At 38.0% G+C, this 137236-nt stretch overlaps 6 protein-coding genes across 8 annotated transcripts in view; 1 reads left to right on the top strand and 5 right to left on the bottom strand.

The window, feature by feature from the left end:
- Window positions 1-27288: 27288 nt before the first annotated feature.
- On the bottom strand, window positions 27289-30332 carry foxj1b (forkhead box J1b). The gene is made up of 3 exons (XM_065242822.1): window positions 30048-30332; window positions 29323-29920; window positions 27289-28760 (listed from the first exon to the last, which is right to left on the bottom strand). Exons 2-3 carry the CDS (start codon window positions 29866-29868, stop codon window positions 27963-27965), a joined length of 1344 nt encoding a protein of 447 aa, XP_065098894.1. The 5' UTR covers window positions 29869-29920; window positions 30048-30332; the 3' UTR covers window positions 27289-27962.
- Window positions 30333-32391: 2059 nt separating this feature from the next.
- mgrn1a (mahogunin, ring finger 1a) lies at window positions 32392-43354 on the bottom strand. 2 transcript variants are annotated; one of them, XM_065242497.2, is made up of 17 exons: window positions 42974-43354; window positions 42571-42689; window positions 42391-42479; window positions 40776-40922; window positions 40263-40380; window positions 40062-40125; window positions 39928-39971; window positions 39098-39145; window positions 38782-38850; window positions 38497-38656; window positions 37235-37338; window positions 36220-36425; window positions 34938-35052; window positions 34567-34612; window positions 34258-34374; window positions 33467-33509; window positions 32392-33117 (listed from the first exon to the last, which is right to left on the bottom strand). In XM_065242497.2, the coding sequence occupies exons 1-16, from the start codon at window positions 43059-43061 to the stop codon at window positions 33472-33474; spliced, it is 1572 nt and encodes a 523-aa protein (XP_065098569.1). In that variant the 5' UTR covers window positions 43062-43354; the 3' UTR covers window positions 32392-33117; window positions 33467-33471. The 2 variants fall into 2 exon arrangements, with proteins under 2 accessions (XP_065098569.1, XP_065098568.1); XM_065242496.2 differs by lacking the exon at window positions 33467-33509 and having other exon boundaries at window positions 42974-43353.
- A 297-nt stretch (window positions 43355-43651) lies between these two features.
- Window positions 43652-69734, top strand: LOC135720399 (uncharacterized). The gene is made up of 8 exons (XM_065242498.2): window positions 43652-44447; window positions 44902-44961; window positions 65007-65142; window positions 65448-65594; window positions 65859-65945; window positions 66043-66114; window positions 66193-66340; window positions 67029-69734. Exons 1-8 carry the CDS (start codon window positions 44340-44342, stop codon window positions 67135-67137), a joined length of 867 nt encoding a protein of 288 aa, XP_065098570.1. The 5' UTR covers window positions 43652-44339; the 3' UTR covers window positions 67138-69734.
- A 1566-nt stretch (window positions 69735-71300) lies between these two features.
- On the bottom strand, window positions 71301-101039 carry mrtfba (myocardin related transcription factor Ba). 2 transcript variants are annotated; one of them, XM_065242493.2, is made up of 16 exons: window positions 100891-101039; window positions 92004-92218; window positions 86859-86924; window positions 82079-82134; window positions 81752-81827; window positions 81040-81201; window positions 80724-80893; window positions 80499-80636; window positions 77835-78085; window positions 77197-77365; window positions 76338-77108; window positions 76108-76230; window positions 74915-75082; window positions 74712-74834; window positions 73310-73370; window positions 71301-72875 (listed from the first exon to the last, which is right to left on the bottom strand). In XM_065242493.2, exons 2-16 carry the CDS (start codon window positions 92137-92139, stop codon window positions 72409-72411), a joined length of 2937 nt encoding a protein of 978 aa, XP_065098565.1. In that variant the 5' UTR covers window positions 92140-92218; window positions 100891-101039; the 3' UTR covers window positions 71301-72408. The 2 variants fall into 2 exon arrangements, with proteins under 2 accessions (XP_065098565.1, XP_065098567.1); XM_065242495.2 differs by lacking the exon at window positions 76108-76230.
- Window positions 101040-102913: 1874 nt separating this feature from the next.
- ercc4 (excision repair cross-complementation group 4) lies at window positions 102914-112340 on the bottom strand. The gene is made up of 11 exons (XM_065242492.2): window positions 111842-112340; window positions 111415-111595; window positions 107946-108141; window positions 107660-107867; window positions 106190-106370; window positions 105376-105498; window positions 105046-105153; window positions 104417-104963; window positions 104249-104341; window positions 104050-104162; window positions 102914-103960 (listed from the first exon to the last, which is right to left on the bottom strand). The coding sequence occupies exons 1-11, from the start codon at window positions 112016-112018 to the stop codon at window positions 103230-103232; spliced, it is 2658 nt and encodes an 885-aa protein (XP_065098564.1). The 5' UTR covers window positions 112019-112340; the 3' UTR covers window positions 102914-103229.
- A 5422-nt stretch (window positions 112341-117762) lies between these two features.
- The window catches only part of cpped1 (calcineurin-like phosphoesterase domain containing 1), a 35698-nt gene continuing 16224 nt past the window's right edge, over window positions 117763-137236 (bottom strand). The window contains exons 3-5 of the mRNA XM_065242491.2: window positions 136339-136761; window positions 121215-121466; window positions 117763-118571 (exon numbers count right to left, since the gene is read on the bottom strand). Of these exons, the coding sequence (XP_065098563.1) occupies window positions 121243-121466; window positions 136339-136761 (647 nt within the window). The 3' untranslated portion in view covers window positions 117763-118571; window positions 121215-121242. The remainder of the gene's footprint in view (window positions 118572-121214; window positions 121467-136338; window positions 136762-137236) is intronic.

Here is a 137236-nt window from a genome sequence, read left to right as displayed (position 1 = left end):
TTTCAATAGCAGGGGACTATTTTCGGGCACTGCGTAATATCACGACGCCTGCTGCATTCATGTTACGGCAGTAAAGTCCTTGAATATTACGCCAGAATGAGAGTATAGTTCCTAGCCATATCTGCCTAGAAAATCAAAACTTTTAATTTTCCGTCCGTCTTAGTACACGATGTAACTACAGAAGAGTCAAGTTTGAAATAGGACAAATATCAAAACTCTTTGGTTATTTTTGGACGCGATGCTAATGGTCTAATCAGATTCAATGGATTATGCTAAGCTATGCTAAAAGTGGTACCGGCAGACCCGGAGATCGGTTGAATGGATTCCAAAACAGTTAAAATCAGGTGTTTAAATCTATGTGAGCCGGAAAATGAGCATATTTTCAAAAAAAGTGGAGTGTCCCTTTAAGCTGCTTATGGTTATAGGCAGCGTGTTGAAGCGTCATAGCATAACATGTATATAAGGCGCATAGAAGTGCCTTAAATACTTTTCTACCCTAACATTTTTATTTATAGGATTTAATATCTAAATGTATGCACCACATACCTATATCAGATATTCAATAATATACATGGTAACTCTTCCACAAGTCCAAAATGTTGCTTATCATTTCCATTCTGCAAAAAGCACAGGTTTCCGAACCCCGAGACTCTGACACGTGGTTGTCTGTTCTTATGGCTGCATGCGTTTGCATACTCATCTCAGACCTCTTTGACAGACAGAGGACATGCACAGATGATTGGTCCTGATCTCAGAGCAGCTCTTTGTGCTGTAAGTGTGTGGGGGAGGATCGCGCGTGGTTAGCCTGTACCGCGCCGCCTGCCATCAGCCTGAAGGATCTGCGGGAGTCTGAAGAGCACATCAGCGAATTAATGGAGCTCCGTCTTCACGGTCCAACGTCTCTCTTCCACCTCATGTTAAAAACTAAGAGAAGAAGGCTCCTCTATTGAGAGCCATGCTAATTACAAGGTTCCCATCCCCCGTTTCCTTAATGTAGCAAACACAACACAACAAACCTTGTGTTAGTTTAGCCGAGATGGTAATTAAAAACTAGCTAATGAATGTGTGTGCTGAGCTCCAGTCTGCAGCAGTCACTCAAGTGCTCTTCTGCCGGCATTCACCGATCCTTAAACAGTGCCGCTTTGGTATCAAGTCTCAGATCTTTAATCAGGAACAAGTCTCAGCATTATTTGCCATCATAGTTGCTTATATTAGTAAAGAGATAGTTCCCAAAAATAAAAAATTTGGTCTGCTTCATATGTAGTCCCAAACATGTATACCTTTTTTATTTTGCAAACAAAACTATAAGTGCGCTTCATCAAAGCATTGTACGGCTCGGTATGACTCACTTTAGGAGATTTTCCATTGTGTACAGTACCTAGTACCTGGTACTTTTTTAGTACCACCTCAGTTGAGGTCCCAAGCGAGTCATATCGAGCAGGACTAAACTGCAGTGAAAAAGCAAACCAGGGCAAAGTACTGCAAGCCAAGTTTAGTCGTACCATGCAGTGGAAAAGCGCCATATATAAGCAACACTTCACTGTAAGGTGAGGTTTACACCTGTATCTTTTCTGTCGCTGGGGTGGTACCCTGAGGTAAAGGTATTTTGTACCTTTACTAAACATAATACAATCAAAAAATACCTTTTTCAATACATTACTGTACCTTAAGGATCTATTGTGCACCTTTAAAAAGACAGTGAACTAAGAGGCTGTTTACACTTGGCATTAACATGCATTTTCGTCAATCGGATCACAAGTGGACGACTTTAATGCCAGGTGTAAACGGTGTTCAAAACGTTTTGAGCTCGTCCACTTTCGACCACTTTCAACCACATTCAAAGGTAGTCGAAACCACTTTCGATCGGATCGCTTTGGAGTTGCGGAACGCATATGTGGTTGAATGTGTTCGAACAGCCACACGCGACCGCCTTCTCTCCGCCCATTTATCTAATCTGAGGTATTAAACACAAGTTTTGCGTCTTTTTTCGACTTCTGGCGTGAACATACGGTGAACAGCGCTATTTTTAGCCTTTCATTGATAAAACTAAAGCGGCTGATCTCCGTAGTTTCGTTTTGAAAGCGTGTGAAAGTTGCGCGATCCTTTTTCATCAATTGCGCTGAAAATTCAGAGAAAGCTCCAACATATAAACGTACAAAACACTGTGCAGCATGTATACTTGCTAAACAAGCAGCGGACTCCGACATAATATTAGTTTGCGTCCATATAAACTAAAGAGACGGATTTAAATACCAGGTGTAAACGTAATGTGTCGCTCTTGTCCACTTGTGATCCGATCGATGAAAACACATCTTAATACCAAGTGTAAACAGTCCCTAAAATTTATCTGGTACAAAATTGTTTCTTAAGGTACACAATAGGTCCTTAGGGTAAAACATTGTAACCTAAAAGGTACAACATTTTAATGTGATGTATCCCCATAAAGTTCAAAATGAACCTTTGAGGGTACCACCACACCGTCAGAAACGATACACTTTTGTTCCTTTTTTTGTACCAAGTGTTGCAAATCTATATTTACAGTTTGAGATTAACCTTAATTGTAAATGTAAGATTAAAATGTATTCATTTAAACTTTAACCCTATGTCCCTTTGGCACATTTATGAGGGTTCAAGAGTAAAGAAACTATCCAGTTTGTAAAAAGATTCATTTGAGTCTGAGAATCATTTGATAAAAATGATTTGTTTGCAAACTGACCGATCTGGTTCTAGAGTTTAACTCACTGACTCAATGATCCATTCATGGTGGTTAACAGCTCACTAGAGCAGAAGATTATCAATGAAAAACAACTTACATTTCAGTGCGTTCCCCGCAAAAAGCCAATGTATGAATTTTATTGCGGACAACTTGTATTGTTCAATTGTGTGATTCTTTAAAATAAGGTGACCAGATGTGAAAAACACTCAAAAAGGTTTTGTCTCCATTTTTAATTTATAGATAAAAAATTTCATTTAAGATTTCAGTTATATTTTGACTATTGAACTAGGAAATGTTCCGCTTTTTATTTACAAAATCTGGTCACCGTAAAAGATGCATGTTTGTTCTTTTAAAGCTTGACAGCCCCAGTCCCATTCACTTTCATTATGTGGAAAAGTTATTCCTCAGAAACTAAACTTTTATGTATCAGAGAAAAATTGGTAACACTTTATTTTAGTGTCTTTGTTACACATTTGTACTAAAGTAAGTTCAACAAATATTACTTACTGTATAAAGACACTGTGCAAGGACACTTTAAACTAAAGTGTTACTGAAAGATTAAAGTCGTACAGTTTTGGGGCAACAAGATGGTGAGTAATGACAGAAATTTCATTTTTAGGTTGAACAACACCTTTAACTCATCCACTGTCTTTCTGACCTGCCTCACCTCTGTCTGCTTCTTTTCCCGACTCAGATAAAGACAAAGGAGCAGCTGAGGGAAGCACTGCAATCAGATCTCTTTAGCAGCTCTATACATCAAACCCCACACGAGCTCTTCAGAGGAAATTAGTCATCCCTCCCCCAGACCCATCCTCTCCGACCACTGGCCTATAGAGATGGTAATTTTAGGGTAAGAGGGCCATATCGCAAATCATTGATCAGAATCAAATCAGCATGCAGGGAGATCTTCTAATCCCTCTACTTCAATTGTGCATAACGGCTATTTGCTGATTGGTGGGCTGCTCTACGCAGAGGGTGAATATTTGAGATACAGTCTCTCTCTTTCTCTCTTTCTCTCTTTCTCTCTTTCTCTCTTTCTCTCTTTCTCTCTCTCTCTCTCTCTCTCTCTCTCTCTCTCTCTCTCTCTCTCTCTCTCTCTCTCTCTCTCACTCAACAGTGCTTTATTCAATGGACTGAAGTGTGCACTTCCTTTTTATGAATTCTTTTATTATTTGTGCAATATAGGAACATTCATACTCAGAAAAATGTCATTGCATGGCATGGCTCTGTACCAGGAAGTTTTCCACTGTGTACAGTACCTAGTACCTGGTATGTTTTAGTACTACCTCCAAGCGAGCTGTATCGATACTAAAATGTTACGTGTAAACACTGCAGATCACTAAGTGATCAGAGAAAATCATCACAACCACGAGCGTCAGCTTATCCTTGTGCACCGTCAAGCAAACCAAGTGATGTCATCATCTTTGCTTTGTTGCACAAGTTTTTGAAGTTTTTCCACAGGGCAAGAATCAAGAATGTCACTCCATTGATATGCATCATTCGTCCTGTGTTGTGCATTTGTTGTCGCGTTTACGATTTTGTCACGACAGTAGAGGAGGCGCAACTATAATGGTAAGACTATAGGCAGATGTTTATAAGCACTATTTATTCATATTACAAATATAAGCGAATATTTTATAAACTCACAGTCAGTGTACACGTTATCATATTTTGGAAGTATTGTTATAAATGATGAAGAAAATAATTTGATAAATGATGGTAAGCACACAGTTACCAGTACCCATTAAATTCCATCATATTTTTATTCCTACTATGGAAGTCAATGGTCACTATCTGCTGTGTGTTTACCATCATTACTCAAAATATCTTCTTTTGTGTTCATCAGAAAAAAGAAATTCATACATGTTTAGAACAATATGAGGATGAGTAAATGATGACAGAATTGAGATAAAAATAAGGTTCAGTGTTTTTGGTAGTTTTGCATTATGAAATGTGTATATATATATTAGCGTGATTTTTTGTTAGTTCCATATGGCATTTGAGATCGGTTGGACCCAGTAGTGTTGCTTGGCGTCAGACTTAACAAGTGGATAATCCCAGTTTAAAGCGGCACTAAACTGCAATGGAAAAGCAAACTGAGCGAAAGTAAAGCAAGCTGTGCCAAGTCTAGTTGTACCTCATATTGGAAAAACACCAATAGAAAACCCATTTTTGGTTTCTCGAAGAACCATTTTGTCAAAGGATATTTAAAGAACCATTTCTTTCTTAACTTTGATAATATGAAAAACCTTTTGTGCAACATAAAGGTTTTTTAGATGTTAAATGTTCTTTATGAAAGTATGTAGCCAAAAATAGGTCTTCAATGCATCGTAAAGCACCTTTATTTGTAGTGCGTACCAAAGTTGGGTACTATTACTTAAAAAAAGCATTTTTGTAAGCTATGTAAGTGAAATGTTAAAAGATTAATGTACATTTCAGAATTTCTTCATTTTTGGACTGTTCCACCTCTACAAATAGTTTTTTTTGCATAATGTATTTGAGACTGGGGATCTATGTTATCCCAACATATCTTGTGTGTCTCAGAGAAAGCAAGGAAATATGTAAGGAGTAATTGACGACGGGCCATTGAATTATAAAAAAATAATGCACACCCAAGGTGCAATTCGCGATGTGCCATTACACCGTGGGTGTGCATTATTTTCAAATAATTCAAAGGACCGGAGTCAATTATTCCTCTTATACCACACCACGGTTACCACAAACATTGCTCTGGTGCCTATTTTTAAGACATTTGACAAGTTAGGTGTGCGGTTATCAGAAATGAATGCATACCCACAGAACATTTCTCAGCCAATCAGAATACAGCATTCAACAGACCCGTGGTATTAATTTTAATATTTTTATAAAGTCCATGTCATATATTCATTGATATTCAATGTTGATGTATAAGGCAGAATTTAAATCATTGTGTCAACTTTTTATAAAACTCTGTTTTTCAATATGGTATCAGACCACAGTATCGGACCCCGAAAGATATTTTGTTACTGTTTTGCTTAGGTAATTATAAACATTTATGGGATTTTACAGTTGACTCCTTTGGTCTGAGAGGGAACATTTTTGTGTTCCAGCTGTTGACAGATTAACCAGAGCTGTGGTCACCTGTTCAGTGAGACGAGACATCCATACAGTTTAAGCTCTGCTTTGTATTTACAGCGCTTGTCTCAGCTCAATTGTCGAAATGCCATATAAGTTTGACATTTGTAAGGCATAATTTAGACGTTTTAAGGCTTTGGTGCACATTTACATTACATTTATGCATTTGGCGATGCTTTTATACAAAGTGACTTTTTATCAGTATGGGTGCAAACCCAAATGACCTTTTGCGCTGCTAATGCAATGCTCTACCACTGAGCTATATAATACGTTCGAATCCGGTCTGCGACATGTCAGTCCCATTTTCTCTATGTCTTTCCCAATAATTTCTCATCACTCTTCACTATGCTTATATCTAATAAACAAATAAAATATGTAACTGCTAAACAAAACATCTGAAGAGCACCGCTTTATATCCATCTATTACCTGGTCATGTCTAGTACAGTGGTGATGGGGGTGATAAACAGCAGTGTGCGACACACATCCATCTGAGCGTCATACTGCAGGCAGAGGGGTTAGAGGGATGGGGGTGGTTACTGAAAGCCGATTCTGAAACAGGAACCTGGCAGCTGCGCAGCAGGTGGTCAGTGGCAGGCTGTCTATCCTCATTGTCCCTCAGATGAGCATGTAGGTCGCAGCAGACCCCTAGAGCCACTGCTGCAGGTCAGGGGCTTACAGGTGAACGAGATGGGGGGAAGGGGACAGGAGGGCTACAGTGCACCTGCTTCAGACACTGCAGTCATGGCTCAGTGAAGGGAAAGAGAGGAGCCCCTGGTCGCAAATGTGTCCTATTTGCCACCTGTGCTGTGCCCCCTGTCAATTTGAAGGGGCAAGCGGCATCAGGTAGATGAATTTAGGGTTATCTGTCATAATATGCTAAATAGAGTGCTTTGACCTCAATGTGAAAGCTGTTCAATTAGTCTATATATAAAGGATATTATCTATTGGTAATTAAAACTGATGAAACTTATAATAACATTCATCAAAAGATCAACTTTTGTAGCACAAAAAATGGTTTTTTAATGCTTCAGACCCTGTTTAACTTCAAAAACTCTGGGGTTGTACGACGGTGTAGACGGACCTAGTTGGAGGCATTAGTGCCCACATTCGCTACCTTATTGGGTGTTTTGATCATTAGTCTTCTGTGGTTCGTCAAGTCCCTATTATATGATTGCTACACTGCTAAAAGATGACAATGACTAGCAACAATGACCTTGTAAACAATAACATGGAAATTGAACTCTATTAACCCTTTACCTGGCACAGCCCTTTTTTAATGGGGGGGGGGTGAATAGGTGATGCACCTCTTTCAATTAATATAACTCTGGCATTTTTTGGTTTAGAAGCCTAATTTTGGTTTTGTTTTTAAAGAAGACACTTTAAAGTTTTTTACGGAAGAGTATGGAGGTGAAAATATTAAATAAGAAAAAAATAAGAAAAAAATGTTATAGGAGTTTTAATTTATTGTAATAAATAGAAATAATGCAATATAGTATTATTTTATACATAAAATTATCAAAAAAGAGGTTTGTGTTGGTTTGCTGCATACTTTTGTTAATTAAAAAAATTAAAGTCACTGCATTATTATTACATAGACCTTTCCAACAATATATAGTTTATCGTAATGGTTTAATATTTACATAAAAAATATTGAAGAATACTCAATAGTCAGCGTAGACCTAAAAACAGACTATACTTCAGGCCTTAGATGTACATACTGGTACCTAAATGTTATACATCTATACCAACATCGTACATATAAGGACCTTTTTAAAAGGTACCGTTCCAGTGACACATTTTTTAGTACCTTTTTTCTAAGAGTGTGTAGTGTGAATGGAGATCTTTACTGAAATGCCGCTACAAACAAGGATCGTTTTCATTTTAAAATAGTTTTGAAAAAAATGCTCTAGTGTAAACAGGGCCTTAAACACACCTTTGAACTGTTACTTTATGGCTGTCCTTCATACCTTTATCAAAAGCATTTTTTTTTCTTTGAAGACTTCATCAGGAAAACCCCTCAGACAAGTTCCCTCTGATTATAACCTGCTCATGTTAACAACTCACTCAGCATTTACGTCCTATTCTTCTCTGTGCCAGGCCTGTCAGTCCTTTTCTCATGTTTCAAGAGTTAACCGCCATGCTTTCCATCTCCTCTGTCTCTTTCATTTGCCTACTCAGTTGTCAGATACAGGCCTCAGGGTGCAGAGACTCACTGGTCCTCAGTCCATCTTATGTGGCTCCACAGCATTTTGTTTAAGTGACATCTCTGCTGGTTTGGGACAGGTTTAACAAGGTCCCCTAAGCACACACATTGCCCTTTCTGAGATTAATGAGTGACCTCAATGCAGCAGATGCTCAGCTGGTCATCAGCAGCCATGTCACCAAACTGATGTTTGCTTATCCAATTATCCATACACATAATTTAGCTTTATATACCGTGTTTTATATATATATATGACAAGGAATGCACCCAGAGCAGGAACCATATTGGATCATACTAAAGAGCTATAAGAACTTAAATAAGATGAAATTGAATACCTTTAATACCATATATCATTCTTTGCCACCCCCAACCTACTCAAATGTGCCTGAGTTTTAATGACGGGTGCACTCATAACAGGAAAAACTGAAATTATTGCGAGCCGGACCTCCCCAACGCTGTTTGACCCATTGTGCTGAGGAATGATGCATTGTTCTTGCTCACGACTAGCGTGTCTAATCAGTAAACCGAGCATGTGTGGGCTTGCCTCGACCCGAGGTGCGGCTTGTGTCTCAAGTTATTCTGTGCCGGTTCAGCGTTATGAAAAGATTGGCTTGAGCACGAGGTTGTTAGAGATATCGGCGCGTGTCGTTTCTGAGGAGGTAACGCTGAATGAGGGCCACATGACTGCACGCGAACGACAAAGAAAGTTCTTTGGTTCTGAGGAATGTCACGTTATGCGTAACAGCGTGCCATGACTGAAATATTGCTCATCTGTATTAAATTACAAATCAGTTTGTGAGATAAACATTTTGAGGTTATTAAAGGAATCGTTCACCCAAAAATGGTACTTTACTCAACCTCTTCAGAACACTCAATAAATATAAAATATATCACGGTTATTTTTCACAGAATATTCTTTACATTATGTAAGATGATTTTACGTAGGAAATTAATTACAAAATGGTTGTTTTGTTAAATATAGCATGTATAACTAACCACATGAAGTTGTCACAATAGAGCTTGACTTTCTATCACAGATTCTGCTGTAAGATATTTCAGTAGAGCCCTCAATCAGCTCTTCTTTCATCAAACCTCATGAGATTGTAGTGGGTTCAATCATAGTGATTATAGGTCCTTGGCCAGCTCCACCGGGTCATTGCCTTTATACACACACGCACACACATCTATCTGTCTGCCTGTATTAATCTTCAAATGGAGATAACAGAGCAGAACATCGCTTCCTGGATTGCTGCATTGATAAAGAACTTGTCAAGCCAATTATACGTGATTGTCAATAGTCGTGTAACATGAACTACGTGTCCTGTGCTTTGATTTCAATGACCATCCATTGCGAGTTGGTCTAAGGTTGTGGACTGGACAAGGGCATGACGTCTCCCGGGCGAGTTTGGACTTGTCGGAGAAGCCCTCCCAAGGACCAGGCACGTGGAGTCCTCTAACACGGCCCTCGCCCAATCACAGCCGGGCATAGTGACTGGCCTGCCAGCGAAATTATAGCTTTGCTGATTGTTGCTGGAGAGGCTCTCTAAACAGGATAATCAAGTGTTGTCTGGCCGATCGACCCACAAGCAACTCAAAGTTCACAGCAAGATTATTCCAGCAAAGTCACAATGATCAAGATCCCTGTTGAATGAATTAACTGATCATTCAAAATGATCTTCGGTGTGGTGGTTATCATGTATGATGTGAATCGTACAATTACTAGAAATCCACCAATATATTGGCCAATAATCAGTGTCAGACGATAAAATCAATCAACTATCGGGCGATAGTATAAAACAGATGATAGTCATGGCGATAGATACTGTCAATCAAGAGAAAACAGGAAATTGCAATGAATTTGCTCTGTGTATAGAAAATGTAAAGATTAATGGTCATTATATGAATGAATAACACATATTGCGTCTTTTGCGAGCGCAATATGCACGCTCATAATGGAAGCGGCGCGCTTGTTATTTCCAGGCGCGTCTGCACCGCATTGAGTCTCAACTTTTCAGAATGTCGCAAGTGCACTGCAGGTCATTTGACAAGAACCAACCAATCAGCTTCCTCACCTTTTCAGTTACTTTAAAACCTCAGCAGAAAAATGGAGGAGCAGCTCATAATTGCAGTACAACGACAGGCACCTAAGGAGCGCAACTGCCAGAGCGCTTTGGAAAGAAGGCTAAAAAGCGGCGGGCCTAGCGTTTTTCACGTGTTTTAGGCACGACATGTGAATGGCCTCTTTTACAGTGCATTATAATACATAACCTACATTTTTATCAGTATGTCCGTTCCCTGGCTTTAAACCCATGATCCTTTGCACTGATAACGCAATGCTCTACCACTGAGTTATCCCAAAACATATAACCACCAAACTATCGGCATTGGTGAACAACAAATTTATATCAGCAATAACGGCTGATTATACAGAAAAAGCGAAAATAAAACTCCAACCCTAACCCCAGTGTTACTGGAGCGAAAGCAATATGCCAAATGAATTATTTGGTCGAAACATAGTTGACCAACCTGTGATATACCGCAACTATACTGAAATTTTAATTTTAAGAATTCACAAAATGTATTCTAATATACAAAAGTGAAAGTAAATGTGTTACTGTAGCTCAGTTGAGCATTGCATTAAGAGCATCAAAGGTCATAGGTTTGATTCTCAGGGGAACACATACAGTATACTGATAAAATGTATAGCTTGAATGCACTGTAAGCCTTTGGATAAAAGAGTCTGCCAAATGCATAAAGTAAATGAAATCAACAAAAAACCATCTTCAAAACCGTTCTTTCCCAAAGTACCATTCAGTAAGCACTCAAGAGAACTTGGAAAACAAAGCATTAGTGCAATTGAACTTGAACTCAAAACTCTATCGTCATTGAAATACAACCCTCATGTGACAACTAGCCCCAGCCTCCGCTCTAAACTTTAAAGAGTCTCCCATCACGCAAACCAGACAGTTTGTTCGTGTAGATTTCTTTCAAGTGCAATGCGTCCAAAACAGTGGCCCATGCCTTTGAAAGCCCCACACAAACTCGAGCCGTCTCATAAAACTAACAGGCGTGCCATCCGCTGCACGACCGTATGGTAAATCAGGCATGCATTGTATCCCGCTTAAAGATGAGGCTCATCCGTCCAGTCCAGACTCTTAACAAGATCTTTACAATACAGTGTGAGTCAGCCCAGTGAATGAAGACGACGGTGGACGCGGTTCAGCCTTGGGAGGTAGCTCAGCAGGCCTCTATTGTAATGCTAAAGCAGAATCAGGGAGCCAGGATACATGTTTAAAGGATAAAAGATTGACACAACAGACAGGCAGAAACTCCCCTACCATCAGACCTCACCGTGAGAGGGACAAGATGTTCTTAAAGATCTTTCATGACGGCGCCTTTTAACTGAAGCTTTTAATAAACTCTGTAGCAACTGCCCAAATAGTTTTTGCCCGTAAAAAGATCACCCCCTTCCCAAAACAAAGTTGCAACTGTCTATGTATACTTTTGCTATACAAAAATAGCTTTTAACATATTCAAGAGTGAATACATTTTTCCATGCAAGCTCGTGTACAAATATTAATGGTCGCATTTGACTCATTTCTGTATGAATTTCACATGTAGTTTTTGCAAATGGTTTGATAAACATGCATTTGAATGCATTGTGAAAAATTTGTGCCATTGTCCACACCAGTAGCACACATTGTACTGTACTGCAGGACCGCCTGCTATGTTTTGTTCAGGTCTCTAATTTGAACACTGCCAATCCATAGAGAGCAGTCTGGGCACTATCTGTCCGTCTTTTCTGAAAGCTGAATTGGACCAAAAGGCCAGAGACAATTAGATGATTACATATGAATGAGAGATAGGACATGTGAAACAACATTTCTTATGAGCAATAATGTTGAAGAACATGTTAAACCTCTGAGACCTTTAACAGCATAGCTATGTATACATTTACATTTAGGCATTTAGATGCTTATCCAAAATGACTTACAAAAATTAGGAAACAATAAATACATAGACAAGCCGTTGCAGATGTCACTTGCAGCTTTCCAGGATACCACGACATTGTACAGGCTTGGTTTGTAAAACCCTGCAGAGATTTATATTTCTGAATATATTTATATTTCCAAAAAATTGTCTAACCATTCACAGGTAAGAATGTGTTGTTTTAGGCAATAACTTAATATTACAGGTTTTTATTAATTAATTTATTCTTCACACAATTCCAGCCTCTATGTCTACATTATCTATGTAATCCATATACAACTTAATCCATACATACATTTGCGGAGGATACATTTTGTGTCTTCAATTCACCTAACTTGCATGTTTTTGGCCTGTGGGAGGAAACCAGACTACCTGCAGCAAGGGCGTAGGTTTGATTCTGTCATTGGTGGGGACATAAATAAAATGGTTGCATTGCAAAAACTGTTTATCACCGTTTACTTGACACAAACAACAGACAACTCAGTATGCACTTTACTCAGTAACATCTGACTCGCCACCCTCTGCCATCCCAAATTTATAATAAACAATTCGTTATGTCCTAGAGCCTAATAAACAGTAACTGTTTAAGTCTTTGTCAAAAAAAAAAGAAAATCACATTGTAAGATATAACCATATTTACTTTATAACAATGAAGAATATGCAATTAATATTTAATTCTTAATTTAATTTTGCCAAAAAAAAAAATCCCAGTGTTGAAGTTGGTATGTATATCATGCTGTTTCCTGAACAACGTTTATTAACGTTTCTGTAGTTCACATTAAATCTTCTTTTCATTAACAAACAGTTAATCAGTGTGAAAAAAAATAATTTTAAGTTTAAAATGCAACCTTACATTATGTCTACATCTGTGCAAGTAATGACCACAGTGCAGTACATTTACATTTTACATTTAGTCATTTAGCGGACGCTTTTGTCCAAAGCGACTTACAAGTGAGGTAAACAATAGAAGCAATTATGGCAACATAAGAACAGCAATACATAAGTGCACTGGAAATAGTCTCATCAAGTCCAACACAATATACATAGCCAAGGGTATGTTAGTTTTTTTTTTTTTTTTTTAGATAAAGAGGAAGGTAAATAGAGAAAGAGATAAAGAGAAGGTAACTAAATAAAGATAGTAAATCTGTAATTAGGAAGTTAGGTAATGATGGAAGAGATGGGTTTTTAGCCGAGTCTTAAAGACAGCTACAGTGTCAGCTGATCGTGTCACGACCGGCAGATCATTCCACAGTTGTGGGACAGTTCCTGAGAAGGTACGCGTTAGTGTTTTCTTCCCTTTTTGAGATGGTACCACAAGTCTTCGCTCGGTGGCAGAGCGCAGTGATCGAGAGGGTACATAAGGCTCTATAAGCAAGCGAAGGTAAGGGGGTGCTGACCCAGTGATGGTTTTAAAGGCCAGGAGCAGAGCCTTAAATTTGATGCGGGCTGCTATAGGAAGCCAGTGTAACTTGACAAAGAGAGGAGTGACGTGCGCCCTCTTTGGCTCATTGAAGACCACTCTTGCCGCTGCGTTCTGAATCATCTGTAGGGGTTTGGTCGTGCAGGTTGGAAGTCCTGCCAGTAGCGCATTGCAGTAGTCCAGCCTGGACAGGACAAGAGCTTGGACCAGGACCTGCGTAGCATGCTCATCTAGGAAAGGTCTAATTTTCCTAATATTGTAGAGGATGAATCTACAAGAGCGAGCGGTGCTGGCAACATGCTCCGTGAAGCTAAGCCGATCATCAATGACCACTCCCAGGTTTTTGGCCGTCTTGGAAGGCGTGATGGTTGAGGAACCTAGCTGAATGGAAAAGTTGTGCTGAATCTTTGGTTCAGATGATATGACAAGCAGTTCTGTCTTCGCAAGGTTAAGCTGGAGATGGCGATCCTTCATCCAGAGTGAGATGTCCCTCAGGCATGCCGAGATGCGGGCAGAAACCTTAGGATCATCAGGGTGGAACGACAAGTGGAGTTGAGTGTCGTCTGCATAGCAGTGGTAGGAAAAGCCATGTTTCCGAATGACAGAGCCCAGAGATGTCATGTATATCGAAAAGAGCAGCGGTCCAAGCCCAGAGCCTTGAGGGACCCCGGTATCAAGACGTTGGGGTTCGGAGACGTCACCTCTCCAGGATACCCGAAATGACCTATCAGAGAGGTACGACTTGAACCATAGAAGCAGTAATGTAAAGTATTCAGCAATCATGACATGAATTCATGTTTTTACCATGTTGGGGTTATTTTCTTTCAGGGATTAGGGACCCCCTAAATAACCCTGCTACCCCATTTATAAAAGGTTGACAAAAGTTTGCAACTCCTCAGGTTAACATGGGATTGTCGTGTATTGGTGAAAACACTGTCCTTGAATCATTATGTGACACAACTTGTTCCGTATTTTGTGAATGAAACAGTTACAGTGGGTATAATATTACTTTCTTCCTCACTTACCTGTAGCCCGAATAATCACGCGCGTCTTGTTGAGTGAACTTTGGCGCGTTGTACAAAGTGAAACCATCCTATCACACGTAGCGAGTAAAGACAAGCCCATAAAGTGATGTGATTTAGAGAGGCGGGACTCAAGAAATGCTAATCCAATCATATTAGCAATGTGATTAGAGAGGCGGGACTAAAGAAATGCAAAGCCAATCATATTAGCGATGTGAGTTACGGAGGCGGGCATTGCAGAGAACGTAAGCTGTTAACCGTTTCTGTACCACATAGAGCGTCATTTTTACAGAACGGGATTGCAAAAGATTTCTAGTCTCATTTAAATGATTCCTGAAAAAAATATAAGTAAAAAATAGAAAACACAAGAATAAGAAGGACATTAGTGGTTATATATAAATACAGATTAATTGTTTGGTCGAAATTATTGCTAGGGACAATTCAGTCTTCCCTGAATATTGCTAGGGACATGTCCCACCCTAAATCTATGCCCATGGCCTGCAGTAAACCCACGCTGGCACAGGAGAACATGCAAACTTCCACCTTACTTAGCTGGGGCTCGAACCAGGGACCTTCTTTGCCGTGATGCAACAGTGCTACCCACTGAGCCAGTGTACCAATTTGGGTGCAAAAATACTTGATCAAACATGGGTATAACTAGTGGATACAGTCAGCTGCTCTTGAGTATTCACAGACTGTCGTGGCAGGGTTGCCAGATTTTTTTTTACTGAATGTTTATTGGTTTTTGACAAGAATAACTTACATAATAACACATGTGAAATAATAAAAAAAGCATAAAAGAAATTACAACATTCTCCAGGGCATGTCTACCTGCCCAAGCTCTACAGTTTCTTTAGTCTGGTAAATGGCGAAAAACGGAGACCAGAGAGTGTCCACACCCCACTTATGTGATGCATAATTTTTTTCAAATGGGAGTTTACTCTAAATCTATTGAAACCACGGACGGATTGATTGTGGTTTGTCTTTAGTCAAATTAAATTAAATGCATCAAGTACTGTGTGCAAGAATTAAGACCCCTGGTGCAAGTGTCATTTTTTGTACCAAACCTAGGGTCGAAAAAAAGCCAAGGGTCTTTACATTTAGAATATACCAAGAAACTTTTGCGTGCTTACGTGAAACTGTCGCGTGCACACGTAAAACTTTTGCGTGCGCACATGAAACTTTTGCTTACACGTGCGCGTGCAAAACTAAACTTTATTTAATTTTTTCTCCATGTCCCCTTTGGGGCTCCGTAATAATAACCAAATATATTCTCTTATCTTTTTTAAGATTAAAGGACAGAACCAAAACATATGTTTATGCGTACCAACACTACTCTTAAACTTTAAATTGGACATTCACAACTTTTTTAAGATGTAAAATTAATATTTGGTGTCCCCAGGGTACGTATGTGAAGTTTTGACTCAAAATACCATAACGATTATACATTATAGCATGTTAAAATTGCCACTTTGTAGGTGTGAGCATTACCTATTATCCCCTTTCGTCAAATTTCAATTACTTATTTTTTCACATGCTTGCAGAGAATGGTTTACCAAAACTAAGTTACTGTTTTTTTTTAATTTTCTAGGTTGATAGAAGCACTGAGGACCAAATTATAGCACTCAAACATGGAAAAAGTGACATTTTCATGATATGTCCCCTTAAAGCAAATTGATGACCTTTGCTGATAAATTTTGTTGAGAATGTAAGGTATGTAGTAAAATGCAAGCGATGGACAATTTTATACAGTGTTTCTCTTGTTTTGTTGCACATAAATATACTGCCCATATGCTTTAAGGCAGGGGTAGGAACGTCGGTTCTGGAGTGCCGACGTCCTGCAGATTTTAGTTCCAACCCTGATAAAAAAGTCACCTCTTAAGACCTTGATTAGTTGTTCAGGTGTGCTTGATTAGAACCGGAGCTAAACTCTGCAGGACATTGGCACTTCAGGACCGACGCTGTCTACCCCTGCTTTCAGGCCTTCTAGGGTTGCCAGATTTGCGCAACAAAACCAACCCAATGGCCAGTTAAATCTAGCCCAATGACCATATAGGGTTGCCAGATTTGCACAACAAAACCAACCCAATGGCCAATTAAATCTAGCCCAATGGCCATACACTGAAAAAAATGATTCATTCAATTTACTCCATTTTTTTAAGGTAAGTGGTAAATGGTAAATGGTAAATTTTTTTTGTTTAAATGTAGCTTAAATAAATTGATTGCAACCACTTACCTTAAAAAAACTGAGTAAATTGAATGAATCCTTTTTTTCAGTGTATCCCAAATATCAACACTTTATTTTTATAAATAAAATAATCTTTCCTTAATATTGACAGCCGATAAATAAATTCCCTCAACATTTAACACTCAGATTAAGCAATCCACGTCAACAGTTTTAAAGTGATCACCGCAGACTTGGCAACACTGGTTTAAAAGGTATTAAGGTACAAATATGCATACATTTGGTTTCAGTATGTACCTCTGAGGTACTAATATGAACTCTTTAAGCGCAAGTGTTACCCCCAAGAAGTACTTCCCAAGTGACAGCTAGGGACCATTTTTTTGTGTATTTGGCAAGTAAATAATTTTGCAAACACTCCCTGTGTGAATGATGCATATAAATGTGAATATTTGGCAACATTTTGTACTTTAAGGTTATTTTGCAGACTCCTAAGTTGTGCTGGATACTGTCTTCTCTGGCATGTGGTCAAGTTCAGTCATTACAGAGAACAAAACCACAACTGACTGTGAACATTGACATAGGAGGGCTTTTTGAAAGCGTCTGCTTTCACAAAACGAAAAGCACAAAAAACGTGTGTCAGGAGAACGAAAAAAAAACATCTCAACCAGTATCTTCTGTGTGGCGTTCAGTTGCTGAAATACATGTTTTTCTTTCAGATATTTTAAAGCATCTTTTGATGCAGAGTCAGGACAACTGCTGTGGTTTTACCAGTCCTAAGACAGATCTTGGATGCTTTCTAAACCTCTTTCGTTAAAGCCTTCTGTGTTCTTCTGAATACACTGGCTCATGGGATGTCTTTTAGGCTGGCATGCGGCTGATATTTGGTTTATAAGAACAAAAGTGTCCATTGGAACTGATGGTCATTTTGTTTTAGTCCGTGGTGTTGCGTGATAAGGGTGAGTTGTGTGTAGCTGTCCAGTCTGAAACCAGTGATAGGAAAGTGCAGTGCCCACAGGACTGTCTCCCCCGTTCACATCTTTTAATGAAACCTCGACTATCATTAGACTGACCCTCCACGTGTCAGTGTCTCTTCTTCATTCCCGTCCTCTAATGATGCATCTGTGAATCATGCCTGTATATCCCAGAGAGATATCTCAACAGGAGAACATCTCCCAACAAAGCCAATTAAATGTAAATATAAATATAAATATAAAAAATCTGATTATATATAATCTGATTATATAGTTAGAAGTTTGAATATATAAATGTAAATCCAAATATATAGATTAGTTAGAATAATATAAATCAGAATAAATAGTTATAAATCTTGAATATAAAATGTGAATCTGAATATATTTCAATTACTTTATTATTACAATTAAAACCAATTCTGACTTATCACATTCTCCAACCATTTACCAGTTTTATGTGCATTTTATCAATGTATGTACATTTATTTACATTGCTTACACTTCATCAGTATGTGTATTCCCTGGGAATCCATTGGTTTTTACATCACCCGCTCTCAGGATAATACAAATATTATAAAAAACAAAACACACACTAACATTGTTTTATGATGTTAAGCCTTTACGCCAGTACATTCTTTCCCCTTAAATGACTTCTGGTAACATTTTTGTTTCTTGTCAGTGTGATGTGTTGTCAAACAACATGTATTTAATTATAAACAGTAGTGTACTTAACGCACGGGTACACACACATTATGCTCTTCCTATATTTCCCTGCTTCAACTTCCACGTCTCTCTCGGTCGCTCGTTCTCGTCTCAGTCCCGCGGGTGAGCTATTATCCACCTCGGTCCTCATGGGCCCAATTACAAACCTCTGAGTCGTCAAAGGTGTTCGCTTCAACCCTACTGTACTTTTCGACTGAATGTACATTTCAGTCTGTTTGTGACAGTATGTGTTCGTATGTGAATATAGCAATGTGAATGCATGCGTTACATTTATTTATGTAAAGCACATTAAACACATACAATCTGAAAGATTAGTTTACTTGTTCTCTGGAACGTGAATAGATATGCATTTTACAGTTTTACATACACAACAATAGCTTTAAAACAATAGTTCAAGATTTTATTTCTCAGCTTATTTATCATGTGTTTCTTTCCAAATTTTATGTAGAAATTCCTAGTAATTGTTTGAGGTTTACTGTACATGCTTGTTTTTACAGATACATGTGAAGCTGTCAACTTGATAACTGGGCAAGCAGTGCCCATAGAAGAGAGTTTGGAGAAGTACGCAAGTGTAAGGAATATTTAAGCACACTCCGTCCTTCCAGAGTTTCCCACTGCTTCTGAGAATCCAGAACACTCATGTTCTCCCGATGTGTGTTTGCAGTGTATTAAACCAGATCCCTTGAAAGCTGAAGCCACAGAGTGTGTGTGTACATGTGTTTGTGTGTGTGTACGCATGCATGTGTGTGTGGATCTCAGCCTGCCTGGAACAGGTGTGGTCCCTGTGGGTCCAATCAGTTTTAATGAAACCCCGGTGGTAGTGTTTGCTCTACAGGAATAGGCTGATGTTTGCTTTACCCCTCTCTCAGGTATCAGCAAGTATATCTCCACTGTACCACCTCTCTGATTCAGCTAGCAATTTCATAATCTAATTTACCCAGCATTTAAACATCAGCTGTGTGCTGCTGTGCTCAGTTCAGTGTAGGTAAAGTGACATGAAGGTCAATAAATGAACGATGCCCAATATTATTTTTAATAATGCACACATTATCAACTCTCATTTGTCACTATATAAGTTCTTAATAGTGGGTGGATGCTCTGGAAAACAACTTTTTTTACATTTTTTATCAATTTTAGATGACATTGCATCGTCTTTTTAGCACAGATCTTCATAGCATTTGTGCCACATGGGTATACTGTAGTATGTACATGCTAATGATGTATGCCCAAAGAGCTTTTATGTGCTATGTGATCAAAGTGAAGAAAATGTTTATTTTCCTCAAACAGTTGGTAGAGCATTGGATTAGTAATTAAATGAGAATTAGTTTGATACCAATGCAGATATTTATAAAAATATGCATACCTTGAATAGCATACGTTTCGGTAAGCATCTGTCAAATGCATGAATGTAAATGTCAATTGAAAACGTATCAGTTTTACACTTGCAATATACACTAGTAGATAAAATAGAAAATATGTACCCCAGGGCAGTACCCTTTGAAAAGGTCCTAATACAATCACCTAAAGAATTATTAGGAACATCATAGTAATACTGTGTTGGACCCCCTTTCGCCTTCAGAACTGCCTTAATTCTACATGGCATTGATTCAACAAGGTGCTGAAGGCATTCTTTAGAAATGTTGGCCCATATTGATAGGATAGCATCTTGCAGTTGATGGAGATTTGTGGGATGCACATCCAGGGCACAAAGCTCCCGTTCCACCACATCCCAAAGATGCTCTTGGGTTGAGATCTGGTGACTGTGGGGGCCATTTTAGTACAGTGAACTCATCGTCATGTTCAAGAAACCAGTTTTAAATGATTCGAGCTTTGTGACATGGTGCATTATCCTGCTGGAAGTAGCCATCAGAGGATGGGTCCATGGTGGTCATAAAGGGATGGACATGGTCAGAAACAATGCTCAGGTAGGCCGTGGCATTTAAACAATGCCCAATTGACACTAAGGGCCCTAAAGTGTGCAAAGAAAACATCCTCCACACCACTACACCACCACCACCAGCCTGCACAGTGGTAACAATGCATGATGGATCCATGTTCTCTTTCTGTTTACGCCAAATTCTGACTTTAACATCTGAGTGTCTTGACAGAAATTGAGACTCATCAGACCAGGCAACATTTTTCCAGTCTTCAACTGTCCAATTTTGGTTAGCTTGTACAAATTGTAGCCTCTTTTTCCTAATTGAGTGGTACCCGGTGGGGTCTTCTGCTGTTGTAGCCCATCCGCCTCAAGGTTGTGCGTGTTGTGGCTTCACAAATGCTTTGCTGCATACCTCGGTTGTAACAAGTGCTTATTGCAGTCAAAGTTGCTCTTCTATCAGCTTGAATCAGTCGGCCCATTCTCCTCTGACCTCTAAAATCAACAAGGAATTTTCAGCCACAGGACTGCCGCATACTGGATGTTCCCTTTTTACACCATTCTTTGTAAACCCTAGAAATGGTTGTGCGTGAAAATCCCAGTAACTGAGCAGCTTGTGAAATACTCAGACCGGCCCGTCTGGCACCAACAACCATGCCACGCTCAAAATTTCTTAAATCACCTTTCTTTCCCATTCTGACATTCAGTTTGGAGTTCAGGAGATTGTCTTGACCAGGACCACACCCCTAAATGCATTGAAGCAACTGCCATGTGATTGGTTGATTAGATAATTGCATTAATGAGAAATTGAACATGTGTGCCTAATAATCCTTTAGGTGAGTGTATGTCCCAGTACTGTTCCCATATTTTGACTATTTTTTTCTTGACAGTGTATTAAACCATCCCCTGTAGAGGCGTGATGACTTTACATATGTCCAAGAAGGACACCTGTTGATTATTTCTATCACAAATTTGACATTTGACTTAGAAAAGGGGGATTCATAAAGCTGATGTATAATTGAAAACGTTACTAGAATAAAGTCATTCAATTAGACTTTCTGAAGGCGACACAATGCATTGTGGGCCACACAGTCAAGTGTCAAGTTCAGACTCATTTAAGCCTCCGGACACCTCATCTCGGCACAGTGCCCATACATGCAACACGCAGGTCGGTCATCAATTATTAAGAAGAGGAGCGACACGTTGGATGGAGGTGTCGGACGCCAAGGCTCACATTTCCCCATGTAGAGTCATGCTTATGTAATCAAGCGCTATTTCTCTCACTGATTTAGTGCGAGTGCTAAAGCAAATGAGATTTGCTTCCGACCCACACACCCAGACAGTGTAGGAGGAGAGAGTTTGAACAGGGCCAACAGGCAGGTGATAGGAGATGAGCTCATTGCTGTGCGTGATTAAGGAGAGGCAATGACATGCAGCTGGCTTTAATGAGAACGAGTAAAAAGACATGTACTCGAGAGTGCACATGGAAAGACGCAGCTAATCATATACGATACGGATAAAAGACGGATAAAAGACAGCCACTGGAGTGGAAACAATAGGGGGTAATGAATTGTCGGGTGAACTGGAGATATACTGGAACATTTTGAAATCATGTGAATAACATAAATGAACATTCTGATATCATTTAGGCAAATTAATGAATCAAAATATCAGTAGCACGTAGCATAAAATGTGTGTGGATGGCACTGCATTTGTTTGTCTCTACTATCTGGCATGGGACAGGGTGTGTGGCCCAGCTCCTGGACACCGCTTCTGGTTCTGGCCGTCTCGACGCTCTGCCCTCTGGCTGCTCTTTCTTGCTCAGCCACAGAGATCTAAGAAACCCCTGAGGAATGCTTTTCACCAGCCACCCTGCCAACCCATCCTGGGCCTGCACCATGCTTTATAGCAACCCACAAAGGATATGGAGAAGAAATGAAAGGAGCAGGCAGGAGTGACATTTAGGAGAACTCTGTTGACTAATTCTGCATTCCAGTCACAACCGTGTCTCGTACCCAGTGAGCCAAATTTTGGTGCGCTGCATTCGTAAAATCCTATTTTTCATTTTGAGCACAGTGATGGTAAATCAATGCATCCGACCTACCCGATAACCTGACATATCTCATTATATTATAAAGAAATATGTCATTATGTCTTTATAAACTAATCACGTTTACATCAACAATGCGGTGCGATCGAGGAGGGTAAATCTACATTTGACACATTTAGGGGAGAGGAGACGACAAAACAGGCCATTTAATGTCTGCATGTACGGCGGCCTCTGAATGGGCTCTTATCTCCTCTGAAGATTTCCCTAATAGCATCTCCATTTGTTCAGACACGGGTAAAAAGATCTCATCCAGAAGAGACATAAACGGCGCAGGGTAGCCCAGTTTATTGCGTGTGTATCTATTTGTGGGTTCGACACAATGAAATTAGCACATCAAGGAGCAAAAAATAAAGCTGGCAGTTGTAACAGAGATGATGGTAACAAAACTGTCCCAAATTATAAGTGGAAATACATTAAAATGCTTTGAAGTGAGATTGTAACGTATACGGCTTTCATTTAAGCGTTTGGCTTTTATCCAAAGAATGTTGAATTACAATAAGATGCTAATTTATATTTGTTCATGTGTTTTCATTGTTAGCACCATGTACTAGCGGCTCACCCAGCAAGCAATAGGGTGTTTCTCACGAAATCCAGATTTAGAAGGTGTCAGCGTCAGAATTTTAAAAAGCCCTTGAAGCCAATTTTTTTGCACATATAAGATTAAGGTCTGAATTTACTATAACCATTATTTTTAGAGGATTAAAAATTTCCTATAGAATTATTTACATTTTTTAGATTATCATTATCAAACATTATCATTACCGCAACATGATATTACATTAAATATATGCATTTATAAACTCATGTTTCGGTAATGAGAACTAAAAAGTTGTCTAGGTACTATAACAAACAAAATTTCAACTTTTATCTGGAGAGAAAAATAAGAACTGCTTACCTGGTAGCCATCTTGAGTGTCACAGTCAATTATGTCTCTTTCAACAATTTTTTTTTTTTAAATGTTCCTTGAGGGCTTAAACAATGATTGAATGATTGTCTTTGACACATTTATATTCTTTATTATTGTCTCTACATTTACCAATGATCAGCAAATACCGCATGTTTCTTTACTGTAAATGTTTATAATATAAAATGCACTGAAGCTTTTAATTTTTTAGATTTTTTATTTATAACTATTTCCATGTCAAAGAACCTAAATCCAGTCATGGACACGTTGCGGTAATGAAAATTTTCCCCTTAAATGTGGAAAAAACAACAAAATTGGTTTGTGTGATGTCATTTGAAATCATGTGCAAAGTAGTACATGAAGAGATGTTTGTAACTGTATGCTTTTTATTTTGATACTCTTACTTTGCATTTATTTTTTTTTATCAAAATGTTTCATGACGCCTCATAAGTGTCAGCTATATATAAACCACTTCTAATCAAAATAAATTGAATTGATTACATGTATGTCGTTTTTGCCAAAACAACAAGATGTATGATATTTCATCATGTAAGCAAAGTCAACAGTGATTACAAAGTGTTAAGTTTCTTTTATTTATTTATTATTTATTTTGGGGTTATTGTTAGATGCTACTTATGCTCTGCAGTATAATTAGATTTTTTGCATCTTTTTATTTTTTTTATTTGATGATAGGGTTTTGGATCCGCTGGCAGTTTCACAAAGTTTACATTTTCACTGACTGTACAAATTTTGCCTTGATTTACCCTAGGCGTTGTTTAGGCTGTGTTTGGACGGCTATTAATCTTTTAAATGCAAGATTGCTTGCTGGGGAGCTAAAAAAATACAGGGCTTTTACAAATCATACTTAACAGTCTTCTAATTCTGATGGAACAGTGTGAAAAAAAAATTTTTTTGCCTCTTCTGCGATGTAAGGTTATTTGTTTTTATGATGTGTCAGGCTTCGATACACTGAATTCAACATTCGATACATGTTGTAAAGGTTTAAAAATGAGCACATTATCACTGACTTATCAGAAAACATCATCTAAACACTGCTCTATAGTTCTGTAAGATAAGAGGGATTTTATTACCTTTGCCCTTTAACCTTGTTCGGTTGGTGACTGGCAGCCAATCCAGTGTGGAAAGAAAAGGGTTTGTTTGATTTAGTAAAGCTTTAAATAAGATTAGGGAAAATGATTCTGTGGCTCCATGTTTTCTGACAGTCACAGTTCGTTGTCTCTTTGTCTTGTGAAAAGGCAAAATTAACAGAAGTCCTTGCGAGATAAAAAGTACGAAAGGAATTCCTGTTACCTTGAATGCCAAAGTAAGGCAAGTGGGTATTAGATCAAGTTTGCATCATAGACAAATAGTTGCAGTTAACTATTTGATGTTCCTGTACACTAAAAAATACTAGGTTATTGGTAACGTGGTTGGGTCAAAAAGGGACAAACCCAACCATTGGGTAAATTCAGCCTGATCTCAAGAGAAATTGTACATATTCTGTACATATTTAAAATGTATGAATGTGGCCGTACAAATTAATACAAATTAGCCACCTTTCTGACCCAACCGTGGGTTAAAAATAACCAAGCATTTTTTAGAGTGTAGCTCAATTCAATAAACGTTGCGTTAGAAATGCAAAGGTCATGGGTTTGATTTCAAGGGAACGCATATACAATCTCAGAAATAAAGGTAGAAACGTTGTCACTGGGACTGTACCATTTTGTTACAGATATGTACCCATATGTAGTTCTTACAGTATCAATGTGTGCCTTTGATGTACCAATAAGCACCTTTTATGTACAAAAATATACTTTTTGAAAATGTACTAAACTTTTGTACCTTCTGGTATTTTTCTAAGATAACATATGAGTCTAATTCTTCCCACAAAATATCAAACCAAGTTGTATTATTATCTTTATTAATACATATTTCAACTCATATTCCTTTCTAATATTACACAAATGGATGTTTTAAATGCAACTAATGGTGTCTGGTTCAGGAAGAAAACTATACACACTAAATGCTGATGGCAAATGTTTTGCTGACTTTTTCAGCAGAATAGCTGACCCATCTCTCTGTGTGATCTGGCTGACATGCCCACATAACACCTGTAATCAGGGTCTGCCAGCAGTGCCCGGGGGGACATAAAGCAGCGTGGCAATGCCCTGCCGTGACAGCTACCCTTGTTCCCGCTGACAGGTCCGTATGTGGGACCCGAGCGGCGACGGTACCCATGTAAATACAGGCAGGAGTCTCTGCCTCTGGGGAGATAATGTTATCTCCAGCGTCAAGAAGCTCTCCCATCCCTCCTCCACAAAAACACGTCCCCTGAGAAGCATACATCAACCCCACTCCTCCCCTTTCACCCTGCCCACATCGCAATCACAGCGTAAGTCAACTCTGTCACTTCCACAGGGACCCGACAAATCGGCATAATACTACTAAGCATGCTTGATGTTCCTTGTGCCAACTCATATTGACATTAACAGTAAAGGTCAGTCTAAGCAAACATCTGTTATATGGCTAAACAGTAATGTGCCTATTAAAGTGAAACTGAATGTAATTTGAGAAATGCGGGCCAGTTTGGACTTGCCTTTATTGTATTTTCGGTGTCAATAATCAAACCGTTCTGACAATAAATCACAAACAGATATGCTGAATAGGGTCATAGACGTGACAGAGTTATGAGGTGGGGCGTATAGATTATGCTGAGATATGTCAGAGAGGAATGGAAATGAAGGGCAAAACAATCAAAATATAGTTTGACTAAAGCAGCAAATGGAGATAATGGATCATTTCCGTATAGACCCTGAAGTTTTGTGTTATCTTCTTTTGCATGTTGACTTAAAAATTACAGTATGGTTTATCTATATTGTAAGGTACAACCAGGGAATTTTACTAACACACAGGCAGTAATATAAAATGTTCACGAATATCATAAGTAGTTTATAAAAAAAGAGAATGCAGAATTTTTCTGTAATCAGCTATATAGAAAATACACTCACCTAAAGGATTATTAGGAACACCATACTAATACTGTGTTTGACCCCCTTTTACCTTAAGAACAGCCTTAATTCTACATGGCATTGATTCAACAAGGTGCTGAAAGCATTCTTTAGAAATGTTGGCCCATATTGATAGGATAGCGTTTTGCAGTTGATGGAGATTTGCACATTCAGGGCAAAAGCTCCCGTTCCACCACATCCCAAAGATGCTCTATTGGGTTGAGATCTGGTGACTGTGGAGGCCATTTTAGTACAGTGAACTCATTGTCATGTTCAAGAAACCAATTTGAAATGATTCAAGCATTGTGACATGGTGCATTATCCTGCTGGAAGTAGCCATCAGAGGATGGGTACATGGTGGTCATAAAGGGATGGTCATGGTCAGAAACAATGCTCAGGTAAGTCATGGCATTTAAACGATGCCCAGTTGGCACTAAGGGGCCTAAAGTGTGCCAAGAAAACATCCGCCACACCATTACACCACCACCACCAGCCTGCACAGTGGTAACAAGGCATGATGGATCCATGTTCTTATTCTGTTTACGCCAAATTCTGACTCTACCATCTGAATGTCTCAACAGAAATCGAGACTCATCAGACCAGGCAAAATTTTTCCAGTCTTCAACTGTCCAATTTTGGTGAGCTCATGCAAATTGTAGCCTCTATTTCCTATTTGTAGTGGAGATGAGTGGTACTCGTTGGGGTCTTCTGCTGTTGTAGCCTTGATTGTCTTGACCAGGACCACACCCCTAAATGCATTGAAGCAACTGCCATGTGATTGGTTGATTAGATAATTGCATTAATAAGAAATTGAACAGGTGTTCCTAATAATCCTTTAGGTGAGTGTATAGTATATAGCTATGTATAAACTAGTTTATAGCTTTATAGCTATATATAAAATATACATATATAGTAACTAGTTTGTACATATAATCTATATTTTGTATAGTTATAGCTTTTGTAGTAAAGTATGCATTACATGTGAAATGTAAAAAGCAACAAGCTGAAAACCAGTTGTAATTATGTTTGATCTTTTTATTAAAAACAGAATATATTTGAAGTTGCATGTTCATTTTTCAAAGAATTAAGAATACAAGTACACTTCCAGAACAGTCATCGCCATGTGAAATTGCCTCCCACAAGTGTTGCATTTTGAAACATATGAGACATCTTAAGGGACACTTTTCACTCTCATTGAAGATCATCGTAAAAGAGAGAAAATAAATTATAAGGCTAAATCACTGGGCAACAAACTGAGCTAATGTTTCAAAGTGCTTGTGCTGAATTTTTTTCTCTGAAAATGATATTGTGAAGCACTTTGGCCTGTTGCATCCCTTTTCCCTCGAATATCTAATTTGTATTTATTTTCTGTTAGACTTACATAGCATGACATAAAATATCAGGTCAGCTAAAATGAATATATTAGATCAATTAATCAGTACAGGACCAAAATGTCACTACCCTAAATAACTATAGATTTGTCCCACAACAATATTTATCTGCATCTTAAGAAATTTCCAACAAAGAATCAAGGTTGATTATAAATGAATTGGTATATAAGTTCTTTAAAAATGCAAAAAAGAAGTACAAAGAATAATTACATATAACTTTTCATATCTTTAATAATTCATTATGCTAATGTAGCAAAACAAAAGTCAACAGGTCTTCAGACCAGCAAAGACAGTGCATATTCATCAGAGAGTTTTTCCAATAATAAATTCACAGATATGACTCTGCTCTCTCCCACAGTTGCATCTCCGAAAGGAATCCCTCGCAGATGCCATAGCCGTGATCCAAGGAAATTGGGATGGGTTGGACTTCCTCTTTTATCTCCCAGGGGTGCTGCTGATGCTGCTGAACCTGATCCGAGAACAGAGTCGTTCCTTCGTAATATTGCGGATGAACCTGCACCTGCTGGTGATGCTGCTGGTGGTGAAAGTCCTCCATGTTGCATCCCATCATGCCATTCGCCTCTAGGTAAGCACAAGCCTGCTCGTCCTCGTTGCTGTAGCCAGGCCCGTGCTGGTTCTGTGCAGATAGGTCCATCTCACACCCCAACGAGTTCAGGGCTGTGTTGATATCCAGATCCTCGAATGTGCTGTCATTCCCACTGAGCACATCATCAAAAACAGAGGCCAGGTCGAAATCACCTCTCAGTACGTCTGATGTTTTGATCTCTGTGGTTAAAAGAGGGGACTTGGAGACTCTGGCAAGCTTGCTTGCTCGTTTGGGGAAGACCTGTTTGCGTTTGTTTCCTTGGAAGTGGCCCATTCCCATTTGTTGGCCGGTTTGGTTGCACTGGGAGCCTAAAGAGGAGCTGGAGGAGGATAGCATTTTGCTCTGTCTCTGGGTATTGAAGTGTGTGGCAGGCATTCGCCGGCGTTTGAAAACGCCATTGACAAACATGTCAGCGTACTGGGGGTCGATCTGCCAAAAGCCTCCCTTTCCTGGCTCATCCTTCTGTCTGGGCACCTTCATGAAGCACTTGTTCAGAGACAAATTGTGGCGGATTGAATTCTGAAAGTAAAGCAAAATCAGCGAGTTAGTTGATGTGCAAAGGTAATTACAATTAGTAAATTGTACTATAAATGCTATAAGGTCCAGACGTAGAAGTAAGCAACACATAAAAGGCTCCTATAAAATCCCATTGTGCAGCAGGTAGAGGTGTCCTATTTCATTAGCTCACTGTGCATAGAGATACAATAGGGGGAGGGGAATGTTGCGTGTACAGCAGAAGAAATGTGGAGAATAAGGATCTCTAGTAATTCAGCACTCCTTGTTTCACATGATCAGGGGCTCCCATAAGGATCACTCATTATGGAGTGAGGTCTCAGGAAACCTTGTGCTCTTGGGTTTAGTGGTCTCAGTTTTCATCATCAGGGTATTTTTACGCTAAGTATATCAACATATCTTAGATAAGTGCAGTTTTGGCATGATGATGGTAGTGTGGTTGATCTGTTTACAGATCATGGATCAAAAACTGAGCATCCAGTTAAACTGCATGGTCAGTACACCTGTTGCACCTGTTACATGTGGCGTAAACATAATGTATCTTGGCTGAAAAAAGCTGTGATCTTACCTGCCAGCTTGGCTCTGCGTATCTGTAATAGCAGAAGTTCTCTGTGATCCAGCTGTATATGGCTGAAAGAGTGATTTTGGTTTTGTTACTAGCTTGCATTGCCATGCAAATCAGCGTGGCATATGAATAAGGTGGCTTCACGTGGCGGTTTGTTTTATAGTCTATCTCCTCGGACGGATTTGTTTGCCCCGTTATGTAGTGTCCTGCTTGTTGGTGGACGTACGCATTGGCCAGACTGCTGCAGGAGGTTGTGGGATTCCCGGGTGTCTGTGGCATCCCCGTGGCCGCGGTATCTCCGGCAGGTGGACTCGAGGGTGAGTCCGTTCCCCCCAGCTGGTTTTTGTGATAGAAAAGGTGTTGGGGATGGCAGGTGGGAGTCCTGTCCGGACTGGCACTCAGGATGGAGAAGTTCTGCAGCCAGTGCAGACTTGTGAGACTGTCGTCAAAATGAATGGAGCCGCTGACGTTGTCCTGATCCTCCGGGTGAAGCATCATCCATTTCTCTTTGAATTTGTTCGCTATCTCGGGACTCATTAACACGGGCATCTTTGGGTGAAACTTGGATGTCCCCTTTTAATTCGAGTTTTCAGGAAAGGGTCTGTAAAATGTGTAGACACGTTACGTGAGCGTTCGAAAATAAACGGACAAGAAATGTTTAACCGTTAAGTGTCTAAAAAATATTTTTCCAAAATAAGCTAATTAGATTTACCAATGTAAATGCATACCTGGTAAACTAAAATGTACCGATGATCTTTTAACGATGTCAGTGCGCCGATCTTTAAATATCAGTCCGTTAGATTCTGATGTTCGCCTCAGCGCAACAAGTGCAGCACGAGCGCATCCACAAAAATGGTCATGATCTGCAAATAAGCTGAGTAAAGTATCATTCCACTCCCGTTTCAGAGAAAGAAAGTCATTTAGAAACACGCTTAAGTATCCAAGGTGGTTTCGTACAGCAGGCGATTGAATTGAAGAAATGAGATGTAGGTTTTGCGCTCCTGCGTTTTGGCTGTTTCTTAATAGCCCTTTAAATGTTGACGCTCTGTGATTGGCTGAGGGCTTCAGAGTTTGACTTCAAGCGGCGCTGCGCAGACCGAATGCCCTATGACATCAAAGTACCGCGAGAGCGCGAAGCTTTCGAGTCGCACTCGCGGCACTTTGAAGTCATTTTTAGTCTGTGTAGCGCAGCATAAAGTCTAAGAGGACTGCTTGCTATACAAACACACATCCACGCGAAATGTGACAGGTTTCTTCAGCAAATATATTCCGTTGTGTATGTTTATTTTCAGAAAGCATTTATAACGTCCCATGAATGAAACAGTTAATACCAACCAGTACACTTATAACAACTCAAAACATTTTTTTTAACTATAATTATCTTTACTTTTTCATCCTTTTGTGTTTTTCTTGACACATTCCGCTTCTTTTTTAGGTCTGCTACCGGAAATATGTCGTTGAAAAGCTGTTAGTAATGTAGTATGCGCGCGCCAACACCAGAGGAAAGGCGCACAAATGAAAACAGTGACGAGCTATGTGAGAAACGCGCCACTCATCCCGCCTATAGACACCTGTTCCCTCTCATTTCATATAGTGAAAACGTATATCTTGTGTGTAGAAAACCACACTGTATAATATATAGAAATTATCGCAGCAGGCCAAAACAAAGTTTTGAGCTAAATTTAAGTAGGAAAAATTAAAGAAAAGGACAAATGATGCAAGTTAACCAAATGTGAATGAGCGTATTTTGAAAACAGTGGATGTACCGCCATCATTTGGCAATACATGGTCCCTACATCAGTGGACATTAGAGGGATAGTTCACTTTAAAATGAAAATTCTGTCATCATTTACTCATCCTCATGTTGTTCTAAACCTGTATGAATTTCTTTTTACTGATAAACACCAAAGAAGATATTTTGAGAAATGATGGTAAACACACAGCAGTAAGTGACCTTAGACTTCCATAGTAGGAATAAAATAATATGATGGAATTTAATGGGTACCGTCAACTGTGTACTTATCATTATTTATCAAAATATTTTCTTCATCATTTATCGCAACACTTCCAAAATATTTTTTTCCTACTATGGAAGTCTATGGTCACTTACTGCTGTGTGTTTACCATAATTTCTCAAATTATCTTCTTTTGTGTTCATCAGAAAAAAGAAATTCATACAGGTTTAGAACAACATGAGGATGAGTAAATGATGACAACATTTTCATTTTAAAGTGAACTATCCCTTTAAAGGGATAGTTCATTAAAAATATTTTTATCTCTAAACCTGTATATTTCTTTCTCCAATGAACACAAAAGAAGATATTTGGTTAAATGATGGTTAGCACACAGCTGATTGTAACCATTGACTTCCATAGTAGGAAAAACAAATACGATGGAATTCAATGGGTATCGTCAACTGTGTGCTTACCATCATTTATCAAAATATCTTCATTTATTATCACAGTACTTTCACAATATTATTATCCTACTTTGGAAGTCAATGGTTACACTCACCGATGTGCTTACCATAATTTATCAAAATATCTTCTTTTGTGTTTATCAGAAAAAAGAAATTCATGCAGGTTTAGAACATGATGATGAGAAAATGGGTGAATTATCCCTATAAGTTTTTTTTACTTCGAATTCCACCCATTGTCCAGAATATTCGTCTGTGAAATCAAGCCTAGATTTCCCACACTCAGAATTTTTACCCAATAAAATATTCTATAGCTTGGCATAACTAGATTCGTGTTTGTGTTATAAAATAACTCAGTTTTTAGTTTTAGCTTTTTTCTTTTCTTGTTGATGCCATGCCTATGCACGCTATGGCTTAGTCTAATTTAAAATATTTTTAAGTCATCTCGAGGCCCCCTAGTGGGCCTCGTCCCCCTGGTTGCTAAACATTGTTATACTTTAGTGTTTAAATCCAAAGTTTTTTTGCCCATGTACATATTATTTATTTGTGTTTCCAAAACGTGAATGTTGTAAGTTGATCTAATCGATTATGAAAACAAAACAGTTTAGAAAAACAGAATTATCAATCATTAAAAGAAATGACAATAGTGACGCATATAGAGCACAAAACTTTATGATAAAATGATTTAACTACATACAAATATACATTACTTTTAAGGTGCCTGACGTAGATAAGCAGCAGTGATTCACTAAAAAGCATCAGATATGTTGCTGTAAATGATGGCAAATCCATCTAAAAACTACCCATCATGTATGTATATTTCAAAGGAAGGAAAAACAGCCACACACTACTGTAAGGCACAAACAAATTATATAAGATACCGACATACGTGATTACTTGGGTACATGATTATATAGTGTCAAAATCTGATGCATTTAGTGTACATTTGCTGGTTATACAAACGATAAAAACTTTCCATCACGCAGTCATAAAACAAGAACATGCAGAAATGAATTTGAAACATTAAAGCAGTGCACTGTTAAGCTAAAAGTTATTACAGTCTTAAAAATCTCATCTTTATGAAGTTTTCTTAAAGCTACCGTGCTAAACATTTGTATTGTCTGTTACAGATTTCTACTTTACATAGAAATGTTTTGAACACATCAGCATGAGACTTTGATTGTGGTACTTGATTTGATCGCTTCATTGAACAACAATCCTCTGGGATGAAAACAGAGAACTGGGGGGAATGAAAGAACGGCTTGGTCATTATGGAGTGAGACGCTCATCTTCCATGTGCAGTGTGCTGGGGAGGCAGAGCAAGGGCTGACTGGAGCTGTTGGTGCTCTGACTCTTCAGGCTTTCGGTGGACCCTGATGACCCTAAAGACGGGTGAGAATATGCTCAGAGAAATACAAAAAACTACTAATATCACCTCACACATTTTGCATGTAGTATCAAGTACACTGTATGTGCCTACTGGGAATCATGATATGTACCCCTGGCCCTGACCTTGGCATTGCAGAACTCTATTTGAGCGAGGGGATTGCCTATACATACAATAAATATTAGTTTTTATTCAACAGCTAAAGAAATCATCAATCATACATAAAAGAATAAGAAGAGGACAGTGTACAGTCATTGTGTTGCATGTGAGTTTACTCTTATAAAGTCACTGGAAATCAATAAGATTGTGAAATAGTGAATTATTAAATGACACAGGTAACCTACCAGAGTCAACATTCCTCTACAGCTGTGGACCATGACTCAGATGCTGTGTGTGTTAAGAGCAAAGCAGAGTTAAGAGTTACAGAAAAAGAAAGAAAGAGAGAGATGGTTACAAGACAGTACAGGATTAGACACATGCATCAACACACAGCTAAGAGATAAGGGTGTGAAAATATGATCCGAAAATTGAAAGCCAAAACAAAGACAACGAAATGCAATAATTTATTCTGAATACTACATTAATGTATAGCAAAGGCAACATGTATCCAAAACACCTTTTACTGGCACTTATATCTTTTAGTTTTGGCAATATTCTAGTATGAAGCAATTTATTTGCATGTGTGTCGTAAGAATATCTAATAATCCATCATGCTACAAATAACAAACTTAAAGGGATACTAAAAAAAGTTAAGTTATTCTTAATAAAAAAAAAAAATGTTATTGCAATTACAAGGGTGAAGAAAGCACATTATAGAGAAAGAAATGCGGACTAAAAATGTGCATTTAAAGATAAGCCCCATATTTAAATGTGCTGAGAGAAGCACCAATAACAAACATAGAAGGTTTACACAACAGACTGCATCAGTTCAGCCAAACATGCTGAAAAATTTGCTTGCTTCATCACTGCTCGTTAGATTTGCATTTTCTCAAAGTCAACATAGACAGGTTTAATTCAGACACAAAAGCCGAAATGTACGTAAAGGACTATAAAAGAAAAGATGCATTTTGGCAGACTCAGATTTACTGGGGAGGGTTAGGATTGTGTGGTACCGAGTGCGTGTTAAGAGGCTCACCAGGCAGGGCCAAATCTGCTGAAGGGTCACTTTCTGTACGGCTCAAACTGCTGCGCTCACTGTGGCAGTCTTGTAGGATTTCACTCACTGACACACCCAACGATCTGCTCTCTGAACCTGTTAACACATAGGTCAGATAATAAGCACGGTTTACTTTATCACTGATAATACAATACAGCAACATACAACCGAAGCAGAACATATTCATTCAAATATTTTACACTTCAACTTTACAAAGTTTCCATAGCTATGTTATCTGATGAGTGGCTACATTGTTACCACAGGTTTACATAAATAGAGTTTGCTCACCTGAATTTGGGAAGCCAGGTTTGGCGGACACGCCCTCTAGAGTTGTCTTACGGAAATAAAAGCGGATGAACTATTTTTAACAGATAATTAGAAATGATGGACAGATAAAACTGTGTAGATTCTTTACTAGTTTGCATTTCTTTACCAATGACGTGCAACCATGTAAAAACACATGTCGATGCAAACTATCCCATTAGACGATGAGCTCATCCATACTACATAACATAATGCTTTTTCTCAGATTTGCATTGGACAAATTTTTAGGAAAGTACTGTATGGTAGTGTTTACTCTGTGCGGGGGGTCATTTTATAACCAACCTTAATAAACTACTTTGAAAATGCCTTAAATGTAAGAATAAAAAGCAGCTGACCTCAGTGGGAGTCAGGCAGCATGGCAGAACTGCCCGAGGCTGGGCATCTGAGAGCTCCGACAGCCTCTCTTCATCCTCTTCCTCTTGTATGGGAGATGATGGAGAACGTGCAGAACTGCAACACAAAACTACCGATAAATGCATGTATTTTAATAGTGCTTAAAGGGACACTCCACTTTTTTTGAAAATATGCTCATTTCCAGCTCCCCTAGTTAAACATTTGATTCTTACAGTTTTGGAATCCATTCAGCTGATCTCCGGGTCTGTCTGTACCACTTTTAGCATAGCTTAGCACAATCCATAGAATCTGATAAAACTATTAGCATCGCGCCTAGAAAAATATTTCGCACTGCCCGAAAATAGTTCGCTGCCATTGAAAATTACTACGGGGACTATTTTCGGGCAGTGCATAATATCATTGCGCCCCCTGCAGCCATCTTACATGAGCATAGTTCTTAGCCATATCGGCCTAGAAAATCGCAACTTTTAATTTTCTTTCGGTCTTATTACACAATGTAACTACAAAAGAGTCAAGTTTTAAATAGGAAAAATATCAAACTTTTTGGTTATTTTTAGGCGGATGCTAATGGTCTAATCAGATTCTATGGATTGTGCTAAGCTATGCTAAAAGTGCTAGCGCCAGACACTGTGATCAGCTGAATGCAGGGTTTCCCGCAGCATTTTTCAGTTCGGGCGGCCCACCTAACCTGGGATACCCTACCACCTTAACAAGGTCGTCCCAAAAAAAAATTTGCTGCACAAAAGGCCGTCAAGTGCATCTCGGAGAATAGCATGGACACGTTCACACTGCGAGCAGGCACGTGCCACATGGCCGAAATGAGAGAAAGACATGGTCCGTCAATGTCTGGAGGATAACTAGCCTTTTGACAAAACATTTAATTCATTAATAATCTAGTATTTGCTAATTTTCTGTCATAGTTTCTTCAAAATTGAGTTTTATTTGAGTGATTCAAATAAAAATATTTTCATCATGATGCGTGCGCCCCGCCCCTTTGATTGGCACGCCCCGGCCCGCCCACCTGCACAACCCTACCACCTTAACTAACAAATTTTCTGCGGGAAACCCTGGAATGGATTCCAAAACTGTAAGAATCAGATGTTTAACACTAGGGGAGCTGGAAAATTAGCATATTTAAAAAAAGTGAAGGGACCCTTTAAGTGGCATCACAGATGGATTCCTGAGGGATTATTATCTAATCAATGTTTACTTAACCACTTTTATCCAGTATAAAACCTAAAAGCTTCTAACTATTGAACTTACCTATCTGGTGACTTGCTGCCTTTGCCCTCAATTGATGCAGTGTCCATGCTCTGCTGCCGCCCGGTCAGCGGATCTCCCATCTCCCCCGAAAACTGGATCTCCTCATACAGAGGTGCTGATGGGATGGAAGGAGACATCGGCTGCACCCCATTCAGGGCCTCCAGAAGAGAAATAGGCTCATAGCCAGGTGGGATATTGTCAGCATTCTAAGATTCAAAGCGAATGCGGTTAGCAAGAATCTGACTTCTTGCAAAAGGATTCTTCACTTTATTCAACAGGACTGTCAAAATAAAGCTTTGGCACCAAAGCTATTTTACATATTTACTTATAAACAAAGGCAAGGCATTATACATACACACAAAGGCACCGGAGCATATTTGAACGCTGTCCGTCTGTGTGCAATGTATGAATTAAATTAAAAACAAGTCCCAAGGTTTTTGTACTTTTTATTAAACTGGTCCCAAGATCATTTTTAGCTCAGCTCTCCTTATGTGCCAACAAGTGTCCCAGGAATGTAACCACTGATATGTTTGGCACAATCAACTGCCAACAAAAAGTGTCTGAAGGCATTTAATCTTACTTTAGAACAATATGGGGTGGTTTCCCAGACATAAAATAAATGTAAGAGCTGTCCAAATTAAAAACAAATGCACCGAGATATCTTAAAATACATCAGTGCCCTTTGTTTTGCCTAAAAATGCACACAAATAATGTTTTTAGAAGGCATGTTTGTTAAAACTAGTTATATTTCCTAATTAAACCAAGGTTTAGTCCTGGCTTAAGCTAATCCCTGTTCGGGAAACCACCCCTACACGTGTTTAATAATTTAAAAGCAAACTCTTTTTTGAAATGTTTAGCTTAATAAAAAAATATGCAAAAATATTGACAATTCCAGTCAAATGCCTAGCATGACTGTGCAAAATCAGAACTACTATGACAACACAGTAGAAAAGGGACAACTCTCTAACTGATGATCTTACTTGAGTTCATATTAAAGTATGCATGCAACTTTTACCGAATGCTCAGTATGGTCAGAGCTCTGGGGCAGCACCGGGCTGAAAGTAACTCTTTTTGCCGTTTTCTTTCTCACAGCTCGAATCTGGAGCAGAGCCCTGAATGCTGGGTAGTGAAAGGAGACATAAAGGTTGTGTGAGGAGCAGCGTGCATAAACAAACACAGGTGCTGGATCTTCACATGGACACTTAAAATGTTACCAGATTCAGTAACAAAAGGGAACCAATGTTTACACAGCTGGTCTTACTGCTGAAGCAAATCACTGCCCGTTCTTACTATAAAGTTCTTCTGTAGTTGTAGATCGGTCTCATTAGCATATTTCTCCTAAAAATTTATAGCAGGAAAATATGCTCAACGTTCAAGGAAAACACTATGGTGTTCTGTGAAAGCTGCTCTTTAGCAAGAAAATTATTTTACTTTATTATACATATGATATTTTTTATATATATTTATCAAGGAGCTGATGTCCATATGGAAAACCTTTTTGACACTACAGACTTTGGCTTGTTAAAGGGATAGTTCAACCAAAAATTAAAATTGTGTCATCATTTACTCACTCTCATGTTGTTACAAACAAACCTGTATACATTTATTTGTTTTGATGAACAAGGGAGGAAAATATTTTAAGGAATGTTTGTAACCGAACCAATCTGAGGCCCATTGACTTCCATAGTACTCTTTTTTCTACTATAAAAGTCAATGGGGCCTCAGATCGGTTTGGTTACAAACATTCCTCAAAATATATTCCATCAGAACAAATATATGTATACAGGTTTGTTACAACATGAGAGTGAGTAAATGATGACAGAATTTTCATTTTTGGGTGAACTATACCTTTAACATGGGTCAGTAAGTCTGTGCTTTTGTTGCCATCAGCAAAGTAACATTGTCAGGATGTAATTTTCCTGTGGCTAACAAGAGATGGGTTATTTACAGCTTGGGTGACTGGAAATGAGATGAATGGGAATGCCAACTGATAGCACTTATGATAGTGAAATAATACAAGACACCGCCAGCAGGTGGCAGCGTTCTTTGACAGTTGCATGATATGCAAAATGTTTAAGTGACTATTCAATTACAGACATCAATAAAATGGGGAATGAACAAACAATAGTAAATCAGTCTGTATTAAATAATGAATAAATAAATCTTTTATCTTCATAGCCATACCAATTGAAATGTTCGCATTGCTTGGAGGAACAAATCTAAATAATAATAGAGGGACAATGCAGCACATTTAAGCACTGATTCACGAGCACTTACGGAGTCTGCAGATAGGGCAGTTGTTGGCCTGGTAACGCAGTGTGTCGGCACAGGTATTGCACAGACACAGGTGCCTGCAGGGAAGGATGAGCGTGTCACGCATGTCTGATAAACAGACCACACACTCGCTGCTGTTGTCGCTGTTCTCATCCTCTGTGGACTAAAAATATCACGTCCAATCAGAGTCAGAAAATGGCAGGACGCATATTGCATTATCAGGAACCAATCACATATGCAATATCGTGTTTGCATCTAAATTCGATCACTTGTAATGACACGATTTACCTTTGTTTCCTGATTGTTCCTGTTTTCAATGCCGTAAATCTCCTGCAGCAGATAGCTCACACGATCCACCTAAAGGATGAATAGGTGACATGTAATGAAGTCTGGATTACTGGCACTTGGAAAGCCGCAGCGCAGCACAGATCAAAGGCATCAGGATCTTTTCATGAAGCGATGTAGCTTCTAATTTGGGCCTCTTAATTATTCACACAGCCAAAATCACAGATACATTGCTAGACCAGACAGTTTTGTTGCTTCAAGGCATGACACACCATTGCATTCAATAATAAGAAAGATGACCCATAGTACACATACTTACTATTTGCTTCTGTTTTAAGGGTTTCACTGAGAAACTGCCATCGACGTGCTGTTTAAAAAGAAAATAAATCTTTGAAAAACACTATATTTAGTTTTAATATATTTGACAGGGTCAGATGTCACTCTGAAAATTTTAATATCACATCTGCATCAGAAAAAAAAATTATTTGATCCATGTGCTATGAATAAGGATGATGATTATGAGTAGTTAAGGGGCAGTTTCCCCAAACAGGGTTTAGATTAAACCAGGACTAGGTCTTAGCTATATTATGCCTTACAAAAATACCTTACAAAAAGCATTCAGGTGAGCATCTTGAGACAAAACAATACACAAATAAGCAGTTTAGACTAAACTTAAGCCCTGTCCAGGAAAGCGGCCCTATATGTTGGTTTATTATATTGGTAAGTTTATGTGCTCCGAGAACTTGATAATGTCATTAACATGAGTTCAAATACATGTCAAGAGTACTTTTTCCTAATATGATGTAAGTTTGAATAATAAATACATTTTAAATATCATTGTGCTAAATAAAATGTGTTTTTTTTTGTAAATATTTTATCCCCTATTGCAGTAACACTAAATTGTGATAAATCTATTTACCTTTCTACATTCCGTAAATAACAATATAATATCATTTTAACTTTCTCTTAAACCCTGGTTAATGACTTACTCAATGCAAAGAATGATTTAACAGAGAGTTGTTAGCTATTTCTACTTTTTTTTAAATGCATGTGACCTAATGCTTTTGAACATTCTGCTTAGCTGACATTCTTCAAGCAGAAAGAAAAAAGATAAAACACGGAAATACATGTAAAAAAAGAAATACACACCCTTTCAAAAGCTGCCAAGAGAACATGTGCATGGCCTGTGACATCTGTAACAAAAAAAAATGTTTTATAAGACCAAAATATGCAGTTATTTACTACATTTACTGTATTTTATAATCATAAAATGTTTTGCCAACCATCATCATCCACTATTGCCTGGATCACCAAAGGGAAAACACCTCTATCCAGATCAAAGTTCAGCTGCAAACATACATTGACTTAAAATTAAAATGTTAAATACCATTAAAATCACATCACATAAGCCTTGATGAGATGGAACAGATGCAAATAAGTGTTTACAGTCATATTATCATCTTTAAACAGAAAAAAAATCACACCTCCTCAGGCTTCCATTTGGTGAAATCAATCTTGAAGGATGGCAGAGAAAATTGTTGATTTATTCCTCTCTTATAATGGACCGTTTCAGACACCATTGAAGGGCTCTTGGGGCTGTATCTTCAAGAAGAAAATTGTAATGATTATCACAAACAGGTCTAAGCATACATGCAAGTCTCAGTTACTCACAAATACAGTTCTTCACTGATATTACAAAATGAGGCTCAATCTTCTGTATTTACAAAAAACAAGCATTAATTACACCACTGTACCATTCATGATAGTTGTTGTCTAGATACCAGTGGCTTAAGTTTCACTGGGATCAAATAGCACAAGTGGTACTAGAAAGCAACTGAGATTATCAATCTTAAAAAAAAAAAACTTTTAGTTTCTACATATCTTCTTAACTTCCCCTTTCACGTATTTACAAAAGTGAATCACCCAATATGCACTGGTGAAAACAACTGATTTAGAAACATGCATTATCATACAGAATCTTTATTCAGTAAACTTACAATGCCATTCCATTGGCAAACTCCTCAAATGCCTGACAGTACAGTGTAATAGCCACTCTAGCATCAGTATCAAAGCAGAATTCAACTCCGTAAAGGACTCTAGGATCTCCTGTGTCATCCGGTGTGCTGTCAGAATCATCCTTATACCTGAAAATAAAAAATAATAGTATGTAATGGAATAAAGTGCTGGTTGGCAAAACCAAACACACATGCAGGGGTCAATGACAAAACAAGCTCCTAAAAACATATAAGGATTTAATGCATATTATTATGTCAGGAACCATGTGTTTATTAAGTGTCATTTACAATATCACAATATTTTTATTGAATCATTGAAAATAAATGTCAGGTGGTACAACCAATCATTGTCTATTTGCCAGATAAGTTTTAATGTGCTCCCTGTGTCATAATAATTATTAGTTTATTCATAATTAACAATTAAAGACAAACTTAGCTTGCATTTATTAAAGGGGACATATCATGAAAATCTGACTTTTTCCATGTTTAAGTGATATAATTGGGTCCCCAGTGCTTGCAACCAGTTAGAAAATGTGACAAAGAACAACCCAGTAAATTGTTTTGGTAAACCATTCTCTGCAAGCATGTGAAAAAATAGGTCATTGACATTTGGCTCCCCTTGTAATGTCAGAAGGGGATAATACCGCCCCTTAATCTGCACTTTCCAACCACAGTATTGCAATTTAGTGCAGAGATCAGCTCATTTGCATTTAAAAGGACACACCCAAAAACAACCATCACACCTACAAAGTGGTAATTTTAACAAGCTATAACAAATTATCAATGGGGTATTTTGAGCTAAAATATCACTATGTACTATGGGGACACCAAAGATTTATTTAACATCTTAAAACAGTCTTGTGAAATGTCCCCTTTAAAACTAAAATCATCCGATGAATTATTAGCTGAATGTTTTATTTCTTAGGGGCATTCATAGCAGTTGCACCCTCTGACTTTCCAGTTGCACCACCTGACCCCTGTGACTAATTTACATTTGACTTCTACATAAGCTGGCATAAGTTTTTGCCTGTGATGATATTAAATGCATAAATATACTTTTTTAAATACAATTAAAATGTGTTTGATAAAATAGCAGTTTTTCTATTTTTCTTTGGTTGTACCACTTGACACAGAAAGACCTACCAATTACATTAAAGTTAAAAGGTTTTAATTGATCCTAACATCCCAGCAACTACTGATATTTGTGAAATTTGTTTATAGGAAAGGTTTCAAACAAAAAATAATGCAGAAGTATCTTATTTTGAATATTTAATAATTTCAACAAAAATTTTTCATTAACAGTTGTCTTAAACTGATCATTTGTATGAATGGAAAATTTTACAAGTTTGAGATACCAAAACAAAAATGAATATTTATTATTGAATAAATACTGTAAATGTAATTAAACTAAACAGGTTTTACAGAATATTTTTTATAAATATATCCAGCTACTTTTATAGAAAATAATGCCCGCACTATACTAACTATCCCACGTCTTTTAGTAAAGCTGGAACATGGTATTGCTTAGTCAACATCGAGGAACTATCCATTTTGTCTAAAAAGTAGAGGACTTTTCAAAACACAATGTGAAGACTACCTGACAAGTCGTAAAGAATCCTTCCTAATGTTCACCAAACTTCTCAATGTCTTCACAGGTTCATGTGGAGCAGGGGTCACATAGGGAAACTACACAAAAGAAGAAACGTCGATTTACCATAACTGAGAGAATAATGTGAGGTGCCTGTTGACAGTTTTAAAGTTGTATTAGGTGGGTCACCTGCACAGGTCTGTTGCCTAGGTAATTTAAATCCATGTTTTCACCAAAAAGGTATCCCTCAGGATGTGGCGTATCAAACTTCTCTCCTCCCATGAAGAAATGACTTGTAAAATAATTTCCTGTAGTTAAGAAATTGAAATGGTTATTATTTGGGATTGAAAAGATTATTATTTAGGGTGGATTTGTTCACATCAGAATAAGGTCACACAGGGGCATCAGAGTATGGCATTTACTGTGAACATTTTCTAAAATCAAATACAAAAACTAAACTACTAGACCAGGACAAAAGGTACAAACACCACCAATAATTGGTAATGTAACAAGCGCCTATATAACAGACTATATTAGACTTAACCAACTTAACGAAGTCAGCATTGAGACTTTTACATAAGTCACATTTTACCTGATTTTGGAGGATATCTGTACGCCGAATTCGCTTGAATATCGATGTCTTCAACTCCACCAATTCTCCGGCTAATTATCGAGCCCATGTTCGGAGGTAAATAGCTGTTTATGACTGATATATGTGAAACAATAAGGTTTGTTTGGATAGTGTTACAGTTAGCTGGATAACGTTTGTTTCCTCTGCTATGGATACATTCCCATCTCTGACGAAGACAAACTACTGAGGAGGAAAATTACTTCTGGGTCGACGTTTGAATCCCTATCAAAACAAAGATTGCCTTGTTTTAACTTACAAGTCCTAAAGAACGATGCAAACGATCCATTAACAGAATAAAAACATAAACAACATTGTTAGAAAAGACTCCCTTGTGAGTAAGCCATTATCTCGCGAGATTAGATTTCAGATCGCAAAGAATGATGGGATATGAAGTACACGTCCATGTTCGGTGTAGTTTTAGCTGTCATGAACAGACAAACATTGCTTGGGCGTTATTAATAATATAAGAAACTTTGTGTAGTCTTACTCTAAAGTATTTGTATAACTGCCAGACTAAAACCATTTAGCGTTTTAGATCGGGCAATATGAAATACGTATTGTTTTGACTGACGTGAGTCTATTTATGTTTTTCTGTAACGGCATATACTTTTGAGAAGCACGGCCACGCGCAGTTATGCAATGAAAAGTGAAATTTGCGTCATCTACAGCTGTCGTCATAAGCGTATGAATAATACTACGAGCGAGATGCAATGGGACTGCGCTAATCTACCTCAGTGGTCTTTTACAAGATCCTAGCGATGTAATTGGTGTTACTGTTGGTAAGATTTGTTTACCATATTTGGGAAGGTAGTGGCATAGCTCGAGTGGGAATTGGACGGGAGCGGCCGTCATTCATAAAAAAATTCTGCCCTCGCGAATTTAACAAACAAAGCGTTGCATGACGGGATATGTAGTTTTAATCATTAAAGAGACATTTCAACGCGCGCAATATTCACGTTGTGTGGTTAATATATGAGTTTCTCTGATTAAGATTAGATCACTTTAGATTGTATAAACAAACTCGTAAACATTCCCATCGAGTGCTTTGACTTGTGAATCAAAACAAAGCGGTGTCTTCAGAAACACAACAAACGTGGACTCCCGAGGCATACAATTCCCATGACCCCTGCGCCAATCTGATTGGCTCCGCCATGCTGTCAATCATCCGGCGCTCCTTACGCCAGCGCTCCTACAGTAAATATTTGTGTTTGCCCAACCGGCTGTAATGGTGGACGACTGAAAGAGAAAAGCCGAGAGACTACATCTCAGAAATCCAATCCCGGGTGAAACACTATTGTTCGCGGCTCGGAAACAAACACCGGCGACTATGGATGAACTTAAGCATCAGGTTATGATTAACCAGTTCGTCCTGACAGCTGGATGTGCCGCAGACCAGGCAAAACAGCTTTTGCAAGCGGCACATTGGCAGTTTGAGGTACGCTCAGCGGAGAGCACACAGTGCAGTGCCTATGCATTGTTTATGTGATGCAAGACATAATGTGCAGCGTGTTTAACCTGTCAATGTTATCTATTACTAACAACAATGATCTACAGATGTAAATATGTATACGTAATGTAAAGATATATAGTTTAACAATGGAGAAAAGCGGTCTATTAAAAGATTAAATACTATAATCCTTTCCCATGACACACTGTACTAGTTTCGTGCTATTATTTTGCAATGGAGATGACTGCTGACAGATTTCACTGATTGAAATTTTTACATTTACACAGTGCTCGTTTGACTTTTGATCCGCATTAATCTATAAACCCATGCAGCTCTATACAAAATAAGTGAAACCTTTACAGTTTGACATTCTAGTGTCATAAAAACCTGTGTTTATTATTATGAAGTAAGTTAATGTTTTGTTGTCCTGTCTCACTCACAGACAGCCCTCAGTGCCTTTTTTCAAGAGACAAATATTCCTTACGGTCACCATCATCAAATGGTGAGTATGAAAGCCATCGGCTCTGTGTTATTGGTGTATGTTTTATTAAATGAAAGCTTTTTGATCTGTGTTTATTGTTTAAATATACGCGTGTTGTTTATATCGTGGCTTTGGTTGTTTGGCTGAAACAATAACAATGTAAAGCTGTAGCCATAGCGTCGGCCATGTTGCGGAGAGACCAGAAATAAACACAGCGCTGTCTCTATAGCGTGCACAGACAGATACAGGGTTACAGTATTAATGAAATCAAATAATGGCCGCACGGTTCAAGTTTCATGCCTGTGAGTTTTCTCAATTCCTCACAGAAAACAAACATTTATATTATGCATGAAAGGCGCATTGTGGAAATGCTCGTGATGTTGTTACTTGCTACAGAGGATATTATTATTGGTTACCATGTAATTACACATTTGACATCCTTTGTTTAGTTACATATTACACATCAGTACACAAAGTTGAGCAATACATCAGAGATAGCAGTTCACTCAATGTTTGTGTCTGTTGGAGGCTGTGTTATTGATGTCAGCAAGACTGCTTATCTGTATGGAGCACAGATGGGTTTGGGGGAAGGAAATACATGTGATACTGATGCTCAAAGCATAGGAAATCTATAAATTATGTGTAACATAACATTATATAGTAAAAGCAATGCTGCTCACCCTAAGACAATTTACCCCATTGCCCTTTATTCAAACATATTATTAAACAGATATGTTTTGTATGAGTGTTGTGTAGTGGTTGGCGTATTAACTAAAGCTTTGGATTGAGAAAAATTCAAGGAGGCTTGGCAAAAATAACACACGATACATGTGCAAAGCTTACTCAGTCAAGGCCCTGGGGAATGACTTGTATAAATAAAAAGATAGATTTATTAGTAACATATTATAAACTGATTTATTAATGTGCGCTTTTTATTTTCAATGCAGTTTTAGAATAAAACCTATATATTATTACGTTGTAAACTACTCAAGTAGTGTTTTTCCATTTTGTATCATTTCATGGTCTGTGTATCATTGTGCTAATCTGTAGGGTCATTTAAAGCATTTTGTGCAAATATTGTGCAAATATGCCTTTTTGGCTACTGCTGTACATCGGACAGTGTGCTCATTCCAACCCAATTCAGATTCCAGGTAAAAACAAATAAGTAGGTGTGATTTTGTTAAACGGCTGCCAGAAATCAGAAGGATGGAAATGAATGGCCGATGGCATAGGTAGTGACTGAACATAAAAAAATTTCATGTAAATATTTAGGCTGTCAGCCACGGTAGTCAATCGAATCTGCTTGTAGTGTGCTATTACTTGTGCTATTTTTAAAGCACAATTTCCCATCTGTATGCTTAACATCTGTTTACACTGCTGTTAAATGTGATCGTAAAAAAGTGAGTTGGCCATTCACAGCAATCATTTCTCAATGGCAGTTCATCAAAGGCAGAGGCTATGCATCAGATAGATTTAATGTTAGAGGATTGTCTCCTCTGCTGCAGTCGCACAGTAATTGCTGACCACGTTTGCTCATAATTCACACGTTGGCCCGAAAGCCTCAAACAGGATATTGGGCATATGAAAAAGCGGCTCTGTCACAGAGTATTATGCAGTGTGAGAGGTGGACCTTTTATATTTGTTGTTTTGTTCTCGCTTTAAAAAGGGAACTGAAATGGCTTTGTTCATTCTGAGTTTTGTCCTTCTATCAAATAACGGTTAAATTTGTGCATCGCTTATGACTAATATCAAAACTGAATGCAGTCAGTGCGAATCTAGGCACGCCATGGACGTCATTTAGTTACTGCGTTGCATAACAAAGTACATCTTGTTACTATAATGCCATAACCAACAAAGACATAGAGGGATTTGTGCCATAACATTTATACTGAATAATTGAATTAAATTACGTTTTTGTTTTATAACACATTTTGCATTTGACAGATGCTTTTATCCAAAGCAACTTACAGTGCATTACAAGGTATACATTTTTTTTAATCAATATGTGTGTTCGCTGGGTTCAAACCCATGACATTTTCATTTAGCATTTGGCAGATGCTTTTATCCAAAGTGCATTACAAGGAATATTTTTATATGATGCTACATTTTTTGGAAACTGTGGGAATACTGTCCATGCCATTCGAGTGAAGCTCTGACCATGCAGTCATATTTTAGTAAGCCTTATTATTAGCAGTCTGACCAGTTATTCTCTGGTTAAAGTGTAACAGTTAATACAGAATTTAATAAATATCTGTTTTCCTGGCTAAGAGGAAGAGTAACCTGTGGTTTGTTCCTGGGTGTGGATTTAGAGTTTGAACTCTCAGTAGTGGACATAAAGGATCAATACATGTTCATTCCCTGTACCTTACTGAAGAAGGTGGGAAAGTAAACAATTTATACTGTAAATCTGACAGTTTTATCAAACTATCCTGGACAAAGTGTCTTATCTCATTGGCCTAGCTATCATATTTAAAAGAGAACAGATGTTGTCGTTTGTAGAGGTTGTGAATTGAGGAAGTGGGATAGTCAGATTATGTGAAACGTTAAGTACAAACTAAAAAGTTAAGAAATACTATAATGACTAATCTAAGGCCATATTTTGCTCTGTCCTGAGTCAGTTGACTATATGCACGGTTACTTTCTGGTTTTCGATAAGGCATTTCCGGTGATTTGTCAGCTATATGATGCGATTCTAAACTCGCTGCCTTCAAAAAGGTTAAATTGAACTGCTGAATTGAATTTTGCTTGAGTGATGCAGCAGTGCTCAGCTGTTATCCGCTCATGACGCTGAAATGTCTTTTAATGAATTAATTGAACAAATAAATTATATACAGTCAGCTACACTGTATACAATTTCTCTAGAAATTACAGTATTACTGGCAGCTGTTTGCCAGTAACTTACTGTAGATTTAAAAAAAAAAAATGTATTTGCCTCATGCAAAGCATTCTGGGAACCAAAATCTGAAGGAATAAACTGAAAAGGTTTTTGAGGATTTCTGGTTCCCAGAATGCTTTGCATGAGGATGTTATTTTATAGTTTTATTCTGTAAAGACAAAGACTTGTTAATTTTTAATGTTCATCAAACTGTTGCCAGTAAATAACATACATTTAAATCTACAGTAAGTTACTGGCAAAAGCATTTTTTTACAGTGTAGGGGTGACTTTTTAACTATTTACAATCTGATTATAAACTAAGTATCCCACTGTTGATGCTGTAAAAGCTACCTCAGTATATCTAAGATACTACCACAATGAGTGACAGTTTAACGAAAGTCAATGACTACGTTTACATACACCCGCATTATGCGATTTATAATGAGATTTTTGAATGTGTTTGTATTCTCATGTAAACACAAAACTTTGTTAACAACAATGTGATTAAGCTTATAATCGCAGCATGTATAATCGTATTAAAACGTGGTATATGACTAACTGAAATGCGCATGTTTTTTTGTCACGCACCTTAAGCTCGAATTCATAGTAAACTTGATATAAGGAAGTTTACCTACCCTGAACTCCGTCAGCACAACTCGCTGTCAGCAGTCTTGAAACAGCGCAAGGAGCACGACAGCACCATATAAAACCATTGCAGGCATTGTCATAATATTTCTGTCTTCGTCACGGCACCAAATAACGAAATATATCCATAGGAACGTGTTTTTCATTTAACGTAAATAAATTAAAACTTTGGCCAGTAACACACCTTTATGTGAGTTCATTATTTGGGCTTTGCATTGTGCTATGTGAATAATAACCACAAATATTGGCAAAAAATCAAAGACTGTATGTAAACAGGAGTGAAGAGGTTTGCTAGAGTCGTGTAAACATCTTCCTTACTCTAATTATTGGAAAAAATAACATTATTGGTGTACATGTAAACATAGTCTATTATGATGCTTGCAATGGAAAAACTATAGTTATTCTTATAGAAAATATAAATTTGTAATATGAAAATTAAAAACAACTTTTTTTATTGGCTTAACCCAATAATAGACTATGTGAGTATTAATGTTTTGGTTTGTGCGCTGTGTCAGTATGGGTGCTACAGTGCAAACCACATTTGAAGTGTTATGTGCACTTGTACAGATGTACCATACACTCTTTACACCAAGACTGCTAAAGCCTCTTTCATGTATTTTGTTGAATTACCCCAAGGACATAACAAATGATGTTAGACGGAGAACGTCATAACTCTCCAGGGTGTCTTTTAGTTGGACGCCCCTTAAGCAAATTCAACATTTGTTCTGTTTTACGATCAACGCATGTCGTTGCTTACTTAGCAGAAGACACTACAACCAGTTTTGGCTGTAGAGTCACTGCATTAATTTATACATAAGGGCGGATCATCAAAACCAGTCACCATGTTCAGACAGTGACTGTTTTGCTCTGATATCCTGCTGTACTATGTCAACAATCTTTGGTTAATAATCAAGCCTTGAACCAAGAGATCATTTGCTTACATTTATCCAATCACTCGAATCTACACGCACACCAGAAAGGCCCATCAGGTTTCTTACAGGATAACAGTGCAGAGATCAAGAAAATGTCCGAAACAATGCAGCATACGAATACAAATTATTGCTTTAGAGGATCATCCTAAAGGCATTGTCTGCAACATCTCTCAGTTTCTCTCTCTCATATAATCTTACAGATATACCTGAATCAGGTCAGACAGAGTCTTTGCTTTCAAATGGAACGCTTTAGTGAACCAACAATTATTTAATTACAAACCTTGTCATTACATTATGTAGCCTGTCCGCCACAACTTGTTCACTTTCCATGAGTCATGTGCATATGTGTGCGTGTGTAGATGCTAAACATGGGTGGTTGAGCTAGAATGTGTGTGGAGTGGTCAGTTGCGTCATCTGTTAGGCCAAAGGAATTTAAAGAATTTTGTCTATTCAATGTCATACATTTCCAATTACAGGGGAATAAAGATCCGCAAAAGTGCTTTAAAATGTCCTTCGGTGTGTTGATGTAGTTCAAATGAAAGGGTAAGTTAGAGTAGGACATATTGAGTAGTTGCTCCCCTTTTAAAAGAGCCACATCCTGGAATCTGATGAGAAGCTGAAGTGCAGAATGATGTCATAAAAGTCATCGATTTGTATTGGCAAAAATAAGAGACTTAAGCTAGAGCCACACTTAAAGACTTTTAAAATCTTATCCGGTTTTAGCTCAATGTTTCTTTCGGTCAAACGTGACTTCACGCTAAACAAACATGGTGGACAACTGGCATAAAGAAATGGCGTTAATACGTTGGACTGCTTCTTTTACAAAGTGAGATGTCCAGCTCAGTTTGGACTATGCCTGCTGTGCCATGACTGCAGTTGTTACTTTTTTTGTCTTTCATCTCTCTTTGTGATTGGGTATTGTTTCGTTTCACAATACGATACAACAATTGCTCCCCAATGCTCATGGAAGTAAGGTTCAATTTTAGTTGAGGGATGTGCGCTAAGCTTCAGGTTTGTTTCAATTTTATTTGTTTAAATCACTGTGTTTCTGATGCTTATATCCTTGTTGGAAATAATCTAACACACACTAGTCACCATCTTGAAATGATAGCAGGATTGATATACAAATCCCATAGTTGACCTGAACCCATCAAAGACATCTAACTTTTCTTACATTGAAACAAAGAAAGCAATTAAAAGGCAATTGCGGTACAATGCCAAACATTTGTTGTCACAGCAATTTTTATAAATTTTTAAACAGCTAAGATTTTTAAGTTGAATTAAAAAAAAATATTTTTCTTATAGTGTAGGCTAATTTATTTAAAACATTTTCTATCCATATATAAGAAAACAACTGTATGCAGGGTTCCCACGGGTCCCTGAAATTCTTAAAAGTTTGTGAATCTGGAGGAAAAAATGTAAGGCCCTGGGAAGTTTTTGAAAATATACATGCATAGATAGGTCATTGAAAGTGCTTGAATCTATTTTATGGAAGAAGTTTTCCGGAAAAAAAATCCATATTATTCCCTGTGTAGTGTAGGATAATATAATCAAAATTCTAGACTTTTTAAGCACACGTGCTAAACTGTTTGCTTTAAATGCTTATATCTTCTGTATGCGAATGTTGATTCATACCAAAATGCTTTTTTGCTTAGTAATGTTTGACACATGAAAACGTCTCGGGTTATGTATGTAACTGTTGTTCCCTGAGAAGGGAACGAGATGCTGGATCTCCACTGCCATAAGTGTCCGTTCACTGGATTGAAGTGCCAAAAAAGATGGCCTTCATTTTTATGAAACGGTGTCGTCGAAGACACCATTTTGAGATAAATGTAGTTGTTTATGGTTGCAATAAATGACAAAATCATCTGGAAATTTATTCATAATTACAATAGAAAATAATTAGAGAAGATGTCCGGTGTGTAGCGCTTTTATCACGTTACATTTATAATTTATTTAGAATGATTAAAGATTTGAACGGGTTATACTAAAAAAGCAATAATATCACCATTTATGTGTTTACATATAATAAATATATAAATATAGCACACACACACACACACACACACACACACACACACACACATGATGTAAAGTGTTATTAATATATAAAACAGGCATATGCATATTAATTTGTATATAAACAATAGTTTTATATTAGTTTTTAGAACAAACACATAGACTATAAATATAAGGAAGAAATAAACCTAAAAATGATGAAATATTTAATAAATGACATTACATGATAGCATTGCTTTTTATGTGTACTTTAGTGATTCATACAGTAAAAATAATTCATTTAGCCAAGCCATTTAAACTTTTAATTTATCTAAAAAATAAACATAACATGATGAAAATGCTACAAGAAACATTACACTGAAGGGAAACATAGGGGAAACATACTTTGACAGAACACCGAATCCATAATCACAGTTTAATGCTGCTAAAACACTTTGCAGGGCTGTCACTTTCTGCCACCAGTTGGGCTCCACCCACAAAAAACGTCATCTCTGTTTGCAAACACACAAAAGGTCTATAAGTCGCTCCGGAGTATAAGTGGCATCAGTCAAAAATGCGTTTTGAAGAGGAAAAACATAAATGAAATTGGACTGGACTATACTTTGCTTTAAGTTTTAAAATGACTTCACTAAATTTCAACTAAACAATAGCACAGAACAGCAGGCTGAATAAGTGTCTGTACATGTTAAAGAAACATAAACAGTTATTTACACGATACACAATAGCATACTGAACATACCTGGGGGGCTGAATAGGCTAAATTAACATGACAAGCCAAATCAAGTTCAAAAAGATCCCGAAGTCATTCCGCATCACTAAATCCAATGAATTACATAAATTACCCACCAAACTATGAAAAAAGTGCGACGTATAGTCCGGAAAATATGGTAATACTAAAATTTGTGGTGCAAAAAATTATATAAACACAAAGTTTTAAGGTTTTCAAAGAGTAAAATAAATAAATATGAAGTGAACCAATGTGTACTGGACTTCATTCCAGGTCTTGTTTTTCTACACCAAATCTGACTTCATTTGTCATCATCAGATCTGTCCTCACAACCAAAATATTTCCATAGCAACCCAGCTGTCGGTCTGTCCGTGTTTGTTATATACACCGCACCTCTTGAAGTGCACTTTCTCAGTGATGGATCTGCAAATGCATCTGGTCTTGGTTTGAGGGCCGTGTTAAGCCGCTGACCTTCTCTTCCACATCTGCAGCAGCTGTCCAGACAGCTTTTCTAGTACTGGATGCCTTTGCATGCAACCCTCCTAAACTGAGAGCTTTTTCCCATTGTGGTATTTAAAGCCTTTATAATCCCTCATACTTCCTTTCGTGAATTAAAAGCATCTAGGGTCACCACCGAGTTACATTTGAGACATTTGACCGTCCACAATGAGGTGATTGTTATGGTTTTTCGAGAGATTTTCTTACTGACAGGTCAATATAAACTGCAGCTGCCAGAAGTCAGGGTTGATGACAGGATGAGATGCCAAGCGCCGGTGTGATCGCAGCAGTAAGACAATATGGAGATGATTCTTGTACGAGTGCAAGGGAGGGCACACCAAGAAAAACGCAATGCATAATACAGATATCAATTTTTGCATATTTTGTTAGGGTGAGGTGGAATTAGTAAAATATTATACTAGTGGTGTTACGATCATACATCATATGCCGTTTAATTATCAATTAGGGTTGTGCCGATAGACGATATCATCGTCCATCGTGATGGTTGACTGACATCACGATGGAGAGACACCATCGTGATGCCACGCCCCCTCCCCACTCCGCTGCGAGTCGACATACACTTACTCTCTTCTATATAGACTATAGTTAACCTAATATCTTTGCGTGAATTGGTCTATAAATTAAATAGAAGACGTGAGACGTGACGTGTGTTAGTCTGTGAAATGTCGGGCATTTGATCTTGACTAGGGATGGGCACGGATATTCGAATGGCAATAATAATTCGAATTTAAAAAATGCTATTCGAATGTTTGTTTGTTTTTAATGTGCCACCAAAGGGTAACAACTTATTTAATGGTTTTTCACTTCATCTACTGTCTTTTACAGACTTAAATGTAAAATATACATGAACATTAATTTGTATGTATTTCAGATTGTTTGGCAATGCAGATTGCAGACGAATTTAAGTTTTTCCTTTTATCTCCGGGTTTGTCCCCGCCGCGCCGTATTTGGCCACTGGCTCAGTGAGGGCTCACGTGTTATTAAACGTGCTTCTCCGCCGCCCGAATCAACACATCATGAGAGATTTGTAAGCTTTCTGTTATAAAGTCTACTTTATTTTGTTAATAAAGAGACAGACACGGAGAACGAAATGAAACGGAGAACATTTATTATTTGCGGTGCTCTTTCGAAAATTAACCGGATAACTGCACATGGCAGTTTAATGGCAATAATTAAATATAAGTTTAGCTTGCTGTGGATATTTCCTAATTATAAGCCTTCTGTGAAATTATGACAAAATGAAAAATACAAAACACGCATGTCTTAATTAACATAATTTAAATAAACGAATATTCGTTCTTTAAGAGCTTAAATATTCGAAAAATTAAATATTAAAAAATTAGTAAATTACTGGAAAATGCCCATCCCTAATCTTGACATTGCTAGAATCTTGTCTTTTTACATGTTGTACATTTATCTTAAAATATTTAATTTTGTACAAGAAAACAGCCCATATTAATCATTTATTAGTAGCCTTTTGTAGTGTCTCGGGAGATCGTGCTCATTGTTACATTGAGGCTATACTGCACTGAAGCGGCAGATTAAGATATAAACCCAGAATTCAGGGAACGTCAAGAACAAGAAAACGGGAACAACACTCCGACCGAAACGCGGGATTTACATACACAGACCATGTTTAAATTTAGATGTGTCTGGCCCTGTTCACTTTGTCTAGTTTTAATAAGCTGCGGATTGAAGTGCTGGCTGCTCCCCGCGGTGCTGAAGACCCGCTCTCTGACGGAGTACTGGTGGCACATATGCACAGATATTTACGTGCAAAATTTGGAAAGCGCGGAGGAGTCGTTGGGTTAGTAAAATAATGAAATTATAGCTTTTAAATAGAAAAAAATATTTATGTAAAGAGATTAAAAGGTGCTTAAAAGTGCACAACTCTTCTTCAGTGGATTAAAGCTACCTTTTCCCCTTATGTGCAACCTATAGGAAAGAGACATTAGTTGGGATAGTAAAATAACAAAATTATAGATTTTAAGTACAGAATAGTATTTATGTAAAATATATATTAAAATAAAAAGTGCACAACTCTTCTTAAGTGGAAGTAATAAAGTAAAATAACGAATAAAAATTATATAATAACGAAAAATTAAAATACCCCCCGCCTAACGATATCATCGTCCATCGCGATGGTTTACGTAACCATCGTCAACTGCCAATTTATGGGGACATCGCCCAACCCTATTATCAATCTCATTTATAAGTATTTGCTGCATAAATTAAATCATTCAAATACATTACATTATTGGTCAGACAAAAGCATCTGTTAAGCCTCCAATTCAACCTAGTGATACTTGCGGTGACCTGTGAAATAGTGTTTATTTTGGTGATGTTGTCCTGCAGCTGAAAATACTGCAGGATAGTGGGGGTGCTCTCGTGAGGCCTATTGTGTACAGCAGTTAATGTGGGATTTGTTGTGGACAGAGGACAACCAGTTCAGAGAGGACAATGGGGAGGTCATGGAGGTAATAGTGTGGCCGAATGAGGCACAGAGGAAGACCGAGCGGGTGATGCCAGGCACAGATGAGAAACAGGAAGTACAACTGTTAGAAGATTTAACCAATCAAAACAGCGAGAATGAATGTGAAGGGAAGGGAGGGAATGTCGGAGTGATCCAAAGGGACAAATACAATTCAGTTTAGCCATGGGGATTAAAATATGTTTTGTTATAATTTACATACATAATGTCATTTCATTCTATACTATTTAGTTTAAATACATTTTTTGTGTTTTTTATAATAAATATAAATTTGTTTTGGTATTTCAAACTACTGTACTTGCATTGTCCAAGAATGCATTTGTGAATTTTTCTCCATCCACTGCTTTACAGATGTGTACTCCCGCCAACACGCCAGCGACGCCACCAAACTTCCCGGACGCACTCACCATGTTCTCGCGACTCAAAGCCTCGGAAAGCTTCAACAGCAGCAGTCCCAGTATGGCCACCTCACCCCCTCCACCTCCGGTCAGCTGGGGCATGACCCCACCTGTGCCAAACCAGCAGGGTTTATGGACTCAGGGCCCATCCCACCAACAAACCCACCCACCCCCAGGCTGGCCATCAGCTGTCAACCAGCAAGCAGCGACCGAACAGAAGGCCAGTGTCGCCATGGAGGCCGAGAGATGAGGGCCCGGACTGCACGGCCCCCTTCCCAATCTCACACAGTCGATGGAAGGAGAGAGTTTAGAGAGAGGGTTAGGGGAGGGTCAGGGGCGCTAATTTTTCTCTCTCTCACCAAACATGGAGGAGAGAGAGAGAGCTATACCAAGAATAACCAAGCAACATGGACATTTAAAGAAGAGGATAGAAAGCCAACACAAAGGTAACAGGAATGGAAACAAACGCACATTGTATTACAAAGAAAGCAACTGAAAATTAGTGAAGTTTTTTATTTCTATAATAAAAAATAGTTTAACATATATGGGACTATGATCATTACACCCGTGGATTATTTCTGCTGTATACTTTCTGACTGATGGACGACGTCTAGCACCCAAGGCAGCAACTTTTCTCACAATACTTTTTATTCTTTTATCTGGTGTTCTTTCTTTATGCAAGATCCGTCTTCGTTACGAGAGTCGACGTTGCATGTGGATAAGCGATCTGTTGTTGCGGTTTTTAACTAAATAGTATTCATTGCGCACATTGAACATCAAATCGGTTGGACATCTTCTTCCCATTGGATAATGGGACTTTTCGTACCTCACTGGTCACAGGACTCTATGACTCACCAATCAGGGAATCTTACTAGTTGAACACACACACAAACACAGGATATTTTTCGAACTCAAATTGGATTTTAACATAATGCTTTGCTTCATCCATTACGCATCCTCACTGTTCTCAAAGATTGTAAGGTTTGATCTGATAGATGCAAAAATCGCTTCTGTTTCCTAGATCGACAGAAAGAGTTAGATATTTTATAATCATGGTTAAAAAAGTTTTTTCTTGAAACTTTTTTGGGGTAAGGGGGCATGGGCGATGCCGACTTGTTATGGGTGTTTAATCAGATGCTAAAAGTTACATTAAACCAGACTACTATACATGTTTGTAAGCAGACTTGCCACTTTGCATGATGTATTCATATGTATATCATATTTTGTAGTTTCTTGCTTTTTGGGGGTAAAATCTACATGAATACTTTTTGGGAATTCTGTCTTATTGCCAGTTTTAGATCGAAAGAGAGATATCTTTTAATTCATGCTCTAATTCAGAGTGGGCCCTGTCTGTTTTTCTATTGCATTTAATTGCAAATCAAAAAAACATATTTTAGTGTCAAATTAATTGTTTTGGGGGGGTTTGGATACATTTTCAAGAAGCAATGCTACCATTAACTGTAGTTTTTTTTTTAATTTTCCATTTACACCAATTTCTGATCAAACTAGTCTATTGGGGTCACATGTACCTGTACCAAATGGTTTTCCATGTATGTTTTCCCCTGTTTGACTGTATTGATACCATTCCCACAATATTTGTGGACAACCTGATAATTAACTTATCATTGTTTGTGTTCTTAAATAAATATTGTATGTCCTATGATGTGACTTCTGTTGTTGAATGGATTGTTCCATCCCATGCTTGTTTTAAATATCTGGTGTACAGCTCTCAGGACATTCAGTAATTTATACAGGTTTGTTACAATATGAGAGTGGATAAATGATGACAGAACTTTCTTTTTTGGGTGAACTGACCCTTTAAAGGGAAACACCACCGTTTTTTTTTTATTTTACTTTGTTTTTAGCTCAACTTAGATTAAATAATACCTACCTATCTTTTTTCTATGTGGGCAAATTTTTTTTTTTTACCTCGGGCGCAGTAATATTGAGGGAAGTTTGAGCGAAAGGGGGAGGAGTCAGGAGTGATGATGTTACTGCGCGCCGAGTTTGAAGTGCTGCTAACTAAGTGCTCTTCCACCGTACAATATAGTTCTAATTTTTTATCCGCTTAAAAAATGCCACGTTTTATTTTGTGCAACCATACTTACTCGTGTAACTACTCATGTAACAGTCTTTAAATAGGGAAAACATGGAAGTGTTTGGTAGTTTCTAAATTCATCCCTGTTTGGATCCTAAGGAATGAATGGGACTAGACTAAATGCTAACACATTCACGACACGCTTTACAAAGATTAACTCTTTCACCGCCATTGACGAGATATCTCGTCAATTAAGAGAAAACACTTTCCCGCCAATGACGAGATTTTCCGTCTTTCCGCAATACCGCTATTACCCACCAGGTGGCGCCCTTCCGCAACTTTTTAAACCCGGAAAGTATTGCCCTATGGCAAGCGGCTGCATGTCCGTGTCTGTTTTAAAGATCGCTCTGAATGGGATCTCTATGAAAAGTCCGTCATAAAAATGGAATTATCTCTGCTTTTTGCTCAAAATGTGTTGTTTTTGCCGAAACCTACCCATATTCAAAAGCTGATTACAAAAGAACCACTGAAGGTAGGATGAAACGTTTTTTTTTTTTTTTTTGAAAGCAGAGGGTCTGTTCTGTCATTTGGTATATTGTATGTTTACATATTTAAAGAAGAACATTTTCTGGAAGGCATTAAACTTTGGTGAAAATCATGAAAAACGCTGGTGCTGGCTGGGAACTTTTTTTTAAACCGCTGGCGGTGAAAGAGTTAAGTGCACGCATTGAAAAATGAAATGTATGTATTAATTCGTCTAAGTTGAGGTAAGAACATAGTAAAATATTGAAAAACTGTGTTGTTTTCCTTTAATAGGCCACTTTTACTACAGGTGAAAGTTTCCTTTAAAATCTCCAGTATAAGCACAAACAAGCACAGGAAATATTTCTAGAGAAACACCAAGCTCACGACCGGTCTAATGGAGGGTGTGGGGAGGTCAACAGGTTCTGTGGTTGGTTTCCTTAATTCACCTCAGAGAGAGAGAGAGTTTGTTGAGCCCCAATCATAGTTTTTCTTTTTTTTCTCTCTCTCTTCATCACCTGCTATTGTTTATATGTTCTTTGCTCTGTGTGTTTATGTTTTTCAGGGCGTGACTTGGATACCAAAATGTTTTCAAGCAAACTAGCATTAGATCACATCATGGTGGTGTGTAAGATGAACCTTAGCCTAGGCCTTAAACTGCATTAATAGATCTCATACAGTATACTTCTTTTACACTACACACAGAGGTTTGCCATCATATTTCAATGTCTGACCTGTAAGTCAAAAATGTGACCCTGTCTGTGTAGACCCAGCTTAAGTCATTTTTTGTGAGTTACTGTTGTCTACATAAAATCATCCTACATAATGTAAAGACTATTCTGTGTAAATATAACCTTGATATCTTTAATATTGACCAAGGTCATGTCAAAGATTGAAGTGAATGTAAAATCAATGAGTGAAAACAAACTTTCATCCTAATCTCATAATTTTATTACCCATAATTCACAGATAAGGTCACAATTACTAACCATAAATGTTTCTTGCATTATTTTTATTGCATTATTTAATACAATCAATTTGTTCAGCTGTTTTTATTGCATGTTAGTGTCAAACATCACAGGCCAGTAAGTGTTGTATAGTACAATGTTGTTTTCTTGCCCTTCATTCTGTTCTCATTGTATCACTGGCACAGCTCAAAGTATAGGGCACAATGTTCTGCATGGTGGGGGATACGGACAGTGCAGATGTCTTCCTGCTAAGTGTGAATATCATGCAGCATTTATAAAAGGAGTTTGTAAAGGTTTCTGATGAGGTAGGGAAAGGACTGCAGGGTTTACTGAATCAGAACAGGTTTGATATCAGATGACGCACGCTGCCACTACAGGGTTACAGCAGCCAGAAGTCTATCAGGAGACATCCGCCACCGTATGTCCTGGAATAGACAAATACGCATGTGTCAGCAGTAACAGAGAAGGATTAGATCTGATCACTGCATTAGCGTTATAACACAGACTGATGAATGCTTCAGGTCAGAAGACATCACAAAGACAAAGCTGTGAGTTTTACTGCACAAAGCTTCAGCTTAGAGTCTGTGGTACTCTTTAGGGGCAAAAGTGTAATTTTTAAGAGGGTACCAGCACCATCCCAGTGACAGCTAGGGACCATTTTTTCTGACAGTGTAAGATGATATTAACATATACTGTATACATATACGTGTGCAAGTATGTCTGTAAAGTGTTTTTGTATGCACGGTGTGTATGCAAGTAAAGTACAATCTTGAATGAAAACTGAAAGTGTACGATCACAGTATGTGAACAAAGAGTGCAACATCTTGGTATGTAATAAATAAAGTCAATTTTAACCATGTGTTATAGAGGTGGATTCCCGGACATAGTTTATCCTAGTCACAGAGTAAAGTGCATGTTTGAGCATGGCCCTTCCAAACATGCATACCAGTATTAACCTAAACCCTGTGTGGGAAAATGCCCCTACATGTTTAAGGACTATGGGGCAGTTTCCCAGACAGGGTTAGATTAATCCAGGACTAGGCCTTAGTTATTTTACGACATTTAACATTTACTGGTGTGCATTTTGGGACTAAACAATGGCACTGATATATGTCAGTGCAAGATGTCTGGCACTAGGACAAGCCCTGTCTGGGAAACCGCCCCATGGCGTAGTTTAAACACAGAGGGGTGGTTTCCCAGACAGGGATTAGTTTAAACCAGGACTTGGCCTTAGTTTAATTAGGAAATATAACTAGTTTGAACAAACATGCCTTACTAAAACATTACTTGTGTGCATTTTGAGGCAAAACAAAGGGCACTGATGTATTTTAAGATATGACAGTGCAAGTTGTTTTCCGTTTGGACAGCTGTTTTATTTATTTTTGTCTATGACTAGTTCTCTGTCTGGGAAACTGCCCTAGAAAAAGCAAAAATTGGTACAATTTACTTGACATAAACCTTTTACCTGAAATCATGACAGATTTACATTTCTTGATTTACAACTTATATAGGTGAATCTCACGAAATCCAGATTTAGAAGTTCAGCATCAGAATTTTTAAAAAGCCCTTGAAGCCAATATTTTTTTTTGCACATATAAGATTAAGGTCTAAACTTACTATAATAATTATTTTTAGAGGATTTTAAAAATATTTCCTATAGAATTATTTAAAAAAAAATTATTATCACTATCAAAAATTATCATGACCGCAACATGATATTACATTAAATATATGCATTTACAAACTCATGTTTCGGTAATGAGAACTAAAAAGTTGTCTAGGTACTATGACAATTAAAATTTCAACTTTTATCTGGAGAGAAAATATAAGAACTGCTTACCTGGTAGCCTTTCCAACATTTTTTTTAAATGTTAGTTCCTTGAGGGCTTAAACAATGATTGAAAATTGTTGCGGAGGATGAGAAAATTGGTCTTGGACACATTTATATTCCTTATTATTGTCTCTACATTTACCAAAGATCACCAAATACCACATGTTTCTTTATTGTAAATGTTTAGAGTATAACATGCACTGAAGCTTTTAATTTTTTAGATTTTTTAATTATAAATATTTCCCATGTCAAACAAATCCAGACATGGACACGTTGCGGTAATGAAACTTTTCCCCTTAAATGTGAAAAACAACAAAATTGGTTTGTGTGATGTCATTTGAAATCATGTGCAAAATAGTACATGAAGAGATGTTTGTAACTGTATGCTTATTATTTTGATACTCTTACTTTGCATTTACTTTTTTTATCAAAATGTTTCACAACACCTCATAAGTCGAGAATCACCCATATGTCTGTGTAAGCCCTTCTTATAATAAGTATGTCATTTCCCTAACCAAAATTTAGCTTTTATTAAATGAACATATCTATGTGATTCATGTTGCCTTGATTTTATATCTTTTCAGTTCCTTTTTGTCTTGCCTGCTAACACACAGTATAGGTAGTGCCTATTTGCATAGTGCTTGTACAGTATATGTTGGTGTCTGTGAAGCGTGCTAACTAGACTGTATGAAGCACGTAATACCGGAGTAAAGACTGCAGAGACACGAGAAGTGTAGAAGATCTGATTTGTTGGCTCTTCTCCTCCCCCGTAAACACGTATGCGCGTAGATTTCCCTCCCCTGGCTCTGCCTGTGTCTGCACCGACTTGCAGCAGATTAAAGCTACGTCATAGACAAATGAGTACAGCTGCTTCCCTAACACACACTCGCAGCATTATCTGCAGAGATCTCCCTGCTTCCAGGGATTCGGATCAACTGTCCTTCAATGCACTGTTTCGTAATCAAATGGGCATTCGAATGATAAGGATTAATGGCCTTTTGCACTTTTGGAAAACTTGCAAAAATGGTAGCCTAGATAAATATATAAATCTGAAAGTTTCATTAAGACAAGACTATGTCCAATATCAAATTCTTTGTGTCGTAGGTCCGAATCATTATGTTGCCACAACTGTTGGGTGTTCTGTTCAATCAATGATTCATGTTTCCTCAGATGGACTACAGGAAAAAACTGAAGCTGAGATAGCACACGTTATTCTGCATCCTTGTGGCCCACAGTTTCAGACCTCTTCTTTCATCAGACTGTCTGTTCATGGACCTCCTCCAGTGATGTCATCATCCTAGATCACGTTTGGCACACCGTGGGTGCATATTAGATGTTGTGGATCTTATAGATAAAGCAGAGAAACAAAGGATGAATCAGAGGGAACAGTGGAGATGGATGCAGTGTTGTGAGGTTGAAATGAATGGAGAAAAGACCGGCAGTAATGCTGTCAAGGTCTCATGTAACAGGTCATTCATCACTCACAGCTAAACTGCAGCTGTTTCCAGTGAAACAGGAAGTGATTCTTAGTATTTTTAAAGACATGGACACGTGTTTCTTACTTGACATACACAACCCCCTGAACTGTACCTAACATTTTATCCCCTTTACACAAACAAACTCTCGTGGACCACTGCAAAAATTTGTTCTTGTAACAATTGGTTTTTTTAATACGTTGTAATTTGAATTGACCGGTTGTTGAATTGAATATCCATATTGACCCTTTAAAAGTGTAATAAAGGATTTTATAAATAAAAACATGTCCCTAATTTAAGTAAACCCAGTGAATCTCAGCCATTTCCAGTACTTCAAACAAATGTGACCCTGGACAACAAAACCAGTCAAAAGGGTATAAAAGAAAATCAATAATTTTGACCCATAAATTGTATTTATTTATTTTATTTTATTTGCTATTGATTAAGCCTGGTTTTAAGGTCAAATAACTATTAATGTTATCTAATGCGATTAATGACGATTACTGTTATCTAATATTTCTGGATAACGCTTTTATTTTTGATAATAGGCTTTGGTAATTTATCTGAACATTAAAATGCATTAAAACATTACACCAACAATATATCATTTCATTTAAAATCTACCTCCTTATAGTAGGCCTAATTATCATAGTTTTTTCTCTTTCATTTCTGAATGGCTTACAATCCTGATGAAGTAGGCTATTCACACAAACCGGAAGTGGTAGTGTTTGTTCAGTCTACCGTCATTTATGGCTTTGACATATCAGTATGATACTGTTTATCCATAAAGACCACAACACAAAACAGTATGACCACAGATGTTATTATATACGAGAGCCTGACCTCTACAGGTGAAGCAGAGGAAAAAGCAAAATAGAAGTCTATTTTAAAGTCGTTACGAACCTTAATGATCATGAACAATAATTATTAAATATAAATAATTGTTATTGGTTTATTTTAAAAAGCGTTTAAATGAGATTAGTCAGACATCCAAATATATTTTAAATAAATATTTATTATTACTCTTCACACACACAGCCAGTAAAGTTGACGGTAAGCATGTCAACCTTTTCAAGAAATTTGACTATGAAAATACATTCAAACCACGATGGAAGTCATACCTTTGCCTTGTTTAGGTCTCACAAAGCTAAACGGGAAAGATCAATTGCATTTACTGTAACGTATTCTGTACACGGAGCTCAAGAAACTAAATATTTTATTTATTTCTTTTATTATCAAGTTCATCGTTACATTTTTACACCAATATGGGGGGATGAAGCCATAACATGCAAACCAGGAGTTGATGGGAAGACAGCACACAGTGGAAATGTTTCAGTTAAAGGAAATCTACTGAACAAGGACTGCGAGAGGAATAAAAAAATTGGAGCAAACTTATAATTTTTTCCATCTTCAACATTGGCAATATATCCAGGATTTAAACTGCACTGTTCCTTATCTACATAGAGCCTAAAACAAAAACAGCATCTTAGTGCCTAAAGGTAACGTGACATAGCCTACTGCTCATTAGATTTTCTTTTTCTTACACTTTTGCATTATTGTAGATTATTTAAAAGTAAAATTAAAGACACTATATATATATATATATATATATATATATATATATATATATATATATATATATATATATATATATATATATATAAATTGTATGCACTTTCCTTTTCATTTTATTTTAGCAAAATAAAACCTACAGCGCTATAAGATCCAATATAATAGAATTTAAACATGAATATGGGCATATTTGTTGGTTCAACTTAAAAAAGTAAGTTACCCGGTGCCTTAAAATTTTGAGTTACGTTGGGACTCAACGTAAAAGTATTAGCTGACCAAACAATTTTTACACAACTTTAGAGTTTACTAATATTTTGAAATCGAATGAATGAACTCAAAATTTTCGGGCACCCAGGCAACTTACTTTTCCAGTGCATTAAATTCAGCATGAAGTTAAAACAACAATATGTAATCTATGTTATGAACAAAACAATAATTCTTAAATACTAGGACAAAGTGTGTGCGCGTGCGTGCGTGCGTGTTTGTGTGCGTGTGTTTGTGTGTGTGTGTGCGTAACAGATACATATTTATATTAATCAAAGATAAAAAAAACCATTTATTTGCCACTGTTTAAATATAGTTTTGCAATACTACTGGCAAATGTTATTGAGATCAACAGATGATTAATAAACTAACTGTTTTCTACATAAAATCATCCTACATAATGTAAAGCTCATTCTGTTAACATCTTTAATTTTGACTTAGTAAGGTCATGTCACAGATTGAAGTCAATGTGAAATCAGTGACTGAAATCAAACTTTGATGCTCCTAATCTCGGAATTAGATTATAAGCCTGGATTTCACAGACATGGTCACATATAAGGCATTTGCAAATTCTTGCCACAACTGTGGCTAAGAAATGTTGTAACATTTCTAAAGATATATTTAAGTGAACTATTCAGTATCACTGCTGAGTATTGTGTGCACATATTTTAACAATAAAGAATCAGGTTTTAGTGTTATTGAATTCAAATAGACTAAAAGTTTGTTCTTACTCAGAATGTAAACATTTACAAATGAGGTTAATGTACAGTCAGTATAATGTGGTTTATAGGGCAGCAGTACAATGGCCTCGGTGCCACCAGATGAACAGGACGAGATATGGAACTGCCGATACAGACGACAACAGCTCCAAAACCGGCTTCAGTTCCTCAAGGAGATCCAGAAGAAGAACAACAGAACACCAGAAGGTAAAGATTATAAAGTAGCATGTGTCTAGATAATAATAACTGATCACTGTAGAGACAAAATGTCTGAAGATTCAGAAACTGTCAGGAATTAAAATTTGCCTATTTCACTGCTGTGTGTATCAATAAAATGCAAACAATGATCAGAACAATACTCCCTCTCTTTTTCTTAATACTAAAGATGATCTATCTACAGTACTTTGCTAGGCAACTGGCTCTTGGCTGGAAGCCCTCCCTGTGTATGATTCATTTGACTAGTTAGAGAAAACAACGATTTGGCTATTCATTTACATAGTTTGCATCCTTAGATTCAAATACAAGCGAAGAAGGCCCGTCAGAACTAGAAAGAATCGAGGAAGAGCTGAAGTCTCTGGAGGAAAAAGAGAAAGAGCTTATTCAGAAAAAAAGCCACAACAAAGTCACATCAGCCAACGTGAAGTCACCACAATCCTCAGGTAATCCCACCAACAAAGAGGTTCTTTGGGAATTATGTAAATCAAAAATGTACTCAGTGAATAGGCATTTTATTAGCCAACTGCACCCTGAGATGCATTTTGATCAGTATTGAAAGAGTTCCCATCTGGGCTCATTTCAAAAAACTTAAAATGGTCTATAAACTAATTTTAACGCGATTTTCAAGATCATGAATAAAAATATTTCAGTCACTTCACCCTTAAAATTGACTGCTAAAGTACAATACTTTTTTATCTTATCTGCAGACATTGCCATCCAAGGACTCTATGTTCTCCCCTTTAATGCTTCAGAAACTATTTCTCCCTACGTTCCTCTGGAAGAGGAAGAAACAGGTACATTTTTACAATATTAGGCTTTACATAACACATGATGATGACCAAGGTAGTCTTCACACATTTTATTCTGTCTGACCCCCTTATCACATTATAGAGGAGCCGACAGCTCCAGAACCTGTCGTTCAACAGCCAAAAGCTCCTACTTCAAGTCCAAATCCAGCTCCAGGTAAGATATTGTAAAGCAATGGTTAGCCATTCTATGGTTAGTGAATAATAGACTTAAAGTGATTTTTAACCTCCCCAGTGCCCCCAAAGACCACCAAATTGGATGACCTCGGCATTTACCCTTCAACAGTGAAGTGCCCTTCCTGCCAGGGCATCGTCATCACTGATATAAAATACAAAGTGGGCAGCAATTCCTTTCTGTTTTGCTGCATATTATCTGTAGTTGGGTAAGTGGAGAAAATAAATTATTATTCATAAATTGACAACAGTTAATCAATCCCAGACAGCAGGCGACTCCGGGCCAGATCCGCACCAAAGTCAGCAGTTCTGGTGCGAATCCGGCCCGGAGTCGTCTGCTGTCGGATACATTTTTTAATCCTGGGATCAAACCAATGATCTTTGTGTTGCTAATGCAATGCTTTACTAACTGAGGTACACTCTAAAAAAACAAACGGTGCTATATAGCACCAAAACAATTGCTTTGGATCGTAACGATAGAAGAACCATTTTAGTGCCATATAGCACCGGTGAAGCACCAGTGAAGCACCAGTGAAGCACCAGTGAAGCACCAGTGAAGCACCAGTGTAGAACCATATAGGGGCCATATAGCACCACATATGGTTCTACATAGCACTATATGGTTCTACACAGGTGCTTCACTGGTGCTTCACTGGTTCTTCACCGGTGCTATATGGCACTAAAAATGGTTCTTCTATCGTTACGATCCAAAGCAACTGTTTTGGTGCTATATAGCACCGTTTGTTTTTTAGAGTGTACAGGAAGATTAAATTATTCATTACAAGTTCTAAAACTCTGAATTAATCTCTTTATAGGAATCTGCAAGCGTACAAAACTGATATTTATTGCTATAGTATTAAAATTTTTGAAAATCTTTACATTGTGTTGCTCCTGCAGGTGTGTGGCCGGATGCTGCTTGGCCCCATTTTTTATGGCTCGCTTTAAGGACATCATGCACAAATGTCCAGCCTGCAAAAAAAAGATCCACGTGGTAGAAAGATTCTGAGACACTGACCATGTCATTTGGTTCCTGATCTGTGACAGTATGACTGAAGGTCCCTCAGAAGAGACTGAAGCTGGATGTTCATCTTAGTCTTTTGAATGGGACTATTCGGGAAAGTCAACATTTTCTTAATTGTTGTGCAAACTCATAGGAATTCAACTAGTCAAGTGTATCGATTGATAATTGACTTGAATTTAACTTCTGTGGTAGTTGCAGATCTTACATGCAGGGTCCAACATTAACACTCGCCAAGGTGGCAAATAAAATATGGATGGACTCTGGAGTTGGTTGGTAACTTTATAAAGAACTAGGATTTTACAATGCCGAATTCTTGTCCTTAAATTTATTTGGAGTTAAAGAAAGGTAGAGTGGTATTTCAAGAACACTAATATTCAGTATAAGAGCACTAGGATGCTTTACTATTTGTAAACTATTTACTATTACCATCAACTTAAAAATATAAGTTTGCACAAAAAAGTTGTGCAAACATGTGTCAACTAATATTTTTAAGCTGAATTAACTCATAATTTTAAGGCAACCAGGTAACCTTTTTAAGTTGAAACAACTTTTATTTTTAACAGCATGGCATTCCAGAGAAGATCAAGTGAGTGGTGAAGAGTTGTGATTTTGATAGCTTCAAAATTCACATTCAATGTATATTTTTAAGAGAGATATATGTTTGTACATTTATATATTTATTAAATTGTATAAATATATATGTGCAATGTTAATAATCAACTTTATTTTAATTATAAAATATAAAAATGCTTTTTAGACGGGATGCTATAAATGAAAACAAACTATATTTTGCCTGCAGAAAAATGTACACAACCTACAAGTATAGCTTTATCTTATCGAAAACTAACTATACAGTAGTAGCCCGGTCACCATTTGCACAGCTGCATAATTTTGTGTGAAGCTACTGACATGTTAGTTAAAAAAAATCTGTAACTCAAATAAAAATAACACACATGCTTTGTTTGTATGTCATTCATTTGATATATTTAAGAGATTCTAAACATCCTCTACGACAGTATTTTCACAATACATCAAATTTCATTGACACGTGATGTTGTGTGTATATATAAGTGACTCTTTAGAACTATTCACAAAATAGAGCTCATGGATGCGCCAGACATGTATAAAAATATGTATTACATCCATTAAAATATATACACAATGTGCAAAACATACAAATAGCATACAAATGACAATTGATCTCCCTCATTGAAGTATGTTCAATGGCGGCAGTAAATATCGCCCGGTGTCATCACCGCTGATACAAAATTTACATGAATCATTTTAAAAAGAGCATGACATTTATGTAGATGGGTCCAGCAAACATGATTGGAAATGATTATGAAAATTTTGGTGACTTGTGCACTTGAATCTTAACGGGGGCTTAGCTTTGCCATCCAAAAGGGCAAAACACGAGCGGTGCTCAGCTAGAACAGACGTCTGTGCAAATAAAGGGTTTATGACTGTGATACTTTGATACCTGATCTACTGCATATACCGTATCCAATACAGCACCATGTATAAAACACAAGTTGACTTATTGCTTTACTCTCCAACTCTCAAACCGGTTAGTGGCATTTTATACAAACACAATTCATCTCAACTTTGTTAAAAACTTCAATGTGGATTGTAGAACGGCTCTAAATAGCTTTACACTCCTTGGACAGTTGGCTATTTCTGTCTTCAAATCAACATATGGCATTATTCTTTTCTGAAGAGGTCACAATTTGGACAGTATGCAGAACAAACAGTACCAAGCCTTAAGGACACAGCCAATGAATCCCCAGACATGAGCGTCACAAATCTTTACTGTGTGTTGTGTTCACACCAGACGCGGAAGAGGTGGCAAGCGGGCGTGATTTACATGTAAAGTCAATGCAAAGACGCGAATAGGCATCCTGTGGGAAACGTGCAAGTTGAAAAACCTGAACTTTGCCAGATTTTCGCACCACATTAACCAATCAGGAGCTTGCTCTAGTAGTGCATAATTCCAGAAGCCCCTCCCATTATGCAAATTTAGCATAGACCGTAAAAAAAGATGGACGACGCATGTTCACTCTCTTCCATTGGTGAAAAGTAAAGCCACCAGTGTCCCGATATGGTGCCGACATCTTGGGTCTTGCGTCTGCGCAGTAGCGATTTTGGGACCAGTCCTGCGCACTAGTGAGCAGGAAGTAAAGCCGCGAAATCAAGGCCCCGCTCTCGCAGAATGCGCATATCACAGCTGTCAATCATTACGTGACACCACCGTTTTTATAGCATTAACTAACTAAAAAACAAACTTATTTCAAAAACACTTCATAAAAACTACAGTAAATGACAGAAACCAGCTTCGGAAAAAAGATAATTAATGTATAATTAAATTGTTTAGTTGGTCTCAAGTCCCATTGAATAACATGGGGGAGACGGGGTTTATGACCTATACTGGGACCAGTCACTGGGGGGCGATCGAGACCTTTTGACTTCACTTTTCAGGGCTTGTGCAGCACACTTGGAATTTACGCGTGAATATCTTGAATGACTAGAATTTCACGCGCGAATGAAGCGAAACTCAAAATGTTTGAATAGCACGTTTTTGCAACCTCTATCGCATGTTGGTGTGAATGCACAGTTACGTTGCGTTCACACCAGACACAGAAGAGGTGGCAAGCACAAGTGATTTACACGTTAAGTCAATGCAAAGACGCGAATAGGCATCCTGTGGCATGGAAAGCGCGAATTAAGCGTAGCCACGTGATCCGTACGAGTTGAAAAATCTAAACTTTGGCGGATTTTCGCGCCGCGTTAACCAATCAGGAGCTTGCTCTAGCAGTGACCTGATTACAGGAAGGAAGCAGAGGCAGAAAAACAAAACAACAATGTAGGACAATCATCATCGCTACACGAAACATCTTCATACTTTTACAGGAATTAAAAGGATCTTGTTTTGAAGAGTGAGGAGGTCGAACAATCTGGTAAGTTTACTTCATTTGAGCTATATAAGCCCCTCCCATGACACAAATTTACGTGTGAATGTCTCGAATGACTACATTTTCATGCGCGAATGAAGCGACCAACTACACTTTTTAGCCGCCTCTTCCGCGTCTAGTGTGAACGCACAGTTAGACATCTGAGCTGATAACACAAAGAACACTGAAGCAAAAAGCTCATCTGTAAAGGTGCTTTGATGTTGTGCGATTGATCCGTGATGAACAGTTCATCACTGCAGCAAGAAGATGCTGTACATCTTGTAAATGACGAAACAAATTTACATCTACTTAACAAAAAGGCTCTATCTATTGAATTGGCAGATGGTACAGATCAGGTAATATATTTAGAGCAAAAAATAAAAAAGGTTAGAACTTTATAGAACGATAAAAACAGAGGATGTGCTTCTCTCATAGATATTACATTAATTACATTATTCACATGCTGCCAATATATTTCATGTTCATTTTATACAGATACTGTATTTCATTCAAAAGGTCTGTAGGTATTTTTTTATGCAGAACAAACGGTATAAAGAAAAACAGACCAACACATACACACACACGCACACAAAAACATACAAACATGCACACTGACATTACGAACATAACTGATGGTGCAAATGTGAACCATCACAAAAACAAAACAGGCCTGCAATCGATTTAAATTCTGACGTACAACAACCAAACAGGACGAACACTTGAGAAGTTTGTTTTCTGACACCCTCAAAAAACGAATTATTAAGCTGCCACAGCATTTCACATGCGGCGTGTAGTCAGTAACCGCTTTAGCTGAACTAATCCACTTTTGATACATAGTGTTTTGCATTTTCATAACGACATGACATACATGTTCGTACATAATATAGTGCTGATAGAAAGACCTTTGTATTTAGTGTCAGCTGTGAAATATGGCTTCATTTACATTTTTTTTAAAGAGTCTCTGTCAGTATTTCGTTCCACGGCAACAAAAAACAAACAAGCAAGAACTTAAAAAAAGGGCACTGTGCCAAACTAAACTGCATTCAAACAGGGAAAAACACAGACAAATTTTCCTACAGTATGGTGCACGTAAAACGACTAAAAAGAATCATTCGTTGTCAAATACGCAGCATATGACGAATAATCACATACTGTACACAATGATTCACATAAAAAAATGTGACAAAAAAGTGTTTCTTAAAAAAAAAAATTCTCAGAGATTTTACATTAAACTGGATTCTGGAAATAGATTTAACCGTCTACCACTGAAGTTGACTATGAATTGATCTACGATGTAATTTCCTTGTGCGCCGCCTATGACTGAAAAGATGACGTCTGTCTGCTATTTTCTTAACCAAACAAAGCCTGTCCATATGCTTTATATGCTTACAGAACATCTGCAAGTGTACCCACTTCACAAAACAAGTCTGCCCGTCTAGTCATTTTAACAAAATTTCTTAAATATTTAGAGCAGATCACAAAAAGGTGGACATCTAAAAATAATGATATGAACATTGAATCGCTTAATTTGCCACAATACGTCCTGCACACATCAGGCTGTTGCTGCAGTCAAAATGGAGGATTCTGGGAAATGTAGTTTGATTTAGTGAGGTGTCTCTCCTCTATACAGACACTCCCAACCAAAGACTGGGGAGATAAAGGTGTTGTTGCTCAGGGTTAGTCAATTTTGTACAAACTTGTACCATAGCACCTGAAACTTTGAAGGACTAGGACTTTAACTGCTATTTGTAGTCTGAATGCAAAACCAATCTGAAGTCAATGGCACACAAAGGAAGTACAAAATGAACAAAACCGCATAATTAAATCCGCCCAAAGTAGCTCCTCCACAGCATGGCACAGAAAGGAAAGCACAACCAGAATTTAGCCAGCGATACCCACCACAGTGCCCATTTCAATCCAACAAGAGCATTGATGTGAATAAGAACAGATGGTGAATAGAACCACAGCATTAGTGAAGTATACAGCTGAGCCTTCTTCAAAGCAAGACGATAACAGAACCCCGCCGGGTCTCGGGTCTCATTTGCAAGCTTATAAGGGATGGCTCACCCAAAAAAAGAAAAATCTGTCCTTATGTACACCCCCTTGTTCTGTTTCAAACTTGTATGACTTTTTACTTTTGAAGAAAACAAGAGGAGATGTTTTTTAAGTTTGTGATTTAAGTTAAGTGACAGATTTTACATTTTTAAGTTAAGATCCCCATTTAGCCTACTTCAAGACCCACATACAATCAGCATTTGTGTGAGATGTGAATGAAGAAATGTGTTTCAAGGACAGTAAGCGATTCCCCTCAGTCCCAGTGTAGCTGCAGGTCATGCCCATCCAGGAATTCAGAGGTGATACCCAGCGAGTTGAGTCCGCCTATGGGACCTGGCATAGTAAGGTCCAGCCACTCCATATTGTCCAGGCCGAAGGAGAGGGAGGAAGAAGGCGGGTCGTTGAAACCCAGATCACAAGTGTCCATTGGGGAACTGGGGTGCTCTAAGATCTGGTTTTGCAGTTCGTCCGATAGGCCCAAAGTCCTCTGTACTGGTTCTGTGTCGCTACACAGCGTGCCGTCCAGCAGGGCCTCCAGCTGGTTGTCAGAATCCAGGGAGGCCAGGCTGGGCATGGGCTCCATTAATGCCGGCGGGGGTGCCATCTGAACCTGGGCGGGCGGTCGGGAAAGCGCTGTGTTGATAGGCAGAGTGATGATGCTGGCGGTGACAGGCATCATCTTAGGCACAGATGGGTCCTGTTGACTAAAGGGGGTGATCTCTGCAGGAAACAAAATGAGAGGTGCCTTGAGGACTCTCATGAAATAAAACATCTGAGACTTTAGATTCAAGATTTTATATTTGTTACACACACGGTTATATAAGTATACAACTTGAAGTGAAATAAAATCTGGCAGATTCCATGTACTACAAAATATTTTAAAGTATAAGAAAACATTAGGGATGTCTGATTAAGAGTATAGTCTAGTATAGTTTTGTGTTTTGTGTGTACGCAAACGTATGCACATGGTCGAATGCATAGCCTTGCAAAACATAGGAACATGAATTGCTGTTATAGAAATGTATGTTTTACCTGACAGTTCATACTACTTATCAAAGTTTTGCAGCATTTCTTGAAATGCTGTTTTTTTCCACTTATGCATAAAAAGCTATTCTTCTAGCTTAAAAAATAAAATCTTAATTGAAAGAGCTTACCTCCGCTTTCTATTAAAATGTCAAAGAGATCGTCCATCTGTTGACTAGTTGCTGTGGGAATCTAAAAAATCAACCATAAAAATTATTTTTCATTTAGGAAACATACACTTATTAATGCAAAAACCATTTCGACCCTCTATTTTTTTCTTATGTGAAAAACAAAATAAGCTGTCAAGACAAGAACAGTGTGGACATTCTTCCTAAAAAATGAAATTTTTATCAGTTTTATTTAACCAAAGCTAACATATGACTTCGAAAGACTTATAATGGTCAACAAACAGGAGTTTTGACTTTCTGCTTTACATTTATGCATTTGGCACACACTTTTATGCAAAATGACTTGCAGTGCATTATAAGTTATACATATTTTATTAGTATGTGGGTGATTCTCACGAAATTAGACTTATGAGGTGTCATAAAACATTTAAAAAAAAAAAAAGTAAACGCAAAGTAAGAGTATCAAAATAAGAAGCATAGAGTTACAAACATCTCATGTACTATTTTGCACATAATTTCAAATGACATCATAAAAAACAATTTTGTTGTTTTTTCCACATTTAATGGGAAAATTTTAATTACCCCAATGTGTCCATGACTGGATTTGGGTTCTTTGACATGGAAATATTTATAATAAAAAAACCTAAAAAATAAAAAGCTTTAGTGCATGTTATATTATAAACATTTACAGTAAAGAAACATGTGATATTTGGGATCATTGGTAAATGTAGAGACAATAATAAGGAATATAAATGTGTCCAAGACCAATTTTCTCATCCTCCGTAACAATTTTCAATCATTGTTTAAGCCCTCAAGGAACTAACATTTAAAAAATAAATAATTGACTGTGACACTCAAGATGGCTACCAGGTAAGCAGTTCTTATTTTTTCTTTCCAGATAAAAGTTGAAATTTTGTTTGTCATAGTACCTAGACAACTTTTTAGTTCTCATTACCGATACATGAGTTTGTAAATGCATATATTTAATGTCATATCATGTTGTGGTAATGATAATTTTTGATAATGATAATCTAAAAAATGTAAATAATCCTATAGGAAATATTTTTAAATACTCTAAAAATAATGGTTATAGTAAGTTCAGACCTTAATCTTATATGTGCAAAAAAAATATTGGCTTCAAGGGCTTTAAAAAATTCTGATGCTGGACACCTTCTTAATCTGAATTTCGTGACAATCACCCATGTGTGTTCCCTAGTTCTCAAATTCGTGACCTTTTGCACTGCTAATGCAAATTGAGTTTCTTACTACCTACAATCTTATTCTTATAAAACTTCTGTTGGACATGAAACCAGTTGATAACAAGTAAGATCATTTTTAAAACATCAAAACGTGTTTTTTATGCATAAGCATGCATGGATGCATGGATGTGTGATAAAGTTATCACCTCTGAAACAGTGGGGTTCTGAAGGTTTCTTGTCTGTTTGACTGCCTCTTCGTAACGGGGTGGCTCTCTGTTTATGGGTGCCTGGCTGAAAGCTGAAGACTGCTGGATGAAGGAGGACTGGGGCTAATAAGGAGAATAAATCATTATGTAGAACAGAACGGTAACACAACACACAAAAAAATTTAAAATGAGGAAACATCTACCTTATTTATTGGGCCGTTTATAAGTGAGGGTAGGACGGGGGATGCCCGATGAGAGATCCTATGCTCTGGGGAGCTGCTTAAGAAACACTGAGGTATCTCAAGGCCTGCTGGGTTCTCACTAGGACCGTGTTGGAAACCTGAGCCTTCGGAGATGCCCACAGGCATGTTCTAAATAAAGAACCACAACTTAATATATAAACATCCACACAGACATTACATCACCGTCTTAGGGATGCACCGATACCACTTTTTTGGAATACGAGTACGAGTACTTGCATTTCAGTACTTGCCGATACCGATACCGAGTACTTAATAAAAAAACATGATTTAAATTTACAGGTAACAGCTTTAGTCATATAATTTAACAAAAAAACAAAGGACTAGTTTTCCAGTTTGTTGTTAACTCTGCCTCTGTGGACAACACAAGAGGCATTAACCCCTTACATGCCGCTCAAACATAGACATTTCTCAGACCGTGGTATCGATTCCAGGTATCGGGGGACTTTTAACGAGTACTTTAGAAAATGTGGTATCGAGGCCGATACCCGATACCAGTATCGGTGCATCCCTACACCGTCTAGTCAAATATCAACCAGTAGTTGACGATTTTATAATCTTCTCTGCCTGGCATAACTAAAGGCTTTGTTGTGTGTTTAAGAAAAGTCCACCTCAGGTATCGCTGGCATGTAACGTTATCAGTTTATCAAAACCAACAGATAACTGTCGCCCTTATCCAAGACTCGGGCCAGACTTAGTCATTATGCAAATTTTATAGGCATGAGGTTGTAGGAAACTTTAGGATGCTGTCCTGCTGCCAGGACAGGCCGATTACAGTGGAGTGAAAGCCTAGAAATGACCAGATGACATGGCCAGATAAGAATCTTCAATTGCTCTGATGGCACCACAAGAGCTGCGGTTTTGGAGATGCTCTGACCCAGTCGTCTATCCATCACAATTTGGCCCTTATCAAAGTCACTCAGTTCCTTACGCTTGCCCATTTTTCCTCTTCTAACACATCAACGAGGACAACTTGGTTCACTTGCTGACTAATACATCCCATCCACTGACAGGTGCCATGACAACAAGATTATCAGTGTTATTCACTTCACCTTTGACGATGGTCATAATGTCATGGCTGATCGGTGTATATACACAACAGTATATATATACTGAATGTGTGGATAAGAACTGACCTGAACTATTTGGTTGTGACTGACTAGCTGCCGTGATGTAGGACTCTCAGTTTTAGTGGGCTGTGGCTGGGGAGTCTGAATTAGGCCTGGCCCTGATGGTGACACAGCAGCTGGCAAGACTTGCTGTTGAAAAGCATTTAAAATGACATTTGAGTGATAATGAATGGGTTTAAATCCAAGTCGCTAAGTAAACCACACTTACAGATGACAACTTGTAAGAGTTTATGTACCTGCAGTTTGACATTAGTGTTAGGCAGCTGGATGGTAGTGGTATTATTTGCCAGGGACATGGGAAGAAGGATCTGCGTGCCCCCATGTTGAGTGGTAAGAAGAGTCTGAGGTTGTCCTATGACCCCCTGATGGCTGATAATAAATTGAGGGAGAGGGGTAGCGGTGATCTGAGGAGGGTGTGCATCCTCAAGCTTCACCAGAGTTGGTGTAGTGTGTGAACCCAATGTGCAGTTGGGTGGGAGTGCGTTTTCAGTTTTGACAGAGCCCAACAAGGAGAACGGGCTGTTGTTGCTTTCTGCAGGTGAAACAACCTGTCCGCTTCTTTTTTCCACCTCTAGCTGCATCTTCAGCTCCTCCACCAGCTTCTGCTCCTGTTCTAGTTTACGTAGCAGCTCTTCAATCTGTCTTTCTTTTTCGTGTAATCTCCGGTCGTGCTCCTGAGGAGCGGGAGGCGCTTTTACAAAACTACTGCTGCTGCGGTTCTGTGCCTCCAATGATGCCTCCTCTTTGTTGTGAAGTTCTGTGGAACCAGGGGAAATGGGTGGAGTGGAGATCATATTTTCGGAGGTTTGCTGGATTGGCATGAGTGTTACAGTTGTGCTGGATACCTCCATAGGGGTGCTAAAGGGTTGTGTGTTAGGCCCGTTGCAGTTGTTGGGTGCAGAAGCAACAGGGTTATCTTGGAAGGGCTTTAGGCGTTCAATAAGGTCTGTTTTTGTTCCCGACACAGGAAGGGAGCGTAACTTCAACTCCATTTTCAGCTCTGCCACCTGCCAAAGTACAACAATTGGATTAGATATCAACTGGCAATCTGTAAACTTAGATGGAAAAGTAAAGTGGAAAGTAAAACTCTGGTACCTTCATCTCCTCCAGGTTGGCTGGTAGTATGCCAGCCTTGCGGTTGGAAAGGGTGCTGTTAGGCCGAACAGGTGTTCCGGTGGGCAGAGACACCACAATGGAAGCAGGAAGGCTGCTGGTGCTGTTGATAGCCATTGTTGCACTGCTGTTTTGGCCCTCTATTACTGGCCTGGTGAGCAATGTGTGACAGATAGGAAAAGAGGGGAACAAAATAATTCTCAATAAATAAACGCACTGAACAATGCAGAGGCAGAAAACAAAGGCAGTTAAATAAATCTTGGACACATGGAGATTAAAAAGGAAGTAGAGGAAAACCTCATCAACTTCCTGCCATTAATGTAATCACTAAGCAGGATTTGTTATTGGAAACTAGGTAATGGTCCTGAGGCACTGGCCACACGATTTCTTCCAACTATAACCAATCATACACAGTCATCGTTTACAAAAGACAGGCCAAAAAATAGGCTTCATAATAGGCATGTTAAAAGATGACATATTGTTTACATTTACCAAACCACATGCCTGTGCTCAACTTAATGATAGCACTGGGAAACAATTCGATACCAAATGTGCATTTTAAAAACAATTAGGCCTTATATATTGATTAAAAACGCACAGAACCGGATGTTATTGCTCACTTGAGAGGTGCAGGAAGGATGGTCTGGTAGTTATAGTGCTGCTGTTGCTGTTGGCTGAGGATCTGTAGCTGCAGAAATAGCTGTTGTTGTTGTAGCAATCGAGCGTATGAGGAGTCCATAGGGGCCTGGTCAGGTTCTTGTTTCTGGTCTGGGGGAATGTACTGATGATATTTCAATTTTTTCACACGTGACTTGGCCTCCTTGCCCTTCTTGCTGCGGCTCCTATCTCCAGGTACCTTAGGCTGACTCTGCTGTAGATTGAGAAGAGATTGAATCTTTATAGCTAAATTGTTGAGCTATAGCAATGCAATATAATATTTAGCAATGCAAAATGCCAAGAGTTCTACTCAATAATTTAAGTGAAGTATTAATTTAAGTTAAGTATGTTATTTCTACTAGCATCACTATTTTAAGTATTGTAAAACCAATAGCTGTTATCAGATTTCCTAAACACTCTTCCTGTTTGTTATTGGCCAAACAGATAGTCCTGCTTCATATTCGCATCACTGATTTAGCCAGCATTGCTATGTGAGATTGGTTGGGATGCTCAAAAAAACAGTGTTTTGATAGATCCACAGTCACAGTGTTTCCAAAAAAAAAAAAAAAAAATCAACATATTAATTAGTGTTGGGCAATATGCCCCATTTTGAGATCGTCCTATCGTCAGTCTGTGAGATTGTCGACACACAATAGTATCTGGGGACGGGCAGTAGTTTACTTAATTATTTGTTCATTTTTGACTAATTTATGACAAGTCACTTAATTGGTGCACAAAAAAAGCAATGACATCACTATCATGACCACAAACTTCTTAAAACTGATGCCATTAATCAGAGCGCATCATTAAAGCCCAGCCGCTCTAAAACTTCCAGCGTGCCAGGGAGCAAGACAACACTGGTTTTAACTCTCTGCGCGCTAACCACCTCTTAAGTGCAAGGAAATGACAGATCCACGCGTATTGCAAACTCATGTTCGAGGATTAGTCCAAATCATGCGTCTTCCAAGTTCAGGTCCGAGCAAGAGTCCAAGACGCACGCATTTAGTGTAAAGTGAAGCCCACAAACCCTCTAATGTGAGAAAAAGCATATTAAAGTGAAACTATGATAATATAATAACAACTATCAGCAACTATTGTCATGAAAGCCCGCTATTGGCGATAAATCTGACGATCGTCGATACACGATGCTATCGTCTATCGGCACCACCCTAATATGCATGTTTCTGCAGGTTTCACAAAGTCTAATTTAAGACTTTTTAAGACCATTATGAGAAATTTAAGACCTAGTACACGACAATGAAGTCCAATTTTGTGTGCATGCATCCATGTGTTTTTGAAGACCTTTATCTTTCATGACAAAAAACAAGATGTATTTTCTAGGGCCCCCTTCTTCAAATCTTACCCTGGAGGTCCAGAGCACTTCATAGTTTAGCTCCAACCCTGATCAAACACACCTGAGCAAGCTAATCAAGGTCTTCATGATCACTAGGAAATCGGAGGTGGGTAAGTTTGATTAGGGTTGGAGCTAAACTCTGTAGTGCTCTGGACCTCCAGGGTAAGATTTGAGGAACCCTGTTCTAGGGGTATGACAAGACAGTCCGCACAATGAAACGAGACATGAGATTGGGTTCACGAGAATAAGATCATTTTTACACTTTGCTGATAATACGAGACAGTTTTTCACCTTAAACTTCATACAAAATTTTAAGAAATTCCCAATGATAAAATATAAGAAGAAAAAATAGCCTTTTAATTAACTAAAATCACAACATTTTGAATAATTTAACCAATCTAGGGGTTTCACTAAAAATGATTTTGGTAAATGATTATAATCAAGTAGTCTAATATTTTTTGGTAATAAAAATAGACCTAGTGGGCAAAAGCATTTAGAATGACAATAATGATGAGGCAATAATAATTGGTTCAAATAAAGTATCAAAATCAAATAAACACATGGTTTTATTAAACAACAATATTTAGACAACTTATTAAAAGCTTTGTTTAATTCCATTTTATTTTATTAAAATTACCTTTGTGCAAATGGGACATGCTTCCTTTAATTAGATTTTTTATTTTTTGTGTATTTGGGGTAATGTGGTTTTATTTTTTTATTTTTTTTGTATAATCGAGAAGGACACTAGGAGTAGAGGAATTAAGAGTTATCAGATCCTCACCCCGAAACAGAAAGGGTGGTAATGCACCTATAAGCTGGATTGCAACCGCCGTTTAAAGAGAAAAGAGAAAAAGAAGACAGGCTTCGCTACCAGTAAAGTCAACCAAACGTTGATCGGATGTCTGATGAAGCAGAAGCCAGGGTGCTTAAAGCCGCTGATGTTTTGCATGCCGTGGCGCTCTTTGTTAAGGGCTCACATTTTTCTCTATTTGCTTATACCCGGTCTGCGCACTTTAGCGAACTCCCCGCAAACTTGTGCATAAGTTGGTTCTGCCCGACACGTAACGGACATGTAGAACAATTTTCATGGCAGTGTTGGTTGGGCAACATTTTAAGACCTTTGAAATGCGGATTTAAGACATTTTAATGCTAATTAAGGCCTTATTTTCATACTACAGGATTTAAGATGTTTTAAAACTTTTTAAGGATCCGCAGAGACCCTGAATATGAATGGTATGTGTTTGCAAATTAGAGATTTTGTACATTTACTGACCTTGACAAGGGTGGGTCCAGATTTCACAGGGGCCAGAGTGACTGGCTGTGGCATAGGCACAGGAGGGCTTACTGATGGCTCATTGGTGGAAAAAGGCTTGAGGAACTCTGTTGAAGTGGTTGTGATTGTAGGCAACTTCTGTAAAAAAGCAAAACAAATGGTGAGTTTTGAATCTCCAAATTATTAATTCTGCCCAATATTCTTTGTACTCTGAGCAAAAATTACATGTATAAAGTGATTGGGCAATAGTAGGGGCTCCTCCATGGTGCGAGCGTCTCTCGGTGAGGCTGCAGAACCTTGAGACTCCTGACTGCCAGGCTGCTCAGGTGATAGGGCATCACTGTCCTCATCTATTGGGTAGTCCTCAAAAGTTTTCGGGTACTGCATTTGACCATCTATCCAGGAAAAACAGTATGACAGAAAAGATGACCTTGTTTACATGATTAAAGTCCATAATTCAGGTATAATTTCATCAACACATATCATGTAGGTTTATTAGAAATTTGATTAACAAAAAATTAATACAATAGACCCGATTTACCAATGATAGCCTCCTTGACCGTGGAATCCACAGGAAGGATGTTCTTCTCCACCAGCTCCATGGGGCCGGGTCGCTGAGCGATCTTCTCATTTAGGTCATCGGCCAATCGAGCTCTCTTCAGTTTTAGTTGGGTGGCCTGTAGAGAGGGTTCAGCCACTGTCTCTGCCAAACCACAAGGAACCACAGACAATCAGCACAGCAATTTCCCAACAACCATCACAACAATCAAGGCCAAACACTCCGGTTAGCCACATCATGGCGGTAAACAACAGACAAGCTTCTGATTGATTCATGGATGTGTCCCAATCGGAAGAAATAGTTTTCTTTAAAAAAATGTCCTGTGATTATTTAATTGCATGTGTGTTGTTCCAAAAACAAATTACTTATTATCGTCTGTGGTATACAAAAGAAGAAATAATGCAAATTAGTTCTCATTTTTGTTACGCAGACTAGGACTTGTATTCCTGAGCCCCAAAATGTTATGAAATTTTGGACTGTATGCAACTGAATAAAATACAGTCTGTAATAAGATGACGGTGAGGCAATCACAGAATTTACACTTTTGGTTCAACTATTCCCTCAGCGCCGACCTCACAATTCTCAATATTGACCTTTATCAACAAATCTCTTGTTCTGAAATGTAGTTGATGCACAAATTTTTCCTACCATGCCTGCTTATATTATACCTGATGTTATGTGAATGTAAAATTACCTTGCAAGATGTGCATGCGTACCAACTCAGACCTTTCTGGACGGCTGCGGATCTTGTGCTTTAGGAAATTTTCAGTCTACACAGAGACAAAAAAATTCAGATGTTCAGAAATCCCTTGGTAATTCAGTGATAAAAGAGTTTGATCTCCTATGTGTTTTATAAATTACAAACACATTTACAGAGGCATTAAGTTGCTAAAACAACTGAGAGATTCATGTGTGTTCCATTACACATCTGTAAATCTCTGATAAGGTTTAAAGAAGGATCAGAGACCCCAGATGACTCAAGACTGTACAGGACGACAAGGCCCTGGTGGTCTTCTCTTACCCTGGCTCTCTCAAGGCTGCGGATCTGCTCGTGGAAGGCTGCAGGGCTCTTCAGGGCTGTAAAGTCACACACACACATACAGAGCATCAGTCTCAGGATGACACAAGGTCATCACCCACGCAACTTCAAACACATGCTGCTCTTTCATCTGTTACAGTTTTTCTGAGTGCTGGTCTTACACAGAGATATAAATCAGAGAGGAGGAGGGCCACACAGAGATTACAGCAAGCTACACTACAACACTGACAGCTAGGACAGGATCCAAGTATGATCAATGACTAAGAAAGCATAGTAATCTATTATTCAGTCATAGAAAAGTAAAGCTGTGTTCAGTGCAAGTGTGAACACTCACGTTTTGCACGGAAATGTCTGAGCAATAATGAAAGAAGCTGAAGCGCATGTTTGAATTGCTTCGGTCATTCGTGGCATTCTGAAAGATGACTGTGATGTGGAGTGAAAGACACTCAACTGATTCAGCGGTTATTGTACCACAACACCAACTGATTTTCTCTCTACGCTCAGTCAATGCAGAATCAAAACAAGGATGCACAGAATGTTTGGTAACTGGATCTATTCGGCCGAAAAATAGGAAAAAAGCATTTTTGTTGTTTGACCAAATGTGTGAAAAGACTCAATACATGTTATTGAAAGTTTTTGATGATGTGATCAAATAGCAACCAGCGTTGAGTGAGAAGTGTGCACGCTTTACAAATTTAGCAAACATGTCGGCAGTTTGAAAGCATTTTAAAGATAATTTAGCTATTTTCAATTGCCGAACATACGAGCATCCCTAAAACCGGCCTATTTCCTTTTCTTAAAGAATGTTTTCTGTTTTCATTATGTATGACTTATGGTTGCATGATCGTCCTTGATCAAAAAGTTAGATTTGGCTTCACCTCTGAAACAGCATTCCTGCCTGTGTGACATCACAAATCCCTCATCTGTTTCAATTCCTACACTTTACTCTGGTACACAATACCAGCTTCTCACAGGCCAAACTATTAAATGGGTTGCAAACCGCAAATCATGTGGACAGAATTTGTAAAAATACTTTTAGGGGTGGTTTTCTGGACAGGGCTTATCTTAGTCCCAGACTAAAATGCATGTTTGAGCTGCCTTAATAAAAAAAACACCTTGTACTGACATATCTTAACAAATATCAGTGCCATTATTTTGTCATAAGATGCACACCAGTATTGTTTGTTGAAAGTTTGTAAAAACTACTTAAAGGTGCCAAAGAATGCATTGATACAATATGTTAAATTGTTTTCTGATATCTACATAGAAGGTATGCGACTTTATTAAGTGCATAAATTATCCAGAAACGGTTTTACATGTCCATTTACAACCCTAGGATTTGTCCACAGAATGAAATGGTCTATTATTACCTTATTGAAAGGATCATGAATAACAATGTTGAGCTCTACTCTGATTGGCTATTTCTTCAGGCGGCTCATTTTTTTTGAGACCAAAGAAACAGGCTATGTTTGAGCCTGTGTCAGACGAATATACAGATTTTGAGAAATAATCAATTATACGGAGATCGAAAAAAAGGGGTAACATTGTGTTTTTTCAGTATGGCCTAGGCCAATACAGTTTTACGTTCTTTGGTACCTTTAAATAGCCTAGTTTTTTGGATCAATTTAAATCCTGTCCTGGAAACCACCCCTTAAAGAAGCAACAAGACTAAAAAAATAAGGACTTATTTGGCGCTTTTCTGTTGCATAGTACCCCACGGTTTGGTTTGGGTGAGCTCACCTCACTTTGGCTCGGTTAGCTTTTCCATCGAGTTTAGTAAAGTTGAAAGTATACTAGGGACGTCCGCGTATGCACGCCGTCCGCATGACATCATTTTCGTCATCAGGAGGGTCCGCAGCTGGCCGCGCGGACCGTCCGCGTGCAGCCCAAAATTTGAGACAACAGCGCATGCGCGTGAAAATATTTAGATAGGACACTCACTATAAACAAATATACAAAGGAAATAGACCCACACACTATCGGTTTTCTTCTTTAACTTTTACTTCTTCCAAGAACAGAAAGCTCTGGAGCATGTTTGTTACCATAATGTTTGATTCCTGTTCTTTGTTGTCTTGTTGTTTGTTCTAAACTGTGTTTGCAATGGTGGATCAGTTACTTTTCTTCACCTATCATCATGTTTTAATGTACTGTAAATGTCGCCAAATCAGTGCTGCCCTGACGGCCTGTTAGACTAATAATTTGAATAAGAAATCATTTGTATTGCGTATAGTGTCGAACGCGGCCATCCGCGTGTAGCCGCGGGGAGTGTACTTGGAAAGCTGCGCGGACGCATGCACGCCTGAGCCGGACGCGGAAAAAAGTATACCCCAGCCTTAAAGCTCCACTGTGTAAGATCTACTCCCATCTAGCGGTGAAAGTCTATATGACAAGCAACTGAATATTACTTTCTAGCCCTCCCCATTCGGAACGCGTTTTAACTCGTACGGTGGCCCGGCCGTGTCATGCCAAGGTTAACATGGCTTCCAGTAGCTACAAAGCAAAAGCAATGAGAAAAAATGAACAATTTGCAATGTCCTTTGCCTGTGATCCATCAAAGCACACAGATTTATGTTTAACATGAAAAAAGTCTGATTGTCATGATATGTCCGCTTAAAATCACATACAAAAAGCAACCATGACGGGTTTAAATGGACGCGAACTAATATTATGTCAAAGTACAATGCTTATGTTTTAAGTAAACGTTACATGTCCGTGTATATGTAAGAGCTTTCTCTCAGATTGGTGAAAAAAGATCGCGCAACTTTCACTTTATCAGAGTATTATGTCAGACATTATGTCAGAGTACAATGCTTATGTTTTAAGTAAACATGTTACATGTCCGTGTATATGTAAGAGCTTTCTCTCATTTTGGTGAAAAAAGATCGCGCAACATTCACACGCTTGTAAAATGAAACGAAAGACGCGCAGATCAGACGCTTTTATCAATGAAAGGCTAAAAATAGCGCTGTCACCGTGTGTTTGTGCTAGAGGTCAGAAAAGATGAAAACATTTATCTCAGTACCTCAGATTACATAAATGGGCGGAGAGACGGCGTGTGGCTGTTCAAACACATTAAACCACATGCATGTTTACACTAACAAGCGTTATGCATAATCATGCTAAAGTTAGCCAAGGAACTATACAACTTCAAGTTTACAACATGGACTGTATAGATGTAAACGAATATGCTGAATTACCTGTGGAGAATATAGAAAGTGCAACTTCAGTGTCCCTTGAGCCCATCTTGGAAAACTAACTCCAATAGTGACTTTGGTCTTGATGTTTTTCCTGTCACGTTGTCGTTTAAAATCCCCGTTTCGCATCCTTGGCGATTTGTTTTAATGTCCTCGAGAATATGTCTTCAACAGGCTTTCAAATCAAAGCATTAGATCGCAGGTTCATCACGGTGTGCGGTTGTTGTAAAATCCGAAGGATTCAAGCTACGCAGGTCACAGGCTGGATACGTCATCAAGCCTGGTTTATTTAAATTAACTGAGCATTACATTCGCAAGTCATACGCATATTACATCAATTTACAATTAACTAAGAATAATTGTCAGCTTTATAATTGTTAATATTCTGAAATAAGACTGTCTTGATGACGTATACCGCCTACACATGCAACCTCTGGAGGCTTCAGCTATCGGGCAGCGTGAGTGTAGAGTGAAAGTGCGAAAGGCGGAGCTTGAATTTCAGGAATGTCCCTCGTCAGCGAATGTATTTCAAAGATGGAGGCACAACATGGATTCAGCCAGAGAGCGCTTCGACGGTATGCATTTTATATAGCAGATTCTACACTTACGAGAATACTTTGATTAGTGGGTGGGAAGTAATTACACATGAATGAGCACATACTTTTGAAAGAAAACATGGGTTTTTGTTAAGAATTAACTCAATAAAGTACACAGTAGAGCTTTAACACTTCGCAGTGGGAGGGATTATAGGCATGTCGTTATATTTGTGCTGCCTGCTGCTGTATCATAAGTGAGAGCGTTGTGTGAATGCTAAACATCTCCATACATTAATTTATTTCTCAGTCCGGCACAAAATCAAAATTGACCACCACAAAGATGTTTGCACATTGTGTTTATCACTACCTCTGTATCACATGACAGTTTCTGTACAAACACCCGTGGCTTCGTAAGTCGACACGCTCCGCTTAGCCTCATTTAAATTTCATATACACATATAATGCACGCCTGCGTTGCGAATGCGCTGCTACAAACTGCTGCAAGTCTTGAAAAAAACTGGTATGGTGTTCATGGTTCTCAACCTGTGGATGTTTTTCATTGCCAAAAGGGAGTTTGGGACCTTAAAGCAGAGCACAGATGACAACATGTTTGCTCGAGACAGCGCAAGCTAGCACTAAGGTAAAGCTAATCTTTACATTATAGCAATGACGCTGGTAGTGACGATTCTCTCAGACCCATCAGTGATCTACGGTGTTTTCGCGTCACATTTGTTATCAGCTCGGATTGCTTGGAACCCCAACCGAGGTAGTACTAAAAAAAGTATTGGGTACTGCACCCAATGGCAAAGCTCCCAAAAGTAAGCTGACCTGACCCAAACTAAACCAAACCATGGGGTACTATGCAATGGAAAAGCGTCAATTTTTGCAATCCCAGTGTCTTAAAGTACAGACCCGACCCTCTTTTATATTAGACAATCTTAAGTCTTCATTATTTGAAGTAATTTCAAAAGTAGTAAATATGACAATTCTGGTCCACGCATGAGCACTGGATGGCAGAGGTCAGGTACTCACGTGGCATGATGCCCTGATCAACTAGTTGCTCGCGGGTCCGTCTCTGCTGCAGCCTGAGCTGGAGTACTGGTGAAGAGAAGAAGAAATCTTATGATCATTCCCCAACCTCTAGAACAAGCTGTTCAACAGTTCATTAACACATCTACACAAAAACACCAACACACCTTGTAGACAACAAAGGGGAAACTGAGCTGAGATCATACACATTTCCTTTCTAGCATTACATAAGAGTCACCACCATTGACTAAAATAGACCTTCCTGCTACTAAAACAACGGGCACTTGAGTGACCCTTTTGAAGCATGCTGTTCCTGGAAAAATTTTGAAGACATTTTTCTTTCGCCCTTTTAGCTGAGCCTCCCGGATTTACTTGGCTGATTGTAATAACAGCTCAGATTGGTCAAGAGTTGCGTGAAAGGCAAAAAGATAACACATGACATTTATCTGAAACACAAGAGCTCTATCAGTGGGGAATTCATTAACCAAAATCATAAAACACACACAGCCGGTGCAACACATGGCTGCCCTTTAGACATGCCAAAAATAACAAAACAATGTTGCACAACTTTAGTCAAACATTAAACATTTTGTTGTTAGTATCTTATGGCTTAAATAGTTTAGTATGGTACTTACAGATGTCAAGGTCATGGAATCAGAACGTATATCTTAATTTACTAAATGCATAATGAGGTTCTCCATAATGAAATATGAGAGTGGTAAGGTTTACGTTAAGACCAAAATTTATTTTCACTCACTGAGTGAGTTATTTTACCGTTAACACGGTCAACTGATGCTAGGTGAACAAAATTCTGGGGTTGACGTGTCATTTAACCACTTTCACTATGAATCTATGACATTCAAAAGGAGGAGTATATATTCTGCACCGTTAGCATCGCCAAACAGCAAAAACCAAAGTGTTTACACAAAGTTTTTCAAGGTCCATTAGATGCCTTATGGCTTAGAAAGAGATGCTGTTTATCTGAAACAATTACCCTCATCCTGTTTTGCATCCTATGCGTAACCTCAAACATCCATGGCTGGGTTTTAACCGCACTTAGCTTTGTCATCTCTCTCTTTACTAATACCATCATGCAAATTTCTATTAAACATTAGCTTAGCAAACACAGATGACAAAGCTTCAGAAAGCCAATAAAAGCTATTCAAAGTGAGCTAAACCTGCATCCGCACAGTATTGAGATGATATCCACCTCTTAGACTCGAACCACAAACAGCAGAATCTGATATCAGGCTTCCTCTGCACGTGTTAGGAGTCTTCACTTCTAAGCAGGCCATGACGTCTGCCTGTCCTGAAATGCCCTCACAAGATCTCAACGTGGGCTCCCGACCGGACCAGAACCATGCAAAGGTGGCATATGCAGAATATGTTGGTTTCTCCACACAGTGAGCAGCTCCTGTGAAACTGGGACTCCCTCAGACCAGAAAGCATCTCTGCTCCTCCAGCAAAATAAGAAAGGAGGGAGTAGAAAGGGCAGTTCAAGGTTAACCCTTCTCTGCCCTGGATCCTCATATCCAAGTTAAGGTGTTGATGTTTTACAACTACAGTTCTTTCGAAATGACTCTGGTTTTGTTTAGATAGAAAGTATTTTTTTTATATCCTTACTCAAATCTGATTTGTGAGCTTGAGCAAAAGTACATGACATTTGATGTTACTTGTACTCATCTTTCATACAAATATGGGTTCAAATGTATTACAAGTGTTACCTAAATACATTTTTAAATTAAATTTTGGCCTTATTTCATATTAATGTACTAAAGAAATAAAAAAAGGCTTGTCGGATGAATTAATAGGTGTGTATGACTTCCCGAGGCGCTGCAAGAAACGACAAGTGGATGACGTCAGAGTAACGCGAGAGCAATTTGAATCAGCCTCCTCCGCAAGATTTCTCGTGGTAAAGTTGAGCACACTTAAAAAAAGCATCTGAACTCGACAGAACTGCCCTGCGTATGCCTGTGCTTCGTCCATTAATTGTATATTAGCAGGACAATTTATCTCCTACTTCTCAGCGTGAGAAATACAAAGTTTGGCGTGTGAGCGTGTGAATTGACTGAAATGCGAGTGTCTCATGGTGAATGCGTATTTCCACATACCCAACAACTGCTGAACAACGCCGACGCACAGTCCTCGTCCTTTTCACCACTCTCTCGCCTGTACTACTGTAACTGACTGGAAAACTTAAAGAAGCCGGCTGATCTCCTAACTCTTGTGAAACACCACCACTTGCCATACTCGCTGTCGCTGCTCACTCACTGACTGGACCGGCGTCGACCTGCCAAAAAACTGCAGAGTGCCAGAATGTAGACGGGCTCTAATAGACGTGCATACCTAGGTGGAGATCAGCTGCATTGGCGCCAATCAGAGCTTCAGAGCTAAAGCGGGGCTACAGATTAGCTGTCCATAAAGAACCCACGTATCTAACAGTAGTTCCGCATTACATTAATTATTTTGCACGCAAGTTTTTTTATTTTCATACCGTGTATTCTCCGTTTAAATTCATGCACCAAACCGTGACCCCCGTACCGATTCGGTTCGAAACGAATACATGTACCATTCCACCGCAGTACATGGTGGTCTTAAAAGGATGGACATGGCCAGAAACAATGCTCAGGTAGGCCGTGGAATTTAAACAATCCCAAATTGGCACTAAGGGACCTAAAGTGTGCCAAGAAAACATCCCCCACACCATTACCACCACCACCAGCCTGCACAGTTGTAACAAGGCATGATAGATCCATGTTCTCATTCTGTTTACGCCAAATTCTGACTCTACCATCTGAATGTCTCAACAAAAATCGAGACTCATCGGACCAGGCAACAATTTTCCAGTCTTCAACTGTCCAATTTTGGTGAGCTAGTGCAAATTGTAGCCTCTTTTTCTTATTTGTAGTGGAGATGAGTGGTACCCGGTGGGGTCTTCTGCTGTTGTAGCCCATCCGCCTTAAGGTTGTGCGTGTTGTGGCTTCACAAATGCTTTGCTGCATACCTCAGTTATAACAAGTAGTTATTTCAGTCAAAGTTGCTCTTCTATCAGCTTGAATCAGTCGGCCCATTCTCCTCTGACATCAACAAGGCATTTTCGCTCACAGGACTGCCGCATACTGGATGTTTTTCCCTTTTCACACCATTCTTTGTAAATCAGAAATGGTTGTGCGTGAAAATCCCAGTAACTGAGCAGATTGTGAAATACTCAGATCGGCCCGTCTGGCACCAACAACCATGCCATGCTCAAAATTGCTTAAATCACATTTCTTGACATTCAGTTTGGAGTTTTGCAGTCTTGAGCAGGACCACACACCTGAATGCATTGAAGCAACTGCCATGTGATTGGTTGATTAGATAATTGCATTAATGAGAAATTGAGCAGGTTTTCCTAATAATCCTTTAGGTAAGTGTATATCTATTATGGACATTTCATCTTCATGCTGAAAGTTTGTTATTTGCATGCGTTTTTAAGTTTAAACTTTTATTTTACTTGCTGCTGCTCTTATCCGTAGCGCGTACACATGATGCACGTGCACAGAGCAAAGATCTCTCTCACGTCTTACAGTTTTACTTTATAAGAATGTATCTATATTTAAATCATACACTGAAGACACTGCAGTGTTTTATTTTCATTACTTGTTCAGTAAAGCCTTTTTAAAGGCATATTAAATAGCTCTTTGTAGAATGAACATTTGTTGTGCTTAGTTATTTGATTCTCTAAAAAAACTATAATATACTCGATTAAATTATATAACAAAGGCTATTCCTTTATCTACAAAAAAATTAATAGTTACGGTCTTTAATGAGCTTCTATATCAGCTTGAAGAATCAGTATCGGGCATTGGTATCGGCCGATCATGACGACAAGAACTCGGTATCGCTGCAAAAATCCTGATCGGAGCATCCCTATTACAGAGTGCAGATCTTCTGTTTATAATTTGGAAGAACTTAAAACATTGTAGACAGGTTAAAAGTAGAAGTTCATATCTGAGACTTGAAAGCAGCGAAAACCAAAACCTTATTGTTCATCAACATAGTAAACATCTTCTTTGACAGACTCTTAAAGACAATGAGTAACTGACACGGACCACGCTCTGCCAGAGTCGTTCACATATCCATTCGAAGTGACGGCATGACCTCGACATAACTAGAGACACAGAGGTGCAGCTGTGAGCCAGCAACCACAGGCATTGCTGTCCTACGACCTTTCACATGTCAATCAAAGTCTGCATCTGAATGACAGCGCAAAATGTCAGAATTTTGAAAGCTGCGTTTGTTTACTGAGGAGTGAAGGGATGGAAAAAAAGGTTCTTGAAGTGGTCACAAAAATAAACATTATCTAATCGACTGGAGATAGAGGCAAACCTAATCAGGATACACTAGGAATTGGAATAGGAAGAAGACTGAAGGCCCATAATTAATAATAGCTGAATTTCTACAAGATGTAATTACAAAGTGGAACTGAACATCATTCCAGAACAGGCCAAGTTTTAATTCTCAAAATAAATTCACTGTGTTGACCAAAAATGGCCAAAAAGTCTGACTGATGGCAAACCAGCCAAGGGAGACATTTAAACCAAATATCTTTGTGATTTTGTTGAAGGAGAAACCAATTAGCACCAGTCTGTACACCATAAGAACGGATCAATCAAAAATTAAAACTATAATTTTTAATTGCTATATGACCTTTTCAGTTGAAAACAAAGCTGAATTTTATCCATTTTGGTCTTTTCCATACAACGAAAACAATTGGGAATCAGTTGTCAAGAAAAATTTTCAAGGCAAAATACTGAGTTGGGTTTATGACCTTTTTTGGGCGTGAAACTTCCATCTACTGACAGTCTCCATACGCCTTCATTTTATGCAACAGCGTGACCATTTTTCTAAACTTTTTTAGGGCTCCACCAGGAACCCTACATATGTCTCAGTACAGTAAGTGAAAAGTGCTAACATACAGTAGTGGCCAAAAGTGTGCTTTTAATGCCCCCTCTGGTTAGATTAAACCTTCAAACACAATAATGCAACATGCATACAACATTTTTAATGCATCTTTAATAAAAAAAAATGTATGTTTATGTCTTTATGTTCCCAAAGTATAATTTCCCAAATGCATTTGATATGTTTCTCAGTGTTTTTTTTACTTACCGTTCTTGCGCTCGTTGAGAGGGGGAAGCTTCTGGCAGGGATGCAGAGACAGTTCGCCCATCTCATGGGTAACAGCCTCACTCTGGGGGCTGGGTACCAACAAGCCCCCAATCCCAGCACCCCCTTGGTCCTCCATGTCTCCTCAGCCGAGGAGTCAAAGGTATCGCTGGAGATCAGAAGCAGCTATGATTACAGGAAGACCCTCACTTTAATCTCTGTGAAAACAAAGTCAGTAGAGCTTCAGGTAAGGCAAAACAGTGAAAGAGATGAACAGGAAAAAGACTGCAGGCAGTATATTAAAAGTAATAACCGAAATGTTTTTATAGATTAAATGGCGCTTATGTGAATGATGTAATAGGTCAAGGATGTAGTAATGCCTGTAATATCGCTCTAGCAATGTAAAAAAATAAAAATACAAATGCACAGGATTTGTCAAATATTCAACATATACAGTTGCTGTTCTTATAACAAATATTTATCAAAACAGAAAAAGTAATCACACGAGTGCCTCTCTACAGAATATAAAAGAAAAATTTGTGTTTGGTAGCCTATCATTACTTGACATCATCGTGGTGGATGTGATACCAGTAGAAACAAATATAGTGCTCACCATGGTGCTGTAAAATGCTAGAATAAACCAAAACCACATCAGCACAAACCACAACCATTCCTTTCTCCGGGAACATTTAGTTTTCAAAAACCCTCCTCGTGTCCTGTCACATGGGCACACTTAGCAACTCATTCTTCATATGACTTTCAAATAAGAATTTACGGCAGATCAATTAAGCAACTATCCCAAATTTCTCATTTTTGTCCAAGTATACTGTGACTGATATCGTTTCCGTTTGCCAATGAGGTTTTTGCCGTCCACACTGCGATCTAAAAAACAAAATCTTCAAATATCACGACTAGATTTAACTTCAAACGACAAACTAGGTTGCACCCTTTGGGTTTTAGTGCCCAAACACATCCCATCCTAAAAAGTGTACTGGTCTACGAAAAGCTGTTGAAATATGAATGCCAGCCGTTTCTACTTACTGATTAAATGATCGGGCCATTTCGAAATTCACTCATTAAAACTTTGTGGGACATGTGGTGACTAACCTAATAAAAAACAATGCATTTTTGGAAATGGAGATGCATTGGAGAAAGAAAAAAGCATGACCCCTGATACCCATCTATATAGACCTGAATTAAAATAAACAAACAGAGAGCCGAACATGATGTTGTGCAAACAAACCCTCACACAATACTGTACAGTCAGCTACAATACTAACAGGCCATATCTCACGCTCTGCGTACCCTTATATAACACACAAGCTAATGTCAACATCTTTCTGTGTTCTTTATTGTTAAGTGGTTATTTTTGCATTTCTTAAACTCTCCATACTGTAACATCTCTTGTTTGATAGCTAGCTTAATCCACAATTTGTTTATGTTTTGCAGGGAAGTGTGCCAGCATTTTGGACACAAAGGTGCATGGATTGTAAGTCTGCTATTAGTCCTTCATACTTACAGTTGCTAGGATACAGCAACATCCCACACAAATAAAGTCAAGCTGCTCTCTCCCTCTCTCTACCGTACAGTCTGTATTTTAGAAATCGTTCATAGTACCAGGGTAAAATTCAGACCCATGCACATAGGAAAGTTTATTTTCATAATGGGAAATATTTATTTGGTGAAAACATAACTTTGAACAGTCTGTGACTCAATTTGAATTATTTGTACTATGCAAACAGACTACACATGGTTAAATGTTGTGTATAATGAAATTAATGTCACACACACGCGCTTGCATAACAAAGAATACCTTGAACAGCAAAATGACTAAATAATGAACTTCCTCAAATTTCTGAAATCAATTTGACAAAGCTGTTAAAGGACAAGTTCGGTATTTTACACTTAAAGCCCTGTTTTCAGATTGTTTATGATGAAACGGTTTTGACTGAAATTTGATGCTGGCCCGAGAATTTGCGGGTGTTTGTTGTATTAGCCCCCACCTCTATAATGGCTGCTAGGGATGCTCATATCAGTTAATTTTCCCGACCGACAACCGTAGCTTCTAAACCGAACATTAACCGTTAACTGATAAGATTTTAATATGAAATTGTCATTGAGTAAAAATACAGTTGACGGTTGTCTGTGAACTAGTAAAAACAAAACATTTAATTTGAACGTGCAAACAGCAGCCACAGATCAACAACAGAACCAGGATTCATACATTATCAGATATTCACGCAACATTACCTTATTAAAAAGCACGCGATCGGTCCAGTAGATTAATATCCAAAGGACAGATTGTCTCCGTTTCATCTACCATAGTGGTCATTTCTAAAGCAGGACGCTTTTCAGAAAGTTTTGGTTTTGCGTCGTCTTTGGTTTTACGTCGTGCAAACAGCAGCCACAGATCAAAAACAGAACCAGGATTCATACATTATCAGATATTCACGCAACATACCTTGTTAAAAAGCACGCGATCGGTCCAGTGGATTAATATCCAAATGGCAGATTGTCTCCGTTTCATCTACTACAGTGGTCATTTCTAAAGCAGGACGCTTTTCAGAAAGTTTTGGTTTTGCGTCGTCTTTCTCCGTTTGTCCAAAAAGAGCTAGATGTTTATGATTAGGGTCAGAGGCCATCAGCGAACGTCTGTCCGGATGTGCGCAGACGGACCGCGTCATCTTGCGCGGACACGCGCCCGTCTCCGTTCAGCTTCCAAACACGCATACAAATGATTTCTCATACAAATGATTACTTTATCAGACCGTCAGGGCAGCAATCATTTGTGTCATTTACAGGACATTCACAAATTAAAGATAGAAAAGTGGCGAAATGTCTGTCGGCTCATGAGGACACACACCATGTATTAACAAATATTTTTTATTTTAACTGATAATGTTAATCGGTCATAATTTCTTACCTTCGGTTAACGGTTAAACGGTCAATGTCAACATCCCTAATGGCTGCATAAGTGCACTGGAACAATCCTTCCTAAAACGCATTAAACTTTCATTTACAAAGACGTAAAACTCACCGAGTGGTCAGGGGTGTTCACTGCTCACACAAAAATCACTGCAAAATATGCTTTCCAACAGGTGTTTTACCATTCGTTGTAAACTTGTGGACCTATTTTTCCAAACGCCTCACACCAGTACATTCTTCCATTGAGAGCTTGAATAATAGACACTCCAGCCCAGTTGGTGGCGCTAATCCGCCTTTGCCAATTGCAAGAATACAAACAAAGTTCCCGGCGGCGGAGTAATACCGTACCTCACAGCACTTCTAATACAAGTCAATGGAGTTGGACAAAAACTACGATAAAACCCGTTGGAAAGCATCTTATGCAGCGATTTTTGTGTGAGCATATCAGTGAACAACCCTGACCACTCGGTGAGTTTCAGGTCTTTGTTAACGAAAGTTTAATGCATTTTAAGAAGGATTGTTCCAGTGCACTTATGCAGCCATTATAGAGGTGGGGACTGATACAACAAACACCCACAAATTCTCGGGCCAGCATCATATGTCCAAATTTCAGTCAAAACCATTCTATTTCATCAAAAACAATCTGAAAACAGGGCTTTAAGTGTAAAATACCAAACTTGTCCTTTAACACATTATTGTGCACAATAAAGAGCACACAGAAAGCAATATAGGTGTTAGAAGGTGGAAAGTCGATGCAAAAAAATATCGACACATGCGAGTAAAGTGATATTTTGTTAAAAAATGCACAGTACTGCAACATAATGCAAACTATCGCTTTACAACCCCACTATTGTAATACATTTCGTGAGATTTTTGTAGATACACAGCACTACCGAAAAATGCCGCTCGCATGACCTTGCAAATGAACTCTTTCCCCACCATTGACGAGTTAACTCGTGAATTAAGAGAAAACGCTTTCACTAGTTTTTCCCGGAAAGCCGCATTTCCGCTATTATGCACCAGGTGGCACTCTTCCCCAACTTGTAAAACCCAGAAGTGTTCTTTTAGGACAAACAGTTCAGACTCTGTGTATGTTTTGAGGATCGCTCTGAATCTGATCTGAATGCAATTATCTCAGACTTTTGCTTACATTTTTGTATTTTTGAAGAAGTCTACGCATATTTGAGAGGTGATAAAAACAGAACAATCTTTTTTTGAAAGCAAAGGGTCTGTTCTTTCATTTAATATATTGTGTTAATACGTTTAAAGAAAAACATTTTCTTTAATCATTAAACTTTTGTGAAAAAAATCATAAAAAATTATGCTGCTGGCTGGTAACTTTTTTTTTAAATGCTGGCGAAAAAAAAAGAGTTAAAGAACATCCTGGTTTGTGTCTAAAAAAAATAATAAAAGCTAAAACTAAAAAACAAAATTACAAACTGAAGTGTATTGTATTCAATTTTAACTGAATAATTATTCAATTAAAACCCAAAGTTAGAAATGTGTGATTTAAGTTTAGGTTAAAGGCAAAACTCACATCTTTAATTTGTTGCCAAGATAACACAGAATGTTTGAATAGTTAAAAAAAACAATAACCACAAAATCTCAATGTATATAAATTATAAACATGCCAAAAACTGTTTACTACTAACTAATGACATTCCATAAAGGTTCAAACTCAAAACAATGTAATTCATGTCTTCCATCCATTTACGTTACAGGACATTTAACATAACTTCCCACTGCATATACAAGCATACAAAGAACTTATGTAGATTCACTGTGTCAAAAGACCAACACTATTAAACAACATCTGGCTTACACCTCATTACAGTTGACATATCTCCACCAGTAAGACTTAAGATATTAGCCTAGAAATCTAGACGCACCCTAGCGGCCGCAAAATATATTTGCTGCCAGGGTTTAGTCTAGGCACTCACAATACACTTAACCGGTCCAAAAACCAAAATTTGGTCAGGCCAATCACATCGTGTGTAGCGTCTGTGGGGCGGGCTTAACATGATGACGACAGAGCTGCAACGGTTCCTACTTGAAAACAGAGAATGGCTGCTGCTGCTGGCGAACAGCTATCTTTTGAAGCGGCTTTGGCCGCGACTCTGGAGGACTTAGACTTATGTTTTTCTTTGAGAGAAGAGCAAATAAACCCTACTGAAGTCCTTTTTAAGCAAGAAAGATGTGTTTGGAGTTTTGCCGACTGGTTACGGTAACTACGTCACCTTCTTCGTTGCTCTGATCCGTCATAGCGCTATCCTATTGCGTGCAGAGGCATTTTGAGGGACAACCTTATATCCCGCCCCTTGCATTGAGCCGTTTGTGTGAAGAGTTGCCAGACCTTACATCTTGATGTAGGTCTGGCTAACCAGTAACCAGGCTATTAAGATATACTTTGTCTTCATTCTAAGGAATCTTAAAATACATTCAATACATATATCCTACATAAGAGGCATATGGGCTGTGCTCATTCTGCGGTCTGCTCTTCCTGGCATGCCTCACTGTTAAAGTTAGCTCACAGCTTAATAATTTTCCATAAGGTGTGATCAACCCTCAAACCAAATACACTTCAGAATAACAAAACTGAATGACAAGCTATCTCTCAAGATGGATTTAGTTGATGATTTACATTCTTTAACATCAATGCACCTGGCAGGAATTTCATTCAAAGTCACTACAGTGTTACACTGTAAATTTATTCAGAATGTCCTAGATTACTTTCAGTACAGGTGAGTGATTTTAATGTTTTGTGGGACAGCATTCCACTTTAAGATCTGCACAATTTTGCTCAAAACATGCAAACCAATAATGACACCTCACTGAGAAATGACCAGACGATGTGATGACGTCTAGCAATGTCAAAGGGCAGATACTTAAACTGAGCTTGTGTTTTCATTGGTTTAAAACTTTCATACCAAAACAACAACAGCAAAAAGGGTTTGGCAAGACATTCAGGGGTCTGGGCTTTCGTTTAGGGATTAGAGATATGTACTTGAAGTAAATTTCCAGAATTTATTGCATTATGTAAAATTTCAGCAAATCATGCGCTCATAACAATGCGCAGCTTTCTAATTTCTAACTGAACAAATAACGCAACTAAGGGGTGGTTTTCCAGACAGGGATTAGCTTAAGCCAGAACTAGGCCTTAGTTTAAAGGAGTAGTCCACTTTAAAGATGGGGTCCATTTACTTTTTATAGTAGGAAAAAAATACTATGGTAAGTCAATGGGCCCCATCTATAAAGTGGACTATTCCTTTAATTAGGAAACTAATTAAGTTAAGTTAACTAAGGACACTGATTAGGGATGGGCACGAGTACTCGATTGCTCGAGTACTCGAACGTGGCATCGATGATCGATCACGAAAACGATGATCATGTGGGTTTATTTATTTTTTGTGGATATGGCGGCATTTGGATGTCTGGTTAGCGTTACAAGCGCATGTGGTAGTAAAGACTGGGTCTGGAGATGCGTGTTTGACGTCGTGTCGAGCTACGCAGACTGACGTATGACATCAGTAACATTACCATGCGTGATTCAAAAACAAACAGATAATTCCGCGCGACCGCTCCGCAGCAACCTGCCGATCCGCGCAATGCATGGCAGCCCGCAAAGCCGGCCACACAACTCACATCACTGACGCACTATGGTTTAAAGGATGCCGTTATTTTCGGAAATACAGTCAGTCAGGTGCAAAATGTACAGCGCCGTCAAAAGTTCAATGGGTTATCATCTCATATTTAAACATCAAATGTCAAGAGATACAGAGAGCCATACGAGCATTACCATTACATCTTGACTGAGGTAAGAGGACGACACGACACAGCTAAACGCTAAAATGATAGCAAAACACTTAAAGCTGCTTAATGTTATGAAGCTTGAGCTTTGACTGGACGTGTTTAAAAGTGCGCTGTTTATGATGCACATCCACAAAGGGAGTTAAACTTTTTTTTTTCGTTGAAAACTTAGTTGAAGTCTGGCATTTTATGCAGATAGATGCACGTTGTAAATTTATGTTGTATAAAGGCCTAATATTATGCAGAGTGCGTCATATAGAAAGCGCTTCGGTTTGTGTTTATTAACCCTTTAGTTTCACTTCATCACGCAGCTTTTCCTGTTAGAGGTCTCTGTTAAAAACATTTAATTCATTAAAAATCTAGTATTTGTTCATTGTTCTGTCATAGTTTCTTTGAAATTAAGTTTTATTTGAAGGTTTTTAATAAAAATATTTTCATTTTCACCATGAAGTGTACCCCGCCCCTTTGATTGCCCCGCCCCCAGTTAATCGATTACTCGTTCTTCAGACCTATGGATTCATCGGAATGAAAAAATGACATAAATGCACATCCCTAACACTGATGTATTTTATGATATGTCAGTGCAAGTTGTTTTCAGTTTGGCCAGCTTTTACATTTATTTTATTTTAGTCTAGGACTAATCTAATCCCTGTACGGGACTCTAATCAATATGTTAAACATCATGTGACTTCATTACCTAAACTAGTTCTTGTTTTGGTAATGAAGAAATAAGCTTTACCATTGTTCTAGTAAAGAAGTTACAACATTTTTGGTTTTCCTCTAGGAAGCTGCAGTGCCCTCGAGCTCTAGTTCTCCTTTCAACCGATTGCTTCTCCATCATAATAGCAACAAAATAAAACATTTAATCCGTCCGAAGTGACTGAACCTGATTCTGCTGAGACAGCATACCACGACTCACGGCTAAACACATTTGCCCTGTTTAGCCCAGTTAAAAAGCAAATCCAGATGCTAGATCTTTTCATGTGTTCTGGTAAAACTACAGAAAACAACTTCCATCTGTTCCTTAAATGAAAGTAACAAGGTGGGACGGCACAAGCTAAAATGTTTAGTCCAGCCCCTGTCATTAACCTTCAATAAACAGTTTAAGTGTAAGATTAGGGTCCAAATCAACCATGTATGGTGTATAGTAAAGATCCACTATGAAATAAAAAAAGAATCTTTTTATATGCAATAATAATTTATTATAATGTTAATGTTATGTTTTGAAGAGATCTTTAATGAATCACCCTGCAGCCCCAACCCATACAACAGACAACCCCAGGCCGGATCCGTACCGGAGCAGCTGACTTCGGTCCGGACCCGGTCTACGGTCTGGGCAAGCTATTAAAAATTTTGCATATTAATCAGTCACAGAATTGGATCTAAATTGGAAACTTCAACAATCAAATTAGATTGATAAAAGGACTATTAAAAGGTATTAAAAGCAATAGGTTACCCAGGCTTACAAAAACACCCAATAAATCCATGTTAGCACATAAGATCAGATTGTGTTTCCTCTCCCTGACTAACAACTTCTCATTGTTACAATCACTTTAATTCAAGATCACATTACAGCAAAGCCAAAATCCTGCATGCAAGGACTGTGGATTTCCACAGGATTAAAACCTTTATCACTCTCCATAACATGAGGGGGGATGCCAGGAGCCACAGATCCTCTGATATAAAGTTATACTTGTATATGACTCGACTCCTGCCTGATCTGAAGGCTTGTTTACTGTCATTCAGGAAAGAGTCAATGACACCAATAGGAATGCATGTGTGTTTAACATTTATGTCATGCAGATTATCCATATTTCCTTGTGAATATCAGACAGAATTACAGTGTAACATTTAAGGGCTCAAACATCACTGCCTTACCAACCATAAGCATGTAAACCAACAGCATTGACATAAACAGAGCATAGTGTTTACAGACAATAATAAAGTTAGCATACTAGTCCCTAAAAAACCACCCGAGTGTCTTGTATCTCGACACTTAGAGGTTATATAAAACGTCCGAGACGATTTAACGGCGTATCGTGTTTTACGCTGTGATTTTAGCGTAGATATTTCGGATGTACATGGCAGCCATGCTCCGTATTTCTCAATGGCTAAATCCTAATATCATCAGTCTAACGCGACATGTAAAATTACTTACTGTCATATAATGTCCTTATGGCTCGCTCATATATGTATTAGGGCACTGGTTTATTGCTCCATAACTGTCCTCGATGTGGTCACCCATGTAACCGAGATTGGTAGTGTTTTTCTTTGGGACTGAAGTTTTTTTTTTTTGAGGAAGTAAGATGGCTGCTAGTGACGCAAACGTAGGTGTAGCACCAACAGTGGGCGCTAATGTAATAACAAGTCCAAAGGTGCAGATTTTACATTTATGCATTTGCTAGATGTTTTTATTTCAAGCGACTTACAAAAATGAGGAAAACTATGTGATTCATCTTAAAGAGGCAAATTTATGTGACCCTGCTGGTGAAACCCCAGCTAAAGTCATTTTTATTGATTGACTGTTTACTACATAAAATCATCCTACATAATGTAAAGACCATTCTATGAAAATATAACCTTGATGGTCATGTCAAAGATTGAAATGAAATTTGTAGTTGAAATCAAACCTTGATGCTTCTGGAATTCAAAGACAGGGTCACATACGAAGATACAAAAGTTTCCTGTTGGAGGAAGGAGAGAAAGGAACAGAGATACATGTTTGCTATACTTTGTTACTAGATATAAAAGGTAGATACCAGATAACAACCAGTCAAAACTAATAACACATGGTAGCCCAAATGCTGCAAATAATTTTGACAGGTACTGTTTAAAGGGACAGTTAACCCAAAAATGAAAAATCTGTCATCATTTACTCACTCTCGTGTTGTTTCAAATCTGTATACATTTTGTTGTTCTGATAAACACAAAACAAGATATTTTAAGAAATCTTTGTAATCAAACAGTTCGTGGACCCCATTTACTTCCATAGAAGTATTTTTTCCTACAATGGAAGTGAATGAGGACCACGAATGGTTTGGTTACAAAAATTTCTCAAAATATCTTCCTTTGTGTTCAAGAAATTTATACAGGTTTGTAACAATATGAGGGTGAGTAAATGATGACAGAATTTAAAGTTTTGGGTGAACTATCCCTTTAAAGAGCTCCAATTATCCAAATCACGATTTTACATTTTCTTTGAGTTTACATGAGTTTTGTACATGAATCAGTGAGTTTCAGGAAGAGAGTGAAATCTGGAGCAACTAAAATGTATGGAATGTTGAAATTAATATGTTTTTAAACCATAAACCACGCGAACACATTGTATTAGCCTATACCAAATATACAAAATAACGTTGTTTTTTAGCAATAAAATGGGTGCCCTTTAATATTACACAAAAAATGTATATAAATATGTCTTTTAATAACACATATGACCTTATATTTACAAATGATTAACCATATAGCGTGTTTATGACATTTGATCACAAAAAGGTTGGTCTGGCATTAAGTCTGCATTAGTTAAAAATGAGCAAATAAAATATTTCAAATCAATATTTAATTTTTCTTACCTTACTTATGAGGTAAATAGCCATGTAATAAGCGGGAAAATGTACAGGCAACTGGTTTATCGCAGAAATAAACTCTGACAGGATCTCACACAGAAGAGGCTTATTTCACGATGACAACGGGCATATTGTAATATTAACTCTTTCCCCACCATTGACAAGTTATCTCGTCAATTAAGAGAAAACATTTGCATAAAAAAGTGTTCCTGATCATTTTTATGCTAATCTGCAATACCGCAATCCACTAGACTTACCCAATTTATGAAAAAACTTAAGCCAAAACGTTATTTACAAATTTTAAACTCTGTGTATGTTTTTATAATCGTTCTGAATCTGATCTCTAACAAAATTCCTTCACAAAAAAGCAATTATTTCAGCTTTTTGCTAAAAACTTTGTATTTTTAAAGAAAAATACCCTTATCTTTCTCTGTTTATAAACAGAGAAAAAAATATAGATAGGATTAAACGTTTATTCCTGTTTTGTTTGTTTGGTATGTTCTTTCATTTGATATATTTTTAGAAGAAAATTTTCCTGGAAGGCATTTTGTGAAACTTTTGTGAAAATCATAAAAAATGATGGCAGGCACCTTAAAAAAAAAATGGCTGGCGGGAGATGTTTGGAAATAATTTATTTTTCATCACAATCATTTTATCATCTTACAAAAATGTGTAAAAATGCTTTAAGCTTACCTAGAGACTGCAAACAATTGCATTTAAATGTCTGCTTATCTACAACACACAACTACAGCTTAACTCCTACATGCAATTAGAAAATTTAATACCAGCATACAAAGTTTTTAAATATACAATAGCAATTCATTGAATACACTTTATGCATGAATTTCAAAATTAATACAAGTCAACCACATGCACTCTCGCTGAAAAAGTACAAAATTGCAACAAACCTGAGTTAACCGCACAAGTACTTCTACTTGTTTTTCTGAATAGGCACCGCATTCACAGGATTGTGAATGAATTCATAAAGCTGTCTGGCATTGCTGGTACTGTCCAATATTTCGCTTAGTTTTTCCTGACTAAATGTCACAAGATCAGCCAGACAGGAAGCATGTTTCAAAAGGCTTCTAAAGTTTTTCACATTGACTCCAGGCATACGGAGCAAAAAGTCATAAGGCCCAGGGTTGTACAGGTCTGCGGACTCTGTCACGGTTTCCGACTCCACCGTGATGGCCTGAGCGGCCGCAGCGTCGGGTTCAGGGCGGCCGTGTTTCAGCTCCTGAAACAACTCTGCTGTAACGTGAGGCGACGGGCACCAGAGCAGCCTCAAGCGTGGGAAATGGAGAGTGAGGAGCGCCAGTTTGGAGGTGACGTCATTGGCGGAGATCTCCTGCCGGAGGTCACTGCGGGCCACCAGCGAGAAGGGTTTTGCTGGGTCAAATTCGATAAGTAGCACTGGCCGACGATAGAATCGGGTCATCGAGAGGCACTGTGTGTAAAGACGGCCGCTCTGCAGCGAACCAATGAGATCGCTGACACTTTTGCGCTCTACGCAGATCTCCGAAGTCACTATGTAGTCACCGACCTCTAGGGTGACAGGTTCGATGTCTAGACCTCTTCGATGCAGAAGAGAAGGAAGCTCACTGCGAAACTCCCTCATGTCAACTATGATTCGATGAGGCTCTTTAACTTCGTCACGACCCCCTGAATGACAAAAATAAATGATATTTTAATGTGTGCACAATTTGAAAATGTACTGTGTACAGCTGTGATACAGAGTAACATAGTGTTACCTGCTTTGCGGGTGTCAGTGGCAGCAGTGGCGGGCTCCTGACTGCGGACGAGATCTAGGTTGGTATCCTGCCTTCCTTCTCGCTCTTCTGGCACAACCATGCTGCCCTTTTCTCTAAATTAAAAAGGAATGGCTTTCAAACATTGTGATGAATATATGAAGAGATATTTACGCCACTGATCACTGAATCATCTGCTAACCTTATGAGATGCTCGAACGCTTGTTTTTCTTTGTTTAGGACTGTAAGGTACCTCTGCTCTTCTGTCGAACCTCCATATATAAGAAAATACACACTAAAAGAAAAGATAAATATTGAAAATGTACTTACATTACAAAATTCTGTCTTAAAATCTATACAAAATACACACCGGAGTGGTTTTCCTGGTCTGCTGGCTTTATAAATTTCCAGTTGTCGCACAAAACTGAGTTCAGCATCATATAAGACCACAAACATAGGGTCAACCTCATGCAACACCCTTGTGAGACTGTAGGGGTCACTGCAGCCTTTCAATGGGTGAATGACGGTGAGGGGCTCCTTAAGAATACCGTAGTAGTCATCTGAAGAAAGATCTAAAAGAACCTCTTCTTCTTCCTCTTCCTCAACTTCAGCTAGACCTCCTTCATCTTCACTGTTTCCAATCAGGTCCTTTTCACCCATTTCTTCTTGTTTCTCAGTCTTTTTGAGTCTCTTTGAGTTGGCTTTGGCACTTTTTGGCTGCCCATTTTTTCCTTTGCTCATCTTACCAGAGAGCCTTCTAGGCCAGCCTTTCTCATTCTTCAGCAGATCAGACTCAGGATCGTCTTTTCCAATTGTGCGCTTATAAAGGCGATTCAGTAGGTGGTCTGCACCTTTTTGGATATATTCCTTCAGCTGAGCGCAGGTTCTGTCATCACTGGCGCATATCAACACACGGCCTGGTGTGCAGACAACATAGTCAACTTACTGCTTTGCATTTGAAAGCAAGGAGTAAAAAGCTTATTTGTGACACGATTTTACCTGGTTCATGCTGAGAGCTGATGTTCTCCTTCTCAATCTCCTTTAGCACCTCTGTTAAAGCTTCCCACTTTGGATTTTTCTCAAGCACCAGCTCTCTTGTTAAAGGGGCTAGTGAAATACAAAAATTAATACTTTTTTTTCAAATAGTAAGCTTTTACAAAACAGTGGAAACTAATTGTATGAGAATATAGAATATGCAATAAAGTATGAAGAGCTCAGATGCAAAAGCTGCTAAACGCCATCTCCATCAAAAATGAAATAATTATATTAGCCGAATGGTCTCGGCACATCAAATACTTTAGCTTCAAATCCACCTTAAATGCATTATACCTATGGCAAAGTGCTTCTGGTCAATCTCTCCAACTTTCATTTTCTTCTTCAAATCTTGAAAGCGATACACCCGACTGCGAGCATTTACAAACATTGATGTGCTTGAGTCCAGGAACAACCAGCCTGATTAAGAAGAGAAACAGGTGACAGAAAAATTAAGTGACCTTTACCTCAATTGTAATAACATTTAAAGGAAAACACCACCGTTTTCATTATTTTACTATGTTCTTACCTAAACTTAGAAAAATAATACATACCTATCTTTTTTCAATGCATGTACTTAAATCTTTGTACAGCGTGTCTTGAATGTGTAAGCATTAAGCCTAGCCCCATTCATTCCTTAGGATCCAAACCGGGATGAATTTAGAAGCCTTTGACCTCGGCGGGCAGTAACATTATCACTGAGTCCTGACTCCTCCCCCTCTCGCTCAAACTTCCGTCATCATTACTGTTACCGAGGTCAAAGTGCTGCAAACTAAGTGCTCTTCCGCCATACAATATAATTCTCATTTTATATCCGCTCATTCTCATTTTTTTTTAAATCGCCACGTTTTGTGCCACCATACTTACTTTAAATAGGGAAAACATGGAAGTGTTTGGTGGCTTCTAAATTCATCCCTGTTTGGATCCTAAGGAATGAATGGGGCTAGGCTAAATGCTAACACATTCACGACGCACTGTAGAAAGATTAAGTGCATGCATTGATAAAAGATAGGTATGTATGAATTCGTCTAAGTTGAGGTAAGAACATAGTAAAATATAAAAAAAATTGGTGTTTTCCTTGAAAAAAAAGCAACAGGACAGACGACTCTACCTGAATTACTACCAAAGCTTTTCTGGCTGGTTCTCAAAGACTCCAGCAGATTGAGGAATGTGACGCAGTCATACTGAGTGAGGTACAAAAGAAGTGTTCTTAAAATCTTAAGGTCTTGAACTAGAGATTTGGTCCTGGACCCCAGCTGATGCCACAATGGGTCGAGGTAATGGCGGATCGTCTAAATAACAAAAAACAACAACTCAGATCATCTTTATTTTTTCTTTTATTGCTATTGTTTAATTTCTATTATGTGTTCTTAATATTTTTATCAGGGTTCCCACACCTTAGTTAACTTCAAATTCAGGGACCTTTCAAGGACCTTCCAGGTCCAATATCCTCAAATTCAAGGACTAAATGTGGGGACACATTTCAAGTAAGAGCAAGGTTACATCGTGTTTCCTTTTAAGATACATTGTTACAGTTCCCTTTCGAGGGAACTCGTGCTGCGTCACTGCGGTAACACTTTGGGGGACGCCTCCAGGGGTAAGTGCGTCTGAATGTGTATATCAAATTAAACCAATGGTGAGGCTTACCGACAGAGTGACGCGGGAGCCATGAAATATATCGCTATCTGAAATATTGCCAAAGACGGCATTACAGAGACACAGAAAGTATGGCAAGGGAGACGCAGTGTCTCGTTCCCTTCTCAGAAAACCAGAGACGTTTTCAAATTTCGATGTGTCAAACACAACATTTGGTATGAATCAACATTCGCATACAGAAGATATAAGCATTTAAAGCGAACAGTTTAGCACGCGTGCTTAAAAGGCTAGAATTTTTATGATATTATCCTACACTACACAGGGAATTTGTTTGTTTTTTCAGAAAACATAAAATATATTCAAGCACTTTCAATGACCTGTATCTATGTATGTTTATTTTAAAAAACTTCCCGGGCCATGAATTTTTCCTCTCCGATTCACAAACTTTCAACGATTTCAAGGACCTGTGGGAACCCTGTTTTATATATGCTTTATAAATGAGCATGACTTGGCAAACCCCGTGAGGCAGTTTCCGGGACAGGGCTTAAGTCTACTCTCAGGCTAATATGCTTGTTTGAGCCGTCTTAACTAAAAACAGCTTGCACTGACCTATTTTAAAAATATAAGTGCCATTTTTGTGTTACCAGATGCACAGCAGTGATGGTTTTTGTAAGGTATGTAAGTGGTGCATGATGTCAGAAATATGTTTAGACATCATGTGACAATGCCAACTACTGTCCTGGCATGCATAATACTGCGTTTTATTCGTTCTCAGGGATATCGGTGAACGGGACAACATTTTTTTTGACATGTTTTGACAACATTTTTTTAAAAATGCAAACTTTTATATTTTTAGTTAAACACTGTCGTGTTAGCGAGCCCTAATTAATGAATCACATTTATATACCTACATTTCTACACCTACTTTTACATTATATTTTCAGTTCATTATTACCAACTGCATAAATGTATGGGGTTTTCTCACTTTCTCAAAGGAAGTGCCCAGCGAGTTCTCCAGAGAGAGATCTTCTGCCTCCAGGGTTGGATTATAGCGCTTCAACTCCTTCAAGCAGGCATTCATGATGTCAAGAATCGAGCTCTGGATGGCTCTCATTGCTGGAGTCAAAGTCACATGCAACTCCACCACATCAGGCTTGTGCTTTTCCAGTGTTGTGTTGACTGATGCCTGGAATCTAGCAGACGAAACACATTATGAAAATGAAGCCCAGCTCATAAAAAGTGAAGTAGTTTGAAAAAAAAGTTGTTTATACCTTGGCCACAGAAAGAGTTTCTTCACAAACAGATTTCTCATCACACGTTCAACTTGACAAAAGCCAGAAGTGAAGGATGTCGGTTTATCTGTAAAAGCTTTGATAAAGCCCGTCTTGTTTTTTTGCCGATAAAGTCTCAGAATGAAAGCCTCCTGACATGATTCAATGATCTTATGGGCACGAAACACCAGTATTCCTGTGTAGGTAAACAACAGTAGGGGTGAGCGGGGCACAAACTAACGCAGGGTTAATTGTAACATGGCTACTTTACATATTTACACAGGGCTGAGCAATCTGTGCTTTTGGTATTTTTCTCTAACTCTTTGTCAGAAGATGATCTTCTGTGAATTTGTGAAAAGTTTTGATGTGTTTTGGTAAAGATACTGAACAAAGAGGCATGGAAGTACATTTCTTCATTTTATGGTTTTTCGATTTCTGAGTTGAGTGTGTAAGTCAGCTAATCCAACCTTATATTATTTGAATCACTGTTGTGTTACCTAAAACGTATTACCATTTTGAAACATGTCAGCAACTCCTAGTAACTGAAAAACATAAAAAACATTTTTACACAATGGGGTTAGTTGAAACCCAGTGTTACTACAATTAAGCCTCAGGTATACAATGAGAAGTATGACCACATAAGCCCAATTCTGGCATCTTTACACTGGCTACCAGTTAAATATCGCATCCAATTTAAAATATCACTAATCACCTACAAAGCTTTAAATGGCTTAGCACCATCATATATTAGAGAATTACTATCAGAATACAATCCATCACGCACACTACGGTCACAAAATTCTGGTCTATTGATTATCCCTAGACTATCAAAAGTGTCTAAAAGTGGAAGATCCTTTTCCTACTTAGCCCCTAAGCTCTGGAATGATTTACCAACCGATGTCCGAGAATCAGACACAGTCGATCATTTTAAATCTAGACTTAAAACTTTTCTCTTCAACAAAGCATTCGCGTAATTTGTCTAGTAAAGGTTCTTAACTCGCAATAGTTATTTTCACGGAACAAAGCACTCACGGTCATAACACAGACCAACCAAATAAATAAATAAAAACCTTTTCTGCATGAACACTTAAAATGAATTGCATTAAATAGTTTGCCACCGTTTGCCACTGAACCTGCATTAACGACGACAGTGGGGCTTCCGGCCTTAGTCAAACGGTTTGGCACGTATGGTTGGGTTGCGATTTTGGTGCTTTCGTGTGTCTTGTGAATAGTATGCCATACCGACCCGTTTGCCACTGAACCTGCATTAACGACGACGACAGTGGGGCCTCCAGCCTTAGTCAAACGGGTTGGTATGTATGGTCGGGTTGCGTTTTTCGCGCTTTCGTGTGTCTTGTGAATAGTATGCCATACATACCCGTTTGCCACTGAACCTGCATTAACGACGACAGTGGGGCTTCCGGCCTTAGTCAAACAGGTTAGCACGTATGGTCGGGTTGCGATGTTTTTGGCGTTTTCTCCTGGTCCTGTAAATGGTATACAATATAGACCCGTTTGCCACTGAACCTGCATTAACAACGACAGTGGGGCTTTAGGCCTTAGTCAAACGGGTCGTCAGGTTTCATTTTCTCTTAAAGATCGGAAGGCGACCCTTATTTACCATATATACCCTCGCATTGGGCCCCCAATTTGCTAAATCCTCAACTGTGGATAATATAATTATGCCGCAATAGTTAGTCTGTCTGAAACTAAGCTGAGTTAAACCACATCACTGTGTGACACTTCAATACATATGAACGGCCGCTACGCTAATACTATTTTGTTTTTCTCGCCCTGTCTCGTCCTCGACCCGAGGACAACGAGACAAACAGACCCAGTCCCGGTACATGTGAAAGTCGGCACACCTCTGATCTAATGGCCGTCCTTCAACGTGATGCCCAGCTGATGCCTGACCAACGATCACCGGCAGAACCGCTTAATCTCCGCTAAATCTCCTTATCCGTTCTCCCAAGGGTTTTTCCCTCCTAGGACTTATTTTTCCTCGGATAAAAGCCCGGGGGTTTTTTTTCTCCTAGGGGGTTTTTCACCCCGGGGAGGCAGCCTTTTTGGGCTTTACCTAGCTTCCTCTTCTAGACGTTGCTTTAGTAATACGTGCACTTATAATATTGAGTCATAGCCGCAGCAAATTTAACTGCTCATGCTATCATGTATTTTGTTGTGCTATCTGTCGTTTTTCTGTGCTTTTCACTGCTTCTATTTATGTAAAGCTGCTTTGAAACAATTGACTTTTGTGAAAAGCGCTATATAAATAAAATTGAATTGATAATGGAATGAAAACAATACTATTAATCAAGATGATAACTGTTAATACAATTTTAGGGAAAATAACTGACTATTATGATTTTTTTGTCTTCATTTTGCAGCTCTTTCAATGCATTAAAGCAGTAATTCTCAAAGTGTTCTCACTAGTGGTCTGCCAAACCCCCCCAGTGGTCCCCCAAAATATGACCTAAACTAGGCAAGTGTTTATACAATCTTCACTTATTTAAGTAGATTTTTAATGCACTTGCAAAACTGTGATATCAGTTCTTGCCATTCTGTTTTAATAACGTAAAAATGGATCGGTGGCTAAACCAAAGAGGAGTCAAAAGAAAAGATCAAGCGTCAACTGAAAGTAGCTTAAATCCACAGATCTATTAGTTTTGTAATGTACTAGTTTTTGTTTCATGTGTAAAATCCCTGTAATTTCACTGATTTTGGACATTTTTTTAGCATTTTATTGTTACCATAGTTACAACCATAGACTTCATATACCCACCACCTCAGTTTTTGACTTGAAACAGTTGCATATTAAGCTAAAATTTAGCTTATCCTGCCTATTTTGTTGTTTTTTGGGGGCGTGTTAGAGTGGGATTCTGTTAGGTGGTCCTCAGAAATAAATTGGAAGATAAAGTGGTCCTTGGGCTGAAAAAGTTTGAGAAACACTGCATTAAAGCATAATATAAATGTGGTTAGATGAAGGAATGTGTGGATATTTATCTATTATAGGCAGATATATAACCAATATCCACCTTTAGTATATAGACAGAATTTTATTGAATTATTCAAGTTTAAACAAACTTTTCTAGCAGGTGTTACAACAAACCCTCTGTTTGTTACAATTAACCCCACCTATGGGGTAAGTTGTAACGTTTGCACTCCTGTCACTTTTGGTGTAATTGTACCATAATGGTAGGTCCCACAAACAAACTTTAAGTGTTCATTTGTAGCAGAGATGTGTGTGTTGATTGTGTAAAAAAGTATTAATCTAACTTAAATATTTTTGAATGAAAGGGCCAAAACCAAAAAGCGTTACTTTGTGCTCCGCTCTCCCCTATAAATATAATCCAAAACATCAACAAGTGTAAGAAAGAAGAGGCCAATGTCATGCCAAGCCATTATTTACAAAATGAACTTTCTTTATTATTTCATAAATGTAATGGACACATGTTAATTTTTATCCTCTGACCTGTTATAAGGTGAGCAGGAATTCGGTCTGTAAGGAAGTCAACCACTAAGATGCGACTGGTCACAAACAAAACTCCTCCTCTGGTGTAAACATCATATCTGTCGCTGCTCTGTACATCACTGGTCACAGTTTGAGGAAGATGGCTCACCCCTTCAGCTCGTAGCTGTTCTGTGAAATACTCCTTCAACAAAGAAAACACACAATTCATGCATAATTAGTTACTTTTATTAGATATTTTACAGTTTGAAAGTGCTAATTTAAGATAGATAAGACAGACAGACAGACAGATGCACTGCAAATAGACACAATTTATATAACGTTAGACAGAAAGATAGCATAGCATATCACACGTCTATCACTGCCTTACATGCAAACAACCACACTTTAACTCTATATCTAAACAGTAAAGCATAGCCGTATAGCCCACCTGTTCAGGGGTAGTTGTGTTTAGGAGAAGAACCAGACTGCCCTCCTCTGAATACACCTTCATAAAATGTAAGAGAAGTCTGTCAATACCAAGACCCTCAGCTGTGATCAGGAGCCCATCTGTACTGAAGAGACTCAGGAACATCTCCGTCTCATACTCGAGAAGAGGGCTCGCCATCTTTATGTCTGATTTAAATGATTAGCGAGCTTCAAAGTGCTGAAATATTGATTCACGTGTGCCTAAAAAACCTTGATAAACGGTTACAGTAGTCGTAAGCCGGCCGGTAGTTCATCATCCGTTCTTTAATCTGAACGAGAAGTGTAGCTATAGCTAGGACTAGCTATAACTATAAAAGCAACAACCGTTCATAATAAGGTTGTTTTAATATGTCTTCTTAGCATACTTGCTATTTTCGTTACTGTTGTTTTGAAAGTGAGTGCTCTGTCACTCACGTGCCTTCGCGAGTGAGAATGGCGGTTTTGATAGTTGTGTTTGACTTCGTTTAGCGCTGCGCAGATTGATCGTAGTGTAACATCAAAGTACCGCGAGGGTGATTTAATAGCTGTGTTTTCGAATTGCTCTCACGGACCTTTGATGTCATGAGCTGATCTATCTGCGCAGTGCTATATATATTCGAACACACCGAATGTGTATTTGAAACATTAGCACCACCTACTGCATTGGAGATGAATAAAAAATAATAGGCTTTTTCAACTTCATGCGGCGGCGGCGCTGCAAGAACCGACAACTAGATGACGTCAATGTACCGCGAGAACATTTCGAAAAATCATACGAAGTGTAATTTCGTCTCGCTCTCGCGGTACTTTGACTTCATCCGGCTGTCGATTCTTGCGGCGGCGCATGGAGGCGAACAAGCCTATCTCCTCCTCGATAATATGCCAAGGTACGCTAGTTTCATTAAAAAAATATTTTGGGAGAAAAACTTCTTCATTGTGGGTAGCCTATGTAATTACATAAGGATGTAATCAATAAAGACGTGTGTGAAAGATCGTCCCTCATGTTGCTTCCTGTCTTGACCGTGAACATTATGATATAACGTTAGTTGAAAGACCGCGGCAACAAGGTATGAAAAATATCATTAGGATTATAATATTCCTAATTCAACATGGTTCTTTAATCACACCATTTTCTACAAAAAGCAATTATAAATGTTTGATATACACCGGTTACGTTTTGCATTGTTGCAAAGCAGCTTTAAAGAAAATACATGTTAGAACAAACAATAGAGACATAAAAGAAAAGAGAAACAAGGAAAAAAATGAAAATGAAAAAATATATAAAATCATATCTTCGTACGTCAGTAAGCCATTCATCTTAATAACTGTGTTATTAAGAAACATAAAATAATCAACAGTATTCAATATCAATATTGTTAGATTTTGAAAAAAAACCCCTCTAAAGCAACATCTTTATGCAAATATTTTATATGTATGTTAAAACAGTTTGCTTATTATAAAACATTTTAGGTGGATGCATTGTTATTTAGTGACCTCGAGAGAGCAGTAGAGCTCTTCTGTGTAGAGTATTACAAAACAAGTGAAGCAGGCTTTAGAAATAAATTGGAAATGGATTTAGAGAGCTATTATGAAGAACATTACATGCACAATTATGTTTTTCTTGGAAATCCATATACAGTAGTTAAAAACATTTTCATTTTGCTGCCAACATAATTTCACTGAAAATAAAACACCAGTAAAAAGAAGAAAATGTACAAAATAAATGGATTTACAGAATATATACACATATGTTTATATACTTGAATATAGGCTACTATATATTTATATAACTGTAACATCAAAGTACCCCAAAACATAAGTAGTGCAGTGAGAGGAAGAGAGTGGATTATTTAAGTGAAAGATGCAGGTCTGAAGTGTATTTCCACCAAGTATATATATATATATATATATATATATATATATATATATTTATAAATATTAAGCTTATTTCCTGTTTTAAAAAAAGAAACAAAATGTTCCTCTAGCTCCTATTACTTGATTTCTTTACTAATAAAGTATTTGAAATACAAGGAAGCTTTTAATACACCACTTGAGAAGTCATTGCACATTACTGAATGACTCAACATGAAAATAATAAGATCAGCTTTTTTGTTTTTTTAGGTCACAGACCAAATCCTTGAAGCCACCCAAAGGCAAAATTAAAAGAACAAGGAACAACCTTTTATTTTACTTGGTGCAGAGTTAAATATGAGCCATTCTCAATGCCCAACATGTCAGTAATGATGAGGAGGATGGGGCAGTGAGAGGAAGCAAATAAATACTGGTTGTTAAGTACTGTAGTGACTGGAGATGTCAAGAAGCATATCAGAATAATTGAAGCAGCAGAAGTTGGCTCGGGGAGCAGCTGGGTTTTAGAGTCTTTTTTTAAACGTGACAGGAGGCATTTTGCTTAAACAGAGTTATGTCAATGACTCATTACAGAAAGTCAAAATATTTAACTTACTGTAATCAGCTATTTGGAATCACAACATGAATTATAGACAATGCAAAACAGTGGCTTCCTAAGGGGCTTTTTTTTAATATTACACTTTAAATGTGCCTACAGTACCTGATAGAAATCGCCAAAATAGGTGATTATGTTACAGTGATAACTGTGTGACCCTGGTGAGATAAACATGCAAACCACATTCTATGTGCATTTGAACCTTCAAGGATACACCAAACACTGGCAGGTTATATGGTAATTGTGATGAATGATGCCAGAGTGTTCACTACTGTGAATGCTAGGGACATTCATCTTTCCTTTAATCCAAATATTAATATAATGCGTAACAATCTAACTCAAGAAGGGGATGAAAGTCAAGGCTCAAGGCTACCCGCAGTGTGAGAAAATGTGACAACAGATTATCCGCATTAGCACTGTTACGATATATTTATAATAACCAGAAAGAAAGAGATTATGTTTACATACAATGTAGCCTAGAACCTAAACCTTTTGCGCATAATTTTCATGTTGAAATTAATTAAAACACTAATTAAAGGCGTTAAAATAATCCCATAGCTCAAAAGCATAACTAGCAAGGTCACATGCAAAAGTATTATTAATGTATGCAGATTTATGTAGCACTATATTGGGATAAAACATTTGGTTTTAGACAGGTATTTACAGGCCATCTTATTTTGCAAATGCCAATGAAGCGTCTTAATCCTAATGATGTATAGTGTGTCTATGTCTCCTCATTTGACCTGTGTTCTCTCATTATCTTGGTTGATGTGCCCTCCACCTCACTGACTGCTGAAAATGACTGAAAATTATTATTATTTGTGGTTTAGACTTTTAATGTCCTGTGATTTACTCAGTGTAGGAGTTCATTCTGCTGTGTGAAAAAAGCCAACCTGTTAAATGTCATACGGCGTCATGTTCCAAGTCTGAATTCATGTACACACCAAGCTGCCTCTCCGGTTAGAAGCCAATTTCTTGTCAGCTGATTTATTGTAAACTACTCAAATTACTGACATAAGCACAGATATCTAATTGTCGTAAAGCTATAACGATGGTGTGGTCAGTGACCTGGACAAATCGTTTATGTTGTGCATCCTTAAGTATACTGAATGTTTCCCCGAAGATCACAACAAAGAGCACTGGAAAATGCTTTTAATAAACAGTGATGATTCAGAAAGGAGCAGGAGGGAAAATAAAGTAACCGGAGATAACTTAAGTCCAGCTTTACTGAGCAATGGGTGACAATGGAATTTTTTTATTATGCTTAAAGGATTAAGTCCCTTTCATAAGAAAATTTCCTGATAATTTACTCAAGAGGTCTTTCTTTCTTCAGTTGATAAAAAAATTAAGTTTTCCAGGATTTTTCTCCATGTAGTGGACTTTAATCGACCCCAACAGTTTGAGGGTCCAAATTGCAGTTTCAATGCAGCTTTAAGGTGCTCTACATCATGCGTGATCTTAAAACGTGATTACGTAATACATAAGGTCACAGAAGAACGCGCATCCCAGGGCTAGTTCAAGATGATAAGTTGTGGTTAAAAAGTACATATTTATTTTTTTGCAAAAAGGCTGATTCTTTCGCTAGATAAGACCTTTATGCCTCAGCTGGGATCGTTTGGAGCACTTTAAAGCTGCATTGAAATTGTAATTTAGACCTTCAAACAATTGGGGTCTATTGAAGTCCACTAAATGGAGAAAAATCCTGGAATGTTTTCCTCAAAAAACATTATTTCTTTTCGACTGAAAAAAAGACATAAACATCTTTGATAACATGGGGGTAAGTAAATTTTGAGAACTTTTTTTTTTTTGAAAGTGAACTACTTCTTTTTTAATGACTGAAAATACGCTTTTGAAATATTCATACTACTTTTTTATACCACCGATTTAATTCTTATTGTTGGTTTAATTGTAAAATTTGAAATAAATGTTTACTTTTTGCACTTTGGTCTGATCTTTAAGATTCTAGTTTTAAATATAATTTGTACAATGTAGTTTAATATAACAAAACTTGATCGTAAGAATAGTTGTAGTCTACAGTTGCCATCAGACAATTTGTGCTTATAAACACTGACCTAAAGGATTATTAGGAACACCTGTTCAATTTCTTATTAATGCAATTATCTAATCAACCAATCTCATGGCAGTTGCTTCAATGCATTTAGGGGTGTGGTCCTGGTCAAGAAAATCTCCTGAACTCCAAACTGAATGTCAGAATGGGAAAGAAAGATGATTTAAGCAATTTTTCAACGTGGCATGGTTGTTGGTGCCAGACGGGCCGGTCTGAGTATTTCACAATCTGCTCAGTTACTGGGATTTTCACGCACAACCATTTCTAGGGTTTACAAAGAATGGTGTGAAAAGGGAAAAACATCCAGTATGCGGCAGTCATGTGGCCGAAAATGCCTTGTTGATGCTAGAGGTCAGAGGAGAATTGGCCGACTGATTTAAGCTGATAGAAGAGCAACTTTGACTGAAATAACCACTCGTTACAACCGAGGTATGCAGCAAAGCATTTGTGAAGCCACAACACACACAGCTGTGAGGTGGATGGGCTACAACAGCAGAAGACCCCAACGGGTACCACTCATCTCTGCTACAAACAGAAAAAAGAGGCTAGAATTTGCACGAGCTCACCAAAATTGGACAGTTAAGTCTGAAGAAATGTTGCCTGGTCTGATGAATCTCGATTTCTGTTGAGACATTCAGATGGTAGAGTCAGAATTTGGCATAAACAGAATGAGAACATGGATCCATCATGCATTGTTACCACTGTGCAGGCTGGTGGAGTAATGGTGTGGGGGATGTTTTCTTGGCACACTTTAGGCCCCTTAGTGCCAATTGGGCATCGTTTAAATGCCACAGCCTACCTGAGCATTGTTTCTGACCATGTCCACCCCTTTATGATCACCATGTACCCATTCTTTGATGGCTACTTCCAGCAGGATAATGCACCATGTCACAAAGCTCAAATCATTTTAAATTTGTTTCTTGAACATGACAATGAGTTCACTGTACTAAAATGGCCCCCACAGTCCCCAGATCTAAACCCAATAGAGCATCTTTGGGATGTGGTGGAACTGGAGCTTCGTGCCCTTTGATGTGCATCCCACAAATCTCCATCAACTGCAAGATGCTATTCTATCAATAAAGACCAACATTTCTAAAGAATGCTTTCAGCACCTTGTTGAATTAATGCCACGTAGAATTAAGGCAGTTCTGAAGACGAAAGGGGGTCAAACACAGTATTAGTATGGTGTTCCTAATAATCCTTCAGGTGAGTGTATGTAAAAGACAAGTGTCAAATTGTACACTAAATGTATAAATGCATATAAATACAAATTAAAATGATAGTTGCAAAAATTTGTATTTGTAAACTCAGATGAAGAAAACCTTGTTTTATATGAAAAGGTAATTGATAGTTAGAGAAAAATGACAAATCATACTATTTCTCAATTATATTTAATGTTGTTATAATTACAAGGTAAAAATACAATCATGTACACAATATGATCATAAATCTCTATACATTAAACATTAGTATTTCATGAAAGAGATCAGTTTGATGTTGGATTTGAAACATGTCAAGCGCAGTCATACAAAGGTAGCTCAGATGAAAAAGTACAAGATCACCAACAGGCTTGGTCTACTATAAAAGTCTCTTCCCGCACACTCCCAAAGTTCTTTTAATCACACCCGGATGCTTTTGAAAGTCACAAGTGTGATGTCAGCAATTATGTTTGTGGTGATCAACCCACAGAGCAAGTGACTCGCTGTCCTGTTCACCGTAGTACCATCTTTCACTGGTTACCATGGTGATCGCCTCTTTCCTCCTCTCAGAGTACGTAATGAGTAGAGGAGCAAGGAGTGAACTCATCAAACTGTCATCCACAATGTTCAGCACTATTAAACTACCATTGTACCACTGCACTGCCTCCCTACATTAGTATGATGAGCTGATTTAACTTCAGCGTTTAAGACATTCTCAGACGCATTTGCATGATTAAACTGTAGAGAGCCATGATCTCTGTATCAAAGATCAAAAGTTTCACTGGTTCATGTTTTTAATGCTTGCTAATGTATTCAGAGCGTGAGACTCTTTTTATTGCTGTAAAAATACCCCTGATGAAAGCTGTATATGTAGAAACAATCAGCCTACAAAGAAATGCGTAAAAAACTGACAAATTGTGGTGACTTTAATGAGGATAATTCATCCCAAAGGAAAATTCATCCCAGCTTCGGTCCGTGTGTGCTGTCATTGTAAAGAAAAAGAGCAGCATTAAGATTCTTCAAAATGTCTCATTGTGTTTCAAAGAAAAAAGTCAGGTTTGGATTGACACGAAAGTTAGAAATAGAGATTTTAGGATGCCTTTAAGACATACACTTCTGATCAGTCTAGTACATACCCCTTCCAGAATCATTAAAAAAATATGTGTGCGATCATAAAAATGACATTTACTTTATATAGCACTGCCCAAAGGAAGCTATTTGACATAGCAGACATTTCAATACACACTCCATGAGACAAAATAATGACAAATAACACAAACTATTATGTCGAACTCATCATTCTTGGTTCTGAATATCCTGTGTTGTCCCCTCAGGCATTAATGATTCCTCTCATTCATTTGTGTTGTAATGAGTCCACTCCTAACAAAAAGCCTTCAGGTCATGTAAGTTCTTTGCTGGGTTAAAGGGACAGTGAGGACCACTTTAGGATCTTCACTTTCTTCTGCTGCAGTCTAGAGCAGTCTACTACAAGGTCGCCTTGACCTTGTGCTTTTGGTAATTACGCTGATGGAGCATCCTAGCATGTACAAAATGTCCACTAGAGAGCTCATACAGCTTTAAAACAGCATAAATCCACTAGGACAGTATGTCTCATAATATAAGCATAAATTTTGTCTTCTGTTGCCATTTAAATGTCTTTTTGTCTTTTAACTATGCAGCTTATGGTTAATGTTGAAACTGCCACTCTACTTTCTTTCAAAGAAGTCTGGACTTAATTTTAAATTATTCTGCGTTTGCCTCTTTTTTTACTGGTGGTCAGCTTTGAAATCTTTTTTTAAACTTGGCTCGATTTCCACATAACTGGTACTTTTCACTTAAAGGTCCAGTGTGGGTATTTTAGCGGCAGAACCGCGGTGTATGTATGGTTGGAGACACCTGGTTTAGGGCTACTAAGGGCTACCCGCGGTGTATGTAGATAAAAACGACTCATTCTAGGGTAATAAAAACAATACAGTTCATTATGTAAGGTCTTTATACACCACTGATAATATAGTTGTGTATATTATATTGCATTTTTGTCAAGAGTTCCTTCTAAAAGTCCCACATTGCACCTTTAATTTGAACAATCAAAATAGTGCTGACTGTTAACTTTAACATTTTTTGAACTAGTTTGTCAAGAAGAGAATACAGGGACTCTTGCACAAACGGGTGATTCTCGCGAAATCAGACTCATGAGGTGTCATGAAACATTTTGATAAAAAAGTAAAAGAGTATCAAAATAAGAAGCATAGAGTTACAAACATCTCTTCATGTACTATTTTACACATGATTTCAAATGACATCATATACAAACAAATTGTGTTGTTTTTTCCACATTTAAAGGTGCAGTGTGTAAATTTTAACGGCATCTAGTGGTGAGGTTGCAAATTGCAACCAATGGCTCAGTTCACTGCTCACTCCTCGCTTTTGAAACGCATAGAGAAGCTACGGTAGCCACCACCGGACAAACATGTCATCTTCGGAGGCAACTTAGTAAAAAAAGTTTGTCTGTTAAAGGCTTCTGTAGAAACAAGGTGGCACAAAATGCCAACTTCCATGTAAGGGGACCCTCGGTATGTAGATGAAAAAAGTCTCATTCTAAGGTAATAAAAACATAACGGTTCATTATAAATATAGATAATGATAATATAGTTTTGTATATTACTTTGCATTTCTGTCAAAAGAAAGATCCTTCTAAAAATTACACACAGCACCTTTAAGGGGAACATTTTTATTACTGCAACGTGTCCATGACTGGATTTGGGTTTATTGACATGGAAATATTTATGATTAAAAAATATTTAAAATAAGCTTCAGTGCATGTTGTACTATAAACATTTACAGTAAAGAAACATGTGGTATTTGGTGATCATTGGTAAATGTAGAGACAATAATAAGGAATATAAATGTGTCCAAGACCAATTTTTTCATCCTCCGTAACAACTTTCAATCATTGCTTAAGCCCTCAAGGTACTAACATTAAAAAAAATAGTTGGAAGGGACATAATTGACTGTGACACTGAAGATGGCTTCCAGGTAAGCAGTTCTTATTTTTTCTCTCCAGATAAAAGTTGACATTTTGTTTGTCATAGTACCTAGACAACTTTTTTGTTCTCATTACGGAAACATGAGTTTATAAATACCTATATTTAATGTAATATCATGTTGCGGTAATGATATTTTTTGTTAATGATAATCTAAAAAAAATTAAATAATTCTATAGGAAATATTTTTTTAATCCTCTAAAAATAATTTTTATAGTATGTTCAGACCTAAATCTTATATGTGCAAAAAAATTGGCTTCAAGGGCTTTAAAAAAATTCTGATTTTGGACACCTTCTAAATCTGGATTTCGTGTGAATTACCCAACCGCTACATACATGCTTGAGGGAGCAGACAATATTCACAAACAAGGCTATTTAAACTTTTGAACAGATACATTTTTTGTAACAGTTATTATTTTGCATTCTAACGTATTATGTTAACACCCCTTATGTCAAATAGTTTCCTTGGGGAGTACTAAATTAAAAATAAACTATTTATATGCTAACTCAAATTTTTGTTCCCTAAATCATAAAACTTTTTATTAAGGTGTACTGTATGCAGACATACGAGCATAACTCACTGCTAATAATGTACTGTTGGTGAAAGGTTCATGCCAGCAGTTTCCTCAGGTCTTCATCCATTCCTCTTTTAGACAATTGGTCCAGGCTATGGTAGCGATGTGTTATGCCATCTTCTGTAACTACCACCACCCTCACACCATGCGTGTCATCTCCTAACTGACAGCCAATGGCTGAGCTCACCACCATATCCAGCCCATCATGCAATCCTCCTGCATTTCTGTGGTAGTGACCGGAGAACACAGCTTTGATCCCTAAAACAGAGCAGATTAAAAGAGAGTGTAATGCATAACAAATTGCAAAACACTTAAAACCAGCATTTCTCAATGGGGCGGTACTGCCTGTCAGGGAGCGTTCAGAGGGGATCTTGCGTTGGAAGCAATATTTTAAAAAGGGGGACGTTCAGGTGTTTTTGAGGGACGTTTGCGAGCTTACACCAAAAGCACAAGTATATTAACTTGGCTTTTAAAACTGTCTGCAACCATGTGCACAGCAACACAAGGGACCCTTTTATTCACACACTGCCACCATTCTCTTCTATGTTCTCTTGTTACTTAGATTTGAGTGAACTAACATTTAGCCAATCACAATTGAGGGTATGAAGCAATTATTTCACGTGAAGCATCTGCTGGGTCATAATCTGTCTTGGAAGTGTAGCTACCTCGATTTGCTTATTCGTTGCTATTTAATGATCCATGAGTTTTGATTTACGTATTTCGTCCGATGTTAGTTATTATGGCCCAAGACGGAAGCAGTAGGATTGTCAGGTATTTATATTTGTAATTAAAATAAATGCTGCGTCCTGTATCAGATCTGTCCCGTGCATAATACATGCACGTCATTTAAAAACAATTTGCTAAAAGGTCTAGGTAACATGTGTTAAGTCAATTTATTATACAAGTATTGCGGGCTCTCTTCAGCAGTATTTACCACCTTTGGTGGAGTTGGTAAGGGACCTCGATAATTTGACCTAAAAAAGGTTGAGAAACACTGCTTTAAACCACACACCTTGTCTGAAAAGGGAAGTGACTCTAAGTTCACAATGACAGGGTTGAAGACTTCAGATTCGGTTTTCTTTTATGAATCTGCATAACCATTATAAAGCTTCTCATGTCTCGCCCCTCAGCAGTGGGCAAGACTCTACCGATTAGGACTTTAAAGTAACAGACCGACTGCAGAATCACAGCAGTCCATCGAACAAGTCACCCAGAATACTAGTCACAAATAAGCTCCATCATTTTTGAAAGAAGTGAGGTTGGGGTGGCTCTTCTAGACGGTTCAGGCACGGTTTAGCTTCCGAGGATGAATTCTAACGGAGGAGGTGCCCCCATACTGCGGTAATGGATGCATTTGAAACTGAAGGAAATTTCATGAATGTTTCATGCGCGCAGAGCAAAGGTGCTGAAAACCGCAATGATGATAGTAAGGCAGAAGTAAGCAAACTAAAACACAAAGAAATGAGTGGAATTTAAGTTTGCCGTTTACCTTTATTAAAGCATTGGATTTTTGCATGCACTATTGAAAAAGGAGAATAATTATGAAAAAAATGCAAACAAACCCATTTGCAGTGTCCATGGCATTTTGTGGGACATTTAGAAGGATCTCTAGACAGAAATGCAATATAATATGCATATTATATTATCACATAATTATATTATCCAGCCTGATCTCACGAATTTCCATTTTATAGTCACAGAATATTTTGCTCATTTATCCATGTCATTCTCACGGATCTCCGCATTTTTCCATGTCCATACTACGGACTTTCTTTTCCATGTAAATTTCACGTATTGGTTACTCAATTGATTTTCATATTTTCTTACCATTGTTGCTTGGGTTTGAAGTTAGAATGACTTTCTGTTACATAAAATTACATCCTAACCCAACCCAACTCTAACCCTAACGTCAGGCAACAATTGTTGAAAAATCCGGAAAAAAAAATAGTATAAACTAATAGTTAAAGGGACATACCACTTTTTTTTGAATACGCTAATTTTCCAACTCCCCTTGAGTTAAACATTTGATTCTTACTAGGGCTGTGATGATTAATCTTGCAAATGCGCATTTTCTCAATGAATGAATTTGAATGAATTACGGTGAAATGCCGCCACATCCAAAAGCCGGAGGGCGCTCTCGTTGTAGAAACGCCATTTGTGCCACAGAAGAAGTAGCTTTACAAACGCTATTCCAGGAAATGTCTAAGGGATATTCATATCGCTGTTCTTCAGATTGTTTCAGGTATTTTCATGATAATAAAAATATTTTGAATTATTGTGTTTGACGAGTGTTGCTTTTTTAAATTCACATTAGGGCTGTCACTTTTGAGAAAAATCTTATTCGAACGGATTTCGAATATCATGCAATGTATCCGAATATATTCGAATATCTAGGCGCCGCCCCCATGCGCATCAAAAACCCACCGTAATGGAGATTCAATCACAAAATTATTAACAGTGACAGTCATACACAGGGTTGTCTGGATTACTTTTTACTTAATGTTTGAAACGGTTATCAACTTATGAATAACAAACTTATATATATAAAAAAAATGATTCAGAACAGTTACAAACAATAACGTGACAACTTAAATAGCAGCAGGATTATATAGACAGACGCAAACGGAATTCGCGCCCGCAGATTTCGGCAGAAAACTCCGCGGAATTTCGCGGATTTAATGTCCATCATTGACAAGCACACATATCCCGTGCTTGAGCGTGTTTGTGACCAGAACTGTCATTGACAACAAGCACACTTATACAAAGCCTATCCCGCGCGTTTGTGAGCCGTCATTCACAAGTACATTAACCCTGCGCGTGCTGTTTGCTTGCCCGTTTTCAATGATAGAGAGCACAAACCCTTTGATACTTGAGATGAAATTAAACTTATAGATGAGTTAATCAGATCTCACTTGACTCTGTCGTCTATGTGACGCGCGACAGTCAGCACATGATCATTTAAAATCCGTTTACAAGACAAATGCTGTTGTTTAATATAAAGTTTACATTGCGTTGTAAAAATGATGAAATTATCTTCATACATGCTAATTTCATAATGCGAACGTATTAACACAAGCTTTTTATTCTGCTATAATATTTAACACTATAAACAATATGTCATTTTATATACAAACTTTAATTCTATCTTGACATGCACATGAGGTTCATTTTGGTCCCATTTGATTCCCTCTCTTGCGCACAGTTGCCGTCGTCGGTCTCACTCTCAGCCTCCTTCCTATTACGAGGTGTTACTGTAAAAAATGCGCTACCCATGGCATTTTAAAAACCGGATGGTTTATTTATAGTTCGAATACGGATATTTCACGTCATGTTCGAATGCATATTCGAATATCGAATAAAAAGTGACAGCCCTAATTCACATTATAAATGACTCAAACTCATAGTGATTTTAGATTGATAAGGACTTCCTACTGATCACAGAGCCGTAGTACACGCTTAAGCTGTGCATGAAACACAGAATCGAAGCCTTGTTATTCAGAATCGATTTCAGGCAGGTCTTTTTAATGGGGAACGTGATGTATCGCCACAGCCCTAATTCTTACCATTTTGAAATCCATTTAGCTGATCTACCGAAAATAGTCACCTGCCATTAAATGTAACCAAGGGGACTATTTTCCAGTGCGTAATATCACTATGCCTGTTGTTGTCATGTTACATCAGCAAAGTCACTGATTATTACACCAGAATGAGGGTATAGTCCTAACGATATCTGGCTAGAAAATCACAACTTTTAATTTTCCGTCAGTCTAAATACACGATGTAACTACAGAAGAGTCAAGTTTTAAATAGGAAAAATAGTGAAACTCTTTGGTTATTTTTAGCGCGATGCTAATGGTCTAATCAGATTCAATGAATTACGCTAAGCTATGCTAAAAGTGCTAGCGCCAGACCCGGAGATCAGCTGAATGGATTCCAAAACATTAAGACTCAAATGTTTAAAGGACAAGTTCGGTATTTTAGACTTAAAGCCCTGTTTTCAGATTGTTTATGGTCAAATAGAATGGTTTTGACTGAAATTTCGACATTTTCGGCTGCCCTGAGAATTTTCGCGTGTTTGTGTTTCAGCTCAGACCTCTATAATGGCTTTATAGGTGCACTGGAACAATCCTTCCTAAAATGCATTAAACTTTCGTTTACAAAGACGTGAAACTCACCGAGTGGTCAGGGGTGTTCACTGATATGCTCACACAAAAATCGCTGCAAAAGACGCATTCCAACAGCTGTTTTAGCATTCGTTGTTAACTTGTGGACCTATTTCCCCAAACGCCTCACACCCGTACATTCTTCCGCTTAGAGCTTGAATAATAAACACTCCAGCCCAGGTGGTGGCGCTAATCCGCCTTTGCCAATTGCAAGAATAGAAACAAAGTTCCCGGCGCGGAGTAATACCGTACCTCACAGGACGTCTAATACAGTCAATGGAGTTGGTAAAAACTACGATAAAACCTGTTGGAATGCGTCTTTTGCAGCGATTTTTGTGTGAGCATACCAGTAAACAACCCTGACCACTCGGTGAGTTTCACGTCTTTGTAAACGAAAGTTTAATGCATTTTAGGAAGGATTGTTCCAGTGCACCTATAGACCCATTGTAGAGGTCTGAGCTGAAACACAAACACGCGAAAATTCTCAGGGCAGCCGAAAATGTCGAAATTTCAGTCAAAACCATTCTATTTGACCATAAACAATCTGAAAACAGGGCTTTAAGTCTAAAATACCGAACTTGTCCTTTAACTTTGGGGAGCTGGAAAATGAGCATATTTCCAAAAAAAGTGGAATGTCCCTTTAAAGTGACATCCTAACCCAAACCTCAAATCTTATCACAAACCCAAGCGACAATGGTTTAAAAATTGGAAAAACAATTGAGTAACCAATACGTGAAACTGACATGGAAAAAAGTCTGTGGTATGAGCACGGAAAAATGCGGAGATCCGTGAAAATGACAAGGAAAAATTAGCAAAATATTTTGTGACTGTAACATGGAAATTTGTGAGATCAGGTTGATATTATCAAAGGTGTTACAAAATGAACTGTATTGTTTTAATTACCTCAGAAAGAGACATTTAATTTACATGGTAGTCGCCTTTTCACACCATCATGTTTCTACAGTAGCCCTAAACTGGCATACTGTTCTATAGATCACGTTTTGTTACTACGTTGTCTCAGACGATGTCGTGTTTGTCATGTGGCATGACTGTGTAGCTTCACTGTGCATTTCGAAAATGAGGGGAGCTGTGGACTAATGTGAACCGCTGGTTGCAATTCACAGTCTCACTGCTAGATGCCGTTAAAAGTCGCATATTATTATATATAATATTAAAGATGGGGTGCATGATCTTTGAAAGCCAATGTTGACATCTGAAATCACCTAAACAAACACCCGCCTAGCCCAATAGAATCTGGACCTTCTTTTGATAGACCCGCCATACACATACGCAACCCAGGCAACGAAATCGATTAGTAGACACACCCCTTACTGCTGATTGGCAGTACCAAATGTGTTTTGGTACTCTGCCTGACTCCCTTTTTCAAAGTGTTTTTCAAAAATCATGCACCGTGCTTTTAACCGAATGCTCTCGGCACATATTATACATTCATCAAATACTTCAATTCCACTTAATCAATTCAGAAATACCGGTTTGTTGGCAGAGTCTTTAAATACTGTAATTGCATGTAAATGTTTTCAGTGGAAAGATTAAGGTTATTTCAAGCATTTCCATGCCGTGGACAATTCCGTGTCCAATTATCCAGAGATGTCAAATGGGAAACAGTAAAGTGGGATAAACAATCAAAGTGCTTTTACTCAGAGGACATTGCCTTTACTGCACAACGGGGGAGAATAATTAGGCATGCAATACTGTTAATTACCGTACATCTACTGTAACTGCATCTACTGAAATGTGATTCAAAAACTGCAAGGTAAAAATCATTGAAAGACGGTCCATAATGTTTTGCATTATCGTGGTAGCTAAGATCTAATTTGTTTGTCTCTGTTTGGACTTGATTTGTATTATTTGGTTTAAAAATCTCAGCTTGCACTCGCTTCATATCTCGGTTGTAAATTTAGGCTGTGAAAGTATCAGTGACTTAATGTACTCCTACCCGTCCTGTAATTCAGGCTAATGAATAAACTGTAATTTCTGAACAACAAACAGTACTCTGGATTCAACTGTACAGTCTGACCACTCACAGCCACACACACACAAGTGGAGAATTTGGGACTGTAGACAATGCCCACACCAGCATATAAACAAGTTATAATTGTACTTTATTTGCTTCTGTTCTTGTTCTTCGCAGTTTAATTTAACATGAAAAAACGAAAATTACTCACCCGCACGCTATCTTAGGTGTATATTATTTCTTTCTTCAGCCGAACACAATCGGAGTTATATTAAATAATATTCTGGCTTAGCTTAGCCTTGTAATGCAATTAAAGGGTGGTCAATTTTCTTATGCTCAATCAGGTTCAAAAGCTAAAGCCAAAAAGAGCATCAAAGCAAATATGGCAGCAAGAAAACAACATAAAAGCTCATTGGTTCTTGCAGGGCATATGACTAACCTGTAATTTTTTTTTAAAGTTTAATCAATTTGAAATTATAATTTATTTTTATAATAAATATTAAACTTAAACTAATTCAACTTTATTTTTATAATTTATAGCAACTCATCAGTAGTCAAGAAAATTTAAATGAATTGTAAATGCAAGTTAATTAAACTTAATTTAAAGGGCGTTTTGCAGGTAAAATTTTTCAACGAATTTGTGCAATTTGCTTGTTAATAATAAACATTTAAACTGTTATCCATTGTATTTTATGTTGTTGAGTATCACAAAACCCGAAAAAGTATGAAAAAGTACAGCGGTTTGCAATGATTCTCCTTTCCCCCACAACGCACTGTATGACGTCACGCTGGGGAGAGAATTTACCAAAGCAGCCTTGAGAGCATTGAGAATGACTATAGAAAGACGAGTAAAGTACAGTTCTGATAGCGCAGATTATTTACATAGATAGATAGATAGATAGATAGATAGATAGATAGATAGATAGTTAGATAGATAGATAGATAGATAGATAGATAGATAGATAGATAGATAGATAGATAGATAGATAGATAGATAGATAGATAGATAGATAGATAGATAGATAGATAGATAGATAGATAGATAGATAGATAGATAGATAGATAGATAGATAGATAGATAGATAGATAGATAGATAGATAGATAGGCTAGTACAGAGAGATAGGCAGACAGCCAGATAGCATAACGTTAGCATATTATCTTCGTGTAGAAAGTAAACAAACAATTAACATACTCGTGCATGCTGGCTTGAGGGGATCCATGATCCTGCCTGAAGTGGGTGTAACTTTTATGCGATCTTCAGCACAAACGGTTTTGGCAGCATGTCTCTAATCCAGGAAGGTGAGTGAAGCACGTCACATCTGTTCGCGGGGACCAGCGACCCAAACGCACTCACTTTCTTACAGCCAGTAGCGGAATGGCAATCGAGAGAGTCGGGACTTTCCCGGTGGGTCTGATAATAGTTATACGTTTCGAGTTAACAACACCGTCTGGCGGCGTGATGTGCGCCGGTTCCCGCAGCCCGCTGGTCAAAGTGCAGCCTCTCTGCTCAACAAAGTATATGAAAGTGCTCAACCTGTTCGGCGGGTCCAAACATGTACAGGATTTATAAAAATACGGTGATCAATGAGCGGTTCCTCCTCAAATGGCATAGTCTGTCGTGATGTAAAAAGCCGCCGAACGCCTGTTTATTACAGTATGTATGCGGTCGGATCCGAGTGTGCTGCTGACTGCTGCTGCGTATAAAATGATCGTGTGATTCGTTATAATCACATAAACAATATAACAAAGCATCCTTTTATTTCACAAAACAATATATTTGAGATATTATTTGATAGACTAGTAAGTGTGGATTAAGGATGTTTAAAAATCTCTAGCCTGGTGGTCAGGACATGAATGGATCAAATCAGCAGATTTGCGAAGTTTTATTTATCTCCACATATATCATAAATAATAATTAGCATGGTAACTTTGCAGTATAACACATTATATATTTCCTACGATTTCCTATATATGATTTCCAAATTATATACGTAAGTATTAAACAGCAATAAATGTCTCATCTATCTCTATGGCTCTGGCTGAGTCTTTCTCCACTTCTCCCCAACGTGACGTCATCGCAGAATTGCGTTAAAATAACCGTTAATACCAAAAACGTAAAAAAAGTGGTCTTTAAGACCATTTTTGAGACATTTTAAAAATTATACACATATCTTGAGTGATTTATGTACCCATTAATCGACAGTGGTGGTTAACCTGCAACACGCACTTTAAACCTCATAAGCCCCTATTTCCTGTAAACGTTAGAGTTCCTTGGGGGTAAAAATGACACAAAAAAATAAAAGAGTGATTACAAAAAATATATAAATTTTTAATGACACAAATAATATATAATTTTTTTGTTTACTACATTAATGCTGTGTTTTGGGAGATCTGAAGTACTTTGTACCTGTTTACCACTCAATTCCTCACCTTAGCTTGCCTGTAAAATATAAAATATTTATTAAAACATAAATTAACATAAATTCTGAATTTGATTTAAATTGTTTGAATCTAGATGTTATGTGTTGAATTCGACCATTTGGTGTTTAGAAGAAAACATAAAAGAACTACAGTTTAGGAAATAAATCTCTTCGACCAGCAGATGCCCATAGAGAACCATTCATTTTACTGTATGTGGCCAACTGCTCAACATCACCACTTTAGTGATACATTTTGTGAATTTATGTTTATATAAACATTAGAAAGGACATTAAAAATAAATATTATTTCAAATAGTAGAATTAGAATTTTTTGTAGTTTTTGAGGCATTTTGAAATGTCTGTTTTTACAAAATGCCACAGAAATTTGACTAAATGTAAGTGTGTTTGTCTGTGTGTGTTTGTCTGTGTGTGTGTGTCTGTGTGTGTGTGTCTGTGTGTGTGTGTCTGTGTGTGTGTGTGTGTGTGTGTGTGTGTGTGTGTGTGTGTGTGTGTGTGCGTGGGTGCGTGCGTGCGTGCGTGCGTGCGTGCGTGTGTGTGCACGTGTTTGTGATTTATTAAAAGACTTTGTCTTTATGAGTGTGTAAGTTTAACTGTGTCTTTGTGTGTGCACACACCTATGTGAGCATTTTACATCTTTGTTTTGCATCTGTGGCTGGTTTTTGTCAAATTCTGTAAAAAATGCTCTCTGTGGCAGTCATACCTTTGTGTGTTTGTATGTCTGTTTGTGTGTGGGTGTGTGTGTGTGGGTTGGTCTATGTGGTTTATGAATAGTGTATAATGACATGTGTCCAGAGAGAGTCCCCATAAACGGAAAAACCTAAAAAAAAAAACATACTAAATGGTAGTTTTTCATAGATTAAAGACTGGCAACAGGTTTTTGTGACATTGGGGTTAGGGGAATAGAATAACAGTTTGGACAGTATAAAATGCATTGCGTCTATGGAGATGTCCCTGTAAATCACATACACAACATGTGTGTGTCTGTGTGTGTGTGATTGTCTTTTGTTTATATTGCATTTGTGCTCTAGTACCAGGCCTACCTTTCTGTGTTAAAATTTTCAGATTTATTCTAGATGCATTGATTTTTTTGATGAAAAACAAGAAAAAAATGATTTTTTGGCATTTCCCATTCATTTTAATTGGGGTCATTTTTACCCCCAAAGGGCCTCTATTGTTAAATTTTTTTACACCTCTTTAGAATGACTGAATCAAGCCCAGTTTTGTTTATATGAATATTGACAGATAATCTGGAAAAGTCACAAAATCTTATTCCACTGAGATGAAGGGAACCATGTTTTTAAACTAAAGAAAAGTGGCTTGGGGGTAGGATTGACAACAAGGGTCTTATAAGGGTTAAGTGCAACAAGGAATTTTTACAGTGAAGTTGTCTTAAGGCTGAAGTATAGTCCATTTTTTAACGTGTACGTGGGAGTACAGGGCATGTGACGCAATTTTCAGTGCGCATGCATCGAATGTCTGCGTACACGTACGAGTCAAATAAGCTATACTTTGCAAGACTGTGCATTTGACCATGGATGTACGTTCACATGCACGTAAAAAACAGACTTTACTCTGGGCTTTATGCGTCAAGCAGTCATTAGATGCCTGAGAACCAATGAGATTTTACGTTTATTTAAATCTGAACAAAATACAAATAGTTTCTCTCACAAAGTATCGTTTTGCTTCAGAGGCATTTTACAATCCCACTGAGGTCGTATACATTACTTTTTAGGTGGATGGATGCTCTTTTTGGTCCCTGTATGAGGTTCAGAAAGTTGGCCACCATTCAATTGCATTACAAGGAAAGCCGCCAGAATATTGCTTAATATAACTCTGATCGGCTGAAAAAAGGAAGTCGTATACACCTACTGTATATTTCTATTAATATTACTTTATTTCTGTCAATTTTGTCGACTGCTTGCAATGACTCATTTCCATCCCATGAACTTTTATTTCACATCCTGTAGATACCATTCAGAAAATCCCATTTATCTGTTAATTAATGGGCTAATAACCCAAAGAATAGTGGTATCTAGGGATCAACATGCTTTTTGGCAGAGAGGTGAAATTGCTGAGAATGAGAGGCAGATAGTAGGCAGTAAGAATAAATATTCACATAAAATAAGCAGAAATCTCATCCAATAAGGAAGCGCGACGCCGTTCCGGATTTATCTCTCCCGAGATGCACTAAACGCAGCACAAGAGCCTCAATTCCCAGCCAGACAACTAACGGATCTGCCAGATTTGGATGATATGTAAATCCACACTCTCGTCTATTTAAAGAACTCAGGCTGCATTAACGGTTTAGTTTGTGCGTGATTTTACTCGTTTATGTCGGCTGTCATCGGGCCACTGAGAAAATGTACTTAAAAACTCTGCCAAGGCTAATTTGCATGATAGAAATACAAAACAATTTTATGCAAGGAGAACATTTTTAATGTTGGTCATATATCACGACCATTTATCACTGTTACAGCTCTCTAAATGAGGGACAGAGTACTGTGGATAGCTAAATTATGATTTAATACAAATATGCATAAAAGGCGAACGGCATAACAAAGTGTTTGCAATTTCAATGATTTCTCCACAGACTGAAGCTAATATACATAGAAAACACATTTAAAAGTGAGACATTTTGTGACCGTCAATTTTTCCGTGGCTAATTTTATTTCTTACTAAATGTTTTTAAAAAACGGTCCAACCTTACATAAAGTGTGCTTGTTTTCGCAAAACACCACAAGCCATTATCACTGCAGGCAAATTTTTCATAAATAACATAAAATACCCAATTGGTATCTAAGGCTTGTCACTGACCCTGTAATTCTCCACTCTCCATTGTTACCCATTTGTTATTTTTCCAAGGGACCCGAAAACACTCCTTTTAATGATGCAAGACCTTGAGATAAACAAAAAACAACAAGCTAACCCTTCCTGATAACAATGGGCACTTCATCATGCTGTATCTCTCAGTTCAATGGTCCACAAAGCAATCTATTCTTCATTCTCTGCCGAAAACAACACGTTTCCCAATGTACCTCCAATTCTCTAATGACTAGCATTCCTCTGATTAACCAAAGCCTGCACTAATTTCCACTGGCTTGCACTGAATGAGAGCCTTAAGCCTGCAGAAGTCGTAAAGGAAACACTTGGCTTATCGCTGCCAATTAACACGCTACGAGATAGCACCACTGGCAATGTGAGAAATCTTGAATGGCAATTTAAGACGAAATGGTTTCGCATTATCATAAAAATGCAAAAGGGCTCAGTTGTTTTCCTTGTCCGTCAGGTGCCGTTGGATGGCTTGTATGAATATGGTTCCAGATTTATCAATAAGATTTAATTAAGGGTGTTTTCAGAGCATACAGAAACAAAAAAGTTTACTTTTAATCAATAATCGGTTCATCTTAACCCATTTGCGCAAATGGGTTAAAACACTATGATGGATATAAAACATTAAAAGGTCACATGGTTTCTTCAAAACAAAACTTAGAGGGCTAAACTCCCATGGCGCTTTGTACATTTTGTAGAGTATTGCATTACCAACGCAAAGCCCATGGGTTTGATCCCAGAGACCACATACACTCATCTAAAGGATTATTAGGAACACCATACTTATAATGTGTTTGACCCCCTTTCGCCTTCAGAACTGCCTTAATTCTACGTGCCTTAATTCAACAAGGTGCTGAAAGCATTTTTTAGAAATGTTGGCCCATACTGATAGGATAACATCTTGCAGTTGATGGAAATTTGTCGGATGCACATCCAGGGCACGAAGCTCCCCACATCCCAAAGATGCTCTATTGGGTTAAGATCTGGTGACTGTGGGGGCCATTTTAGTACAGTGAACTCATTGTCATGTTCAAGAAACCAATTTGAAATGATTCGAGCTTTGTGACATGGTGCATTATCCTGCTGGAAGTAGCCATCAGAGGATGGGTACATGGTGGTCATAAAGGGATGGACATGGTCAGAAACAATCCTCAGGTAGGTCGTGGCCATTAAACGATGCCCAATTGGCACTAAGGGGCCTAAAGTGTGCCAAGAAAACATCCCCCATACCATTACACCAACACCACCAGCCTGCACAGTGGTAACACGGCATAATGGATCCATGTTCTCATTCTGTTTACGCCAAATTCTGACTCTACCATCTGAATGTCTCAAAAGAAATCGAGACTCATCAGACCAGGCAACATTTTTCCAGTCTTCAACTGTCCAATTTTGGTGAGCACGTGCAAATTGTTGCCTCTTTTTCCTGTTTGTAGTGGAGATGAGTGGTACCCGTTGAGATCTTCTGCTGTTGTAGCCCATTCGCCTCAAGGTTGTGCGTGTTGTGGCTTCACAAATGCTTTGCTGCATACCTCGGTTGTAACGAGTGGTTATTTCAGTCAAAGTCGCTCTTCTATCAGCTTGAATCAGTCGGCCCATTCTCCTCTGACCTCTAGCATCAACAAGGCATTTTCGCCCACAGGACTCCCACAAACTGGATGTTTTTCCCGTTTCACACCATTCTTTGTAAACCTTAGAAATGGTTGTGCATGAAAATCCCAGTAACTGAGCAGATTGTGAAATACTCAGACCGGCCCGTCTGGCACCAACAACCATGCCATGCTCAAAATTGCTTAAATCACCTTTCTTTCCCATTTTGACATTCAGTTTGGAGTTCAGGAGATTGTGTTGACCAGGACCACACCCCTAAATGCATTGAAGCAACTGCCATGTGATTGGTTGATTAGATAATTGCATTAATGAGAAATTGAACAGGTGTCCCTAATAATCCTTAAGGTGAGTGTATACTGATAATATGTACAGCTTCAATGACTTTGGGTTAAAGTGTCTGTCACATGCATAAATATATAAAAATAGCTGAAAGAATAATAAAATCGGCTTAAATATTTAATAAATGATGAATATACGGTTATGTAGCTTAGTAGTAGAAGTAGCTTTGCTTTGGCACAGCAAAAGGTTATGGGTTCAAACCCAGGAAATGCACATAATGATAAAAGGTACCTTGTAATAAACTGTGTTTGGATAAAAGTGTCTGCCAAATGCATAAAAAATCTCTATGTATAAAAAAGTATTTAACCGGGAAGAGGGGTTTTAAGACCCCTGATGATACACTGCTAGCATGGATGTTTATTGATAGAGACCCTCAGCGTATTGAGAATACAAAGCACAGAGTACAGCATAAAGTGATAAAATATGCATTGCGTCCCTCAAAGCGCATTTTCTGACAGGCTTGCTGTCAACTAAAGTCATACTAATATAGTTTTCTGCAGTATATTAAATCTAGAGGCCGCAGTAAAGATTTCTATACTGCACCCCTGACTGCATATTGCTCCGGGCCTCGACTTATTTCTGTTTGTGCAATTTTTTTGCATTCATTTTATTATTACTAAGAAATCTGAAATGTGAACTGCAAATAGTGAAAGCAGTGTTTGGATGAAAGCTGTGAAGTGGATGTGTCAGTCCTGAAAGCTCAGATCAGCTCTGCCCACTACTCACTGCAGCATGAACACACAGCATGAATAAAAACTGAAATCTGTGACTACAACTACAAACCTTTTCAATTTTTAATAATCAATGTCATCAAGCCACACAAAGACACTGTATGCATTGTTTCTTTTGAACTCTAACCCTAACATAACCTTGAACTTTCCAAATTGACTTGTTTGCTTTGAAACAAACATACTGTAGCAGCTCTTTGCATGACTCACAAATTAGGTTTTTGGTGTCAGCAATATTACTGCAAGAGTGTGAACCAACACATTTAGAGATAAAAATATTTGCTTAGATGTAACAATAATATTGACCAATCAAATTGTTTCATTCCTTTCAAGAAAAAAAATCAGTTTTTTTATATAAAAATCATGTCTGGTAATATTCAAAATCTTTGTTCTCATTAGAAATCAAAATGAGAGTACTGAGTGAAATAATGTACTGTACATCCACGCAGTCCTTAAATAAAATAGCACCCCCTCTGATCCAAATAGTAGGTTGAATTGACTTACAAAACCAAATTGTTTCAACCTCATACTGCCTTTTTTTTACAGTGGGTTTTATAATCAATAATTAACCAGAACATGTTTGTCATGTGGTCCAAACTCATAATACAATCTGGAACATGCAAAAATGTGTAGGAACAACTTGCATGTTGCATTTGTTATACGTCCAGCAAAAAAGCACTTCAGGGCACTAACAGCATAATTAAAGAGCCACAGGCAAGACAAAGGCATTATTCCAGTCTGTGACCATAAGAGTGCCATTTAGCATTCACGCTTGGAGCATTCTGGACCACATTAATAGATTCAGGGGAAAATCTACTGTATATACCTTAGCTATGTGCACTGTTCCCTGCAGATTTTTTTGCAAATCACGGAATCGAAGTTCCCAAAAAATAATGTTTTTACACATATGATTTGCATACCAATGTTCTGGGTGTGTGACATCAGAGAAAAGGCATACTATTCAATAATTCATGCTACTGTATGAGGTATGGACACTCACAGCTCCTCGTTTGATGTGCGAGGCTTGAGTTCTTTGTTCTTACCTGCTTGTTTGAACCTCTGGATCAGGCGCTCTCTGATCCCCCTCTGCAGGTTGAAGTAGTCGTCCTCTTCCTCGGGTGTTTGGAGGAAGAGTGGAATGTGCTGGAAGATGAGTACGTGCTGGCAGGGAGTCTGGATGGCTCTCTGCAGCTGATTCTCCAGCCAGACGTCATGGGCCGTCGCTAGTTCTGGGCAGCCAGATGAGTCGAAGAAGAACTGAGAGTTCAGCACCAAACACAAAACCCCACCAATCCAAAAACTAAAGTAATCATCGCCCCAGTCACGACAGAACTGCTCTATGGTATCTGGAGTGGGTGCGTTGCCAAGGTCGTGGTTGCCGCTGACAAAGACGAGAGGAATGTCAGGGTTAATGCCTCTTAGTTCTGCTTTCAGATCCTTAACTTGATCTTCCCTAAATGAATTTCCTGGAAAATGGAAAGATATTTGTTTTATTGGAAAAGCCTTATTCAAAGCGAATTCACAGTGCTAAAAAAATTGCTAACAAACACAAACATAGTTAGATGGCTGTTGGATTTAGGCACTGTGAGAGACAAAGAACATATAGTGTATTTTCCAGACTAAAAATCACACTTTTTTCATAGTTTGGCTTGTCCTGCGACTTATAGTCAGGTGCAACTTGTAATCAGTATGAATTAATTTTGACATATATGAACCAAGAGACAACATTACCATCTATAGCCGCGAGAGTCCGTTATATGTTGCTCCTGTATTTATGTAATTCAGTGAATTCTGTGATGTGGAATGATGAGCCTGCAAATTTAGCCTTCCAGGTATGTTCAGTATGCTACTGTGTATTGTGTAAATGTTTATGTTACTTTAACATGTACGGACACCTATTCAGCTTGCTGTTCTGTGCTATTGTTTAGTTAAAAAACTTGC

Source organism: Paramisgurnus dabryanus, chromosome 1 (genome assembly GCF_030506205.2).
Source record: "Paramisgurnus dabryanus chromosome 1, PD_genome_1.1, whole genome shotgun sequence".
Classification (NCBI taxonomy): domain Eukaryota; kingdom Metazoa; phylum Chordata; class Actinopteri; order Cypriniformes; family Cobitidae; genus Paramisgurnus; species Paramisgurnus dabryanus.
The sequence above is the reverse complement of the archived record's forward strand: the minus strand, read 5'-3'. Positions and strand labels throughout refer to the sequence as shown.

What these genes read in the sequence shown, in the direction of transcription:
- LOC135720399 (XM_065242498.2), top strand. Translation starts at nt 44,340, where the DNA reads ATGGATGAACTTAAGCATCAGGTTATGATTAACCAGTTCGTCCTGACA. An exon ending in CGGCACATTGGCAGTTTGAG is followed by an intron (nt 44,448 to 44,901) that starts GTACGCTCAGCG and finishes TCTCACTCACAG; the next exon opens with ACAGCCCTCAGTGCCTTTTT. An exon ending in ACGGTCACCATCATCAAATG is followed by an intron (nt 44,962 to 65,006) that starts GTGAGTATGAAA and finishes TGTGGTTTATAG; the next exon opens with GGCAGCAGTACAATGGCCTC.
- mgrn1a (XM_065242496.2), bottom strand. Translation starts at nt 43,061, where the DNA reads ATGGGCTCGATAATTAGCCGGAGAATTGGTGGAGTTGAAGACATCGAT. An exon ending in CTGCCCTATCTGCAGACTCC is followed by an intron (nt 37,339 to 38,496) that starts GTAAGTGCTCGT and finishes TTCACTACCCAG; the next exon opens with CATTCAGGGCTCTGCTCCAG. An exon ending in CTGACCATACTGAGCATTCG is followed by an intron (nt 36,426 to 37,234) that starts GTAAAAGTTGCA and finishes TTTGAATCTTAG; the next exon opens with AATGCTGACAATATCCCACC.
- mrtfba (XM_065242493.2), bottom strand. Translation starts at nt 92,139, where the DNA reads ATGGAGGACCAAGGGGGTGCTGGGATTGGGGGCTTGTTGGTACCCAGC. An exon ending in TGATCAGGGCATCATGCCAC is followed by an intron (nt 82,135 to 86,858) that starts GTGAGTACCTGA and finishes GTGACTTTACAG; the next exon opens with CCCTGAAGAGCCCTGCAGCC. An exon ending in TGCCCAATCACTTTATACAT is followed by an intron (nt 80,637 to 80,723) that starts GTAATTTTTGCT and finishes GCTTTTTTACAG; the next exon opens with AAGTTGCCTACAATCACAAC.
- ercc4 (XM_065242492.2), bottom strand. Translation starts at nt 112,018, where the DNA reads ATGGCGAGCCCTCTTCTCGAGTATGAGACGGAGATGTTCCTGAGTCTC. An exon ending in AAGCTTTGGTAGTAATTCAG is followed by an intron (nt 105,499 to 106,189) that starts GTAGAGTCGTCT and finishes CTTCTTAATCAG; the next exon opens with GCTGGTTGTTCCTGGACTCA. An exon ending in AGACCAGGAAAACCACTCCG is followed by an intron (nt 104,342 to 104,416) that starts GTGTGTATTTTG and finishes CTTTTCTTTTAG; the next exon opens with TGTGTATTTTCTTATATATG.
- foxj1b (XM_065242822.1), bottom strand. Translation starts at nt 29,868, where the DNA reads ATGCCCGTGTTAATGAGTCCCGAGATAGCGAACAAATTCAAAGAGAAA. An exon ending in ACGCAGAGCCAAGCTGGCAG is followed by an intron (nt 28,761 to 29,322) that starts GTAAGATCACAG and finishes CTTTACTTTCAG; the next exon opens with AATTCAATCCGCCACAATTT.